Here is a 144179-nt window from a genome sequence, read left to right on the forward strand (position 1 = left end):
AATAATCGAAATGAAGGACATACTAATGGTCAAAGCAGGCCATGCATTTAATCATTTTATAGTTATTGTTTTAACCCATTTTGGGCGGGAACCCCTTTTGGTGTTAGCATTATGTTATGGTTTAGCTATTGAAAAATAGCAGATCTACAAGCTCATAGCACGCCACCGAGTGGAGAGCTACGAGCTTGTAGTAGGTCTGACACAGAAACATAGCTTTTTCAGAAAACTGTCAGGATTTAGACATTTTTAGAATCTGATCTCAGGTCAAAATTGGTTAAATAGCGGAAACAGCAGATATACAACCTCAATGTACTACAAACTCAATGTTGTTGTGAGCTACATTTGCGACACTACACTTTCAAAGTACTATATAAGCATAAAACAGGGCATTAATTCATGAAATAGAAGAAACAGAAAACACAACAAGATTAAGTGACACATTCCAGAGCTTCCAGGTCTTATTTCCACACGTGTTCTCTGAAATAGGCTACGTTGTTGTGATGTACGAGTTGTTCCATTGGGTTGACAGTGAAACGGCCTACTGACCTACTATGCTACATGTACTGTACACTGTACTGTACTGTATAAACCCCACAAGCCTCACTGCATCCGAAGACACTGACATTTAAGCCTGATTTATCCGATTCCTTACAGTAGCTGCGTGCCCGTTGTCACTGGTCGTCGACTGGAAATCGCAGATCTACGAGCTCAGTCACTGCTAGACCATGCACTACAGCAGTGGCGCGCACAGATAGACACTAGGGGGTGCTAGAGTCCTTTTCCCTCTGGACAAATGTGCCCTTTAAAATATATATATATATATATTTTTTTTAATATTTTCCCCCTTTTTTGTACAGTGTACAGTATGTGGACTATGGTGACATTGATCAATTCTTGATAAAAAAGCTTCTAATATATTATTTAGGCCCCAGAATCTATAAATCTCACACTATTAAGGCAACCGGCCGGTTCCACGCGCTGCACAACTTAAGGTGCCCTTTTTTTCACTTGAGCACCTGCCCCTCTAAATGTCTGTGCACGCCACTGCACTACAGCACAGTGGTGCTCCTACATTTTCATGTCAAGGACCCCCAAAATGTACTGTGCCACATGGACCCCCCATTTGAAAAGGTTTTGTGCCAGGGAGGGAGGGACCCCAATTTAGAGAAGACGATGTGTTGAAAATGTTTAAACTAATTAATTATTGTACACAATTTGTCAAAACTATTTCGATCCCACAAGGCCTGGCAGGCCGCCTGGAACTCCCCCCCAATGACCCCTGGCGGGGGGGGGGGGTCTCCACTTTGAGAACCACACGCACTAGCAAATAAGTATAAGTCAAGGTTTTACAAGCGGCACCGAATGAATGCTGACTCTTAAGAGGCCATGAGAGAGAGCTGGATTTATAGCCAATCTGTCAATAACACTTCCTCACCACTCAAGTACTGCCTTCCCTAATCCATTAAGATCTGGAACGCATCTCTGTGTCAACCACTTTAACCATTATTATATACTTTTATAGCTATTGAAAATTAGCAGATATATAAGCTTGTAGATCTGTGAATTTTGAAAAATCGTGAACTAAAAATAAAACTAAAAACTCATAATCTGCTGGAGGGTAACTCCCCAGAACAACATATTTTCAGACGGGTGTCGACGGCTAATTATATATAATTATTGGGGTCCACTGTGGAGAAGAAGTCTGCACACTGTTTGTAGCTCCCACAGGAATTTTATTAGGTATAAGGATGATCATCCTTATATCTAATAAAAAATACGTATATTTTTGTTCAGCACCTGAAAGTTGTTAGATGTGCGTACATTTCTCTGGATTCCGTCCACTGTGGAGAACCACTGACATAGCCTTCTGTAAAAACATAGGTTTTTCAGAAAACCGTTTAGAAATTTAGCAGACTTTATTTTTTTCCTTTTAAATCGGCCTCAGGTCATACTGGGCTAATGCTGTGTTTCCATGCACTTAGCCTAACGCGTGGCCATACCCCCCCCCCCTGTACCGCCCTCCCTCTGCCCGTCAGAGGAACATGTCTGAATACCAAGGCCTACTCATGTCACACTAGGTGCAGAATGTATGACACTTTTACAGCTGCCTGGGGTGAGACGGCAAAGAGGCATATGTGACAAATATGGCTCTGCGAGCAAGCCTCGAGCGTCAAGCCCTCCGAGCTGAGTGAGTGATATCAATATTTCAGCCACATGTGTTGCTGCCTGCCTGCCTTTAGCTGGGAAGGAACACATGAGCCGCAGCACAGCCGGCCCCACCCTGCTGCTACCATGCATGCGCCTGTTGTTGGCTTTGCTGCCTTGCCTGCACGGGTCAGATGTCCTGGCAGCCACTGACAGACATGTGTGTGTGTGTGTGTGTGTGTGTGTGTGTGTGTGTGTGTGTGTGTGTGTGTGTGTGTCTGTGTGTCTGTGTGACTGTGTGTGTGTGTGTGTGTGTGTGTGTGTGTGTGTGGCACATATGTGTTTGTGGCACAGATTTATGTTTTGCACTAGCCTCTACACATCTCAAATCACATGTTCATTGTGTCAAACAAGTACAAAAATTGACAATGGAGGAATCCACACACACACACAGGCGCGCGCGTGAGCGCACACACACACACACACACACACACACACACACACACACACACACACAAAGGGAATTCAGTTGCCATAGCAGATAATTTGTCCTGGTAGATACAAATACATATACAGCCATGTACTGTACTGCACCTATAACTGGAACAATGCAGTTCAAACAGAAGATGCTGCAGCTCTACTTTCCCCCTCTCAGTGGGCGTCTGTACATTAGGATGTGTGTTACAGGGCTGCATGGATCAGGATGTACTGTAGCAGGGTGTCATGCAACAAGGGCAAAACCTTAGTTAGCACGGGCAGTAAGTAGGTAAGTAGTCAAGCAAAGAAGGGGAGGATTTCTGTTGCTGTGCTTGTGGTGACACCGACCGACGTGATGACTTCCAAACCACCCTTGGAAGAGAATTCCCCTCGGAGCTATAACATAGCGTGCGAAGAGTGACTCTCTCTCTCTCTCTCTCTGTCCATCTCTCCTTGCAGTGACACGCTGACCGCCTTTTCTGGCCTGCCCTTCCCTGCCGCTCGCTGCTCAAAAGAGTGTTGAGAGACCCGCGTGTGTGATTAGCCCTGGCAACAAACGCTTAAAGGACAGACAAGTCAGTTCTGTTGTCACTAACGTTACATCATTCCCCGCCGTTTTAATGTCCCGAGTCAGTCCACAGACACGCTTGTCCATTAACGGTGACATTGTGGCGGCCGCGCTCGGGGGAAGGATGGGCTTCGCCACTACAGTGGTGGCCGGCATATTACAGGGGATATCAGGCACGTGCGCACACAGACATCAATGGGAGATTGCCCTTTTACCCCGACTGTAAAAAAAAACTACCCTCTCCAGACCACGAATGCAGAATTGACTATAGTGAATCAAATACAATATTTAATATACCCGAAGGCAACATTCAGGAGAATTGGCTTTTTCACAAACTCTCCTGAACTCGAACGTAGCATTTTGCATCTAACAGGAGAACAACAACACACTGCAAGCAACAACAACAACAACAAAATTAAACCACACGGCTTTCGCAACAACACAAATGACAGCTGACTGTGATTCACATAATGTGTGAGCGACCGACAAAAAGATACATTCAATTACCACTATTAGGAAAGAATTGGCCTTGTCTATTATATTCAGCATCATGCACAGGTGGTGGACACTGCATGCACGCACCACACACACACACACACACACACACACACACACACACACACACACACACACACACACACACACACACGTTAATGTGTCCATTTGGTAGTTGTGTGTACTACAAATGTAACCAATGTATATTTGTACACTCTGAGTTAGGCTAAAATTAAATAGATGAACAATGCAATGTATTTTCCATAACATGCACTGTCTGGAAGATATTTTGGATGTAAAACAGGCAATGCCTGAATTTGAGGGAAGAATCAATTTCAGTCGCCCCTTAAATATTAGGAGCCGTGGGAGCTATTAAGAGCTATCGGACAGTAAGCCTTAATTACTTTGGCACATCTACAAGCTTTAGTTTGTCACGACAGTCACGACACGTTGTGAGCTTGACCGTAAATATATCTGGCTGCCCTCATTCCCATTTTTCTCTAGAATGGCTGTGTGCCCAAAAATAGGAATGGGGGGGGGGGAAAGTGGTCGAAAGTGGTCCTAGTGTGGCAGTCTGCGCGCCCCCGCCGCTAACGGGAGCGCGCCTCCATCCATCCCTGGCTGGGAGGAAGAGGAGGAGGAGGAGGATGACTGGAAGGGATGCTGCAAAAAGAGTATTTCCTCTCTAGATAAACCCCCTCCCCAGTACACCTCCCTCTCTATCCATGATGGATGCATGCATGTATGAGCCATGTTAAATTGCCGGGTCATCAGGGGCGTGCATGCGTCCGTTCATTCCAGCACACACACACACACACACACACACACACACACCACGACCAAAAGAAGGAGGGCATTTCATTTTAAACCGACAGGTGCACCTTATTAAGAAGATGCAACAGCATGACCAACCAATCAACCATGACCGACCAACACACTACTGTCAAACAAACCCCCACCAAAAAAAGCAGCAACTTGATGGAAAGTAACATGTATTTATCCACCAGGGTGGAGGATAGATAGCGGGGGTCTGCTAGCTTTAGCCCCAACCAACCACCACCACCACCACCACACACACCACGGCGGGTGGAACCTCGTTGCCTCCCTCCCTTCTATTCCCGTCTCTCTCGCTCTCTCTCCATCGAATATTCGCCACGAAAGAGCACGTTAAATGCGTGGGCTTCACTTACCTCTCTGCCATTGTTTCCACCAGCCAAAAAACGGTTCACGTCCTTTATGAATGGTATCCGTACTGCTGCACAACACGCTTCGGTCCCAGAACGCTAGCGTCGTCAGCCGCCACCATGTCGCCCAATAATAATAGTAGCCTATACTACCGCCGGCCGTGGAACGGGTCGCTCGTGCCGTGGTGGCCGCAGTTCGACGCGTTGCCTCTCGGTTGTGACTCTCTCTCTCCTCCGTGTGGTTGAAGCTGAACCAACCAACCAACCGGGAGCCGGGCTTCTGTTCTGCTCAGTTCTGTTCTGACACAGCGGCGCACGCAACGCGGCGCAGGCAGCCAGGCATGGCGCGGAGGTCACGCAGAAGGAGGTTACCCATGGAATTCTGTAACCCTCCCGCTGTTGTTCTCTAGGGGGCGCTGTTTTGCGAGTTTGGCGGGTTCGATCTGTGGTCCTTGAGGGGGTTCCACTTCCATCATGTGGTCCCACTCCCCAGGCAGCTAAATTATGGAGAGAGAGAGAGAGTTAATAGGTAACCAAATGAACCCTTTTTTAGATCTTTAACTCTTGAGACTGAGAGCGTAAGCTCTTGAGAGTGTAAAATGAAACCAAATGGACCCTTAATTACGGGTCCATTTGGTTTCATGCCGTCAACTTCTCAAGAGTTATTGTTAAACTACTAACATGTAACATCTATTACTTAATTTACAAGAACACAAGTGCAGATAAAGAATGTAGAAGAATTGTTATTTTGATCATTTTATTAAAAATTAAAAAATTGTGTAATTATTTTATCTTTAGGGCTGGATTTATGCTGAATTAATTGTGCCATACATTTCATAATTTGTGCTGTATCATTTTTATATAGCAGTCCAGCGTCGCGGCGAGCTTCCTACCGGCTGGTCTGCTGTAGGCCTACTGGTGCGGTGGTGCCTCCTCTTGGCCAGGCCAGGCCCCGTAATGACAGTAGGCCTACTTAAAGCAGAAATAACGTGCAATTTAAAATGTTTTTTTTAAATAGTTTGTCTATGTCCCTCAAAGTTGTTACTTGTCACGCCTCGCTCCTCTGCCTTTGAATTTGAGCTTTGACTTATTATTATTATTAGGTCCAAACCACTGGACTGATATTTGGCTTGACCTTAATTATAATGCTTATGTGGTTGATGTTCTGTATTTGCTTAAGTCAAGAAAGGAAGTTGTTGTTACTATTCTTGCCTTTGTACTTGTTTACTAATACTGCAGTCTAATGTTTACTAATTCCGCAGTCTAATGTTTACTAATACTGCAGTCTAATGTTTACTAATACTGCAGTCTAATGTTTACTAATACTGCAGTCTAATGTTTACTAATTCTGCAGTCTAATGTTTACTAATACTGCAGTCTAATGTTTACTAATACTGCAGTCTAATGTTTACTAACACTGCAGTCTAATGTTTACTAACACTGCAGTCTAATGTTTACTAATAATGCAGTCTAATGTTTACTAATAATGCAGTCTAATGATAAAACCAGGCTTGTTTCCATTCCATGCCAGCTTGGAAAATCAACAATGGTGGACATTGTAAACAAAGTGGAAATGCTAATTTGGAACTGAAGACTGAAGGAGAGGAGGAATTATACAAAGTAGGGTGACAAAATCAGTTGAGCTGTTCCTGAGAGCAATTTCCATTGTTGTTGATTGTTCAAAATTGGTTATTTGTGGGGGTAGAAAACACACATGGGAGCCCCAAAAACACAAAAGAAATGGAAAAAGTTTAATTTTATGTTATAGGTCCTTTAGGTTTCATTTGGTTTCATGCTGTCAACTTCTCAAGAGTTATTGTTAAACTACTAACATGTAACATCTATTACTTAATTTACAAGAACACAAGTGCAGATAAAGAATGTAGAAGAATTGTTATTTTGATCATTTTATTAAAAATTAAAAAATTGTGTCATTCTTTAATCTTTAGGGCTGGATTTATGCTGAATTAATTGTGCCATACATTTCATAATTTGTGCTGTATCATTTTTATATATGAGCAGCGTCGCAGCGAGCTTCCTACCGGCTGGTCTGCTGTACTGGTGCGGTGGTGCCTCCTCTTGGCCAGGCCAGGCCCCGTAATGACAGTAGGCCTACTTAAGTAACACAAAAGACAACAAAACATAACAATTTATATAAAAAATATCAAAATAGCATGATTTCAAGTCAACGACACAAATTAGAGCACAATTAGAGCACAAAAGCACTAAAAGAATAGGACCATTGGACCCCAAAAAATGGGGGGTGCACGTACACTGCAAGGCTCAGCCAACATATCTCGCTGTAAATCTGTAATATCACACTGCCTGTAGGCTGCAGTCTCGGAAACCAGACGTTTTTTATTTCCAGGAACAGTGCCTGTAAACTCAGGACTGCCTCCCGCGGTCACCGGCCTGACGTCACACGATTCCATGCCATCAGTAGCCTGAGCTCGCCTCGGTGCCATCATTGCATCAGCATCAGGCATTTAGATTAATTCGTTCATTTATTTAACTAAGTACTTACTTTTGTATTTATTTAAAAACCGCAACACAATCAAACTCCTGGTGTGAAAGTGAGTGTGTCACAGTGTGTGGCTGTGTGCGTGGCGTGCGTGTTGATGAATTCCTCTGACGCTGTGCTGTACTCACGACTCGCGTACTGTAGTATGCCATGCCACACACATGAAAAGCATGACGTGTCCGCCCCCAAGTGGTCACAAAGCAAAACTACAAGCATAGAATCAGAACGAACTTGTTGTCACATCACAGGCAGAGGCACTGAGGCAGTGTGAGCAGTAAAGGCTATTACCAGAGCTATCCTCACTCCTCGCAAATGTATTCACATTTAGAATATATCATTAGACATGATATAGTTCTTGTTTTAATAGGCCAGCTTCTTATTTTAATTGGGTGTTAGGGTGTTATTGGAAGTGAGCTGCGATGAAGAAGTGAGCAAATTAAGTTAGGCTTTTATAATTACCAGGTGCTACGCCGTGCAGATTTCTGCAATGGGTGTCATCACTTATACCTGATGTTTTCTGAGGCTGATTTGAAAACTGTCAAGTGGCATTTCTTCCTCAGCCTATAGTGGGAATTTTGCACGGCTTCCCGGGATATCGTGGATATGCACGGCTTCCCGGGATATCCGTGGATATGCTCCTGCAGGAGGAGGATTCTATAAACGACTTATAAATCCTAAAGCCTTGTTTATACTTCACTGTGCAACGGTCCTATGCTGGAAAATAGCAGATATGCAAACTCACAGCACATCTCATTCAAGACACTGAACTTGTAGATCTGCCATTTTTGCCATCCAAATGCATTATATGGTTAAATGTGATGCAGAAAGTAACTAGAAAAAGTGCCCTTCTGGGCACAGGTCACCACCAGGAGGACAGGAGAGTGTGTGATGTTTGGCAAAATGTTTAGGAGTAATTTAAACATGTTTGTTTGTGTGTGTGTGTGTGTGTGTGTGTGTGTGTGTGTGTGTGTGTGTGTGTGTGTGTGTGTGTGTGTGTGTGTGTGTGTGTGTGTGTGTGTGATGCAACTTGGCCTGTTGTAGCGCCACCATGAGGCTGATGGCTTCAATTGGGAAGCCGTGGATATGCACGGCTTGGGACTGCCATGTCTTCCTTCTCAGAATGCATTTCTTTCATGTGGATTCCAAGGGATTCGATTTCCGTGCATATCCACGGCTTCCCAAACCCACTTCCACTTCCCACTATGCTGAGGAAGAAATGCCACTTGACAATTTTCAAATCAGCCTCATGGTGCGTCTCTCTCTCTCACAGACACAGACACACACACACACACACACACACACACACACACACACACACACACACACACACACACACACACACACACACACACACACACACACACACACACACACACACACACACACACACACACACAAACATGTTTAAATTACTCCTAAACATTTTGCCAAACATCACACACTTTCCTATGCCCAGAAGGGCACTTCTTCTAGTTAATTTCTGCACCTCTTAGGGCCCATTTAACCATGTATTTGGATGGCAAAAATGGCAGATCTGCAAGTTCAGTGTCTTGAATGAGATGTGCAGATGAGTAGAAGATTGAGATCACTGTGAGCCTCAGCCAGCCTGTGATGTGACAAAGAGTTAATTCAGATTCTATGATTTTAGTGGACGTTTTGCTTTGTGTCCACTTGGGGGCACTCACGTCATCCTTTTCAAGCATACATTTGTGGAATATAATTATACTGTGTCAGATAGATTCATCAAATTCTTAACTGTGTACACACAAGACACACACGCACCGCGCGTGCGCGCGCACACACACACACACACACACACACACACACACACACACACACACACATTTTTAATCTAAAGAAAGAATCAAACTAAACAATGCCATCCATCTCTCTGGCGGCTATCAAATGTGTGCTATGATAATGTGACTGACCGTCAATCAATGTGTATTAAAACAAAGTATAATTTTCCGCATTAACCCCTCCAATGCATGGCTTTCCGAAATGACATAATGTTATGTTTAGAGCCGAATTTAAAAAATCACACCCGTGTGAAGTGAGGGGCCATCTTATCATCATACATCATCTCATTCCGGTCAATCACAATTTGCATGCATCCTCGCCTTCGTCTTTTACACAATGTTTGTGTTTACACAAACCCTCAAAGTAAGTCAAACCTGGTTGCCACTGCCAAGTCTATGGATTTTAATGTTTGTTTAACGTGGTTATGATGTAATTTGAATGCCTGTCACGTTGTGAGACAGGTGTATGGACCCACTAGAAACAGATGGCAGGCAATAACATTTATTTTAAAAAAAAAGGACAGGACAGTGATACAGTAGAACACTAGACGCAGAACACAACACATGTCTCAAGCAGTGAGTATAGCCTCATACACACATATCAAACGCATTTTCTGTGTTGAATGGCCGCCACAATGCAATTCCAATGCTGGAGAGCCTCCCTGGGGCTTGGTCTGCATGAGGAGTGGAGAGTGAGACAGGTGTGTAAGTGTAACTGGGATTGAGGTGAGCTGTAAATGTGGGAGTGGCCAAAGTAGACAGAGACAGTCTCTCTCTCTCTCTCTCTCTCTCTCTCTGTCTGTCTAAGAGAGAGAGAGAGAGACAGAGACATGAGGAGAGACAGAACGTGACATTGCCAATGGATTTTAATGGTTGTTTAGGCTAGTAAATGACAACCTAAGAGTAAAGACGTCATCTGGCTGATATAAATATGCCCCTACGAGTGTATGCTCATATATATACTCATATATGCCTAAGTGTGCTCTTGAGGGAGTCTAGATCAAGTCCTTATCTACAAACAAATTCCACCTAAGAAAACATTGGTGAATGTTTGAATATCAATCAGAACGGCGTGAGTGCGTTTTCCTTGAGAACATTGAGAAAATGTTTCCTACTCTGTATCCTTGTGGCTTTTCACTCTTGTATGAATCCCAGTGTGCTGCTTTTTGCACTTGCTTCATGCGTAAACGTCTTACCACACTCTGAGCAACTAAAGGGCTTTTCCCCAGTATGAATCCTCATGTGAACTCTCAGAGGTTTATCCTTATTAAAGGTTTTGCCACATACTGTACAACTGAAGGGTTTTTCTCCTGTATGAATCATCATGTGCATTTTCAGATTACCCATTTTGTTAAAGCATTTGGCACACACTGTACAACAGAAGAGTTTTTCTCCTGTATGAGTTATCAAGTGTTGTTGAAGAGAATACAGTGAATGAAAGTCTTTGCCACACTCTGTACAATTAAATGGTGTTTTGCCGGTATGAACTCGAATCACATGTCGTTTCCGGTAGTATTCACAAACAAAGCCTTTGCCACACTCCGTACAAGAAAACGGGGTTTGCCCTGTATGAATCATCATGTGTCGCTGCAGATTTACATTCTTGATAAAGCCTTGGCTACAAACTCCACAACTGAAGGGCTTTTCAACTGCATGAGTAAACATGTGTTGTTTGAGACAAGTCTTGAGAGTAAAGCCTTTGCTACAGACTGTACAACAAAACTGTCTATTACTATTAATCCTGATGTGGCTTTTCACCTTTGTATGAATCCTCATGTGCCTTTTTGCATTATGTTCAACCCTAAACATCATACCACACTCTGAACAACTAAAGGGTTTTTCCCCGGTATGAATCCTCATGTGATTTTTCAGAGTTGCATCATTATAAAAGTGTTTGCCACACTCTGTACAACTAAGGGCATTATCCCCTTTATTATGTATCCTCATGTGCAATTTCAAAGTTGTATCACAACTATAGCTTTTGCCACACTCTGCACAACTAACAGGCTTCAGCTTTTCCCTTGTATGAATCTTCATGTGGCTTTTCAGACTGCTCTTGGTCTGAGAGCTTTTGCTACATATTTTACAAGTGAAGGGCCTTTCCCCTGTATGCATTCTCATATGTATTTTCAGAGAACCAATTGAACTAAAGCCTTTGCCACACTCTGTACAACTAAAGCCTTTGGTCCTTGCGTGATTCCCTGCAGTGGCTGGAGTTTGTTTAGATGATTTGAGGTCGAGCTTGTTGTGTAGAGACGATCTGTGCCCTTCCACATCACGTGTTTTGTGTGATTTCAGTTTGTTTAAATGAACCAACTTATCTTCCCTGGTCTCCTCACACTCATCACTGTCTTCTTCGGTGTCACATTTGGAAGAGTTTGAAGAGAGCGGCTGGTCGTCATCATCACTACTGTGTTTTGATGTTCCACAGTCCTCTACATCAGCGTGTGTTTTGATGTGTTCAGTTTTGTTTTCATCATGATCATTTTTCACTGCTAGTAAAGTCAATGTTGACTCATCAGACAGACTCATTTGGTGTTTGAAGTAGGCCTACTGTAGCTCCTCCTGTTTCATCAGTGGAGGATCTGTTTCCTCTGCTTTACCGACAGGATGCTGCAGGAAGTCTAGAGTAGTAGTCTAGAGTATGACAAAAATATATGGCTGTTTGTTGCAAATAGTAGCACAATACTGAGTTCACAATTCAACATAGGCTACTGCAATATATTGTGATATTGTTAAGGCAATATATTGCAGTTTTATTATTTTGAATCGAACTGTCATATGCAAATTTGATCTGCTCCACTGTAGACTATTCACAGATGCAGTCATATATTGCATACACTAAAATGCCCCCACGGTTACATTCACTATACCACACTTGTTTTGTGTGCTTACATAAAGTTTAACATGTTTTAGAGGGTATGCCGGTCATCAAATTATTGCAAATAAATCCCTATGATTTCAAGGCTTCATGGGGTGTGTAATTGATAGAAAACATATTTTTTTTGTCTATGTCAAAGAAATAGAAAACCCTCAAAATAAATGATGATAAAAAAAAGAAAACATATTTTTTGGGTGAACTACTCCTTTAAGGCAAGCCCAATTACAGACAGGCTCTTTGAAAATAGCCAATCCACAAGCTCACAATGCATCACAATGCAACAAGTTGTCAGCTGGTAGATCTGCTCTTTTCAACATGCTTTGAAAAATTCAGATTTCTTTCTAAAACACACATCTAATAAATAAACAGATGAAACCAAAATAAAGAATGAAAGGCTAATTAAACTTACTGTGGTTAGGGGAGTGCTGGTCTGGGTCTGGAGAGTTCATCTGGACTCCACACACTGGACTAAAATTAAAACATTAATAATAATCACGTCAATATAATTACATTACATTGGTGTGACATTCAGATGAGTTAACTAGAGTCTGACTAATACCATATTTTTTTGTTCCAATGCTGATATAGATTTTGGACAGTCTCAGACCACCTGATGTAAAATGTAATTTCACAAAATCTGCATCATGTTATCAGACATTAAAGGGTCATTCCACTCATTTTCAAGATTTTACTATATGTAATTAATATACCTTAGAGCTGGTGTGTGGAAATAATACAAAAAAGTCCCCCTCCCTTTCTGTGTTTCTTAGAACTGGAGGTCACACCCGTGTGAACTGAGTGGTGCACTGGTGCAGCTCCCTCTCCCCCCACCTCTCCCTCTCTCTCTCTCTCTCTCTCTCTCTCTCTCTCTCATTAGCAAGCAACATTGCAGCACTATCCCTCTCTGTTTCTGGCACCCCATACTGGTACCCTATAGTCATATACTGGTGCTCATGACCACATACATACATACATACATACATACATTCAACCACCTGACCAAGATTTTGGAAAAGGCGGAGGTTCACCCCAGGGTAGAAGAAGTCATTCTCTCAGTGGGCATCAACTGCAAGGACAATGATACAGACCAGACCTCCTATAGGCAGCTAAGTGGAATGCACAAGGAGGCACAACGGACCTTTCCCAACGCCAGCATCCACATTCCCCTCATCAACTTCTCCCAGTTCCTAACAGTCAAACAGAAAAAGAACCTCACACTCATGAACCAGTACATCACAACACATTTCCCATACATCCCACCAGTTGACCCTGACCAGTTTCACACAAAACCCGACAACATACACTGGACACACACCACAGCAGTCACAATATTTAACCATTGGTGCACACATTTAAATTTTCCCTAAACAGGAGCCGCAGCCTGGATTCCTGCCCTATCTCTCCTCTTCCTCTGGTACCTACCTTGTTCCCCACAGGCTCCCCTCCTCCTCCTCCTCCTCCTCCTCCTCCTCCTCCTCCTCCTCCCTCTCCTCCCCCCTCCCCCCCTCCCCCCTCCCCCACACCGCCCACCACCATTCTTCCCCCCTCTTCCTCTCAACGTCCAACAGCCATTCAGTCCCTCCGACCAGCACCTGACCCCCACTCCAATGTGTTGAACCTGTCCAGGTCCGTCCGTCTCACGGCCGCAGAGGCCCAGTTGCTGGAGAGGGGTCTCGCCTACATTCCTCGACCCACAGGGACGGATTGGGAGGCACTTCGAAGGGACACACATAGATACCATAGGAGACTTAAATTAATAGACTACTTCCAAAACACACAGACAGACGGACCTACACCCTTTGTCCTGCCCTCCACCTGGGAGCCTAAACTCTCCCAGGTGGACGGCAGGATACGAGACCTCATACAGCTAGATAACCATACACTTAATCAGTACCACCCATCACCAGACAGACCGGACAACCTGACCACAGACGAACGGAACAGCATCACAACACTGCGGAACAACACACAAATAGTTATTAAACCAGCTGATAAAGGTTCAAAAATAGTCATTTTAGATAATTTCCAATACACATATGAAGCCAACAGACAACTATCCAACACTAGATATTACACTCACATAGCAGCCAGCATACAACCACAGACTCAGATCAAACTCAGACAAATCATTACAACACTTTATCACCAAAACTACATCACCTCCAAACAACGCGACTTCCTCTATGGACCCGATAACCCCAGACCTAGGATTTTCTATCTACTACCCAAGATCCACAAGGATCCTCAGACTTGGACTATTCCCTTCGAGGTGCCTCCCGGCAGACCCATAGTATCAGACTGCAGCAGTGAGTCCTACCACATAGCACAATATATAGACCACTTCCTCAACCCCCTCTCCACCATACACGCCAGTTATTTAAGAGACACATATGATTTCCTGGAAAAAATCAAGCCCATAGCTGTGCCACCACACACATACATTTTCACCATAGACATTGACAGCCTTTACACTAACATACATACAGCCACTGGTTTACAGGCAGTTAGAAACCTCTTCCAGGCACACCCGGACAACACTAGACCAGACAATGCCATTTTACAACTATTAGAACTTAGTCTCAATTGCAATGATTTCACATTTAATAACAAACACTATTTACAGATAGAGGGCACAGCTATGGGCAAGAAATTTGCACCCGCTTATGCCAACATTTACATGAGTGAGTGGGAGAGAGAGGCCTTGGCAAAGTGTCCACTACAACCCACCATGTATTTCAGATTTTTAGATGACATCATAGGGCTCTGGCCACACACCTTACAACAGTTTGATAACTTTTTACAGATCTTGAACACACACCATGCTTCCATAACCATCAAACACATAATTCATCCAACAGAGATTAACTTCCTGGACACCACCGTATTTTTTCATACAATAGACCAGACACATAAACGACTACTGACAAAAATATATTTTAAGGACACAGACACACACGCACTACTCCACAAACACAGTTACCACCCAAAGCACACTTTTGCAGGCATCATCAAATCACAAATCATTCGGTTTTTCAGGATTTCATCCAATAGGGAACACTTCAATCAGGCCACACACACACTCTTTACAGTCCTCCGAAGGAGAGGTTATAGTAAAAGACTTTTACGTACCATCAGGAGCAATGCCCTGGCCTCTCTCTCCCCCACCCAGTCACTCTCCACCAACACTCTGCCTCCTACCCCTAACCCTCTCATCCCCAATTCTAACCCTAACCTCAATCCCAGCTTTCTTCCCCAGCCACCTCAGAGCATGCACCCGGATCAGAGGCCCCTCTCTAGCGCAGGGACAGGGGCGGACCTGGACGGGGCCCACACATTACCCTCTCCTCTATGTCTTCCCTCCTCCAACTCTTCTTCTCTCACCATCCAGGCCATCGGCTCCTCTACAATTAAAACATTACTCCCATTCATAACCACATTTTCACATACACTCCAACCACTTCACCACAAATTTAAACAAAATTTCACCACTACACAACAATCCTACCCCCCATTACAAGCACATCAAGTCATTTCAGCACTTAGAAGGAACAAGAACCTGGGAGACCTCCTTGTGCATTCCAAATTTTCCACTTTACCTCCCAAGCCCCCACAGCCACATACACTCCATTTCAAACCCCGCAAATTCATCAACAACCCCCATAGTCACACTTCCTCCCCCATTACGGACCCTCTGTCTCTGACCACACCCAACATAGTCTACATCATCACCTGCACACAATGTCATAAACACTACATAGGAGAAACCGGACACACACTAGAAACACGACTCAAACAACACTTATATCACATCAAACGAGCAGACATAAACACAACCCTATACACACACTTTCAATCCCATTCTATCGCTAACCTCATCATTTCAGGTCTGGAATGTGGAGTCCGATGGACCAGTGGACAGCGGAAACTCATGGAGCACAGATGGATTAAAAAATTACTAACTGTAACACCCACTGGTCTTAATGAAAGAAGTTGATTTTTATCTCTTTCTGTTCTTTTATCTGTCCCATCAATAAATGGTTTCCAGGCCTTGCTGTGAACTTTTACTCCTTTATGGTTTTAGGTGGTTTTATTACTGTCTATTTTTATATCCACTTTACCCTTGGGTTTTAGAAGACATTTCGGACATTGGTTTAGGTATGCGGTCTAGCTTAACTTGGACTCAGGGGGGTGGACGCCTCTGCCTTGCATAGTCCCCAGTGAATAGGCATTTTGCCCTTCACTGGTAACCTTATTTTGGATTTGTTTTAAATATAGGAAGGTTTTATGGGCTGGGCTTTTTACTAAAAAGCCCCCCCTTTTAAAATACTACACACATACATACATACCCACCTACATACATACATTTCAGACGTTTTAGCAGTTTTTAAGGACCCACTTTTAGGCCAGTGCACCAGAGCAAGCTTTTGCCTTTTTTTAAACCCCACCCATTTTAACCAAATACATACATACATACATACATACATCCCACCCATTTTAACCAAATACATACATACATACATGGGTACATAGGTGTACACGGACATTGCTGGTTGTAGGAGTGGTTGCACCACTGAAAAATCATTAACATTAATGACATAGTAAAATCTTGAAAATGAGTGGAATGCCCCTTTAAGTTGTCTTGCCTTGGCAAAGGAGTGTTAAGTGATTTTGAATTAATTAGTTGGTAAACTTTTAATTAAGCAGACCGACAATAGATTCAATATTGTTTTGCTCTTACCTTGTAAATTATTTTTGTTTTCTCCTTTTAGGCATTTTTCTACCACATTTTCCCCGTTCATTTATTCTACCTCTCTTCTTTATTCACATACTAACACACAATAGCCTACATTTGCTCTAGTCTTGTATAATCATTGTGATTTAGCCAATACCCCCTTATTAATAAAACAACTCATATTGTCTCATTATAAGACAATTTACCTTTTTGAATTCCTATTACAACTTCACATCGATCAAATAATGCTGATTGCTGTTGTTAAGTGCACACATACAGTATGCACACATGGCATCAAAGCAAGGTTTGGTGTGCTGGCACACTATACACTCTCTAATCATACTTTATCATTCGTTTACATTTGATACGGTTCACTAATGTTATTGTCTTTCTTCTGTTGTAGCATGTAACACTTTGTAACAGGCTCCAACCAAAACAGAGAATTACAATTTACAATTTAGGCATTTAGCAGAGGCTCTTGATCCAGAGCGACTTACATTTAAGCAAAAACAAAAAACATGGCATACATCACATAATATATAAAAAAAGTAGTTATCATGAATCATGTATAAACTAAGAACCCAACAGTGGAGTATCTATGTCAACTATACATACTATACTATATTATATATTATACAATATACATGTGTACTATAAAGTGCTATGACTACTAGAATAGAGTGAACCGGCCAAGCCTTACCGTGCTTTTGCGGTTTCTGCGGGGATCCTTCTCTGGAGTGGAGAAGCTGCCTTAAGTTCTTTGGACTATCCTGTTCTTCACGTCAACAACTGTGGAGGAAAACTCAATATGGGAGTTGAAGACGCATCACATTATAAGACAGAAAGAAGTGTAACACATGAGCTCAATAAACATTCAGGGTGGTGGCACCGTAGTTCTCTGGAGAAAACGGAGAGATAGAGAGCCTATAGTTCTCCAGAGATAAGAGAGGAATGTGCTTGTGTCTTGGGGGCAGTCTGTAACAACTTACCAAGGTCAAAGACGAGACATGAAAATGTGTTGTCCGGAGGTCAAGAAAAAAAGAAACACATAAATGTGTAAATACACTTCTTTTGAGACAAAAGTATTTGTAGTGCAAACTTTTTACTTTAAAGTCTCAAAAGTTCATTCAGTATAACTAAAATAAATAAGTGAAGACCCTTGTTCTAGTGTTTACAGCAACACATACATACAATGTGCTCCATCAATGTCATTCATCGCGACAGAGGTAAAAATAATAAAAGAAGAAATGCCATGTTGAAGCCTATTACGTTATTAGTTGTTCATCATGTGGTATAGGCAATGTGTCATAACAAACAGGACCTACTAAGTCCTAGTAGGTCCTCTTTGGACTAAATCTCCATCTGATTCTAACTTTTTTTAGAATCTGCAGAACAATTCAATAGGAAGAGCTTTTATTATCTGCTGAAAAATGAATTGTCCAGTTTGGGAAATATAAATAAACATGACCTTGACCATAACAATTCACTTGAGTAAAAGTACACAAGTATTCAAAGCATCAAAGTGTACATAAAGTAACAAAAGTACTCATTGTGCAGTAGGTCTCATATCACACATTTTAAAATTTTGTATAAAAGTAATTTGGAAAAAGCAGATCTAAGATCACACCGTGCCGCGGCGCACTGTGAGCTTGTAGGTCGCCACGATGCATACTGTGAGCTTGTAGATCGGCTATTTTCAAATTGTCAAAGAAAAAAGCAACTAGTAACTTAAGGCTGCATGATCACACACATTTGAATGTTTGGAATTGTTTGGAGGGTCCCTGGCACAAAATGTTTTCAGATGAGGGTCTGTGGCCAAATTAATTTGACTTGAAAAAGTTTGAAAACCATGGTTTAAACAACATTAAGGGAGAAAGCCCAAAATAAGCAAGTAAGTGGCTTATGATAAGCAGACTTGGCAGACATTCCCAAGTCAACACAATGCCTCATGCTTATATTCTCTGCTAGGACACTGAATTCAGATATAACCATAACAATGTGCACTGGTTCGCACGCACGCACGCACACACACACACACACACACACACACACACACACACACACACACACACACACACACACACACACACACACACACACACACACACACACACACACACACACACACACACACACACACACACACACACACACACACACACACACACACACACACACACACACACACACACACACACACACACTGTTAAAGACAAAGTTAATAGGAGACCAATGTAAACAAGAACACAACTATATTAAATCTAATAATTCTCTCTGAACCTGGATCATCAGTAGGCTAAAGGATCATCAGTTGTTTTGTATTCTTTTCCAGTGGTGGAAAAAGTACTCACATGTTCAATATTACAATATAGAAATCTGGCATCAAGATGTACTTAAAGTGGAGAAGTAAAAGTACTGGAAATTGAAACGTAAAGTAGCCTACAAATGCCTCAAAAATGTACTTAAATGTACTTAGTTACTTTAGCACCTGGTGAGAGCAGGAGTGGACCTGGACGTAGGAGGGAGACAGGAGTCTACCCACAGAGCCTATAGTCCCTCCACGTGCCAGATTGATGCGATCCTCCCACATACCCTGCAGTCCTGGCAGAGTAGTTCAGGAGGAACGGATTGTGTGGCCCTGGTTTTTCCCTAATGGGACTGATCGAGGGTAGCTACTGGGACGTACTGTAAGTCGGGACTTGATCACTCCGGCTGGGTCACCTGAGTGAGGGGTATGATGTTGGGAGACCTGAAACCCCCATTGACCTTGGGATACATCACTGAGGATACGTCCCAGATGCATCCATTAGTTATTTAGTGACTCAGAGGAATAGACTACGTGACAACCAGGAATAGTCTGGTTACCACCAGAGAGACGGCCGGGTGGCAGCCGGGATGTAGACGGCACCCGGGTGCAGTGTGGGTTGGGCAATACTCAACTTAAGCTACTGTACAAAGCTACAAATTCGCTATGTAGTTGTGTATCTTTGTATCTGCATCTGCCAGTGTGAATGCATCATGAGGATGATTGTGTGGCCTATAATTCATGAATGCCAGTATGTTAGTATAGAAGGCATGACATTCAGAAGAATGCTCTCATGAGGCTATAATTATTACATTCCTCATGCAGAGGATCAATGGCTGTCTCAGTTGACCTTGAGCATGGGGACACTCAGACTCAGTGAGCCGACACTCAGTGTGTGTGTGTGTGTGTGTGTGTGTGTGTGTGTGTGTGTGTGTGCGTGTGCGTGCGTGCTACTTAATTAGCTAATGGACCACAAAATGGTCCAGGCCAATACGGAGAAGCTGACATTAGGCCACTGATCTGATCCGTTTCACCTCAACAACTCCTGCTTTGTCGTCGATCATCATCATCTGCTGGACAGTAACTAAAGTGCATGTACAGTACTCAAATAAAAGTACTGTACATAAAGGAGTAGTTCACCCTCCCCCCCAAAAAAACAACTGGCTCCTTTCTAAGCGATGACTCAGCGGCTCTACTCCGAGTCCCTCTAGGCTCTAGGGTGAACTTCTCACCCTCTCTAAGGGAGATGCCAGCCAGCCAGCCACCCGTCTGAGAAATCTCATTTGGGCCGCTTGTATCCGCAACCTTATTCTTTCGGTCATGAACACATGAACAAAAACTAAAACATCCATTCAATTAGTCTTGATTGTGGTGAGTAACCGTCTCGATAGACAAAACGTCATTTGGCGGGTGAACTATCCCTTCAACCGTTTCCGTCTGATGGATATGCTACGCGCTTCATTTCTGACTTCAACATCCCTCTCGTTAAAAACATTAATGCTTTGGAGCTTCTAGCGATATAATAGACTCCAGACCAAGGCAAGCTAACAAAATATTTCTCCGGTTTTCTTCCGGCTTCAGAGTAAAAGCGGCCATGTCTTTCCGGCACCCCAGAGCTACTATTTTGAAGGCATCCCGGCACCGATTGTGTTAAGTAACAGAGTCGAGTCAAAATATTTTGAAACTAGCAGATCACAAAACGTCAATCTGCTATTTTCTAATAGCCAAAGTATAGGTTATGTGTATTTTGCAGTAATATGTTTTCAAATAATTGCAATTTAAAAAACAAATACAATCTTTTCCTCTTACATGTGCCTACTCAAGTAAAGTAAAAGTAATTAATAAATAATAGAGAAAATACATCATAAATACTGAAAGCAGATGCATGCACATAGGCCTATATGTAAACTGTTATTTTACATTTTCCAGCTATTTGCAAAAAATATAAAAATATAAAAATATACATAATAAATATAAAACAATAATCTGGCGACCCCTGAGGTAATCTGGCGACCCCCAGGTTGAGAAGCCCTGCAGTAGCCTATACTTACCTAGTCAATGTAATAAGTTACATTCCATGGATCATGCTCTTTTGAGAGCACACGGACTTGACATCCATTCATTTAGGAGTCGGCCACATAATCTCACAGAGTGGTCTGATGAGCTACGACCGCACCGACCGGCAGCTATACACATTGACTATGTCTATATACTTACTGTAGCCTGGCCATGACAACGACTGAGGCTAAGGAAGATAAATGATAAAAAAACAACAACACACAACAAGGTCACAGGCATAAATCAGCTCAATCAATTGTTTGTGTGTGTGTACGCGCGCGTGTGTGTGTGTGTGTGTGTGTGTGTGTGTGTGTGTGTACGTGTGTGTGTGTGTGTGTGTGGTACACCTTGGCCTGACTGTGCACATAAATGCAGGATCTACCCAGTTTATCCCTGCATGCCAACTGCAATACCACTTACCACTCACTCCGCTGCCTGGCTTTCCTCCAAGCAGGCTGAGGGGAACAACTCTTGCATCAAACTGGGCCCTGTGCCACCTCACACACACTTTAGCATGTGTTGTAATACAGTAGACGAATCCACAGAGGGGTGCCCTGGGCGCAGTCATTACTGAGGTATACAGTTAATGTACACCTCAGCACTGATTTGCTACACCTGGCCTAAAGGGCAGAGGGCACTGCTTTTGGTGTTAGCATCATGTTATGCTTTATAGCTATTGAAAAATAGCAGACCTACAAGCTCGTAGCGCGCCACTCGTCTGCTATTTTTGAAAAATCGAAGAACGTTTTTTTGGAATCTGATCTCAGGTCAAAATGGGTTAACGCTATAGGAACGTCCACATACAGTACATGCTATCATCCTCTCGTTTCATCTACACTGTAGTATAATCAGTGTGTGTGCCGCGGCCTCTGCCTCAGCTCACAGCTTCACTTTGTGGCGTTCAGACAGAGTATGGGTTCTACGCCGTTCAGACTATGGGTTTTATGGGTAAATCTCCCATTTGGCTTAGAGTAGGGCAGCCTAGAGATGAGGCAGCCAATCATGAAAGTGTCTATACTCACAGCTAGAAGGTCCTGGGTTCGATTCCCGCTCGGGGCACTGTGGGTGCTGGCGGCGTGTTTCCTCCTCCGCGTCATCAGTGCCCATACCCGAAGGCGGGGTTGGCGAAAGGGCCTTTCTGTGTGGAGTTTTCATGTTCTCCCCGTGTCCCCTAGGGTAGGTACCCTCACAAAAACATGCAGGAATCCTGGTCTCTAAATTGCCTCCCCCTGGCCAGCCGGGGCGCCTGATGGAGGGGAAAGGAACTGGTTGGAATAACGTGTTCCTTCCACGCGCTACGTCCAACCAGGGAAACTCCCCCCTGTCAGGTGTAAAGGAGCAACTTGGACACTCAGGCATGAAGGGAGCATGAGTTAAGTCCGTTGCTCTCCCCAGGTTGGCGGAGGGTGTGTAGAGCCCAGGATCACAGTAGATGATTGGCACAGGGGTGAAAAATGGGTTACAAAATCGTGGGATAAAAAAAAAATATATAAAATAAAATAAAAGTGTCTATACTACAGTCACTGCTAGAGGTAGTATAGTGAATGTAGTCCAGGATGCTTTTCAAGCACCTGGCAAAAAAGGGGGATGAAGAAAATATAAAACAAACTCCAAAACAGGAGACCTTTTTTTGTATGATTTAGTACAAAAAAATAAACAATCTTACATGGTTGTATAACTTGTATAATACTGTAAACTCAAGCAAATGCAATCAGTAAACATGATACACTCAATACTAACCCGTTAAAACAGGGACAGCATCTGTTGTCATTTTAGATTTTTTTGCGTTGGCTATTGAAAAAAAGCAGATCTACAAGCTTGCAGCGCGCCATGCCGTGCTTGCGAGCTTGTACATATGCTATTTGTGTGTGTACTGTGTGTGTGTGTGTGTGTGTGTGTGTGTGTGTGTGTGTGTGTGTGTGTGTGTGTGCGCGCGTCTGTGTGTGTGTGCGTGTGTGGGTGCGTGCGTCCACGGCCACAATTTTGGCACAATTGTTTTAGAAAACTACTGGTTTAGAATAGCCTGGTTCCAGACCACGGAGTGGCCTGGTTCCAGACCACGGAGTGGCCTGCTTCTCGAAGCTCCAGTCTGATAATCAGGTTAAAATAGTCCATGAGGGGCGGCAGTGGCTCAGCGGTAGAGTGGCCGGTGGAGCAGCCAGATCATGGCAACCATGAGGTTCCCGCAGTTCGATCCCGGGCTCCCCTAGAGTTAGTGTCGAAGTGTCCTTGAGCAAGACGCTGAATCCCTAATTGCTCCCGATGTGCAGGTTGGTGCAATGGTGCCTGGTATGCAGGTTTCTGCCATCGGTGTATAAATGTGTGTGCGTGAATGGGTTAATGTAATGCACAATCTATGCAAAGGGCTTTGGATAAAAGCTATATACTGTAAATGCACCATTTACCATTTACGTTGCATGAGCCAGAGCCCCAAAATCGGGGCTATGATCATCAAACGAGTGTATTAAATTGTTTATAGGGTCAAGTAAATTTTTGAAGGCATTGGTAGAATCGGCTTCAGGTCTTAAATGGAATATAGAACCGTTTGCGATAAAATCAGACCCGACTCTGTTTTACCAGTAAAAACACGACATAAAAAGTTTCCTGTTTGGCATCGGCAAAAAGTATTTTTTACATTTGGAGCTGAAACAGCAGACGATTGTTTCAATGAATAGCCGTCATCAGCCCTTAACCCATTCTGACGGGGCACCCATTTTGGTGTTGGCATCATGTTATGCTTTAGCTATTGAAAAATAGCAGATCTACAAGCTCATAGCGCGCCACCGAGTGGCGCGCTACGAGCTTGTAGGTCTGCTATTTTTGAAAAATTCGAAGAACGACTGACATTTTTAGAATCTGATCTCAGGTCAGAATGGGTTCATCAGACCAGTGTGTGTCCAGTGGTAAACCTCGTATGAATCTGATCTCAGGTCAGAATGGGTTAAGACCATATGGAGCCAGTATGGACGTTTCCTACATATTGATGTTGTTGTCAGCCATTGGTCCGACGTCGCGTTGCCCGACTAACCCTAACCGTACCGGCCATGGACAGTAAGTACACACAAGGAGACGTTGTTGTATAGCGCAGTTACATCATGTGTTCGCTTTGACGGCAGTAATTTCACTTTTGCGTGTCCTAGTCGTCTACTCGCGGTATAGGAGTATGTAGGAAATATCCATATATGGTCTGATAAGGAGCATATACTGTAGGTGACTATCGGTTGATAACATGGTCTGATAAGGAGCATATAGGTGATTACCGGTTGATAACAGGTGCAGCAGCAGTAGTCCTGTGCGGCTGCTTGCTGCTGACCGTACTTGCGGTCCTGCTGACCGTACTTACGGTCCTGCTGACCGTACTTACGGTCCTGCTGACAGTACCTACGGTCGCCTCCAAACCGTCAACAACATCCGTCTTCTTTCTCTCCCGGACCTGTGCTTTCCTCTTGGCGTGTTTGCGGTGGGCTCTGCGCGGCAGTGGCAGGCCCGCTCCGGGTATGAGCTTAGTATTAGCGCCCCCTAGTGCTAGAACAGGAGGAGGAGGAGGAGGGGAGCTGCTCTCCTTCAAGGAGAGCTGCATCATCACGGTGTTGACGGCCGCCGCGTGGCAGCAGCGAGGGTAGTGCCTGAAGCACTCGAAGGTGTCCTGGCAGCTGCTGTGGTAGGAGGAGGCGGAGCCCACCACCACGCGCACCGCGGCCGCCGCCGCCGCCGTCCGTGAGGGCGTGGCAGAGGAGGCGGAGTCTGTGTGGGCGTGGAGAGGACGCACGCTGAGCGCCAGGAGGGAGCGCAGGGAGAGACACTGGTTCACACACCTCCTCTGGAATAATAATAATGATAACAAACTTTATGAGAGTGTGGACATAGACTGTGGACATAGACTGTATAGTTAGTCATGGGCCTGTACCAGTCCAGATTATAGAACAATGTGAAAACAAGGTGGAAGTGGAAGGTTCTGGTGGTGGACGAAGCCCACATGAACCATAGTCACTTTTCATTTCATAGAATGCAGTGCAAAGTGCATTATAGGGTAAAAAGACAAATAAGGCAGAACAGTGAGCATTAATAGTTAAGTACTAGTTACTTTATACCAAATTGCAAAAACAAAAAGTAAAAACTAAACCCAATGAGACGTTGAAAAGGTATAATAACCATCCAATCACCTGCATGGACAGCAGGTCTTTAAAGGTATAATAACCATCCAATCACCTGCATGGACAGCAGGTCTTTAAAGGTATAATAACCATCCAATCACCTGCATGGACAGCAGGTCCTTAAAGGTATAATAACCATCCAATCACCTGCATGGACAGCAGGTCTTTAAAGGTATAATAACCATCCAATCACCTGCATGGACAGCAGGTCTTTGCGCACCATGTGGCGGAAGTTGGGTTTGAGCAGCAGGTAGACCAGCGGGTTGTAGAGCGTCGACGACTTGGCGAAGACGGCGGGCACGGCGAACGCCATGGGCGGGATGGAGTCCACGCGGCCGAACGCCGCCCACATGGCCACCAGGGCGTAGGGCGTCCACGCCACGAAGAACCCGATGCACACCGCGATGCTCAGCTGTAAGGGGAGAGAGACACACACCTCAATGGACTGATGGGATGAGCCACAAACACTTTACCAGATCTCCAAGTGGGCCCTGCAGGTCCAGAACCACTGCACTTACCGCAGATCTCACATTACGCCAGTGCTTGCTGCACTCCATTGGTTGGCCTAACCCAAATCCAGGGTCAATTTCAAAATTCTCTTAATAACATATAAGGCATTATACACGTTCTGGCTCCACTTTACATCTCTGAACTACTGCATGCAAAGCCAAACATGAGATCTCTCAGGTCCTCCGATAAAGGCCTTCTGTCTATTCCGACAGGCGACAACTATAGACTTAAAACTAAGGCTGACCGTATAGCATTTGCAGTGGTTGCTCCGTCTTTGTGGAACGCCCTGCCCTTTGAGCTAAAAATAAATGCAGAGTCTGTCGACTCTCTGTTTTAAGAACTGGTTAAAAACGTATTTATTTATTTTATGATGTATTTTTACTTTGCTTTCTATTGTGTGTGTGTGTCCTTCAGAACAAGCTTGTCTTATTATTATTGTTATGTTTGTGTGTGTGTGTGTGTGTGTGTGTGTGTGTGTGTGTGTGTGTGTGTGTGTGTGTGTGTGTGTGTGTCCTTCAGAACTTGTCTTTCAGGCTTGCTTTGGCTCAAGAAGTGTCAGTAATGTACTCATGATTAGATGTCAGCTGTTTCACAGTCATGAATTTTACACTGATTCCATTAAGGGAGCCCTGGAGAGCTGCTGTGGCCCCAGGAGTTGGACCTGGACCAGAACTTCTTTGTGTCTGTAGTGGCAGACGTTCTCAAAGTGGGGTCCGGGGACCCCCAGTGGGGTCCGGGCCGGGACCCCCAGTCCCAGCAAAAGTAGCATCACGATAATTTTAACCACTTCATTATAGCAGTGGATTTCAACCTTTTTCATATCAAGGTCTGTTATTTATTCGGCATTTGAGCCACGGACCACCGTTTGACCAAAATGTGGAATGCCCAGACAACCATGTGTACTGGCCTGAAAAAATAAATGCTAATGAAAGAAGAAAAAAACAGGAGACCACAATTAGCCCTTCACTAAATCCCACCCCAAAAAGCGATTGTCCAATCATGCCAATCCAAATAGTTTAGCAACGGTTACTATGCAGGTCAAGCTTTCTTCGCTGCTAATGTACCTATTGGACAAGGACGGGTTGGGGAGGGACTTAGTGGAGGGCTAATTAGAGGTAAATGTGATTTTTTTTGCAGTTCTGTCTTCGCTCGAGAAATGCGGCAATATGGCGTATAACGGTGAAGACGTGAAGCCCACAAACCATTGGCCAAATAATAGCACTCAATTGAAAAATGTAATTCATTTAAAAACTTTGAACAGGCACCTCAACCGTCAACAATAAAACATCTCCTCTCGCCAAAACAACTTTAGTGTTCTGGCTTTTGACCTCTGACCTTTATATCACCCCACTATTTTGAATTATGAATACTTTTCTTGTCGGCACTCCAGGCCTAACCGTCTTTAACCCATTCTGACCTGAGATCAGATTCATACGAGGTTTCCACGGGACACACACTGGTCTGATTAACCCATTCTGACCTGAGATCAGATTCTAAAAATGTCAGTCGCTCTTCGATTTTTCAAAAATAGCAGATCTACAAGCTCGTAGCGCGCCACTCGGTGGCGCGCTACGAGCTTGTAGATCTGCTATTTTTCAATAGCTAAAGCATAACATGACGCTAACACCAAAATGGGTTCCCGGTCAGAATGGGTTAAACATATATGGTAGATCAGGGCTATGTCACCATGCTTAGACACACAACCATTACCATTACAGGTATAGTTAGGTGTAGCTATAGTTTTACTGAGGTTAGGTTAGGGCCAGCTATTTAAAATGCTAATTTGTGAAATGCATGGTCTTCTTTCTCTCAACGTCAGTGCTCTATGTTTCTATGGCTTATTGTGCGTATTACATTTTCTTATTGCTCGGTCCCCGTTATAGCTATGTACTGTATCAACTCAACTCCTTTGTACATAGTGTTTGTATTTGCTTACATGTAGCGTTGTTGTGTACATTTTCTATGCTATGTTGATGAATTCAATGTAAACAATTAAGACCCCGGGACTTTCTTGTGTTACCCTTTTAGCCTAATAATGTCTGACTGTACCACATTTGCGCCGCGCGCGCATGCGCTTGCGCACACACACACACACACTCACTCACTCACTCACACTCACTCACTCACTCACACACACACACACCCCCACCCACCCCCACCCACCCACCCACCCACCCACCCACCCACCCCCACACACACACACACACACACACACACACACACACACACACACACACACACACACACACACACACACACACACACACACACACACACACACACACACACACACACACACACACACACACACACACACACACACACACACACACACACACACACACACACACACACACTTTTTTCCTGGAACAGTTATAGCTTTTGTTTGGTTTCTCATTTCAGTAATTATTTCTAATTTTGTTTTCAGCAAAAGCACCACCAAAAACACCATTAGCCGTTCTGCAAATAACATTTAATTTGTAAAGATAGTGCTGTTTATGGGGGTTCATTAACCCATTCTGAACGGGAACCCATTTTGGTGTTAGCATCATGTTATGCTTTAGCTATTGAAAAATAGCAGATCTACAAGCTCATAGCGTGCCACCGAGTGGCGCGCTACGAGCTTGTAGATCTGCTATTTTTGAAAAATCGAAGAACGACTGACATTTTTAGAATCTGATCTCAGGTCAGAATGGGATAATCAGACCAGTGTGTGTCCAGTGGAAACCTCGTATGAATCTGATCTCAGGTCAGAATGGGTTAAATACGTGACAAACCAAGTCTGTGGGGATGACGTGTACTGTTACTGTACGCACGATGGACCCTTCGCTAAGCCCCGCCCGGTCCACGCTGCCAGACCGAGCTAGGACTGCAAATCAATCAATCAATCAATCAATCAATCAATCAATCAACTCAGCCATTGAGATGCATGTTACGTGACAGGATTTCTCCATAATAATCAATCATCCATTGAGATGTGTTGCTGGATTTCTCCATAATAAAGAATTGATCATTTCAGGAGAATCTAGTCAACAAAGGTCTGCAGTAGGCACATACACATACATCAAAAGAAAGCCTAACTTGTCCACTTCAATTTAAAAAAGAAAATTTGATTTTACCATCTTCCATTCTGGAGATATTGACCTTTTTGTAACGCCTGCTTTTGCCTGAACTCTGCTGTCTTGAACAGACAGCAGAGATATGGAAGGTTGAAGTTGACACAAATAATATCCTATACATACTATACACCGAATGAAAGCCCTGAATGTCTACTTTTAGGAGGAAAACAGTACACATTGATCCCATGTACAATTTGTCAGTAATTGGTTATTGAATGCAGCTTGCGCCCACCAGAGATAACTTTAGAGAAGGCATGGACCTGAACAACTATTATTCACAAAATAAGGCCTATAGCGACATGTACATACTATATACCGTATGAAACAGAAGACTCTCTGCTTTCATAAGAAAAAAACTAATACTGTAATAATAATAAAAATCACACCCCTGTGAGTGGCACCGTTCACTTCACAGGGGTGTGATTTCTATTATTGCTGAGCGGAATCACCTTGATGATGATGGTCTGGAGGTTCCCGATGCGCGGCGGGCTGGACACGTGGCGCTGCACGGCCCGGCGGGACTGGCGCACCGCGCGGAGGATCTGGCAGTAGGACGCGGCGATGACGGCGCACGGCACCGCGTAGCAGAACACGAACAGCGCCACCGTGTAGGAGCGGGCCAGCGCCTCGCGGTTGGAGCGCCGCCAGTCGATGCAGCACGCCGTGCCGTAGGGCTCGGGGCCGTAGGCGCCCCAGCGGGCCAGCGGGGAGACGGCGAACAGCAGCGCGTAGCACCACACCCCCAAGATCAGGAGACCTGCGTGCTCCGGGCTGAACCGGTTCCCTGATAGGGGAGAGGGAGAGAGGGAGGGAGAGAGGGAGAGGGAGAGGGAGAGGGAGAGGGAGAGGGAGAGAGAGGGAGAGGGAGAGGGAGAGGGAGAGGGAGAGGGAGAGGGAGAGGGAGAGGGAGAGGGAGAGGGAGAGAGAGGGAGAGGGAGAGGGAGAGGGAGAGGGAGAGGGAGAGGGAGAGGGAGAGAATAAGAGAGAGGGTTGGGCGCTTCAATGCATCATTGCAGAAGTGGGGATTGGCGGACAGTGCGGCATGTGAGTGCGGTGCCCCTGAGCAGACCGCCGACCATGTCATCTTCACCTGCCCCTTACACAGACCACCCTCAGAGGACCATATCATCTTCACCTGCCCCTTACACAGACCACCCTCAGAGGCCGGCCTCTTTGGCCTGGGACCAGAGATGGCTCCGCGACACAGAGTTGGACCTCTAACGTTACACGAAAGAAGAATAAGAGAGAGGCAGCTAGGGATGGGAGGAAGTACCTGCAGGGCTCATGGGTCAACTCAACGGAGCACGATCTGAAAGTGAGGAAGGCCCTTGCATCATGGAGGGCTCTGAACGGCATGACCAGTATATATAGAACTCCAACCTCCCCCGTCAAATCAAACTCAGCTTCTTCTATGCAACGGTAGAGTCTGTTCTCCTATAGGTCAGTGAATGGTAGAGTCTGTTCTCCTATAGGTCAGTGAATGCTGGACCCTGAAACCAACCCTGCAGAAGTCTCTAGACTACACCAGAATGTTGCATGCACCATGCAGTACACGTTACCAGCAAGAATCTGTGTGATGGAATATTGACGGTGAAGGAGGGAACCAACACACGGACACCGGTCACGATGACGTCCCACGTTAACATACTGTATGAGGATGTACTCAAGAAACACAGAGGAGTGCAAAGCACCAACGAGCTGGCCAGGTGTATGGAGAGAGAACCGGGATGACTGGAAAGCGACGATGGAGGGCTCGTCTGAGGACGACCTAGAGAAATGTAATGCCTCGACTCCTAGAATTCCAGTTCAAATATGATTATTTGTGTGTAGGTATGTGTGTGTGTGTGTGTGTGTGTGTGTGTGTGTGTGTGTGTGTGTGTGTGTGTGTGTGTGTGTGTGTGTGTGTCTCACCATAGAGCGGGTAGCAGACCTTCAGGCAGCAGACGGTGCTCAGCACGGTGAGGGTCGCCAGGCTGCAGATCCCAAAGAGCACGCCGCAGAACGCATAGAACACACACACCGCGTTGCCGTACAACCACCTGTATGGATGGACGCGCACACACACACACACACACACACACACACACACACACACACACACACACACACACACACACACACACACACACACACACACACACACACACACACACACACACACACACACACACACACACACACACACACACACACACACACACACACACACACACACACACACACACACACACGAAAGAAATTCAAGCTCACTATCCAAAACTATATAAAAAGGCCAATATAATATAAGCTCCAAAACCATACTCTGAGATGAAAACACAATATAAAACCACTCTGATTTGAAAGTAGATGAAAGTAGAAACAAAAGCGAGTTTATACCAGTAAGACACCTGATAGAAGCTGGCGTGCATTCATCCATCCGTCTGGGTATATCACGTATATATACCCAGACTGTACTGCACAGACTGTGGATGTGCGTGCGTGTTTATAGTCAGGTTCAGGTTCAGGTTTATTTGTCATGTGTATAGATAGAGTATAAATACAATGAAAATGATTTTGCTCAGAGCACTCTTACATACACAGGACATAAACAAACATCTACAGTGCAAGAAAAAGACAAAAAAAAACAGAAAGTGAAGTGACAAAACAGTGCAATACAGTTCAAGGTCAGCTGTTCAGCAGCCTGACTGCATGCCTGAGGGTAGAAACGGTTACTGAGACGGGTGGTAGGAGATTTGGTAGCGCTCTGGTAGCGCTTTTTGGAAGGGAGTAGTTTGAACAGGGTATTTGCGGGACGGCTGGTGTCTTCCATGACGTTGTGGGCTTTCTTTATACAACGAGTGGTATAGATGTTATGGAGACTGGGTAATTCTGTGCTGTTTATAGTCACCTGTGGGACAGGCTGGAGGCCACGGCCATAGGGTAGAGGTTAAGGGTCATGCCCATGTCGCTGACCGCCAGGTTGATGTTGAAGTACTCAGCTGGTTTCAACATGGCGCGGTTCTTGTAGGACACGTAGAGCAGCATGCTGTTACCCACCACCGAACACACGCCTACAGAGAACACATTAACATAGAGCTGTTACCCACCACCGAACACACGCCTAGAACACATTAACATAGAGCTGTTACCCACCACCGAACACACACCTACAGAGAACACATTAACATAGAGCTGTTACCCACCACCGAACACACGCCTAGAACACATTAACATAGAGCTGTTACCCACCACCGAACACACGCCTAGAACACATTAACATAGAGCTGTTACATATAGAGCTGTTACCCACCACCGAACACACGCCTAGAACACATTAACATAGAGCTGTTACATATAGAGCTGTTACCCACCACCGAACACACGCCTAGAACACATTAACATAGAGCTGTTACCCACCACCGAACACACGCCTAGAACACATTAACATAGAGCTGTTACCCACCACCGAACACACGCCTAGAACACATTAACATAGAGCTGTTACATATAGAGCTGTTACCCACCACTGAACACACGCCTAGAACACATTAACATAGAGCTGTTACCCACCACCGAACACACGCCTACAGAGAACACATTAACATAGAGCTGTTACCCACCACCGAACACACGCCTAGAACACATTAACATAGAGCTGTTACCCACCACCGAACACACGCCTAGATCACATTAACATAGAGCTGTTACATATAGAGCTGTTACCCACCACCGAACACACGCCTAGAACACATTAACATAGAGCTGTTACATATAGAGCTGTTACCCACCACAGAACACACGCCTAGAACACATTAACATAGAGCAGCATGCTGTTACCCACCACAGAACACACGCCTAGAACACATTAACATAGAGCTGTTACATATAGAGCTGTTACCCACCACCGAACACACGCCTAGAACACATTAACATAGAGCTGTAACATATAGAACTGTTACCCACCACCGAACACACGCCTAGAACACATTAACATAGAGCTGTTACATATAGAGCTGTTACCCACCACCGAACACACGCCTAGAACACATTAACATAGAGCTGTTACCCACCACCGAACACACGCCTAGAACACATTAACATAGAGCTGTTACATATAGAGCTGTTACCCACCACCGAACACACGCCTAGAACACATTAACATAGAGCTGTTACCCACCACCGAACACACGCCTACAGAGAACACATTAACATAGAGCTGTTACCCACCACTGAACACACGCCTAGAACACATTAACATAGAGCTGTTACATATAGAGCTGTTACCCACCACCGAACACACGCCTAGAACACATTAACATAGAGCTGTTACCCACCACTGAACACACGCCTAGAACACATTAACATAGAGCTGTTACATATAGAGCTGTTACCCACCACTGAACACACGCCTAGAACACATTAACATAGAGCAGCATGCTGTTACCCACCACCGAACACACGCCTAGAACACATTAACATAGAGCTGTTACATAGAGCTGTTCCCCACCACCGAACACACGCCTAGAACACATTAACATAGAGCTGTTACATATAGAGCTGTTACCCACCACCGAACACACGCCTAGAACACATTAACATAGAGCTGTTACATAGAGCTGTTACCCACCACCGAACACACGCCTACAGAGAACACATGGTCATTAACATAGAGCTGTGTTGGGAATTTAAAATATCATCAAGTAAAATACAAATACCTCAACATCAGAGTCATAAAGGTGGCAGCATTTGGGCATGTCATTAAGTACAGGGTACAAAAGGCCATGTAATAACCATTTACTACCAGCAGTCTAAACCTATAAGAAAGAGTATGGCTATATATGGAAAAACGCTGTCGAACAGTAAGTTAAATAAAGTAAAACAGTGAATCAAACATATAAAATCCATGAAAATGTATAACATTACATATAGGAACAAGTCAACAGTGAACATACACAATTAAGCGCCATGTGGCCAAATATATAGAAAAAGGAAAATACAAGGGCACAAAGAAAACACTCTCAGAGCAAGAAGGGAAGACCTCAGGGACCGTCTCTAAAAGCATGTCTATAAAAAACACTCAGTTCTTCATTCAGGCCATTACTGTAGGTTCTAAAGTGTTCCACACAGTGCTTCTCTGCGGGGCAATTTGTTCATTATATCACCTCCCCGTGGCGGGCGGGCTGTGATTTTTTCTATTCCCCAAAATTTGAGGGGACCCATTACATGGTTAGCAGCTTTATAATGTCTGGCCGTTGCATATTCAAGGGTTTTGGGTTCAAATGGCGGTTTTGTGTTTGCCAGTACGTGGATGAGTAAAAAAAATAATTAGAATAATTAGAGGCAAGCACTGGGTGCAATTGCCGCATTATAAAAGCTGTGTGTGTGTGTGTGTGTGTGTGTGTGTGTGTGTGTGTGTGTGTGTGTGTGTGTGTGTGGGGGGGGGTAGCCATGTAGAGGGAGGGGGGGGGGGGTACTCAACTACTCATGTCAGAGTGGACTAGACGGTCTCTGAGGTTTCTGGAGTGTCTGAAAGAAAAGAAAGGTGGGTCAGTTTGGGATCATTTTTAAGGATGTGCCAGTCTTTAAGAAATAAATTTTTGATTACCCCGGCCGCTGGTGTGAACGCTGTGGAAAAACGCAGTCGGGTTGGTGTCTGCTTTTTGCTTTAGAGTAGAGATGTTCTGTCAGTGTGAAGCGCACTGTTATATAGGCTGTATCCAAGTCCTCTTGGTTATAGCCTCTTTCTGTAAAGCCATTGGTGAGGTCAGTATAGCTTTCGATATAAAGTCTGTGGTGGAGCTACAATTACGTCTGAGGCGTACAGTAAGTATTGGCCTTTAGGGATGTTACGAATGAGCTGTTTAGAGTGATTGCTGTCCTCTCTAAGTAGAGTATTCCTACTGAGTGATTGCTGTCCTCTCGTAGAGTATTCCTACTGAGCGGTTTAGAGTGATTGCTGTCCTCTCTAAGTAGAATATTCCTACTGAATGAGCGGTTTAGAGTGATTGCTGTCCACTCTAAGTATGGTCAGCATGTTCTTGAATATTGTCAAGTCTAAAAAGTTAATTCTGTCGTTATCAAACTCCAAATTGTACTTAAGTTGAGGGAGGGAATCGTTAAGGAACCGGAATCGTTTTGTAATACTAAATGTTTCCAACCCTATAGTGATCCAAAACCACCTTAAGGCAGGGCTTGACTGGGACAAAAATTTGGCCCGGTCATTTTCGCGTGAGTTTGGCCCAGACCGGCCCACACACCACAACCAGTGTGCAGATATAGCAGAAACTCTACCGCTCGCTCCGTCGAGGCACACACAAACAAACAAGCCCTAATACCACCACTTTTACAGAACAAGATAAATGATACAAACCCGCAACAGACAACTACACAACCCTTTGTAGAGGGTTTATTTGTCACTCACTGATACAGGTACAGTGCAATTATCATGATGGCACTGGCAGAATGGCAGCACGCCCGGACCTTTCCTGGTGGCCTGCCGCCTATTGGCCTGACTGCCTGTCAAGGAAGTTCTGTCCTTAGAAGGAGAAACATCCAGGCTGGCCGGGCTCCAGAGCTGGACCACGTCCAAATCTAACAGAAGCACCAGAACCCTCCCATCAGTCAGTCAGTCATTCATTCAGTCAGTCAGGCACTGTCGGGCAGAAAACCTCTTATCTCCATCATGTTCGTAAGGTGTTTTTTTTGTAAATTAACTCCATACTTGATCACATGCAGTGCAGAGTCACACAAAAGCATAAAAAGTAGCAGATCCACAAGCTTGTAGATCTGCTAGTTTTGAATTTGAATCCTGAAAAGTAGCAGTTTTGGACATATGAGGTTTCCACCCGACAGCGATTGAGTCATGGTTTTGGGAAGGCTGCCTGGCATGACCATACATTTGTTTTACGTGCAGTATATGCAATATTGCCTCAAGGACAACACATTTTTGTTGTTGTTACAGTACCTTTCCCTCTAAGGCGCTACTCGATCCAGTGGTTCGGGAAACGTTTTCAGAGACCCAAAAGAAAGGGGAAAAAAATCCCATGTGTGTGCAGCCGGTAAAGTACATTACAAGTTAATAATGAATTGCATTTCTATATCCAAGTGCTCAAAGTGCTTTACAATGGTGAAGCGGCGAACAGTCGACGCCAGCGTCCTCACTTCCCACATTCACACACCAACGGTGGTGAAATCACACCGACCGACTCATTGGAGACAATGTAGGGTTCAGTGTCTTGCCCAAAGACACCTCGACATGTGGACAGGAGGAGGAGCCGGGATTCGAACCGCCGACCCAGGGATCATTGGACGACCTGCTCTACCTCCTGAGACACAGCAGTCGCCCCACAGTCGACATAATGAGGTTTTCCACACTACAGAGACGACATAATGAAATAAATACAACGCAGACAGCGCAGACATAACAACATTATACTTCACACGCATGCTTCCAACCTCTGAACACGGGCCTACAGTATAAGATAGACGCTCTAACGAAGCCGGATGCACCACGCCGGATTCACTTAATTTTCAAACGGCTGTTGTATCTGTGGCATCCTGGCAGCCCTGAAATGTACATGAGAAACGCAGTGTCCAAACACCTCGTTATGTCAGAGGAGAAGCATATACCGTGTATTGTCCTCACTTAATCCATTTCGACCGAGACCAGATTCTACAAATGTTTTCTAAATCATGACCGTTTTCTGAAAAACCCATGTTTCTATGTCAGTGGTGAATGTGATCAAACATTTTCATGTCAGGGACGCACCAAAAATATATGTAATTGGCCGTCGACCCCCATCTGAATATATGTTGTTCCAGGAAGTCGGAACCCCCCAGAAGCAAAGTTGAGTTTAAAACGTTCGCTCTGAAAGAATATATATTCAAAGATTTACACCACATTTTCACAATTTAAAAAAATAGCAGACCTACAAGCTCGTAGTGCACCACTCGGTGGCTCGCTATGAGCTTGTAGATCTGCTATTTTTCAACAGCTAAAGCATAACATAATGCTTAAAACACCAAAAGGGGTTCCCGCCCAGAATGGGTTAAGCTGTGGAATATGTTTTTATAATGAATACACAGTGCTTTGGGCTGCCGTCTGCAAACAGAACCTCAACCTTTAAACCCGTTTCATACCAAGGTCCATTATATATTCAACATTTGAGCCACGGACGACCATTTGATGAGATTTAGCCTCTAGTCAGACTCAAAAGCATAAAGAACATTTTGTCGTTGTTTGATAAGATTTTGTCAACGCTGAGGAAGGCCATACAGGCCCAAAACACATACGTTTTCATTCTCAGAGGTAAATAAAATCATGTAAAAGGACATACAATGAGTGCTGGCATTTTCTTCACCTCAAGTATTATCTTCAAGCCTTGCACCTAGAAGGATTTTGTTTGAACCTGGAGGCTGTCTGCTATGGCAGTACTTTTCTTTCAATAACATTTTGTCCACATCATCCTGTATTGATATGGTACCATTGGAGAGATAACAAAATAACAATTATTTTACATTCTGTAATTGCACAGACTTCTTGTAAATTAAATAATGCAGATGTTTAACAATAGCCCAATTTAACTCTCGAGAGCATAAAATCATACCAAATGGACCCATAATGGTGTAAGTGTCCATTTGGTTTCATTTTATGCTCTCAAGAGTTAAAGATTTAATAAGGGCCTATTTGGTTATACCAACTCCCCATGATTTAGCTGGGGACCACCTGGAACCCCCTTCAAGGACCACTGGTGGTCCCTGGACCACTGGTTGAGAGAACCACTGCCTCAATGCTGAACTGGAGGAAGAACATGAGCATAACTGTATTCACTACAACTTGTAATGTACTTCACCGGCTGCACAAACATGGGACATGGGTTTAACCCATGCCGTATGAATAGATTGCACTCCGTTCTACGTGTCTGACTCTGACATGCTCCTGGCATTGTCGGGATTGGAAGAAAAGACTCGTGCCCCCAGGCTGCACGGTGCCGCGGGGCGAGTACGATACGTTAATCCGGCCATGCCTGGTTTCAGGATAATGGACTTGCAAACAGAACGTGTCCGCGTTGAATTTTACGGGGAATTCGAATGTCTGTCAGTCAGCATTAAAGGGACATTGGGAGCCTCATTCAACTCAACTGCTTTCTGAAATGTTGGCCATATTCTAGTGTAGGCTCCTATATATAAAAAAACACAATTATCCTGAAAGTAAATCCACTGTACATGTACAGCCTTGATATGCGGAGGGGGGGGTAACTTACTGTTCAAGTTACTACGACCTTGAGGTCGGGCTGGCTCTATGTGTGCTACTGTGTCTGATTGGTGAAGTGTGTCTGTGACTGTGTGTGTCCGTGTGTGTGTGTGTGTGCGCGTGCATGTGTTTGTGCGTGTGTGCTCTAAACCCACCTCTTCCCCAGCTCTTGCTTCTTATGCTGGTCTGATCGTGCATATATACCAATGTCACTCACTGTCTGAGTGATGTCATTGTTGCGACAGCTGTGGAAAACTTTTATTCTTGGCAGCATTCAGAGTTCATGTCATTCATTGTTTGTGAGAACACAGTCAGTCAGGGACGACGGGTGCATGCAGGCTTTCATTAGCGCACGGCCAGCCACCTTGAAATGACGCCTGAGTGCATTGTGACGTCTATACAGACTCCACTACACCAGTGGTTCTCAGAGTGGCGTCCTTGAGGGGGTTCCAGAATCTGAATCAACTCTATCGTCACAGTTTTACAAATACAGTAGAAAGAAAGTTTGAGTGCGCTTTTACCACAAAAAGTACAAGTAAAAGGTTTCAGTCTAGATAATTTAGAAGCTTGTTTCACAAACGGCTTCTCTTTGCTTTACCCCTGGCCGTACAGCTGTTGGGGGTTATCTTTGCTTTACCCCTGGCTGTACAGCTGTTGGGTTTCTCTTTGCTTTACCCCTGGCTGTACAGTCGTTGGGTTTCTCTTTGCTTTACCTCTGGCTGTACAGCCGTACAACCAGGGGATCAACTATGCATTCAGCGTCTGTAACTCTGACAGTGTACACTGTAAACGTTATGGAGGTCAGTGACCTCATGCAGTCGTTCTCAAACATTTTTCTTGTCAAGGTCCCCCGAATCAATACTGTATAGTGTATGTACAGTACTTGGCCATAGATGGTGATTCATCGAGATGAATCACACCAATTCAATTTATTCATTTAACATATGACAGCCATAGATTTAATACATCTTAAAGCGCACATACATTTCCGCGATTTGACAATTCTATACAGCCGTGCCAAACCACAGTGTGTGTGTGTGTGTGTGTGTGTGTGTGTGTGTGTGTCTGCACTCACCGAAGACAGAGTAGATGACAGCTACGGTAAGGTCTGCCGTCTCAGTGATAGTGGAGTGGAAGGTACTGTTGTCTGCTATCCAGCCCATCTGTATGTGGAACACATACATCATGTCATCAGCACCCCTCAACCCAAAACAACACATACAGCATGACATCATCACCCCTCAACCCAAAACAACACATACAGCATGTCATCACCATCACCCCTCAACCCAAAACAACACATACAGCATGTCATCAGCACCCCTCAACCCAAAACAACACATACAGCATGTCACCATCACCCCTCAACCCAAAACAACACATACATCATGTCACCATCACCCCTCAACCCAAAACAACACATACAGCATGTCATCATCACCCCTCAACCCAAAACAACACATACAGCATGTCATCAGCACCCCTCAACCCAAAACAACACATACAGCATGTCATCACCATCACCCCTCAACCCAAAACAACACATACAGCATGTCATCACCATCACCCCTCAACCCAAAACAACACATACAGCATGTCATCACCATCACCCCTCAACCCAAAACAACACATACAGCATGTCATCACCATCACCCCTCAACCCAAAACAACACATACAGCATGTCATCACCACCACCCCTCAACCCAAAACAACACATACAGCATGTCATCACCACCACCCCTCAACCCAAAACAACACATACAGCATGTCATCACCATCACCCCTCAACCCAAAACAACACATACAGCATGTCATCACCATCACCCCTCAACCCAAAACAACACATACAGCATGTCATCAGCACCCCTCAACCCAAAACAACACATACAGCATGTCATCACCACCACCCCTCAACCCAAAACAACACATACAGCATGTCATCACCACCACCCCTCAACCCAAAACAACACATACAGCATGTCATCACCACCACCCCTCAACCCAAAACAACACATACAGCATGTCATCACCATCACCCCTCAACCCAAAACAACACATACAGCATGTCATCACCATCACCCCTCAACCCAAAACAACACATACAGCATGTCATCAGCACCCCTCAACCCAAAACAACACATACAGCATGTCATCACCACCACCCCTCAACCCAAAACAACACATACAGCATGTCATCACCATCACCCCTCAACCCAAAACAACACATACAGCATGTCATCATCACCCCTCAACCCAAAACAACACATACAGCATGTCATCAGCACCCCTCAACCCAAAACAACACATACAGCATGTCATCATCACCCCTCAACCCAAAACAACACATACAGCATGTCATCACCACCCCTCAACCCAAAACAACACATACAGCATGTCATCAGCACCCCTCAACCCAAAACAACACATACAGCATGTCATCATCACCCCTCAACCCAAAACAACACATACAGCATGTCATCACCACCCCTCAACCCAAAACAACACATACAGCATGTCATCAGCACCCCTCAACCCAAATCAATCTCCATGCTCTTCTATTGACACATGTGGACCCCAGTGTCTGACAGGACCATAGACTGTAAAAAATATGGACAAAGCGTTCTCCGGGTCTAACATGAACGTAAAATGAAGCCTGTCAGTCCTTGTATTGTAAGTCGCCATCTTTCTAGATCCGTTTTGGCCCAGCTGGCCATTGGCTGGCCCAGACAACGAGGCGGGACTTCCCCCCTTCTTCTCCGTTGGTTTTTATTTTGACTCGAGTGGGAGGGGAATCCCGATCATAGACTGTAACGGTAGCCACGCCCCTCAGAACATACGCGACTTTATGGTCATTTTTTTAATAAATGGGACCATAATTTTATGACATTAGAAATGAGACTTTAAACTAGTGACTGGAAGCAGAAAGTATTCATGGCCATGTTTATTAAGGTTCTATGGGGCTATGGGTTTTTCTGGGTCCAATGACAGCACCACAACAGGCCATTATATGAACTTTCAGGAAATCCCGATTTCCTCAGTGGCTTCACAAAATATCTGTCTGACTGCCCCCTGGACAGGACCCAAGGGGACTATACTATAGGCTACTACCAGTTACTATATAGAACCATGGACAGCATGTGTTATGTCTCTCTCTCTCTCTCTCTCTCTCTCTCTGATAAATTGAGGGCCCTATTTTCAGTGTATTTTAAACCCCTTATCCCTAAACTATTTTGAAAATGTTTTTAATCGTTCCAATAGCCAATCTACAAGCTCACTAGCCTGGCTAATAAGCCAGACGAATATCACACAACTCTGTCGCGGTATATATTAGTCTAAATGGGCTCTATGTAGCCTGGCTATAATAAGCCACACCAAATCAGATCGGGGGAAGGCACATGAAAATAGGGCCCTTAGACTTTCTCAACCTATATTCACATTAGCCTGGAGCACTGTTTCTCAAACACTGGGTTGGGACCCATTTAGTTTGCTAGCTAAAACATTTAATTGGCAAAAACATTGCCAAAAAAGGAAAAATTATTAATGAAAAACAAATGAAACGTTTCCCCCCCCCCCAGTAATTTCATGAATAGTGCGGAGATATTTGACCATGCAGGGCAGTATCTATACTTTGACTACAGGTACGGTCGTTGAGTATACTCAGGAAATGACATGAATTGGAACATTGCTGACACAGAAACATGCGAGCAATGCAGAGGAGAGAGTATGAATAAGACATGGGCTCTTCCATGAGAAGCCATGGTACGGCACATTAGCTTTAAGAGCATATAGGAGAGACAGCCAGGCGGAGTAGGAAAACTGAGAGGGAGACAGTGTAGGAGAGACGGACAGTAGGAAAGCTGAGAGGGAGACAGTGTAGGAGAGACGGACAGTAGGAAAGCTGAGAGGGAGACAGTGTAGGAGAGACGGACAGTAGGAAAGCTGAGAGGGAGACAGTGTAGGAGAGACAGACAGTAGGAAAGCTGAGAGGGAGACAGTGTAGGAGAGACAGACCGTAGGGAAGCTGAGAGGGAGACAGTGTAGGAGAGATGGACAGTATAGGAGAGACAGACAGTAGCAAAGCTGAGAGGGAGACAGTGTAGAAGAGACGGACAGTAGGAAAGCTGAGAGGGAGACAGTGTAGGAGAGACAGACAGTAGGAAAGCTGAGAGGGAGACAGTGTAGGAGAGACGGACAGTAGGAAAGCTGAGAGGGAGACAGTGTAGGAGAGACAGATATAGGACAGCTGAGAGGGAGACAGTGTAGGAGAGACAGACCGTAGGGAAGCTGAGAGGGAGACAGTGTAGGAGAGATGGACAGTATAGGAGAGACAGACAGTAGCAAAGCTGAGAGGGAGACAGTGTAGAAGAGACGGACAGTAGGAAAGCTGAGAGGGAGACAGTGTAGGAGAGACAGACAGTAGGAAAGCTGAGAGGGAGACAGTGTAGGAGAGACAGACAGTAGGAAAGCTGAGAGACAGACAGTGTAGGAGAGACAGACAGTAGGAAAGCAGAGAGGGAGACAGTGTAGGAGAGATGGACAGTATAGGAGAGACAGACAGTAGGAAAGCTGAGAGACAGACAGTGTAGGAGAGACAGACAGTAGGAAAGCAGAGAGGGAGACAGTGTAGGAGAGATGGACAGTATAGGAGAGACAGACAGTAGGAAAGCTGAGAGGGAGACAATGTAGGAGAGACAGACAGTAGGAGAGACAGACAGTAGGGAAGCTGAGAGGGAGACAGTGTAGGAGAGACAGACAGCAGAGAGTATAAAGATATATCAAGGTGAACTGTGTTCACATCCAACGTGTTCATTTTCCAAAGTTGTTATTATTCTAATCTCTTGGCGCCTAATTCATACATAACTTTATTTAATTTCCACAATTGGCCAATATCTGTAATCCGCCAAACCAAACCATCGTTCACTATTGCAAGGTTGACAACTTGGCTCTCTAAAAAGTTCAGTAATAGGCCATTAGTAGTCTCAAACAATGATGTTCCAATTGCTGTAACTTTAACTGACATTATTATAGGTAGTAGTATTTGAAGTGTTACCTGAACACCGAAACAAAATAAACTTACTAGGTTTGGTAACGATTTAAGTTGCAAGTAAACAGATGTCTAAAACCAAGTCATGTGGTCTTCAACCATCATAAGACCGTTTTTGATTGGTTGAATACATTAACACTAACATTATGCTCACACTGGTACTGCATGGCTTTGAGGGATTATTTGAGGAAAATAGGTTACCAATTAAACTGTAAATTGGTAACTGTAGGTTACCAATTAAACTGTAATCCTCTGAACTTAAAGTAATCAATCGATCAATCTACAGTTGTAATAACATAGCCTATCTTCTCTGTCGGGTACAAAACTGACTACTTTTCAGGATTCAAAATGAAAACAGCAAAAGTAGCAGATCTGCAAGCTGGAAAGCTAGATCTGCTACTTTTTGTGTGACGCTGTAGTATGATCAAGGAGGGGAAAAAAAAGTTAAGATATGAACTATAGGCTACATATGAACTCTGCCCCGACAGCAACGAAAAGTTCCCATAAACACAAGCTCCATTCTAAAACGGGAAATGCGCAGCAACCGTAGTTTGACAAGTGTGGTCATCAGCACCATGGATAGCTCCTACAACCGGCTCATAATAAATACATCAGCACCACGGAGAGCGCCTGAACCCGCACACACACAGCAACAAACATGTCACCTACCGCAAGGTTGTTGTTTCTTGGTGGGACAGGAGATGTCGTCTGTCTGGATGGATGAATGAATGGAGCTGCAGCAGAGAGAGAGAGAGGCACGCCGTGGAGCATTCGACCTTCGAAGTGTGTGCGTGTGTGGGCGCGCGTGTGTCCAGGCTAAGATTCCTTAGTTGAATGTACGCTCGGGGGAGAAAAAAAAACAAACAGCGGAAGATGCCAGCTGAAGCAGATTATAGAGAGAGACACATATCAGCCTGCTTCTCTCTCACCGCCTCTGCAGAGTCTGGCATCGGATCTTCTTGATGCTTGAGGAGGTTCGCTGCATGGCTTCTTATATGTGAAATTGTGAATGAGTCTGACTCACCTATAACCTTCCGTTCGCCACAGCACAGCGGTTTCATTATTTCATACCTTTACATATATGAACCTTTTCATATTATGTAAAGGCTTTACATATATGAAAAGGTTCATATATGAAAAGTTATGGAAGATATATTTGCCCGCCCGCTTTATGAATTCAATAATCTACAGTACATCATTCACAAAGGAAACATATACTGTGTTGGAACAAACGCGCACCTCCATTCTCTGATAAAACAGTATCAGAGTACAACTTTTAAATGTTGTTGTGCGAAGGCCTGCATGTTCTGCATTGAAGGACAAGCAGGACCATAATTATAGTAGCTTGGTGCTTTTAAAGTAGGCCTATACATTTTGAAGCCAATACTTTTGTACTCAATTACATTTTGTACTAATGTGCGTCATATTTGACGGAAATATGACCTAATTTCTCTTTTGTCAATGGCAAACATGAGACGAAAAATAAAAATCTCATTCTCGTGTGTCCCGGCAGACTTTCCTTTACTGTTATATTCTAATAAAACAATAGAACATTAAAAAATAAATAAATAAAAGTGACAAAAGTAGATTAAAGTGTGTGCACGAAAGAGTTTGAGAACCACAGATAAATATCGGTCTACCTCACTACACAACCTTTTTCTTCCTCTCTAAATGTCTATCCCACGAATTTGCAGGTGTCAATAATTGCCTAAACTGTAATCCTGGGCGCTATACTCTTCCTCTGCCAACCTGGGGAGAGCCCCGAACTGAGCTCATGCTTCCTTCAATGCATGAGGAGTGAGCAGACCGCTTCTTATCACCTGACAGGGGGGGGGGGAAGAACTTCCCCGATAGGACATAGTGAGCTGTATTTTGTGTGTCTTAATAAGTACCAGGTCTTATTACTTAACTTAAGACCTGGAGGCGTGGTCAATGCTCTTTGGCCACTCAGAATAGCCAAATGGCATTGATCACGCCTCCAGGTCTTAAGTTAAGTAATAATACCTGGTACTTAAGACACACAAAATACAGCCCTAAGGAACACGTTATTCCAACCAGTTCCTTTCCCCTCAATCAGGCACCCCGGCACCAGGTGGAGACAGTAGAGAGGCCACATTTGTAATGTGTTTTACTATTCAGTATTTATGGACCACTGAAAGAAACCCCAAACACTTATTTTAAAATGTAGGCTTATGCACTGGACAGATCAAGACCGGTGCAACCTGTCTGTCGCTCTGAGCATCTAGCCATAAAGCACAACGGGACTCTCTGAAGAGGAGCTCGTTGTTCTGGGAAGAGGAAGCTAATAGACAGTGAATTATCTTGTGACTGCATTTTGTTCCTGTTTGCGGATGACTCAGCCCTGATGGTCTCAAATTGCATGTTGAAAAGGATCTTATAGCTTTGAACTCGGTATAATCTGCACCTGGCTCGCTGATAACTATCATTATAAACCCGGGAAATCCATCCATTCTCTTTGGATCAAATAGTAATAGTAATCAGCAAGGCCGGTGGCTTCTCGGTTAAAGTGGGTGACTATATGTTTACAAGAAAAGATCAGAGCATACCTATTTACACACACCTCAACAGTGGGTGCAGGGCCAATAAGGCAATTATGGAAGGAAGTAGCACACCATTCTTTTGCTAAATAATTACTTTATTGAATTAACAATCTTGATAGATCTTCATCAAGTCAGTATACTCGAAACGTTTGTTAATTCAATAAAGTAATTCTTTACCAAAAAAAAATGGTGTGCGGGCCCTACCTTCTTCCATAATTACAAGAAAATCAAAAGTGAGTGTTGCAACTCCATGTGGGGGTCCCCGGAAGTTCCAGACTCACAGGACCCTGTTCCTGCGAGCCACCCCACGTCTGAAACGGTAGAGAAATGAGAGTTACCATGTGGGGGTCTCCGGAACATCCAGACCCCCAGGAATGCACCCATGGGGCCAGGCCGGTTCAGACGAGCCGACCCATGTCCAAAACGGTTGAGAAATGACAGTTACCGTGTGGGGGTCCCTCTACTGTACAGTTAATATGTGCGTGTGTGTGTTAGGTTGCATCTTGAAATTGCATCTCTTTTAACTCGCCAAAAGGAGTTACACCGCAAACTGTTTTTCTGTAAATATACATTACATGACCTATTACTGTCACCAGTACTTCTTGTCTTTGTCTTGATTAATTGACCACAATGTAAACAAGCCCTCAGGACGTTTGCGTTATCATATTTAGCATCATTGTATAACTGTACCTCCGTACTTTTTGCAAACTAGATTCAATCAACCAACCTATAGTTGAAAGTGGTCAAAAGTCCTCGGCTTCACACACAAAACTCACCGTATCAATGTACTGTATTTAATATAAAAGCAAGGGTTTCCTAATAGTTTAAATACACTGTACAGCAAATACAATGTAATGGAGGAGTCCTGGTGATGAAGCAAATCATTCCATAAAGTTTGCAGTCCCCCCCCCCTCCCCCCACAAAGTCACAAACTCATTGTTGAAGACATTCTAACCTCACATCCCACAAACTCTTTTTCTCCGCACTTCATTAAGTTAAGACTTCATATCATTGGTTAACATCCTTTTTGTTTTGTTGTGTGTTTAATATTTCTATTTACACTCAATTTGTTATAAATATAATACACAATTTTCAGAAAAAAGCAGTGGAGTAAATACAACATATGGATGATCATCATCACGAGGTTGGATCACAAAGGGGGAGGGGGGGCGGGGCGACGGGGATGCAGATAATGCTTTTGATCAGGTCGTCTGTAGAAAATTAAATGCGTGCGTTGGTGGACACCAATTATTGAAAGGACACACACACACGCACACACACACACACACACACACACACACACACACACACACACACACACACACACACACACACACACAAAGGGAGCGGTGTACTGGGCAGTATGGTTTCTTCAAAGTCAGGCCTTTCACCACCAATTAATACTCTGGTGTCGCTTGCTGACAAGAACCGGGGTCTCCATTTGGTGATCCCAGTTCTTATCGGCGAGCGACGCCGTCGGTTTGCGATGAAGTATGATACATCCATCCATCGTCAGGTTCTGCAGGACTAGCGGAGCGCGGAGGAGGAGGTTTTGACAGTGGGGCGCCGTCCCTCCAGGATAACCACCCGCCCAGTAAAACAAACTGTCTGCGTCTGTCACACGACAGCCGGCAACAACCAGGGAAGTCCTTCCAACCGTAGGAAGACAAAACAAAAACAAGGCATAAGACTTAGAGACTTAGAGAATTATTTAAGTGACAAGTTGCCACCGTAGCAATAGTCGTCCATGCTAGAAACGTTTACCTGTATAGTGACAAAAATCGAAAAAGAAAAAGAATGTCAAGTCCAAGCTTCTGTTTGAGATGTTTATGTGCCTTGGGGGGGAGGCTAGAGAGAATACATTAATTGATGGAGGTTGTAATGGTGGGAAGGTAACCCTGGCTGACGCCATTTCGTAAGTCACCGGGATGGAGCTCCTCGAGGCTCAGCTTGACCGCTCCGACACCGACCGACCGACCGGCGAGTTCCGTTAAAACCTCCTGACTGCTTGCATCCGACGAGCCTTGACACGTCTCCCAACATTCACTCTTCCACTTGAACTTCAGGAGCTTTCACTAAAGCTTTTTCCACAATTCATCACAGGGTACAAAAAAAAAGAGTACTGCTTTTCCCACGCCGTTCCAGTATTGAATATATTAATTATTAAGTCAAGAGAATGGGGGGGGGTGGAGTCACATCTGTGGGAGCTCCTGTTGTAGTGAAGGCCAGGGGCACAGGACAACAGGGACTGTAGTTATCCTGAAAACAAAGCCTGGGTTCCTTCTTGGTATCTGCAAATATCACTGGATCCCCATCCTAAGCCCTGTGGGACCCCGATAATGCTGGACTACAATGGGCCCTTTGTGTGGCAGCCATATTGGCATGAATGTTGAGAGTAATGTTACTCACTTAACAGGTGTGACCAATGATACAAATTATGGTCAAAAAGAAAGGTCCAACCGCTTCACCCAAGTTGTGGGTATTCTCTTTTGAAGTGTCCAGGTAATATTCCTTTTTTGATACAAATAGACTCCATTAGTTCCATTTAGTGTAGCCGTTTGTCCATAGAGAAAACGAAACACAACCCCAATCATTGGTAACACCCATTAAGGAAGTAACATTAACACTATTTATTTTGGTCATCAACACTCCAAATGTGGTGCCAATATGGCCGCCAAGCACAGGGCCCCATTATCACGTCCGGTTAGGACAGAAAACCAACAGCACCGAGGTCTGATTCATTATATATATATATATTTAAAAAAAATAGCATATCGTCTCCATCGGGTGGAAACCTCCCATCTCCAAAACGGTTACTTTTCAGGGAAAAAACGGCTAAAGCAGCAGATCTACAAGCTCATAACGTGGCGCGTTTTGAGCTTGTAGATCTGCTGTTTCTGCGTAACGCTGTACTATGATCCAGTAGGGCGTTCATTTACAAAAACACGCACAAAAAGTTAGAACACGGAGACAGGATGTTTCTGCCCCGGCAGCGTCGAGATCTACACGCTCACGGAGCTTGTAGATCGGCCATTTGTTTTTACGGCACGCGCCCCAAAAATAATAAATGGCCCACATTATGAAGTCCCAGAAGGACCAAGAGTTCATGGACTTGCGGCGGCGGCGGATGTTTTTATTCTTTTCAGGCGCTGTTGATGACAATGAGCGCCGGACTGGAGATCTGTAGGCTGCTCTCACTGCCGGTGGCGGTGGTGTTAGCGCCGCCCTGCTGGGCCAGCCTGGCGAAGACGCGCGGCGTGCCCAGGTTGTACACGCCCGCCTGCAGGAAGCAGGCGCGCAGCGCCAGCCGGGTCACTTCCTGGGGCTTCAGGGGGAGCTTGTACTGCGTCTGGCCCAGCCACGTGAAGGACGCGTGGAGCTCCTCACTGCTGGAGGGAGACAGGGAGACAGGGTTACAGGGTGCTCCTCACTGCTGGAGGGAGACAGGGAGACAGAGAGACAGGGTTACAGGGAGCTCCTCACTGCTGGAGGGAGACAGAGAGAGAGTGTTACAGGGAGCTCCTCACTGCTGGAGGGAGACAGAGAGAGAGAGAGACAGGGTTACAGGGTGCTCCTCACTGCTGGAGGGAGACAGAGAGACAGGGTTACAGGGAGCTCCTCACTGCTGGAGGGAGACAGAGAGACAGGGTTACAGGGAGCTCCTCACTGCTGGAGGGAGACAGAGAGACAGGGTTACAGGGTGCTCCTCACTGCTGGAGGAGACAGGGAGACAGAGAGAGAGTGTTACAGAGAGCTCCTCACTGCTGGAGGAGACAGGGAGACAGAGAGAGAGTGTTACAGGGAGCTCCTCACTGCTGGAGGGAGACAGAGACAGGGTTACAGGGAGCTCCTCACTGCTGGAGGAGACAGGGAGACAGAGAGAGTGTTACAGAGAGCTCCTCACTGCTGGAGGAGACAGCGAGAGAGTGTTACAGAGAGCTCCTCACTGCTGGAGGGAGACAGAGAAACAGGGTTACAGGGAGCTCCTCACTGCTGGAGGAAGACAGAGAGACAGGGTTACAGGGAGCTCCTCACTGCTGGAGGGAGACAGAGAGACAGAGAGACAGGGTTACAGGGTGCTCCTCACTGCTGGAGGGAGACAGGGAGACAGAGAGACAGGGTTACAGGGAGCTCCTCACTGCTGGAGGGAGACAGGGAGACAGAGAGACAGGGTTACAGGGAGCTCCTCACTGCTGGAGGGAGACAGGGAGACAGAGAGACAGGGTTACAGGGTGCTCCTCAGTGCTGGAGGGAGACAGAGAGAGAGAGAGGGAGAGAGAGCAGCAGAGGGTTAGGGAAAGATGCGTGGTGTTCTTCACTGCTGGAGGGAGACAGGGAGACAGAGAGAGAGAAGGAGAGGTGATCAGTGGAGCTCCTCACTGCTGGAGGGAGACAGGGAGAGAGAGGGCAGCAGAGGTGATCAAAAGAGTAAATCAAAGAACATTCTCTTCCAAAGGGCCCTGTGGTGGAGTTTGCATGTCCTCCCCGCGTCCCCCTAGGGTAGGTACTGGTGCTGCACCATTCTTGAGTTGTTATAATTTAACACGTTTTTGTCTTCAGACTGGCACCCCCCAGCACTTACACCAACAAACCACTACACTGGTACCACCCACTTATAAAATTCAATAAAGTAGTGGAGTACATTATTCTTCTACAGCACTGCCACCCAAGAGTGGAATGCCCTGACCCCTTCCCTCAAAACAATGCAGATCACTGGCATCCGTTAAAACAGGCCTGAAAATCCACCTTTCAGCAGGCCAACTGGACAGGAAATGGTCTCCCTTCGATCACACCAACTTCTTTTTTCTTCCCCTCACAGGCATACATACAGTAGGCATATAGTGTTTCGTTTTGTTGTACATAGGACCAGTGACGGATCAACCCCTCTCAAGGCCCTGGCGCTTCACCAAATCAAAAGGCCCTACAGATTCAGCCAATAAATTAATAAATTAATTAACATGCATGCGTTTAGCGCATATCCACTACTGCCTGCGCTGCCCGCTGACACACAAGACACAGTAGGCACTGCCGTACTGGGCACAGCCTTTCCAACTTCAGTCTCTGCTAAACTATTATGTAAGGACTAGGAGATTACTTTATGGTTATTAATAGTCATTAACAAGAAACATGAATGGCAATGATGAGATGGGGGAAAAACGATGCTGTTTCATGTATTTTCTTATACTGTATTCAAAAGTCAAACAGCTGATTGATGCACCACGCATATCATACCTTCCTGAAAAAAGCTATTCAGGTCCTGAATAGCTTACAAGCGAAACAAAAAGCTGCCTGCTTAATAAGAGAATGTATACAAAACCCGACGGTTGAGAAAGACTTTGAAAAGCTCCACTTCTGGTGTTAAGGCCTTTTCAGACGGGGAGCGCCTAGTAATTACATTTTAATGAGAGGCTTGCGTTTATTTTGGACGTGCTGAGAAATTGAGGAGCGAGCCTACTTTTACGGGCGTGGTCCCGTGAAATTGTCGTGCGTGTGGTCCCCCCAAGGACCACTGGTTGAGAACCAGTGACATAGATAGACAATACTGATGACCAGAGGCAGGCTGAGCATTGGGCCGGCCGCCGCTATTGGTTACGGAAGCCCAAAATACAAAAGGCCAAATACTTCAATAATTCACCAGCCAATCGCAGAGGATTAAAGTTAAGTACACTTAGATGTTTTTGGAAGTTATTCTGACTAAAAGGTAGCATTTGTCATCATGGCGTTCGTCAGTTACACTGGCATGTGTGTGTGTGTGTGTGTGTGTGTGTGTGTGTGTGTGTGTGTGTGTGTGTGTGTGTGTGTGTGTGTGACATTTGAGGGTAAAAAATAAGAACAAATGAATGAATACAACATTTCTTTCCCAATACTTCGACGGTCACAATGTCCAATAAATCAATAATGCTCTGGGGGCAGAGCATTCACAGGTCGTGTCGCCCGGTCTCTGGAACGCTCACCTTCCAGTGGTTAGAGAAGCCAACTCCTTAGACATTTTTTTTTATCTAGACTAAAAAGAAAACAACATAATTTTGTCCCCCCTGCTTTATTGATTTAGTCCCCTCTGTGGGTTTTAAATAGTGTGTTGTGTAAACCTTCTTTGTAGTGGGTTTGAACAGTACATGTACAGCTGTGTGCCACATACAGTCTTCATCATACGTGCTGCTGGGAACATTCTTGGCTATTGTGTTTCGTTATTATGACTTGTTGTGAACATGAAGAACTGAAGAACGACTGACAGAAAAATGTCATTTTCAAAAAGACATTTTTAGAATCTGATCTCAGGTCAGAATGGGTTAACAATCATTCCCGACAGAAACCTCTTATCTTTTTTCCCAGGGGAAATATTGAGGTTTCTTGGTGTTTGTGTCTCTATTGTCTGAGTTTGACCCGCTGAGAGAGTCCAAGATATGCTGTACATCATCATAGATATACTGTACGTCATCATAACCACTTTATTTACCTGGATGTTTTGTGTCGCAAGTCAATGACGACATCGACTTGCAGCGAGGAACAGTTGGACAGCGTGAGACTCACTGGAACCACACAGAGGCTGAGGAGGAAGGCGCACACGCACACACACACACACACACACACACACACACACACACACACACACACACACACACACACACACAAAACAGAGGGAAAATGGAATCCATAATCAGCATATCCATGTTTCATAAGGCCAGGTTTTTACATTTCATATACCATGAATGTATGTTTGTGTATTACTATGCTTGTGAGGACCAAATGTCCCCACAAACAGTGGTGTGCTGTGGATTCGACCTCCGCAGCAGTGGTGGGCACTGGGCAGGCAGTTTCATATGAATATGGAGTAAGAACTCAGAATGTAGAGATAAAGATGTGTTCTAACTTAACTCCTCTGGAGCCATGCCCGAGATAACGAGATTAATTTACCTTTGCACAGGTAGCCAGGGATTTGATAAATTAGCGTTACAATTACCTCATTTTAGCGCTGTTGCCACCATGTAGTCCATGTAAGAAACAGCCAAAATCCCCAGGTGCACGCTTGCATGCCGTCTTTACTGACATTATGAGTGTTACCTCTGGGTGGTGAAGGGGTGAGTGTTACCTCTGGGTGGTGAAGGGGTGGGTGTTACCTCTGGGTGGTGAAGGGGTGAGTGTTACCTCTGGGTGGTGAAGGGGTGAGTGTTACCTCTGGGTGGTGAAGGGGTGAGTGTTACCTCTGGGTGGTGAAGGGGTGAGTGTTACCTCTGGGTGGTGAAGGGGTGAGTGTTACCTCTGGGTGGTGAAGGGGTGAGTGTTACCTCTGGGTGGTGAAGGGGTGAGTGTTACCTCTGGGTGGTGAAGGGGTGGGTGTAGGTCTCGGGGTAGTTCAGGTTGCTCTTGATGAGGTGGGACAGCTGCTCCATGGAGGGTCTGCTCATGGGAGGAGGAAGCTCCGGCTTAAACTTGAGCAGCACCATTTCCTGAGCCTCCTGTACATTAAAAGCACATTATTTGTTACAACCTAATTGGTGGGGGGACATGGCATAAACTTTACTACACCTGCTTCCAATTAATTATCATCAATTAGCCGGCTTGGAAGTGGCAGTTCAAGTTGTAAAAGTGTATGTTCTATTTCTTGATACTGTAACTGAAATGCATTGCTGAAGGATACTAATTGTTTTAAATGTATTTATTGATTTGAAGTTGAGTCACCTCTCCCTCTGCAGTGGCATTCCTGTTGACTGGGAAGGTGCCAAGTGCTGCAGAGGATTACCAGCGGAGGTGCCTGGATCGCTAGGCCGGCCCAGGCCAAGTGGTCAGGTTTTAACGATCAATTAAATGGACGTAAAACGTTAAGTTTCTTATTTATTTGTAATATTAATGCTATATTATTACTTTTAAAGTCTTTTGTCCGATTACTCGAGGGGCCAATTTGCGATACCCTCGTGGCCCACAGGCTGAGACGCACAGGTTTAAGAGTGGGAAGACGACAATGAGGGGACAAAGGCGTCATACACAGCACGTGCAGAGCAAGAACATGCGCGCACACACACACACACACACACACACACACACACACACACACACACACACACACGTGAGCATGCGCGCACACACACACGCACACAGGGATGAGAGAAGGAAGGGCCCTTTCATCATAAGTTGTGAATGAAGGAGCGCTCCGTGACAGCTTCATGAAAATGTTAATTTAATATTAGAAAACAAGCCCAAAAAAGCAACCCACCACCCACCCACACAAAAGAAGACCGCAACCGCCAATATTTACAAGCAACTTCAAAGAAAAACAAGCTCCAAATATTTCTAATAATAGGCGGACTGCATGGCAACCACTGGCATGTGGAAGTCCTTACTTAGACACTCTGAATGCACTCGCGCTGTTGCAAATAGGTACATATACACGTGTACATGCGTGTTGTTTACTGTGTGTGTGTGTGTGTGTGTGTGTGTGTGTGTGTGTGTGTGTGTTAGCGAAGTGGCCAGGATGCAGGTGATGTCATCCATGATGGGAGTTATTTTTAGACTCACATGAGCATTTCAGAGTAACATGTGTATGTCGATAATCATCAGCAAACGCTTCTGCGCGCGCACACACGCACGCACACACACACAGTAAACAACACACATGCACACACGTGTATATGTACCTATTTGCAACAGCGCGAGTGGTGTCTGTAATGACTTCCACATGGCATGCGGCAGCCACAGTGTAGGACGGGCTGCAACGTAGGGGAGTGAACCGAGACGCATGTTCCTTCCTGTACTGAACAGAGGCATACGTCCCTGTCACACGTGCACCGTATATGTACTGTAATATGGACACACGTGCACCGTATGTACTGTACAGTAATATGGACATTTTGCACAGTTCAAACAGAACGTACATAATAAGAATATGTACGATGCACAACAACAGCACCCTGTCTCTGTTTGACCAGAATGGAACAGAGCCTTCATTAGCATCATTAACACTGACTCAGTTTGACCAGAATGGAACAGAGACTTCATTAGCATCATTACCACTGACTCAAATTGACCAGAATGGAACAGAGACTTCATTAGCATCATTAACACCGACTCTGTTTGACCAGAATGGAACAGAGCCTTCATTAGCATCATTAACACCGACTCCGTTTGACCAGAATGGAACAGAGCCTTCATTAGCATCATTACCACTGACTCCATTTGACCAGAACGGAACAGAGTCTTCATTAGCATCATTACCACTGACTCTGTGTGACAGAACGGAACAGAGCCTTCATTAGCATCATTACCACTGACTCTGTGTGACCAGAATGGAACAGAGCCTTCATTAGCATCATTACCACTGACTCTGTGTGACCAGAATGGAACAGAGCCTTCATTAGCATCATTAACACCGACTCCGTTTGACCAGAATGGAACAGAGCCTTCATTAGCATCATTAACACCGACTCCGTTTGACCAGAATGGAACAGAGCCTTCATTAGCATCATTACCACTGACTCTGTGTGACAGAACGGAACAGAGCCTTCATTAGCATCATTACCACTGACTCTGTGTGACAGAACGGAACAGAGCCTTCATTAGCATCATTACCACTGACTCTGTGTGACCAGAATGGAACAGAGCCTTCATTAGCATCATTAACACCGACTCCGTTTGACCAGAACGGAACAGAGCCTTCATTAGCATCATTACCACTGACTCTGTGTGACAGAACGGAACAGAGCCTTCATTAGCATCATTACCACTGACTCTGTGTGACCAGAATGGAACAGAGCCTTCATTAGCATCATTAACACCGACTCCGTTTGACCAGAATGGAACAGAGCCTTCATTAGCATCATTAACACCGACTCCGTTTGACCAGAATGGAACAGAGCCTTCATTAGCATCATTACCACTGACTCTGTGTGACAGAACGGAACAGAGCCTTCATTAGCATCATTACCACTGACTCTGTGTGACCAGAATGGAACAGAGCCTTCATTAGCATCATTAACACCGACTCCGTTTGACCAGAATGGAACAGAGCCTTCATTAGCATCATTAACACCGACTCCGTTTGACCAGAATGGAACAGAGCCTTCATTAGCATCATTACCACTGACTCCATTTGACCAGAATGGAACAGAGCCTTCATTAGCATCATTACCACTGACTCTGTGTGACAGAACGGAACAGAGCCTTCATTAGCATCATTACCACTGACTCTGTGTGACCAGAATGGAACAGAGCCTTCATTAGCATCATTAACACCGACTCCGTTTGACCAGAATGGAACAGAGCCTTCATTAGCATCATTAACACCGACTCCGTTTGACCAGAATGGAACAGAGCCTTCATTAGCATCATTAACACCGACTCCGTTTGACCAGAATGGAACAGAGCCTTCATTAGCATCATTAACACCGACTCCGTTTGACCAGAATGGAACAGAGCCTTCATTAGCATCATTAACACCGACTCCGTTTGACCAGAATGGAACAGAGCCTTCATTAGCATCATTACCACTGACTCTGTGTGACAGAACGGAACAGAGCCTTCATTAGCATCATTACCACTGACTCCATTTGACCAGAATGGAACAGAGCCTTTATTAGTATCATCATCGCTAACAGTAGGAAGAGTTATTCCGTGTGCATAGAGCCTATACCAGCTGCAGATGTGATGGGAATATTAACATGGAGCCAGAGTTAATGTTCAGAGAGGGACGATCTTCTGTCAAACCAGGGTCAGGTGTGCACGGCTGCACGCACATGCACACACACATTTGCATTACTAGTGTGGCGCCGTCTAGCCCTCTCAGGACGTATAAAGTGGGGGGGACAATATTGGAGATGGAGAGTTGAGACTAGTTAGAGTAGAGACAGTTACTGCGGTTGGCTATATCGCCAGAATGATCGTTGTTTTTCCGAGAGGCAAGCATGCAGCGGCAGCCAACACACGACCACGATTGCACAACAAAATGGGAGCAGTGATAAGAGAGACCACCAACGCCGGTGGGGAAAAATTAATATTATAGAGCAGTCATTCCCCATTCAGTGCAGGGACATTCAGACCCAAATGACCCCCTCTCCGGCGTGAGACAGTAAGACAGTGGTTTTTGAGTGGCGCAACCACTCCAAGGAACAGCTTTGTCCCCATGTCCCAACCTATGTGACTATATGTCCGTTTAGAGTACCTGTTGCACCACTCGCTTCAGACTGGTCTGAAAAATCGAAAACACGGAGAAAACAAAAATCAACCAATGCCCCACTCTCACACACAGGGGTGTGTACTGTACTCTCAGATCATGATACAGAGGACAAAATAAAATAAAAAGGATTTCATTCTCCATCTCGTTCAGATCACAGTATTCACATTATCCTGTCCTCCTCAGCAACACCCCTATATCTATCTTCCTGTTTCGATGTGTAATGGCAAAATGCCACAACGCATCTGTGCGCACAGTGACCTCTGACTTTTTTCTACTGTAGGTTAAACACATTTCTTCTTTCCACGCTTGTATATATTTTACACGGGTTCTGTTATTAAACTCTACATTCACTTCTAGACCTGTAATAAATAAATCCAATATTTCAGAGACCCATTCCCCTTCTACAGGCAGGTGCAATAAAAGATGTGGAGATCCTTGAAAGGGAGTCCTTGAAATTAAAAGGTTTAACCCATTTTGGGGCGGGAAGTGTTTTAAACATTATGTTATAATTTAGCTATTGAAAAATAGCAAATCTACAAGCTCATAGCGCGCCACCGAGTGGCACGCTACGAGCTTGTAGGTCTGCTATTTTTGAAAAATCATGAACATGTGGTGCAAAGCTTTGAATATATACTCTTTCAGAGCGAACGTTTTTAACTCAAATCTTTGCTTCTGGGAGAAACAACACATTTTCAGATGGGGGTCGGCGGCCAATTGCATATATTTTTGGGGGTCCTTGACATGAAATATTGAGAACCACTGAAACATGATGTTTTTCATTAAAAAATGACATTTAAAAAATGACATTTCTTTAATTTCGACGTCAGGCCTAAATGGGTTAATGAGAACTACCGACTGGTTTGAGTTGTGCAGTGTGCCGTACTGTGTGCGCACGGCCAACCTTGAACTTGATTTATCATAAAATGACAAGGAAATGAGGCCATGGGTAGTGTAGTGTTCTGTTCCTGGCTGCCAAGCCTCCTCTGCACAAAGAGAAGACTCAATGACGAATGGATATCATGCCATATTACCGCCAGTCCTTTTTCGAAGCCATTAAGATCTGAGACCAGATTCTACAAAATGTCGACAAAATGTTTTTTTGGGCCCCGAGAGGCAAAATCTCATCAAATGGTGGTCCGTGGCTCAAAAAGAAATAATGGACCTTGATATGAAAAAGGTTGCAAAGCCCTGAAGAAAGTGCATTAATTTAGGAGAGAAAATAGGTTTCTGGTGGAAGTAGTAGTACACTATGTGAACATTGTGGGAACATTGTGTCTTGTCTCCTAAAAAGGGACACCAGGTTCAGGGTCATGTCACCATGCACATGACAACTTAAAAGTGCCCTTTGAAAATGTCATAATTTGTGCAAAAAAAAAAAGAAAGAAAAAAAACCCTCATTGACGTCTGGTCTGCGTTTAGCCACTGCCAGCTTTTTTTTGTTATAACTTAGTTTTTCAACACGTGTTGGGTTTAGCATTTTATTTTTTATCAGCTTGCAGAGCTGATCCAGAGTAGGAGAGTAGTGACACGCTTTGATCTCGCTGCAAAGCTGGTGCCTTTGGGCTATAGTTCCAAACGTTGGAACTATCCCATTGAGACAAAGCGGGTGCCTATGAGCTATAGTTCCAAAGCAGGTGCCTATGGGCTACAGTTCCAAAGCAGGTGCCTATGGGCTATAGTTCCAAAGTGGGTGCCTATGGGCTACAGTTCCAAAGCAGGTGCCTATGGGCTATAGTTCCAAAGCTGGTGCCTTTGGGCTATAGTTCCAAACGTTGGAACTATCCCATTGAGACAAAGCGGGTGCCTATGGGCTATAGTTCCAAAGCGGGTGCCTATGGGCTACAGTTCCAAAGCAGGTGCCTATGGGCTATAGTTCCAAAGCGGGTGGCTTTGGGCTATAGTTCCAAACGTTGGAACTATCCCATTGAGACAAAGCGGGTGCCTATGGGCTATAGTTCCAAAGCAGGTGCCTATGGGCTATAGTTCCAAAGCGGGTGCCTATGGGCTATAGTTCCAAACGTTGCTCCTATGGCAACTTGGACACGAGCGTAGTGGACACTTTTTCATGATTGGCTGCCTCTAGGCCAATGGGACACGGTTGGCTGCCTCTAAGCCAATGGGACACTTAATGGAGATCGCTTGCATCTTTTAAAACAGAAAACTCAAGAGAATCCACCTTTCAGCAGGACCAAGGAAGAGGAAATGATCCTTCCCCTTAATGATAATGTATGTATGAAGTATGAACCCGTTTGTGGCGAGACAAAAAAAATACTGTATATATAGGGTGCTTTAACCCATCTAGAGCTGACAAAATATTTTAAAAAAGTTCTCAAAAACCCTATGTTTCTATGTGGTGCTCAACCTTTTTCATGTCAAGGACCCCCAGAATTATCTGTGTTTCAACCGCAGACCTCCATCTGAAAATATGTTGTTCCAGTGACCCCAGAAGCAAAGTTTTGAGTTGAAAACACTCGCTCTGAAAGAATATATATTCTTCCACCTGCATTTTTGTTTTTCCACCATCACAGAAAGACAGACAGACTCACTCTAGCTCTCTCTCTCTCTCTCTCTCTCTCTCTCTCATTACGTCAACTCATTTGGAAACGCAGGTGAAAGAGAAACAGGAGTGCATGTCCGTCAGGGGATAATTTGTCTAATTATTGGAGGATATTGGATATTGATCCTAGCCGTCTAGTTGAGCAAACAACGGCGTCTCGTAATGAGGAGTTATTTCATGTTCACACAGTCATCCAGCTGGCTGAGCAGTAATCTCCATCTCAAGGTCGAACTCTACCCGTCAACAACGACGACACGTTGCTTCTACGGCTCTGACGGAGCAAGCCGTCGATGTCGGCGGGCAGAAACCTCTTATCTCCATATTCTGGCGTTTTGTGTGTTTTCTCGTAAATTAACGCCCCGGCCGCTTGATCATACTACAGTGTCACACAACGGCATCAAAAGTATCAGATATACAAGCGCAAAGCGCAGCACCAAGCGACACATTTTGAGCTTGTAGATCTGCTACTTTTGCCATTTTTTAAAATTTGAATCCTCAAACCATTTCGGACATATGAGGTTTTCCACCGCACAGAGACATATAACCGTATCCCGGAAGCCTGGCGTGTTATATAGTCGCAGACGACAACCACGAGAAAAGATACAAACTAAGGCTTTGGTCTTCAGGTGAAAAAACAAACAAAAAAAACAACCTTATGATGAATTTGAAGGTATGAGCATAGAGCAGCCTTATCTAATGGCCCACGGCTTCCTTCCTAAAATGTATTATTTATGGCCCACACCGGTATGGTCATGTGAAATTCATACATTGCACTTTTGAAATAACCTGAATAAGAGGCTACATCTTCATAGAATTTATAAGGGTTCCTAATTAACACATTATTTCAAGATGTGAAAGAAAGAAAGGCTATCATTTCCCCCCGTGGTTATATTTAGCTACATTGTGCCGTTTGAACAAAAGACCATTTATTGAACTGTACATAATGATACCGTTCTGTCGGGTGGAAACCAAAATTGTCCAAAATTGTTAGTTTGTTAGTAAAAAGTTAGTAAAAGTTAAAAGCATAAAAAGTAGCAGATCGCCAAGATCAAAGGCGTGCAGATATGCAACGTTTTGATGCTTCTGTGTGACGCTGTAGTATAATAATAAAAATAAGTAGGTGTTAATTTACGAACAAATAAATACAGAGATAATAGTCCGGCAGCCGACAGGCTTCTATTGTTTAAAGTGGGACATTTTGTATATAGTATTTTTTATTGGCATAAAATATTGTCTATATACATACATTCATGATTCCACTTGCTGACCGGCTGTCACTATTGGGCATTTTTTTATAGGGGTTTCTTGTGACCCTACCATTAACATCCTATGGCAGGCAAAATTGTCAGAAATTGTCAAACTTTCCTTATGCTTACCCCCTATGTGACATGTCAAACTAGGGGGTTTTCATGATTCTGAATCCATTCCAAGCATTAGTTTTGCACAAAAAACACTCCTTGGGCTAAAAACTACCATAGACGTCATGACAAATGTGACAAATCAGCACAAATGTGATGAGGTCAGCACATTTTGGGCACACTTGGGCAAGTTGCTGTTGTCTGGCGCAACATGCCCAGCATGGAAAACACACGTCAGTGGGCAAAGATACATCGCTGTCTGCCTTCTTTCAAAATGTATGTTTTGTGTGCGCGTGCCTATGTCTCTCTCTGTGTGTGTGTGTGTGTGTGTGTGTGTGTGTGTGTGTGTGTGTGTGTGTGTGCGCGTGCGTACCTCTTTCTGAGACAGTGAGCAGGCCTCTTTGCCGATGGTCTGTAGAGCCACATGAAGCTGTCCTTCTAGAATGAGCTGTTTGTTGTCCTCCACCACGTACGCCTGGAGACACAGAGACAAGAGTTCTGACAGAGTGTACGCCTGGAGACACAGAGACAAGAGTTCTGACAGAGCGTACGCCTGGAGACATAGAGACAAGAGTTCTGACAGAGCGTATGCCTGGAGACGTGGGACACTGGACACACACAGAGACAAGCATTCTGACGGAGGGAACACATGCTCCCTCCCTGCCTACAGAAACTAATCAACCCTCCAAAAAAAACCTCCACCCTCAGATCTGCAATTAGATTCCTACCCGAGGTTCAAAATACCAATCTACGCACAATACCGCAGAACCTGGTTTCTTTTAAAACAGGACTGAAATTAATTTCGGAAGGCCTTTTCGTGTAGAACTGTTGTGTGTCCGACGTCAGCAATGTCCTTTTTGTGCTGGACTTGTTTTAATAACCCTGCTTTTATCCTTCTACTCTACTGTATGATTGATTACAGTATGTGTTTTTAACCATGTAGCACTCTGGGATTACTTGTGAATGAAAAGTGCAATAGAAATACAATTAATTATTAATATTACCCTCTTCTTACTGGCCTACTGCATGCATGCGCACTTAGACTTAAGCCTCTCCAATGAATCCAGAATACCGCAGCTCGCTTGGTCTTCAACCAGCCAATATTCTCACATGTCTCCCCACTTCTCCGCTCCCTCCATTGGCTCCTGGTCACTGCCCCTCCCCCTTCTCCGCTCCCTCCATTGGCTCCTAGTCGCTGCCCGCACAGAGTACAAAACTCTGATCCTGGCCTTCAAAGCAACCAAAGGAATGGCACTCCTATATCTTGCAAGTCTGATCGGACCCGACAAACCCTCCCGCGTGCTCAGATCAGCCAACGCAGGGAAGCTTGAAGTACATTCACTAAAGGAAGTCATTCAAAATTGGCTTTGTTCAAGAGTTCAATGTTTTAGAGATTTAGACAGCTTTGGAGATTGAGATGGGCACAACAAAAAGCTAATGAGCAGAATACAATTTGGGAAAGAGATAAAGGGGCTTCACGGCGGCGTGCATAAGCTAGCGATCAATGCCCGTGATCGTGTGCAAAATGCTAATTCAGCCCAATTGGTCCAGGCGCTGAGATGCGAGCACAGAGACAAATTCGTGACAGACATCTCTGAAGTTATAAGATACACACACACACAGAGTCCTTACCTTCCAGAGGACGATGATGTCCAGGTCCAGGTCGTTACACTTCCTGACCACGGCGGCGACATCGGCCAACGCCGCCTCCGGCCACCGACTCCTGGCCTGCGGGGGCGCTAGAGCGCCGAGCGCCCTCCTCGCCGCTGCCGCCGCGTAATGCCGGAAGAAGAAATCTGCACACGGCGTGGAAGAGCTGATGATCTGAGGGAGAAGGACGACGCACGGTTAGCGTTGGACTAAAGACAAATAAAATCTCTCCAGTGAAAATGTTTGTATGACCAAGTTCAGACGTGCTGAAGACATGCTGACTTCTATGGAATACAAATGACTGAGAGCTTTGAATCCATGCGTTGTCATCAGAAACAAACGCACTCACAAAGTAGAACATCATTAGTAGTCTTTCAAGGCTTTTAAAGCAGCAGCATCATTAGTATAGTCTTTCAAGGCTTTTAAAGCAGCAGGAGGCTTATTATATATTATAATTATTGGCCTTGCTTTGTTAGCATATCAATGAACCGCCTCAGCGGAAGTGACTTATATATATATATATATATTCGTTTCCAACACATCATCAATTATGTAAATCACATCCTTCCGAGGCCCCGTCATTAATGCATCATTAATGCACCTAAAATAGAACTGGTGGAACTCCTGAACGAGAGAGAGAAGCTACTCTACATCAATTAACGTGCGTAACTTTTTAATGGGAGGTTAAGTGGAGTGGAAGTACCCTCTTTTAATGTATGGCTGGCAGAATTGACCAACCTGCTGCAAATGGAAACGATAAGATATGACGTTTCTCTAGAAAAGGAAAGTATTCGACAGAATGTGGCAACCGTTTTTTTCCTCACCTATCATGGCTGAAGTATGTATGCACATGAATGTTTTATTTTCTAAAACTCTTAACTGTGATCTATTGCATAGTATTTTCATTTGTGTATGTTTTGTTTTTGTTTCAGTGCATTTCAAGTGTATTATAATTCTTTTTTATTTTTCTTTCCTTTGAATGGGGGGGGGGTGGGAAGGGTTTGTGTGTATATGTGTGTATATGTTTGTAAAGTATGTCTTGTCTTTAAACCTGAAAATGTATAAATAAAATTGTAAAAAAGTGTTAATAATGTATTAACATACAGAATATTGGTTTTATTCATAAAAAGTGTTCTGGATAGCAGCCTTTTTAAGTACATATTGTTGCTTTTCATGTTGATTTGACTTCTTACGCGTGCATTTCACTGAGCACATTGGAGAAAGCAGCTCATGAAAAAGACGTTCGGACAAAAAGACATCATTTCTTTTGTCTTTGCTAAATCGTACCTGTTCCGTTCCCAGACTCAGGTCTGCAAAGGTGTATTTGTCTGTGGTGCCCGAGGTAGCTGGGGAATGAATGAGACAGAGAACACAGATTTACAAACCCCATGTCACTAGAACACAATGTCTATCACACCAGGCTTTGTGCTTGGTGCACGGTTTAATAATTAATCCCTATTTTCAACACAACATTATAGGCATTGTTTTTAAAATCCCCAAATTACTGAAAATAGCGAGACGGGCTCGCTATATACAGGGGCTGCAAATAGCCGATCCACAAGCTCACAAAGTGTTCACGTTGTGAGAGCTTGTCCATTGGCTATTTTCCGCAAAAGCTTTCCCACAAATACGAATTTTAGTTTAAGTAGTAAATCGAATCGTTGATAAATGTTTTAAAATGTAAAAAAAAAAAACAAGAAAAAAAAACACGCTTCTTGGTTATTTCATGAATATAAAAAGTAATTGATAGAAATCACTAAGAAAACAATACTAGTAGTAAATAATGGCAGGCCGAGTACACTACCTTGGTGGGGGTTGCATTGCGTGGCCCTGAAACATAGCTTGGATTTTTCTCTGCTGCTCAGTTTCCAGTCTGGAGGAGAGAAGAGAGGAGGTTAAGTAGAGGACAAGGGGGGGGGGGGGGGGGGGGGGGTTCATGACGCTTCAAAATAACTGTGCCTCAGGAGCCACTACTTCTTAAACATCCGTTCAGGTAACCTTTTTTTATATATTGAAGCAATGAAAAGCATTCCAAAGTGCTTCTGACAAAACCAGCTAACATCAAACGCAAATCCTGGGGCGACAGGGCCTTCTCTGTGGCCGCCCCGCCCCCTACCCTCTGGAACGCTCTCCCCAAACACATCCGAGATGCCCCCTCACTTCCTACCTTCAAAACCGCACTGAAAACCCACATGTTCACAATCGCATTTCCAAGCTGATGTGTTTTTAAAACTTGTTGCATGCACTGTTTTATTGGTTTTATTATTTTAATTGTTTTTTTACAATGACATTGTCCTTTTTCTTGTTCCCCCCCTGGCCCCAACACAAAGCGTCTTTGAGTGTCATGAAAAGCGCTATATAAGTCCCAGATATTATTATTATTATAATAATAATAACTCCACCACCTCTCCCCCTCTCATGCAAGAAATTGACAATATATAATATATAAAGTCACAACAACAACAACTTAATGAACCAGTATTGCTTTGTCTTTAAATATGTTTTCTCCATTTCCTGACATTTTTTACATTTAGTTGTTAGCTCGTTTCTGCCCGACAGCAGAGATAATCCAAAACCCTTACTTTAAAGTAAAAAAAGAAAAAAAAATGTTTTGTAGCTATCCTTTAGTCACAAGCTCTGGAAAGCTGGAAACCAGCCAAATGGACCTTAGCGTGTAAAATGTGTAAAAACTAAATTATTGTGAAACATCTGCATTACTTAATACGAAGGAGTCTAAATAGAGAATGCATTGTTATTTTATTGTTATTTGGATCAATGTTTGCCTGTTATATCTAATGGTACCACATCAATACAGCATCAGCATGGAATTGTGGACACAATCTTATCCAACGATAACAAAATATTCTTTAGTTTTGGCTCCGAGGCTAAATATCATCAAATGGTGATCCGTGGCTCAAATGCTGAATAAATAAATAACAAAATCACACCTGTGTGAACTGAGTGGTGCAACTCCCCTCTCTCTCTCTCTCTCTCCCCCCCCCCCCTCCTCTCTCTCTCTCTCTCTCTCTCTCTCTCTCTCTCATTAGCAGGCAACAGTGCAGCACTGTCTCTCTCTCTGTTTCTGGCACAACTGGTACTCATTGCGAACGCAGTGATTGCGAACGCAGTGATTGCGAACGCAGTGAGCACTTACTATGAGACCTAGCAGATCATGTCTGTCTGTGTGTCTGTCTGTCCCGCTTTTGTGCCCATATATGGAGCTGAGTGATTTGTTTGTGATTGATGCAAGTGTCTGTCCCGCTGTTACGTCACCATGACTCAGCCATAACCATATAAGGAGTCCCCAAAGCAGCTATACGTCCAAAACCCAAATATGTACGAGCTGCGTTCGCTTCCTGCGTTTGCGCGTCTTACTGGTAGTCATACTGGTGCTCATTAACGTCACATGTAGGATTGTAGGTAGTCACATAGGTGAACCAACACAGACATTGCTGTTCCTTGGAGTGGTTGCACCACTCAAAAAACTCATCTACAGTACACGGCCAAACACATATCCTTTTGGGGGTCTGGACAAAGGCAGACAATGGCCCCTGGATAAAGGAGGCTTTTTCTATTTTCAGAGAGGCAGATCTCTCCAATATCTATAATCTTTCAGAATATGCTGTCATCGTGTGCCCAGCTGAGAACTATTGAGGTACAGTAGGTCGGTTCTCAGCGGTGCCAGAAGAGAATAAATAATCGTTATCCCATTCTGACCTGAGATCAGATTCTAAAAATGTCTTCTACATCCTGACAGTTTTCATCCTGACCCGAGATCAGATTCTAAAAATGTCTTCTACATCCTGACAGTTTTCATTCTGACCCGAGATCAGATTCTAAAAATGTCTTCTACATCCTGACAGTTTTCATTCTGACCTGAGATCAGATTCTAAAAATGTCTTCTACATCCTGACAGTTTTCATTCTGACCTGAGATCAGATTCTAAAAATGTCTTCTACATCTTCTACATGACAGTTTTCTGAAAAAGCTATGTTTCTACATCAGTCGTTCTTCGATTTTTCAAAAATAGCTGACCTACAAGCTCATAGCGCGCCACTCGGTGGCGTGCTATGAGCTTGTAGATCTGCTATTTTTCAATAGCTAAAGCATAACATAATGCTAACACCAAAAGGGGTTCCCGCCCAGAATGGGTTATGTAATGCATGTGACCTGAATGATGTGGAAAATGATGATTTTGATGATTGAGGGTTCCATTATTTGAGCTATACTGCAACAACAAAAACCTGAGCTATTCTGGGAAGATGATGGTCAGAAGTTGGAGTTGGTTATTTAGTCATGAAGTACGGCGGCACAGTTTGTTTCTAGAGCCTGGAGTAGAAGACAATCTCATCTCTTCAAAGTAGGTCCATGCACATTATGTAATCTTCCATGAAAGAAGCTTGGGTGCTTTAGTTAGTTACGTTTAGTATTCATTTGGAAATTGTTTGTGAACTGTCATGTGGGTTTATTGTCATTGTTTATGTAGTGTCCTGTAAGTCCATATATGGGGGCTGAGAAAAAATCAATCAATCATGCTGTTGTTGTACATGCTTGGCATGTACACACTGAGCCACAGCCTCCAGTGTGGAGTGTTTTCTTTGTGAGAACGTCAAACCTTTGTCCTCAGCGGGGTTGATGCACTTGTGAAGCCTCCAGTGTCTACTGCTGCTGGACACCTGGACAATGTGGAACTCACGGACACCTGCTTCACTCTGACAGACAGACAGACAGACAAAGAGACATTGACAAAGAGGTGGACAAAGACACAAAGTGAAGTAGGAAACCACAGTCTTTTTTTTGGTGACGTGCAGAGCAGGTGGGTACTGCAGTGTCTCCTGTCGTGTCCAGGGCAGGTATTGTTATTTTCTCTGATGCAAGTTGTCCCTGCAGACTAGAGCACCAATGAGACCTTCTACCTTCTACTGGCTTAAATGTGCTGGGATATATGACAGTCCTTGTCCTAGTTTGAGAACTACCGATTTAGAAGGCATCTTTTTAATTGGCCTCAGTTCTTAAGACTTATTGTATTTCAGAATAAAAACCTATGTTTCTATGTCAGTGGTTCTCAAACTATTTCACGTCAAGGACCCCCAAAAAATATATGTAATTGGCCGCCGACCACCGTCTAAAAAAAAGTGTGTTTCAGGGACCCCTCCAGAAGCAAAAGATCCGAGTTAAAAATATTCGCTCTGAAATAATATATATTCAAAGATTTGCGACACATTTTCACAATTCAAAAAGAAAAACAGCAGATCTATGAGCTCGTAGATCTGCTATTTTTCCAACAGCTAAAGCTTAACATAATGCTTTAAAACAACCAAAAGGGGTTCCCGTCCTGAGTGGGTTGAGAGCCTCACCATGTTGATGTTCTCCACGTCGATGAAGACCAGCATGCTGCCGTTGGTGCGCTCCCCCGCCGTCCTCTCTACCGCCGTCCGCTCCCCCGCCGTCCTCTCTACCGCCGTCTCCTCGGGTGGAATGTTACTGCGACACGCCGTGGCGCGCACGCTCAGCGAGCGACTCGCACAGATGAACACCGTGTGGCGCAACACACGATGGCTGTGTGACAGAGAGAGAGAGAGAGAGAGAGAGAGAGAGAGGGAAGGGGTTAGTTAGGACAGTGGGTCTAAAAACACTGTATATGTCAAGGACCTCTACAACTCTGATGCCGTGTGTTCAAGCTACATGTAGGCTGCCATTCATTTCCAATGGAAGCCAGTGACATGAGGATACAAAGCAAACCAGTAAGACGCCCTAAAGGGCGAGGTCGCGCTGAAACAACAGAGCTTCTTAATATGGCACAGTTGAGAAGCAGGAGTTAAGTTGACCCATTTTGGGGCGGTAACCCCTCTTGGAGATCTACAAGCTACGAGCTTGTAGGTCTGCTATTTTTGAGAAATCGAAGAACGACTGACATAGAAACATAGCTTTTTTTAAGAATCTGATCTCAGGTCAGAATGGGTTAAACTATTAATCTGGTGTCAGTGAGGTCAGATGTAGAGTAGCTGGCCGGCTCAGATCTAGTATGTCAAACCATGTATGGCTATCCAGGGTCCAGCTAGGTGGGTAGCATAAGCACAGCCATAGGCTCCCATTGTAACGAGCCTCCGGTTCATTTAAGGGGCATCAGGGAGGAGGGGGCTGTTGTCGTGAGGAGTGATCATTAGCATTAAGCTCTCGTCAGAAACGGTTACATGTCCGGAGCCATGCGAGACAACGTCACAAATGAAATCCGATCATTGGATGCGCGACCCGACGGCTCACCAGCGATCAACGCTTTAGAGATACAGGGCTTTGAAAATCCTGCTTTTAATAGAGATAAATAAATGGAACCGGAGCAGTTGGCACCTGCTGTATAGGGGGTCAAATATGTTCGTAGATGATAGAGGAAAAATAATTAATCTGGTGTCAGTGAGGTCAGACTGGCCGGCTCCATATATGCAGATGTAGGACGACGCCCCCATATATGGTCACACCTCATGACATAAAGTGACATCATGGAGACCCTTAGATCTCCATATATGGTTTCAAGTCCAACCACTGTGGTTGGACTTGAAACCATATATGGTCACACCTCAATGACATAAAGTGACATCATTAGATCTTAGATCTAATCTCCATACTGTATATGGTTTCAAGTCCAACCACTGTGGTTGCCGTGACACGACTCAGTCTTGCAGACCAAGTTGGTACAACATATAGGATCTCCATATGTGGAGCTGACTATCATCACCTGGATCTCCATATATGGAGATCATTGTAGACATGAAGATACAAAGATACAAAGAAAGAACTGATACCGCCGGGGAAAAAAATATTTTTATGGTTAATTTACAGCCAAAATATAGGCAAATACTACTGTACAGTAAACTTCCATGGATTTATTGTTCACGCTGTCAGCTGTTTTGATATTACAGTAATGCAAAGATAGATGGTTCTCTGAACATTCCTTTGTGTAAGAAGTGTGTAAGAAGTGAGACAAGCTGCACTTTGTGTTCCGGCTGTTAATTCACCCAAATCCTGTATGAGGTTGATGTAAAAAAAAAAGGCTTTTAAATCCTAAAAAAAATCTGAAACACCCATGTTTCTGTGTCAGTGGTGCTCAACCTTTTTCATGTCAAGGACCCCCAGAATTATCTCTATTGGGCCACAGACCCATCTCAAAATATGTAGTTCCAGGGACCCCCCAGAAGCCAATAAATATTATAGTTAAAAATGTTCGCTATGAAATATATATTCAAAGATTTGTGTCGCATTTTCACGATTTTTCAAAAATAGCAGACCTACAAGCTCGTAGCTATGAGCTTGTAGATCTGCAATTTGTCAATAGCTAAAGTATAACACAATGCTAAAAACACCAAAAGGGGTTCCCGCCCAAAATGGGTTAATAGGGTTATTAAAGACTTAAACATTAAACATCCCTCTAAGCCAGGTACAAACTAAGGTGAACAGACAGCAAGCACTACAATGTACTGTAGGCATTTAGAAAGACGCCGTTATCCAGAGGGACTTCTGATCAAAAGGTGGGAATAAGAAAGCAATCATGAACACTAGTCAACACACAATAAAACGTGTAACCTAATTAAGAGTGCAGAGATAACACTGTAGTGTCTCTCTCAAAGAAACTAGAATATCAGGTAAAAAATCACACCTGTGTGAACCGAGTGGTGCAACTCCCCTCTCTCCCCCCTCCTCTCTCTCTCTCTCTCTGCTCCGTCAGATTAGCTTTATTATGGATATCAATCCTGTTTCTGTGCTGCGTGCGCAGCCTCTAAATCACCCCCACAGACCGTGGCAGTCAGAAGTTGGATTTGCGTCCAGCAGGTGGCAGCCATGTCACATACTTCTCTCGTTCCAATTTCATGCATGCGCACACCACTCGTGCTCATACACCTACATCACAAACAAACAAACAGGTACACAGACATTGCTGGATGTAGGAGTGGTTGCACCACTCAAAAATGGGCTAATTTGGTATCATGTGTACCGTACGCTGGTCCTTGAAATGTAACATTTTGAGAAGCACTGCTTTAAAGCCATTCCCCATTAGCAGTGCTGACTAAACCTGTCCATCTACCTAAATAACTTTATGGTATAAATATCCATCCATCCATCTTCAACCACTTATCCGGAGTCGGGTCGCGGGGGCAACAGCTCCAGACTTCCTTCTCTAATTAGTAACTTCATCATGGGGGATGAAGTTCGCGAGGCGTGTTCCAAGGCCAGTTTGGATATATAATTCTCCAATCTAATCCTTGGTCTTCCCGGGGGACCTCCCTATAAGGAGACGCTCGGGAGGCATCCTTACTAGATGCAGTGCCGACTAAAACCTGTCCATCTATCTAAATAACATTCTGCTCTAGCAAAACAAATCTAAGTAACAAATACATGAACCAAGTGACCAAGGCACAGTATGCCTGCCTATAGCACACTCTACAATGGCATCAAGGTGCTGGGGTACCTCACTGACTCACAACACGTTGCCTTGTGACGGGTTGTGTCGTGAGTGTGTAGATTCACAATAATGTTCTGTAGAGCGTGTTCCGTTTGTTGATTCAATGATGATGAATCTACTTAACGTACGTTAACTCCAAGGCTTCTTTATTCAATGGGTATACAAGGTATACATTTGTATACACGGTATACAAATGTTTGTCCTTGACATGAACTCTATCTGATCTGATATTCCGGTCTCTGTGTGCCCTTATATGGGTCTCTACTAGTCACTACTGACACGCTACTACAGACACTGACACCTTGTGGTCCGGGAGGGTACCACCAGCTGTCCTTGAGAGGGTTCCAGGTGGTCCCCGGCTAAATGATAGGAGAGTTGGTAATCAAAATAGACCCTTATTAGATCTTTAACCCATTTAGGCCTGACCTCAACATTTAAAACAATTCTTCTGCTATGAGCTGTTAAGATCTGCTATTTTTCAATAGCTAAAGACCAAACACCAAATTGCTTCCCGCCCAGAATGGGTTAACACTTGAGGGACATTACGGCTCCATTTGGTTTAATTTAATTTAATTTACACTCTCAAGAGTTAAAGTATTGTTAAACATCTGCGTTACTTAATTTACAAGAAGTCTACACAATTTAAAAAAATAATTGTTATTTTACTCAAGGACCACTGGTGGTCCCCGGACCACAGGTTGAGAACCACTGTAGCTAGAGCGCACAGTAAAACTCTGTCCTCTTCGGTTACATCCTTTGAAAGAGCTCTTCAAGTGATTATGTCCCTTATCTCCCAATAAGTCCTGTTCCAACGAGGCCCTTTTGAATGACAGGCCAACCACTTGAAGGTGGACGAGGGCTGGCTTTGAGAAGAGGTGTCATGTCCGTCATGCGGCGTGGGCTGCTGTTGCTAGTGTCCGGGGACCCCCAGGGTCGGTCCTCGAGGGGGAGAACTAGTTTGGAACCAAATGTACCTTACGGGGTCTGTGATGATGCATGATGATGATGTATGATCATAAGAGCGCCACTCACTTCACACAGGTAACTGGTGATTTTTTTTAAATGAAAGAATGGACAAAGTTGGAGCGGTTAGCACCACTCAAAAAGGGTCCAGAATTACTGCTCTAAAACAGTGGGGTCCAGGGACGCTCAGGGCTCTAAATTGACCCCTGCCAAGTCTGTAGTTACCCCATTGGCAGTGCTGACTAAACCTGTCCACCGATTGGTCCAGGTTCTAACACATGATGTCCTGGGTGGACGACAGGTCATCATCGTCTTCGTCGTCGTCGTCCTGGAACGAGGAGGAGCAAGCGGCCTGCAAGCGCCCGTCATCGCCGGCGGGCGCCCCCGCGACGGCGGCGGCCATCATCATCTGCGCCTGCTGAGCGGCCTGCTGCATCTGCAGCCACTCCTGCTGGGCCAGCTCCGTCTGCTGCTGCCTGGCGGCGGCGAACAGCTCCTGCTGCTGCCTCAGGAGCTCCTCATCGGGCACGCCGGAGTTGCCCAGGCGCGACGCCGCCTTGCGCCGCTTCAGCGCCACCGTCTTGCACTCGGCCAGCACGTCCTTGACGTCCGTGACGTACGCCGCGAAGCCCAGGCTCTCCAGGGCGCCGATGACGTGCTCCGGCGAGATGGTGGTCTTGCTGGCGCCGTTGCAGATGTCGTTGGCCTCCGACGCCACCAGGTGGATGAACTCGGTGCAGCACTTGACCAGCAGCTCGCGGGCGTCGTTGGCGAGTCGCACGCTGGGCAGCGTCTCCTTGATCATCTTGTTGATGGCGGCCCGCGGGACCGTCAGGTCGTCCGCCTCGGCGCCCACGGCGGAGGAGGAAGACATCGTCGGTGAGAGGTTTTTCGGGGTTAGTCGAAAGCGGTTCCTTCTTCGACACGGGAACGGATATTAAAGCTTGGGTTCCTTGTGAGAGCAGTGAATGATCACAGAAGCCAAACTGTTTACTGCCTCTGAACTCTGTGCGGTCCGTGTTTTAAGCTGAGCTCCATCGATGCTTGGCCAATATAAAGTTCCATGTCAGTCTATTTCCAAATATAATATGGAGTTCCAATGCCAAAGTCTCGGCCCAAATATGGAGGTTTGTGACGTCACACTGGCCACTCGGATCAGTAACACAAGGTAGCCGTGGCAACGTGCAACAGTATGGCCTGTTCTGACATCATTCTGACGTCTCTGCAAGGACTCCAAATTTGGGCATGCCTGACAAAGAACTCCATATATGGGCATAAAAGGGACACAGACATAATATCTGGGTGGGGGCATGCATTTCCAACTTGCATCGTTCCAAGTAGGCCAGTGCCCAACGGGCACCGCTCTAGTAGCACTAAACGTAGAGACACCCATGAAGGGCCACGTCACCAGGAAATGACTGTACGCTCACCTTTCTACAGTGGTGTAAACTAAAGTAACTAAGTACATGTACCTACTCAAGTACTTAAGCACGCTTTAAACCATTAAAAGACCTGGAATGCATCTGTGTCGCCTGAGCCGGTTGCTAGGCAACACCTTGCTTTCCCCTGCACACACGGAGCATGCTCACGCATGAGTAGACTACTGTCACAATTAGGATCTTCAATGGCTCTTTACTCACGATCGAAATATAAACGTTTCTCAAGATAGCTAGCGTGAGCAAATGCTAACATTAGCCTATTATTACAAATGCTAACTGCGAGCATCCTCTGAGGGGGGAAAACGAAGCACTTGAGTAGTAATCACCCCAATTCACCCTTTGTCAGTCTTCTGATTGGTCCCTGACTCACTAACCAGCAGGCTCTTTCTGCCTTGTTCCACCCTGGCTCCGCCTTTTTTATGTTGAATTTGCTAAAATATCATTTTTGGAAAAAACTACAAAACAAACATGATTTGCCCTGCAGTCACCGTGTTGCACCTGTGATGTTCCTTTTTACTGACATCAAGTTTAAAATAACAATTGAGTGCACAGAATATCACTATTAAGCAACTGAAAAACACCTTATTTCAGTGGTAGTGGATTCAGAGAGAGGATTTTTGTCCAACCACGAAACAGCAACCAAATGGGTGCGAAGATGGCCACAACCACAGGGGCGGGACTTGAACAAATTGAGTGAATTCCGGCCCCGCGCAAGCCATTTACCACGTGTGGCCACCAGGGCCGCAGTCACAGTGTTAAGGGGTTACTTTACTCCAAGCCACACACACACACATCATACCTGGTCTTGCTCCCCTTGTCGGCGCTCTCGTAGTAGAACAGGAAGTTGATCTCGTGGACGCCCTCCTGGTCGGGTCCTCGTAGCCAGAGGGGCAACTGGACCGAGTCCCCGGGCTGCAGGGTGGCTCCTCCTCCTCCGTCGATCGGTATCTCCACCACGCTCGACGTCTGGCAGAAGTCCTTGGCCGACACGAGCGTGGTGGGCGTGGCCGCGCCGCCGCCGGAGGCCTGGGCGTCGCCCGGCGTGGTGGGCGTGGTGGCCACCGTCCTGTAGGCCGAGCAGTTCTCGGCGGAGGCGGGGCTGAGCGGGGCCGAGAGGGGCGTGGCCGCCCCGCCCCCCGCCGCGCCCCCGAAGGTGAAGAAGTCGGGGTGGGTGGAGTTGACGCACAGGCCGCGCATGGCCACGGGGCCCACGTTGCAGAACTCCACGTAGGCCTTGCGGATCTCTCCGCACAGCAGCGCCGTGGGGAACTGCATGAAGAACACCTGGGGAGCAGAGAGCACGGGTTACATTTAGTTTTCTCAAAAAGCTATGTTTCTATGTCAGTCGTTCTTCGATTTTTCAAAAATAGCAGACCTACAAGCTCGTAGCGCGCCACTCGGTGGCGCCCGGCCCTATGAGCTTGTAGATCTGCTATTTTTCAATAGCTAAAGCATAACATAATGCTAACACCAAAAGGGGTTCCCGCCCAAAATGGGTTAAAGGACCACTTCACCACTTTTCAACTTCTCTTCCTATAATTGAACTAATGTTCATGATAAAATACCACCATTTTTTCCTACAGTTCAGAAACCCGTCCACCAGTGACATCATCGATGGTGAATCCAAGCCAATAGAAACGGCAGGCTTTCTTTTCCTGTAAAGTTGCAATGCAAAAGTTGAAGCCATCGTTCTCACGATAATAAATATCTAAATATATTTTAAAACAAATCTTGTTTTAAAAAAAATCTGCCTAATGATGATGTCACTGGTGGACGGGTGTCCGAAACCAAGACTAAACATATTGACAATTCACAATGTCTTGTAGATTTCAGGTTATTTTCAGCATGTGACCAAGTGTAAAATCTGCCATTACGGCACCATCAAGGCCTGCCAAAACCAACTGTAGCTTTAGTCGGCAAAAATCTTATATTTAGAGGACTGTCACTAAAACTAGGCTAAAACTAAAACTTTTCTGATGACTAATACAGTATATGACTAAAACTACGTCATTTTATTCAAAAGACTATGACTCATATGTAAATCAGAGATCCCTGTTGAAGACCTTATATATTGTTGCCTTGCTCAAAATAAATCTTTAAATATATATATATATATTTTTTTTGTTCATCAAAGACGGAGTTCCTTTGATTTCATTTCTTTGAAAGTCTGCAGTCCACACACCACTTCGGAGTTCAGCAGTACTTCTTTTAAAAACTTTTTTGGTGAAATGTAAAAAAATCAAACTCAAACTTTCTGGGGGGGCTCAGGTCACCCCGGGAAATAACTTGTTCCATCCACGGCATCCACTTTGTTATGTTATGTTATAGCACCTCCTTACATTCAGCAGCGTAACTAGGCGCCACTAGGCCCCCCCATGCAAGCTGGTCAGTGCGTGCCCTCCGACAGTCAGCGCCTCTCCCCCAACGGCACAGGTGGGTGGCCATGGCCGCGGGAAGATATTTACAGTAGGAGGTGCTGACCCGTTTTCTAGGGGGTGCACGCGCCTCGTGCACGCGCATCTTCACGCGGAAAAGTGGCGTTTACTTTCCCTCTCCACACGCATGAGCAAACCGACACGGGCAATTAACCAGGATAAGGCGCCGATACTGTGATACGGCATATTTATTAGGCCTAGTAACAGATTATTATTATTTATTTTTTACTACATTTTCATCCCACGATTTTGTAACCCACTTTTCACCCCTGTGTCAATTATCTAATGTGATCCTGGGCTCTACACACCCTCCACCAACCTAGTCCCCATATATGGGGGACAAGGGGAGAGCAACGGACTTGAACTCATGCTTCCTTCATGCCTGAGTGTCCAAGTTGCTCCTTGTACACCTGACAGGGGGGAGTTTCCCTGGTTGGACGTAGCGCGTGGAAGGAACACGTTATTCCATGTTTATTCCTACTGTACCTCTAGCAGGGGCATGTGTAATGGTGACGGGGCTACTGTAACTCTAGCAGGGGCATGTGTAATGGTGACAGCTCTACTGTACCTCTAGCAGGGGCATGGCTGGCGTTACGACAGGGTCGAGGCGGCGGTCTGGACCGTAGCCGACGCTCATCTTCTCCTCTTTGGTGCCGTTGAGCCGCGGGCCCTGGATCTCCAGGTCCTGTCTGCCGCGCACCACCAACTCTGCTGCCACCTGCTGCCCTGGAGGACCACAACCGCCACAGCACGCACAACACACACACACACACACACACACACACACACACACACACACACACACACACACACACACACACACACACACACACACACACACACACACACACACCATCTGTTCAGTGCACGATGTGGTAAACAATCATACTGTAGCCTCCTAATAGCAGTTGAATCAGTGGTTTTCAACCTTTTTCATATAAAGCAAGGTCCATTTGGCTGCGTTACATTGACCCCGCAGCTCTGTAGCTGAACTGGGGAAGGGGAGCACTTGATTGCCTTACAAACACTGGCCCGCCCCGCGCTCATATGACTGTGAATGTGTGGCTCCGGGCGGTCTCGTAAAAACATCAAGCGCCTCCTATTCCCCACGTCTGAGTAAAAACAAGGAAGTGTGGCTCGCTCTGGTGGGCGTAAAGTGTAGCTACATTTCCGAATTAGGAATTGTTTTGAGGTTAATATTGCTATACTGTAGGTTTGTAACTGTTTTAGAAAATCAATAAGCCTGAATAATGGCTGAAAGGGGGTCGGAGACACACTCGTGTCTCACTACGCCTCTCAGCCATTAACCCATTCTGACCGGGCACCCATTTTGGTGTTGGCATCATGTTATGCTTTAGCTATTGAAAAATAGCAGATCTACAAGCTCATATCGCGCCACCGAGTGGCGCGATACGAGCTTGTAGGTCTGCTATTTTTGAAAAATTCGAAGAACGACTGACATTTTTTTAATCTGATCTCAGGTCAGAATGGGTTAATCAGACCAGTGTGTGTCCCGTGGAAACCTCGTATGAATCTGATCTCAGGTCAGAATGGGTTAACCGGTAACCTGAGACCTCTTGTGACTTATTGCTGTAACAAGGATCCATTTGGTTACCAGCTCTCCATCATTTACCTGGGGACCACCTGGGAAGCCCACCAAGGACCACTGGTGGTCCCCGGACCACTGGTTGAGAACCACTGCACTAAATGGTTGCTGTGCGTACAGTGCGTGCCATACTGTAGTGTACATACAGTACAAGGTCTCTGCGTGGCGGTCCTTATTTCCAAGTTACCTTCAATGCTGTTGTCCGTCTCTGCGGCGGGGGGGCTGGCCAGGTTGTAGGCCACGCCCAGGATGTTGAGCTGGCCCGTCTGGTGAGGGAGGAGCTTGAGGCGAGCCTGCCGCCACGGGGGTCAAAGGTCACAATCAGTGCATTATTATTATTATTATTATTATTACTTTAACCCATTCTGACCGGGCACCCGTTTTGGTGTTAGCATCATGTTATGCTTTAGCTATTGAAAAATAGCAGATCTACAAGCTCGTAGCGCGCCACCGAGTGGCGCGCTATGAGCTTGTAGGTCTGCTATTTTTGAAAAATCGAAGAACGACTGACATTTTTTTAAATCTGATCTCAGGTCAGAATGGGTCCATCAGACCAGTGTGTGTCCAGTGGAAACCTCGTATGAATCTGATCTCAGGTCAGAATGGGTTAAAATTGTATTTCCAAAAAATGGCAAAAGTAGCAGATCGACATGCTCGAAGCTTTGAGCTTTTGTCAATCTGCTACTTTTGATGCTTTTGTCTGATCCTGTGTGATCAAGTAGGGCGTTCATTTACAGAACATGCTTTTGTCTGATCCTGTGTGATCAAGTAGGGCGTTCATTTACAGAACCTTTTGTCTGATCCTGTGTGATCAAGTAGGGCGTTCATTTACAGAACAAATTACAATATGGAGATAAGAGGTATCTGCCCGACAGCAGCGATATGAAAATAGTCATGTACTGTAAATCAGGTACTGTAAATCAGGGGGTTCCCAAACAAACAAACGGTAGGTGGAATTTCATATCAAGAAGTACAACCATGAGAAGATGTAACCCAGGTAAAGTAATGCATCAATCTGCAAGTCTAAATGTTTGTCAAAAGTCCTTTCTGATGCAGACAGCCTTGGACGCTCATCAAGGCTTTTCCATCCTATCCTTGTTGATATAATACCATATGTGACTAACTTTGACTGAGGGACTGCCATTGGACCGCGCGAATCAAAGAGAATATCTAACCCATGAAGAGAGCTCACCACTTTCTTCTCTTCAGGACTCAAAGAGAATATCTAACCCATGAAGAGAGAGCTCACCACTTTCTTCTCTTCAGGACTCAAAGAGAATATCTAACCCATGAAGAGAGCTCACCACTTTCTTCTCTTCAGGACTCAAAGAGAATATCTAACCCATGAAGAGAGCTCACCACTTTCTTCTCTTCAGGACTCAAAGAGAATATCTAACCCATGAAGAGAGAGCTCACCACTTTCTTCTCTTCTGGACTCATGTGGAACTCTGGGATGATCTCTGTGGTGATGAGGTCATCTTTCTGCGACGTCTGCAACAAGACAGATGAGACACACAAACATTAGTAGTCAGTCAGGGAGGGAGGGGGGGGGGGTTACGTCCTTTATGTCATTTATTTTCATTTATTTATGCTCCGCCAATGAAGTATGTTGAATCCAGACCAACGATACTGATGCCTTCATTAGTATTAGGTACTGATAGAGTACTGACCAGTGATACTGGTAGTCAGCTCATTAATAACACTCTGCTACGCCAGTGGGTCTCAAAGTGCGGTCCAGGGACCCTCATGGTGCCTTGTGGGGGTTCCAAATGGCCCCTTACTGAGAGTAACTGAGAGTATACAAATGGAACCATTTTCTCTCCAATCAGGCTGCTGTGCATAGCGCCTATTGACAAGCTCACGGTGCACATAAGGGCGCGTTGTGAAGCTTGTACATTGACTATTTCCGTCGCACGACAAAATATCCAGGTGACATTTTATGACGTTTTGCACAACGTTTACTGACCGCGGGCTCCGACGCCTCCCTCTCATTGGTCAGCGACGGGTAGGAGGACTGCTCCTCATTGGGCGAGGAGAGGTCCTGTTTGGGCGTGAACCTCCACAGCAGACACAGGCTGCTGAGCTCCAGAGGAACCTTCAGAGGGTTCTGGAACAACACCTCCACTATGATGGGCTCTGCAGAGACAGACAGACAGGCAGAGAGAGAGAGAGAGAGACAGGCAGAGAGACAGAGAGAGAGACAGACAGACAGAGAGAGAGACAAGCAGACAGACGGTAGTGAGGTTAGCGTCGCTGTCGGTTCAGATGAGGGTCCGCGGCCAATTACACATCGATTTGGGAGAACGACTGACTCACACCCCCCCTCTCTGCGAGTGGTTCATGGTGATGGTTCTCACCTTCCACCACAGCCAATGGGTAGCGCAGGTTGTCCGTCTGGCTGTTCAGGCAGCTCTGGGTTGGCTGGAAGGTGGCCGGGACCACGCCCCGGTGGGAGGCGGCCACCGCCTGCTCCTCCAGGTGGCGCCACATGACGGCCAGGTCGCGGTCGTACTCCTGGTCTAACGACACGTGAGTGGCCGCCTGCTTCTCGCCTGCAACGCAATCCACCAATCAGATGAGAGAGAGCACTCCCTAACCCTAAAAAATATATATATTTGAGAAGAGCCTGGCCCAGTACGAAACGTATTTAAAGCTGCAATCCATAAGAATTTGTGTCCTACTAGAGCAGTGGTGTTCAACCAGCTTCTAGGTCTGCTATTTTTGAAAAATCGTGAAAATGTGTCGCAAAATTGGAATATATATTTTCTTCAGAACGAACGTTTTTAACTCAAATATTTGCTTCTGGGGGGGGTCTCTGGAACAACATATTTTCAGATTGGGGTCGGCCGCCAAATACACATAATCTTTGGGGTCCTTGACATGAAAAAGGTTGAGAACCACTGACATGTATAGAAACAGGAGGTTTTACAGAAAACTGTCATGATTTAGAAGACATTTGTAGAATCGAACTTAGGGCTAAATGGGTTTAAACTAAGAGGCCATTATTTCACACAAACAGTGTCACATGGATGGAGAAGAAGCACGCTGGTCAGGAGAAGAGGTCAAGACGTCACACGCAGTACACACGCAGTTCACACGCAAGCTTACTTGTCGTGTCTGTCATTGATGTAGCGATGTCACGAGGCAAGTACAAAAAGTATATATAGTATAAGTTAAAAATATCGACTTTTCATGAAGGAAAAGAAAATACTCTATTGTTGATATACTGTACTTTACAAAGAAAGTGCAAAAATGACAACGGAATAGAACATTTCAAATATTGATTCAATTCAATACGCCTATGGATGGATAGGTATTAATACTGTAAATGTAAGGGAGTACAGCAGTGGTTTTCAGCCAGTGGTCCTTGAGGGACAGCTAAATGACGGAGAGTTGGTAACCAAATGAACCCTTAAAGGCGCAGTGAAACGGAAACGGTGAACAACATGAAAATGGTGTTTCCACATGAAACACCGGTCTGAAGTTTCTGAACCAATCAGAGTGTCGCATCCCTTCAGGCGATGGGATGGTAGCTAGGGACGGTGGCTAATGCTATGCGCAACAGCGTGGTGTTGTTTGTTTATAAATCAGACGGTCGCCCAGCACAACCAGTTTACTGTTATATGGCTTATTTCTACCCTATAATGTTTTCAGAAACATATTTTAGCGTGATGATTAAGTTGAAACCGAGTAATACACTGTCTGAATGTTATCTTGAATGGAAATAAAAACGGAGAAATCTGTAATCAGAAGCAGCTGTGTTGCATGGATGCGCAGACATGGGGAATTAAACATGTGAGCTTCATTTTTATTGGCTTTTATCGATGTGTACCTCTACACGTCATCACGCAGCACGTTTTCGTTTTAATAAATAAATAATACAATCCTTTTTATGGACCTTTGATATAAAAACCCACAGAAATGAGATTTTTCCCATTGTTTTGGCATCCATTGTTAGGTATGCCCATATGATGACCACGGATATGGTCTAAAAGTGTGAAAAACTTATTTTTCATTTCACTGCGCCTTTAATAGATCTTTAACTCTTGAGAGCGTAAAAAGCGTAAACATTAAGAGCAATCTCTTTTTTTTTTTACATTTTACACTCAAAAGAGTTAAATTATTGTTAAACATTTGCATTACTTAACCCATTCTGACCTGGCACCCATTTTGGTGTTAGCATCATGTTATGCTTTAGCTATTGAAAAATAGCAGATCTACAAGCTCATATCGCGCCACCGAGTGGCGCGATACGAGCTTGTAGGTCTGCTATTTTTGAAAAATCGAAGAACGACTGACATTTTTAGAATCTGATCTCAGGTCAGAATGGGTTAATCAGACCAGTGTGTGTCCAGTGGAAACCTGGTATGAATCTGATCTCAGGTCAGAATGGGTTAATTTACCAGAATTCTACACAATTAGAGAATGTAGAAGAATTGTTTTGGGTCTGAAAGGCTAAATCTCATCAAATGGTGGTTTGTGGCTCAAACAAGAATAAATGATGGACCTTGCAATGAAAAAGGTTGAAGAACACAGGTGTACAGTACTGTTGTATGTGCAAATGTGGAATGATGCAATATTATAGGGTCCAGTTTGACATTCTATGTAGAATATAGTTCAGTTGGTAGTACAGTTCGGTCTCAGCCATTAATTAACCCATTCTGACCTGAGATCAGATTTAAAAAAATCTTCTACATCCTGACAGTTTTCATTCTGACCGGAGATCAGATTCTAAAAATGTCAGTCGCTCTTCGATTTTTCAAAAATAGCAGACCTACAAGCTCGTAGCGCGCCACTCGGTGGCGCGCTATGAGCTTGTAGATCTGCTATTTTTCAATAGCTAAAGCATAACATAGTGCTAACACGAAAATGGGTTCCCGTTCAGAATGGGTTAACAAGCTCTTTGCAGCTGTGCCTCCATGGCCAAATACTTGGAAAAATGTTAGAGAACCACAAATGAAGAGCGGGAAAGCATCAAAGGAGTGTGTGAGTGTGTGTGTGTGTGTGCGTGCGTGTGTGTGTGCGTGCCTTACCCTCTGCGAGGCAGCGTTCGTGACCAAAGTACACCCTGGTGGCCGAGCTGTGAATGCAAGGCAGAGGCAGCTGGGGCAGAACCTGTTCAGAGCCACCTGTTACACTCTGAAACACACACGTACATGTGCGCACGCACACACGCGTACACACACACACACACACACACACACACACACACACACACACACACAGTTCAACTACTGTTAGGAACATACCACGTAATTCTGCAACCGCAGCCATCATACTAGCAGGTGAGCTTATTACAACAGAACTAACTAATGCCATGTCCAGGTGAGGACATCTCTCTCAGCTAAGGGCTCCCTGCTTCATCTCTCTCAGCTAAGGGGTCCCTGCTTCATCTCTCTCTCAGCTAAGGGCTCCCTGCTTCATCTCTCTCAGCTAAGGGGTCCCTGCTTCATCTCTCTCTCAGCTAAGGGCTCCCTGCTTCATCTCTCTCAGCTAAGGGGTCCCTGCTTCATCTCTCTCTCTCTCAGCTAAGGGGTCCCTGCTTCATCTCTCTCTCTCAGCTAAGGGGTCCCTGCTTCATCTCTCTCTCTCAGCTAAGGGGTCCCTGCTTCATCACTCTCTCTCTCAGCTAAGGGGTCCCTGCTTCATCTCTTTCTCAGCTAAGGGGTCCCTGCTTCATCTCTCTCTCAGCTAAGGGGTCCTTAACCTGAAAAATGTTGAAGACCCCTGCTCCAGACAATCTAGAGCTCCTGCTCTTCCTTGGGAAATGCTGCCCTCTGCTGGTCATTTCATTACCCGCCTGTTAGAACACTGCCATAAAACATGAGCATGATAGATAGATTTCTTTATTTTTGTGTCATGCACCAAAGGCGCCCAGCCCACATGGACTTACAGGACACACCATAACATTGCTTCAATATTGCATTGTGTACAATAAACAGATTTGTTTTGTTGATATTCAATTTTTTTATCTTTTTTTTTTTTTTACACAAACAAAACATTCTGCCTTATTTCCCACGCCCTGCATAAAAAGTCTGCCAAAGCAAAAATAACTTTCCTAAAACAAAATTCCAGTTTTTCATAGTCCTCCGCACAAAAAGTCAGCACAGATGGTAATATATAATAATAATATATGTCTTAATTTTTCATATAATGGGCAGTAAAAAAAATGAATTTCATTTTCAATTTATTTTAAATCACACACTAGACAGACTCTGTCCTCCTCAGGAGTACCAATGAATCTACCCGTTTCTAAAGCTAATGGTAAGGTGAGCACTTCAGTTTCTACTCTAGACTCTAAAAGGAACCTAAAGTTTAGAATCTAAACTATAGATCGACACTACGTAACATCTGGAGGATCACACCCTCTTAAGGGTGGGCGATATGCAAAAATATAATATCATGATTATTTTTGAAGCAGTATCACACGATAAACAATATATTATCACAGCTTTTTTTCATGTTGGTTTTTTAATATGGTTATTTAACAAGCTACTTAACAGTACAACCACCTTTTCATAATATAGGCCAAATCTAAGCGGCTTAGATTTCTTAGATTTCTCACAATCAATGGCTAGAACCTTATATTTTATTTCATGTAATCTATGTCTGACAATATTCTCTCTCGCTTAGTGTAATTTGAGTTATGTTCAAATTAGGGTAGGCGCAATAAGCCTCGGCTTCTGCCTTCACCTTTTCGGTACCACTAGTTATTAGTGGATTTTAATGTATGTTTTTCCTTTTATGGACCGAAATAAAATCCATCTATCTAAGGTAACAAAAAACTAAAAGAAAAAAAAGAGTAACAGACCCCAGGTACGGGGAGGGGCTGACCTTGTATACGCAGAGTAACAGACTCTGGGATGAGAGTAACAGGTACTCTGGGATGAGGGGGAGGAGCTTACCTTGTACACATAGAGGTACTCCCGGAGGAAGGCGCCCTGCTGCGTGGCGGTCTGCTGGCTGTCATTGGTCAGGATGTGCCTGAAGGCGGACACAGCGTTGTCGGGCTGCCGCAGCGTGAAGGACTGGCGGCCGATGGTGAAGTTGATGTGGTCCTCGGCCAGCGACCAGCCCTTGCCCTTGTACACCTGCATGGCCTGGCAGTAGCAGCGCAGCGCGTGTCTCTTCTGGAAGAACACCCACACACACACACACACACACACACACACACACACACACACACGCATACACACACACACACACACACACACACACACGGACACACGGACACACACACACACGGACACACACACACAGAAGGAGAGGACGTTATTGGTGGGACGGAAAACATAATTTAACCGTAACGAGTCTTTAACTATCCATAAATTCAAGGCTTCATGAGGTGAGTAAAGCCATTTTGGTGGTGAAGCATTCCTTTAGTAAAGTAAAGTAAAGTACTTTTATTTGCTATTCTTGTTTCTTGTCTGCATGTGAATAATAATATTTTGAAACAGGACTTGAGATGTATTCAAATGTGGGCTGTATTCAACAACAATGTTGGCCAAATATATATATCCCTAGTTACTGGTAGTCTCCTCGAGACACTGGTGACCCACGCTGGTTTTCCTTTTGTTTTGCCAATGGATTTCTTTACTGGTAATAAAATGCTTTAACCCATTCTGACCGGGCACCCATTTTGGTGTCAGCATCATGTTATGCTTTACCTATTGAAAAACAGCAGATCTACAAGCTCATAGCGTGCCACCGAGTGGCGCGATACGAGCTTGTAGATCTGCTATTTTTGAAAAATTCGAAGAACGACTGACATTTTTAGAATCTGATCTCAGGTCAGAATGGGTTCATCAGACCAGTGTGTGTGTCCAGTGGAAACCTCGTATGAATCTGATCTCAGGTCAGAATGGGTTAAAAAGGAAGAACAAACTAAACAAAACTAATCTTAACCCATGGAATGGTGCACTATGACGTGGGTCTATGATAGAACCACTCCAACACAATGGTGGTGGTCCTCAGGATGCTCTCATTCAGGATGGTGGTCCCTGAATCAGAATCTGTTAACCCATTCTGACCTGAGATCAGATTCATACGAGGTTTCCACGGGACACACACTGGTCTGATTAACCCCATTCTGACCTGAGATCAGATTCTAAAAATGTCAGTCGTTCTTCGAATTTTTCAAAAATAGCAGACCTACAAGCTCGTATCGCGCCACTCGGTGGCGCGATATGAGCTTGTAGATCTGCTATTTTTCAATAGCTAAAGCATAACATGATGCCAACACCAAAATGGGTGCCCGGTCAGAATGGGTTAAAAACCCCTGAAATAGTAGCACACAACTCCTCACTATTGCTCCCAATAATTTGTAAGTATTATAATTTGTTTTGCATAGACAACTGCATCTTTGTTCTACATGTTTGTCTAAAACAAACACTCCTAGCACATGAAAGAGCATGTAGAAAAGGTAATCTGCCCAGAGGGGAAGACAGTGACACACGCTGATATGGAGCAAAGTATGGACGTATCACAAGACTGAGTGGACGAATGAAAAGCTTCATTATGCGGATGTGTCAGATGGTTTGAGGATGTTTTTGTCTTCGGTGCCTCCTGGCTAAAGGTTGGAGGATGTTTTTGTCTTTGGTGCCTCCTGGCTGAAGCCGCCTTGGAACAACAGAGCTGTTCAACTTCACTGACCTTCACGGATCAAAGACTAGAAGAGAGCATCTTCTCTGTCATCAGGCTAGCCTATTATCTCCTAACGTCCCATTTCCAAAACAGTTCAGAGCTGCAGTTCAGAGCTGTATTTTTAGTTTTTCTTCATGCAATTTAAACCAGGGAACATTGGGAATTAGACGATCTGATCAACATGGCTCACAACCTTTGTTGTTGTTGTTGTTCTTTTTAAATGTCTGACAATGTACTAATTGAATTTCCCCTGTGAAATGGACACTTTGACCGGACATATTGGACACATTGCAAGGAGCCTACTGTACCTGTCCTGCCTTGCTGAAGCGGTGCCCGGCCAGGATCATGTGGAAGGCAAACTTCCGCACCATCGGATTCCTCATGTTGATGAAGCAGTGTGCTGCCTGCTCCAACAGCAGAGCACTGCGCAGGTCTGAGTCCTGACAACACACACACACACACACACACACACACACACACACACACAGAGTTCAACTACTGTTAGGAACATTCCACGTAACTCTGCAACCGCAGCCATCATACTAGCGGGTGAGCTTATTACAAGACATACGTTTACGTTTAATAATTGTAGTAAATTTTTAGCCTGAAAGTACCCAAGCTTTCCAAGGACTAGAGTGGCGGATTCAAACTAGCGCTGGAAACCTACGCCGGCTCCCTATTGGTTCACCAACCTATGTAACCCGCCTCTTGTATAGAAGCTATATGTGTTTACGGTCAGAGTAAAGGGGGGGGCAAGGGGGGGGGCTGAGCCGTGGCTCAGTGGTCCAGGCACCTTGGCCGGTAGTCCGAGGCTGGCAGTGTGCCTCGGGTTCGACTCCTGATCCCTACGGCCCTCACTGCATGTCACCCCCCCCCCATCTCTCTCCCCCATTTCCTGTCAGCCTACTGTCTGCCCCTCTATAAAAAATATAAAATAAATACTAAAGCAAAAACAAAACAAAAACATTAAAAAAAAGAAGAAAGTTAAGGGGAGTAAAAGTCTCACCTCGCTGGTCATCTTGATGAGGAGGGTAGCAGCATCAGAGTACTTCCCCTGACTCTTCAACACTTCAGCACTAAGCAACGCACAGCGCTCTGCTAGCACCATGTTCCTACATAGAGAGAAGAGACAGGCTGTAAACACAGCGCTACGCTAGCACCATGTTCCTACATAGAGAGAAGAGACAGGCTGTAAACACAGCGCTACGCTAGCACCATGTTCCTACATAGAGAGAAGAGACAGGCTGTAAACACAGCGCTCCGCTAGCACCATGTTCCTACATAGAGAGAAGAGACAGGCTGTAAACACAGCGCTACGCTAGCACCATGTTCCTACATAGAGAGAAGAGACAGGCTGTAAACACAGCGCTACGCTAGCACCATATTCCTACATAGAGAGAAGAGACAGGCTGTAAACACAGCGCTACACTAGCACCATGTTCCTACATAGAGAGAAGAGACAGGCTGTAAACACAGCGCTACGCTAGCACCATGTTCCTACATAGAGAGAAGAGACAGGCTGTAAACACAGCGCTCCGCTAGCACCATGTTCCTACATAGAGAAGAGACAGGCTGTAAACACAGCGCTACGCTAGCACCATGTTCCTACATAGAGAGAAGAGACAGGCTGTAAACACAGCGCTACGCTAGCACCATGTTCCTACATAGAGAGAAGAGACAGGCTGTAAACACAGCGCTACGCTAGCGCCATGTTCCTACACAGAGAGAAGAGACAGGCTGTAAACACAGCGCTACGCTAGCACCATGTTCCTACATAGAGACATGCTGTAAACACAGCGCACCGCTAGCACCATGTTCCTACATAGAGAGAAGAGACAGGCTGTAAACACAGCGCTACGCTAGCACCATGTTCCTACATAGAGAGAAGAGACAGGCTGTAAACACAGCGCTACGCTAGCACCATGTTCCTACATAGAGAGAAGAGACAGGCTGTAAACACAGCGCTACGCTAGCACCATGTTCCTACATAGAGAGAAGAGACAGGCTGTAAACACAGCGCTACGCTAGCACCATGTTCCTACATAGAGAGAAGAGACAGGCTGTAAACACAGCGCTACGCTAGCACCATGTTCATACATAGAGAGAAGAGACATGCTGTAAACACAGCGCTACGCTAGCACCATGTTCCTACATAGAGAGAAGAGACAGGCTGTAAACACAGCGCTACGCTAGCACCATGTTCCTACATAGAGACAGGCTGTAAACACAGCGCTCCGCTAGCACCATGTTCCTACATAGAGAGAAGAGACAGGCTGTAAACACAGCGCTACGCTAGCACCATGTTCCTACATAGAGACAGGCTGTAAACACAGCGCTACGCTAGCACCATGTTCCTACATAGAGAGAAGAGACAGGCTGTAAACACAGCGCTCCGCTAGCACCATGTTCCTACATAGAGACAGGCTGTAAACAAAGCGCTGTGCTAGCACCATGTTGTCATCTTGTGTGTGAATGGGTGAATGTAATGCACAATGTATGTAAAGTGCCTCGGATAAAAGCGCTATATAAATGCACCATTTACGTAGGGCATTCAATGATGACAAAAAACAGAACCAGTTATAATATGTATATTTGTAGAGACCTACTTGCACACGTCTCTATAGGTCTGAATGGCGGTGTCCATGTAGTGGGCAGGATACGGCCTGGGAGCTCCGCCTCCGGCCTGCAGGAAGGCCGCCACGGCCGCCATTTCCTACACACACACACACACGCGCAGGCACACACACACACACACGCGCACACACACACACACACACAGGAGGACAGGGAGATGTTAGGGTCGCGATCTGGAACCGGACAGACTGGAATCGGTTCCATCACATTTGGAATAGATTGAGTTTTTAGTTTTGTTTTGGGTTTTTTACATAACTTTGAGAGTGTACACATTTTTACACTCTAAGGGTTACACACCTGTAACTAAAAGGGAATAATATATTACAATTTATTAATAGATTTTGCCGTCTCCCGTGGCTGTCTTTCAGAACCTTAATGTTCCAGTGACCCAGAAAGCCACGAGGCATGGCCGCATCATTACGGACATCAATATACAACCACACCGTGTGTGTGTGCACATTTGTGTGTGTGCGTGAGTGTGAGTGTGTGTGTGCACGCGTGCGTCTGAGTAACCATAAACCTAATTAGAACTTCACAGGTGACAACTTCTCTCTCACGGCGTCGAATCCACACACACACTCGTTAACATGAAACTAAATCAATGGATGAATTCTACACTTCAGCGATACGATAACAGGCTCTGTCGACTCGTGTCAAGGAATCATTTATCACACTTAAATAAAGCCAAATTGAAGCTGCGTGCGCATACTTTGAATTGGCTTCCAATTGCCCAGGCCAACCTGCCTGCCTATCTGATCTTTATTGGCTGCTCCACGAACACAAAGTAGTTCCCTGTCATACCAAAACTACAGCGGGAGGGAGGGAGGGAGGGACAGCCAGACAGACAATGTGTCCACATAAAAGATACAAATAGTCAAATACTGTACATGGGCAAACACCCAAACCGTTTAGCTGCTTTCTTTCAGCATCCCGGACGGATCGTACGGACGGATGGATGAACAATGTTTTTTGAAGTTTTAGCGACCAGAATGAACAGTGGGTTTTGTAGTTTTAGCGACCAGAATGAACAGTGGGTGTTGTAGTTTTAGCGACCAGAATGAACAGTGGGTGTTGTAGTTTTAGCGACCAGAATGAACAGTGGGTGTTGTAGTTTTAGCGACCAGAATGACCAGTGGGTGTTGTAGTTTTAGCGACCAGAGGTGCTGTGCTGTGCGTGGCGTAGCGCGTCCTCACCAGGGCGCCGGCGGCGTACAGCATGGCCTGGTCAGACAGGAAGTCCTTCTTGGCGGTGTGGTAGCAGCTGTAGGCCAGCTCATAGTGCTGCACCAGGAAGCACAGGTCCGCCATCTTACGGATCTGCAGCTCCGGGGCTTCAGGGGGGTAGCTGGGGGTCAAAAGGTCACACGCACACAGACAGACAGACAGACAGACAGACAGACAGACAGACAGACAGACAGACAGACAGACAGACAGGGAAGGGGGGCAAACGGAGGGATTAGTTCAGACAAGACACCGACACACAGGGCTGTCACCATTACAACATTTAAGTTGACGATTCATTGTCACACAAATAATTGAGTCAATTAAAGGTATATTTCAGTGATTTCACCTAATTCAAATATATATATATATTTTTTGTTTTGTTGTAACAATCCTCCCTACAGTATAGAGTGCTGACCATATAAGGAGTCCCTCCCTGTCCCCAGTTAACCCCTGGGTGTAAAAAAAACATAGGTTTTGGCTAGGTGGCTCAGCCTTCATCCAATCAGGATAAAGAGGGGCCTTCCGCCAATCATGATCGAGCGGGGGCGGGGGCTTGCAGGTCTGCTATTTTCTTTTTTTATCGTGAAAATGTGGCACAAATCTTTGAATATATATTATTTCAGAGCGAACGTTTTTTTTTATTTCTACGTCAGGCCAGGTGAATGCTTACAGGAGGCCAGAAGTGTTCTTCAGTTCACTGATGCTCTTCTCTGGAACCTTTCCTCCACCAAACCACTTCTTAGTGGCAGAGAACAGAGAGCGGCTCAGGCCCTTCCTGGAGATGAGCTGCAGGATGAGACACAGACAGAGAGGGAGACGGAGAGAGAGAGAGAGAGACAGACAGACAGAGAGAGAGAGAGATAAACTGTTGGGCTGGTTCAACATCATAGCACATGGGTCAGATAATACAGAATTTAACCACATGGTGGCACACTAATGAGAGCCTGTGAGTGACCGCCACACAGTCGACAAATGTGACCAGAAGAAAAACTTTTTTTTTCTTTTGTTAAATTAGCACAGGCAGACTCTTCACATACTAGAGCATGTCTGAAATAAGTGTCAGAGCTGAAATCGACATGTAAATATGAAATAAATGCCCAAACTGTAGCTACCATGTAGGTGTAATGTTAGAGACCACAGAAGTGAACCTTTCAACTCGCTGTTTTCTGCAAGACATTACTCTATAAGCCATATCTCTAAAGCTGGTGGGTCAAACTGAACAACCAATGTCAATTTGAAGCTACGATTCCCTGCTTTCATATGACATGAAAAAATGAAAATGCAAAAAAATCCAAGGGCATTATTTAGTCACAAATATTAAAGAAAACAAGACATAATAAATGTAATAAGATACATACACAAAACATAGGCCTCAGGAAATATCATAAAATAGATATAAAAAGTTTCAGAGAAAAGAGCGTGTAAAGGCTGCAGCTAATACAGAAGCGAATGGCTATGGAGAAACAGAAGCAGTGCTGGTGAGAGCCTATACTCGTCATGAGCGCCCCGCATACGTTATGTATAGGACGAGTAGAACCGTCAATAGCAACAAAGGTGTTGAAGTCTGCGTGGCATAGTTCAGTGGTTCTCAACCTTCTCAGGGCATTCATCCTCATTGCATTCCTGGCCAGGATCATTAGCAGGTCTTCAGGAGTATCAACAACATTCCTGGCTGTGCTGAACAACACTCGGATGGATTGCCATGTTGCACAAAATGCATTAAGTGCTTGTGGTGCCACATTTGGCACAACAATGTGCAGTGAAAGCCATATTGATCCGTCGGATCCGCTAGCCGGGTTTTGGCTCCTCTTAACATTGCTGACTGCTGTTTATTATATAACAATCTGAGAGCCCATTGTCACCTTTATTTGTCGCCTTTATTTTATATATTTTATGGGGGGACAGACAGTAGGCTGACAGGAAAATGGGGAGAGAGAGATGGGGGGGAGACATGCAGTAAAGGCCGTCGGGATCGGGAGTCGAACCCGTGGCACACTGCCAGACTGGATTACCAGCCAAAGTGCCTGGACCGCTGAGCCACGGCCCAGGCCAAACAGCAACCTCTTGTCAACAGTCTGTCTTGAGAGACTAATTATAGAATAGATCAAGCGGAAGTGGAAATAGACTATTTACAAGCTTGTAAATCTTATTTTTTCACTAGCGGAGAAATCAACTATATCTTTTATCTTTTGGGTCTGGAGCTGAAACGTTTGGGATGTGGCGTCGTGTACTAATGACCTCATCCTCATTCAACGGCTACAGATCTGGCAGAGAATGAGTTTACCAGGCTGCACAGTTCCGCCGGATGTACGCCTGGGGCGAGTTGGTAAAGGGGCGAGTCGTTTGGTATTCTCCACCCGACAGAGACGATAATATAAATATTTCATTATGCACGTATATTATGCAGAATGCACGTGCTCTCTCTCTCTCTCTCTCTCTCCGCTCACACAGTGAATAAATAGACATCACAAGACATAACGTGGCTGCAAAGGCCATCACATGACGTACGTTTAATGACGGGTTACATCATGCATGTCAGAGCCAGCCACACGGTAACTAATAAGAGTGTGTTCCGATAGACCACGGCTCTTGCTGTGCGTTTCTGAAGTCTGCATCAGACTCTTATCTGTGTTGTTGACTTTCAAGTGAGAGCGCGTCGTTCGCAGCTTGAGATTGAGATCTGAAACCATTTGGGTCCCAATTTCGGTAATCGTAGAGCGATAACAATAACGGCCGTGTGATAAGTCGTACGTTCTTGTTTGTGACAGTTTGAGCTGATACGGTTTTCCGGGGGCCAGTAACACAGAGACCTCAGACCCCCCATTTAATGGCATTTCTATCTCTGGAACGCCAATTTATATTGTAAAATCAATGTTAATTTAGCTGGGGAGTGGGGACCCCCTGGAACTCCCTCAAATACCCCTGGGGGTCCCCGAACCCCATTTTGGGGAACCACTACTCTAGATCCATTTTAAATTGTTTTAATCCTTTTTTTTGTCAAATGTGTTTTTATTGAACAGATTCTAAATTGTTACAAACATTATGATATGAAATACTTTTTTTGAAACAAAATTAAAGAAAAAAAATGAATGAAAAAAAATGAAAAAAAGACAAAAAAGAGAAAGAAATCCCTTAATTCTCCCCCCATACTGCTCAGTGACACTGCATACTATATAATAAGATGATAGAAAGCTCGTGGAAAACACCTGAAAAGAAAATGGCGTACAGTGTACAGTCAACCATATTAATGGTATCCTGTCTATTAATTGTTTCTACTCAGGTAATGGACAAGGGGCAGCCGAACCTTATCAAACTGTTTCTCCCCGTTTCTCAGGAAATACCTTATTCTCTCAAGATGAAGTGTACTAGTCATTTCATTTAGCCAATGCTTAAATGCAGGAGCCTCCTCCTTTTTCCAGTTTTTTTTTTGCTGTAATCAGACCATATGAGAAGAGTTGTTTCTGTGCTCTCGTCAACATAGGCATGGAGTCTGACAAACCCAGTATAATTAGTACAGGATCGGGGTCAATATGAATACTCAAAATATCAGAGAGCATCTCAAATATCTTAATCCAATATCTTTGTATCCGAGGGCAAAGGGCGAAGCTGTGAAGAAGATTTGCATCTATTGTATTACATTTGTCACAATTCGAAGAAATATCTGGGTATATGTTATGTAATTTTAATTTGGAATAATGGAGTCTATGTATAACTCGAAACTGGATAAGGCAATGTCTGGAATTGATAGAGCACACATTAATTTCTTCAAGGCTGTCTTCCTAGAGCTCGTCTGAAATTGAAGACCCCAGCTCATCTCTAGATCCATTCTAACTCTATGGGTGTGGTTTACCTGGTCATTGAGCTGCCTGATGTTCTTCTCTACGTGAGGCAGCAGGCCTCTGAAGGTGAACTCCTGGATGAACTGCCTGATGCGGTCGTGGTCGTTGAGGGTCAGACACGTCCCGTGACTGCCGGGGGTGGTCCCAGGCCCCGCCCCCAGAGGACCACCGCCAGCCCCGAGAAGCGAGCTTCTCTTGGTCTCCGAGGAGGCCACCCTCAGGGCATCCAGGCTGGTGGGGTCGCCCGGGACCGGGCCCAGATGCAGAGGGACCGGGCCCAGCTGGAGAGGGTGGGCGTGGTCTGTGTTGTTGGACACCGTCGTCGTGTCTGTATACACACACACACACACACACACACACACACGTCGCCAACTAAGACTATGACAAAAAAATACATTTCGTCGACTACCTATTTTCACGAATGAAAATGAAACAAAAAATGAATCAAAAACTAAGCTATGATGACTAAAACTATGACTAAATGTATTGACAATTGACAATTTTGTAAATAAAAACTTGGAGGGACTAGTGTAGAAGAGATCCAGTAGAACTAAAAGTCATGTCATTTATGCTTGATTGTTTGCAGGTGTCACTCTCCGAAAATAGACAACCTGTAGCTTGTAGATCTGCTGTTTTCGGCACACAGCTAAACTAGACTACAAGTAAAACATTCCAGATCACTAAATGACTAAAGCTAAATGGAGTTTTATTTATTCAAAAGACTATGACTAAAAACTACATCAAAATGTGCTCAACACTGAACGAATGCAAAAAATGCACAGGAATTTATTTTTGCATGGGACTGCAACGCTTTGTACAATTACTATACCAGTAGTTCGCAAACATTTCAATTTCACTGAGAGTGTACAAAATGTATTTGTACTCTCTCAGGTTCCCATTCCCAACCCTGCCCGTAGGAGTACGTGCAGTCGTGCAGTGACTATTATCACCCCCGCGTGCTGGTTTCCAGTTTAAGTGCTGCTGCTGCTACTACGTGCACACCGACCTTTCTCCGCTGACTCGGGCCAATCACCATCAGCTGTGTCAACGTTATTCTCCACCGCAGTGGCGTCGTTGGCGTCTGGTGCTGAAGCAGGCTCCTCGTACGTGTCCTATAGCGTTGAACATACACAAAAATGGGGGTGGGGGGATGTTGCATTTAGTGTATATAGCACCTTATCCAGAGGACTCCCAGACACATTTTTATTTCCAAAAGTTCTAGACAAGTTCCCAAAAGTAAAAGCAAATTCCAAAAGATTGCTCAACAGTTTCACTTTCGCTGCGATTCGTGAGTTGCCCAAGTTATGTTTTCATTGTTTAATCCACGTTTAATCAGTTTTAAGTCCACCGGACAGAATGGGATATGAGACGTGTTTTGATGAAATTGAGTCCCTGTTGTTTACAATAGGAAAGCTGCCTAGCAGCGCGCGGCCGCCTGTTGTGATCGGCACCTTGGTGGATTTTTATGACAAGAAACTCAGCGGTCGGTGCAGTGGCTGTTCAAAGGTAACTCTATACTTAGGCAGTCTAGGCTATTAGACCGCTGTAAATGTCCGGCACCGAGACTCTCACCAAGAGAGCAACGGACTGACCTCATGCTTCCTTCAACGCATGAGGAGTGAGCAGGCCGCGTCTTTTCACCTGACAGGGGGGAGTTTCCCCGGTTGGACGTAGCGCGTGGAAGGAACACGTTATTCCAACCAGTTCCTTTCCCCTCCATCAGGCGCCCCGGCTGGCCAGGGGGAGGGACCAGTACAGAGACCAGTATTACTGCCTGTTTTTTGTGAGGGTACCCAACTACCTACCCTAGGTGACAACGCGGGCAGAACATGCAAACTCCAGTCCAGACAGATTCCAGGAGATCATTACCTGGCTGTAGAGGTTGTTCTTGTGGAGATACTGGCTCCAGGAGACCATTACCTGGCTGTGGAGGTTGTTCTTGTGGAGATACTGGCTCCAGGGGACCGTTACCTGGCTGTGGAGGTTGTTCTTGTGGAGATACTGGCTCCAGGAGATCATTACCTGGCTGTGGGGGTTGTTCTTGTGGAGATACTGGCTCCAGGGGACCATTACCTGGCTGTGGAGGTTGTTCTTGTGGAGATACTGGCTCCAGGGAGGAGATCATTACCTGGCTGTGGAGGTTGTTCTTGTGGAGATACTGGCTCCAGGAGATCATTACCTGGCTGTGGAGGTTGTTCTTGTGGAGATACTGGCTCCAGGAGATCATTACCTGGCTGTGGAGGTTGTTCTTGTGGAGATACTGGCTCCAGGAGACCATTACCTGGCTGTGGAGGTTGTTCTTGTGGAGATACTGGCTCCAGGAGATCATTACCTGGCTGTGGGGGTTGTTCTTGTGGAGATACTGGCTCCAGGGGACCATTACCTGGCTGTGGAGGTTGTTCTTGTGGAGATACTGGCTCCAGGAGACCATTACCTGGTTGTGGAGGCTGTTCTTGTGGAGATACTGGCTCCAGGGGACCATTACCTGGTTGTGGAGGTTGTTCTTGTGGAGATACTGGCTCCAGGAGATCATTACCTGGTTGTGGAGGTTGTTCTTGTGGAGATACTGGCTCCAGGGGACCATTACCTGGTTGTGGAGGCTGTTCTTGTGGAGATACTGGCTCCAGGGGACCATTACCTGGTTGTGGAGGTTGTTCTTGTGGAGATACTGGCTCCAGGAGATCATTACCTGGTTGTGGAGGTTGTTCTTGTGGAGATACTGGCTCCAGGAGACCATTACCTGGCTGTGGAGGTTGTTCTTGTGGAGATACTGGCTCCAGGAGACCATTACCTGGCTGTGGAGGTTGTTCTTGTGGAGATACTGGCTCCAGGGGACCATTACCTGGTTGTGGAGGTTGTTCTTGTGGAGATACTGGCTCCAGGGAGGAGATGGTTACCTGGCTGTGGAGGCTGTTCTTGTGGAGATACTGGCTCCAGGGGTCGGGGATCTGCTCGTCTGCGCCGGCCGCGGCCGTGCGTGAGTTGACCTTCAGCAGGTAGCAGCTGTGGACGCCGTACCGCTGCTTCATGTCCTCGTACACCGAGTCTGCCCTAGAGAGACGGACGGACGGACAGTCAGACACATACAGGGTCTCATTCAGAGTTCATTACAGCAGGGGAGGGAAACGGGGTGTGTGTGTGTGTGTGTGTGTACCTGTGCTCGTCTCCCTGGCTCATGTCGTGCAGTAGAACGTAGTATTTCAGCGTGTTGGGGATGAACCACTTGGGGTTGGTGTAGTCTCCACTGTGCTGGATGCGGTGCTGCTCCTGGGACAGCTTGAGGAACTGCTCCACTGGGACCGCCTCCGTGGACGACACCACCAGGAGGCCTGCGGGGGGCGCCAAAGTCAAGGACTCCACACAGAAATAAAAACGTGACAGACTTAATTGTTTTTTAACAATATGTTTTTAACACATTATGTGCCCTTTTAATTTTTCAAAATGGCGACCCAGGGTGCCCACTTTTTAGACCTACTTTTTGAATTTTTTAAAGAAAACAAAACAAAAAAACATTGCTAACACAAATATAAGCGTCAGAGTGCCAGCGGATATGGCAGATTTTACTCTGAAAGGTCCCCCACTTCCGTTCCTCACCAAAACCGGGAGGCATAATGTTGCATTCATACCTCGCACTGGTCACGCTAAAGTCTCTCTAGAAGCGTCAATATTCCAAACGAGAGGCACGTGAGAACTTTGCCCATCTGGTCAAAACCATCGAGAGTTCCCTAGATTAGGAGATACGAGCTATTCTCTCTGAGCCGTAAACAAGAAAGTGAACGGCAACGCGCATGCACCAAACAGCAAGGAGTATACGGTGCAGAAGGAGAGGACCACAAAGAAATATATATCAATAGAAAAGCCCTAAAGACGTGTATACACGTCCACGGCCAAAATTGTGTAAATTGGTGTAAGCTCTGTATTATCCACCTCCTGATGTAAGAAGCATATGAAAACGAGGCCCTGCAAGCTGTAGATTTAGTACAGTTTCAGTATTCGTACCGTCTCGGAGATACGATATTTGAAATGGTGCGGTCCCCAGTTCAGTTTGAGAACCGTTGATCTACAACACCCCACACAACACTGAGCACAGATTCACTGATCTTACAGACTTCACACACCTCATATCCTTTGTATGTTTCATTTATCTACCGTCTCTCACACACACGTAACGATATACGATCCACCGGGAGCGCACCCGCCAATTAGTTTGTGTTGGCAGTGCGCCTCACTGTGCCTACTGTATGTCACTGCATAATTCCAGAAGGATACAGGCGAGGTAGTGGTTGAGGAACTCATGGTCCGACGCGGGCATGGACTGCAGGAAGCTCTCTCTGTAGGTCTCGAACCACGGTGTGTTCGCTAGAAAGACACACACACACACACACACACACACACACCTTGAGAGAAGATCAGAGAGACATGTAGACTGGACACACACACGGCTAGCCGTCGTCTGGTTTCCAGGTTAGAAGAGCCCGTACTGTACCGTCTGTACTGTACCGTACCGTCACAATCACACAATCTCAAAACAGTCCAGGCTATGCGAGGAAACACACCGATCAATCATAGGCAATTCATCAATCATGAATTTAAGTGAATCAGTGATTTTAAAGGGGGAAAGAAAACAAAAATCTGATCATAATCGCAGGTCACAGAAAAGCTGAAAGCGAGATTTATTGCAGGGGTAAAACCAAAATTGATTCTGCGGCACGATGCTGCCGCTTTTCTATGCACAAATAGTTGACGAAATCAGAAAGGACAAAAACCTTCCACTGCTGAAAAAGAGCCTGAAATGTCAGACATATTTAATATTTTACATCAGCATCTTTAATAGAGTACTTCAGGGCTTGCTTGCTGTTCATATATTCAGAACGGGTAAGGACTAGTATATAAAATAAATGAAAAGCAGCAGATCAAAAAGCTTAATGTGTGCCGCTACACGCAACGTGTAGAAGCGTGCAGATCTACTACTTTTTACGCCATGCTTGTGTGCGACGCCGAGGTGCTCCAATCAGGTTTTTTGGGGCCGACCCCTGGAGTATCATCATCATCAAGTAGGGCATTGTTTTATGTATGTTATGAATGTACGTCAATGTGTTCTGGATGTTCAGATGAGTCACCACCTGCTGCCGAGAAGGGAGAAATTACAGCAAATAATCCACCTCTGGTTGCCTCTCCGTGTGCGAGACTCACACGGATACCTACTGTACGTACCGCTGCTGTACGTACCGCTGCTGTCGGGCGGAAACCTCACGTCCAATATAGTGGCGTCAAAAAGAATCCATTGAGCAACGCATCAGCGATTCGGCCGTGCACGAATCTGCATCGATGCAGCAACGATGGTCGATTAATGACATAATCGACCATCGATAATCAAATACTATATATAATTCTAAATAAAATATGTTGTTATCCGCATTGACTGATAAAAAATGTGCCATGTTGTGAAGTAATATAGAAAAGTGTATGCATCGTAGAGTCGAAACCTGGTCAATCGTAATGGAATTGAATCTTGAGGGCAGTGCCAATGCACACCTCTAATGACTAAATCTAGTTCGTTTTCAGGATTCTGATAAAAATAAAAAAAATTAACTAAAAATAGCCGATATACAAACTCCAAAATGTGTTGTCTCGTGCCACGTTTTCAGCTTGTAGATACGCAGTTTTTTGTGTGACACTGTAGTATGACGAAATAGGGCATTCATTTACAAAAAAAACACTGAGATTGGAGGTTTCTTTCCGACAGCGGCGATCATGTGATTCATGATCACTACACTACAAACAGATGTTAGCAGAGAGACTCAGAGCGTCGCAGCTTTTTGGTAAATAAATGGAAAAGAACTTCTACCACGAAGGTCGAAGGTCAGTCTACTCTAGTGACACCGAAATGAGGCAAAGACGGTGGCTCACAGCATCCCTACGACCCTATTGGCTCACAGCATCCGCGACCCTATTGGTCTGGGAATCTCATTATCCAATTAAACTCCACGTCATTAAGCTTTCTTTCTTTAGTTAACCAGGGTACCATAGGTCTAACGATTTACATTGTTAGACCTATAACTCCTCTCGTTTCCAGTATAATAGTGACAGACCATTACAAATACACCATCATTCTATCATTTCTATGTGCTACACAGTATATCAGCTGCCTTCCATTTATACTTAGTTCTATAAAGAGACATCAGTTTGGGCCCAATCAAGTCCTGGATCGTAGTTTGGACTCAAAGTGAGTTAATGTTCACAAATATTGCAAATATTGTTCACAAAACATTGCTTTGGTCTTTTTCCCCCAAGCCGATAAATATATCTTTACTTTCATGCCATGAGCCACCACTTTGCATTCAAAGCAACGGACGTTTCACTCACAGGAAACGCACACAGAAGAATAGAAAACAAATCAATCTAAGGCTCTAGAGAGTCCCACCACCTTGTCAGAAGAGAAGTGAGGAAAAGAGAAAGACTGCACAGTGAAATCCAGAGTGTTCAATCATTTTGCCGGGGGGTCTCTGGAACCACCTTTGTACACCCCGAAGAGTCAAATTAGCACTGAGGATTTTACTGTGCGCTGGACGACAACAACACGGCTACGTGGATCTAGGAGGGAGAAGAAGAGTGCAGGAAGTGAGCTAAGCTTGGAGAAAGGAGTTGTTGTACGCCCCCTGGAGGACAGGAGTACCTGTGTAATGCTTGGAGCTGCTCAGTTCCGTTAGCGTGTCCCTCCATGCCGTGTACCAGGGCACGCTAGCTTTAAGGGAGCGATCTGACCCAGTGAGGGAGGGAGGGGGGAAAGAGAGAGCCAGGGCTGGTGTTAATGTTAGAGACCACATCTCCATTAGCCATCAGAGAGGTGCCTAGTAGTCAAGTGTTGAAGGCAGGGTGAAGTGATATCCCTTGTTTCTTTGCGGAAAACGTTCTGCGTAAAGGTCTGTACTCCGATAGAAATCTTTGCTATATACAGTAAAGTGGTTGTTCAGTAACAGAGGTCTCTCCGTCCATCCACCTCTTGAGAAAATAGAGAATACATTTTCAGATGGGTCAGCGGTCAGGTCACCATTGTCAGCCACATAGGAGAGAGCTCAGTCAGTGACACCAAGACTAAGGGTTGCTCAGGTAAATTAAACTTTAGGGCAGGTTTTAGGTTGCCCTACCGGGCAAGTGCTTGTTTGAGAGGGGATGCAACCGTCTATAAACACGAGATATCTGTCTAAACACCTGAACGTGGCCAAAGCAGAGAGCACTGCCTTCTGGTCTGTGGCATGTAAAATAAGAGCACTGTTTACCTATATGTGCTGTTTTCACTGTTGCTACACTTAACACATTGTAGGCCCAGGACGTCTCCAGGCGTCTTTACAATAACCCCCTGTGGTGTTTTGGGGTTTATTTTGTATTTATTTTTTTTATCGTCCAAAAAACGCTGGGCACTCTACGTCTCTATTCTGAAAGAATCCATGGGCACAAAATGTGTTTTAAAAATATAAAATAACAAGTGTGAACCCATAGTCATATTCATGGCTATGTACTACGTAGGTATTTGGCATAAAATTTGAGGTATGAAAAATGTCAAAAGTGTTAAAATAAGTGTAAAAGAAAATGCAATCCATTAAATTCAAAATGTACCTATAATTTTATAATGGACAATTTACTTTTTGGGCAAGTGGGCATGAACTTTGGACAAGTAGAATATGACCTCTCAGACATACTGTATAGTGTCAACCCTGTCGGTTTCAATGTCAGTGTTCCAGTTGTCCTTTTGTCTGCTCCTTGTACGAGTTCCCCATCCAGATTGGATCAAATTGGCATCCCGCCTTGAAAATAGATCTCCTGTTTATTAAAGAGCTGGAGACGAGACAGGGAGACTCCTGTTACTGAACAAACACTTATAGAGCTAGTTGACACTTATTTTAAAACACACACCCGTATCACTTTACAGTACACCACCTTTTAACCAATCAGACAACCGGGCCTCCGGGCTTGCTCTGGCTCCGGCCCCGCAGCACTGCGGTGACTGTCGGCATAATGCAAACACCTTCGTTTAAGCTCTGAGCCTCTGATCGGACCATGACGGCCCCAAGTGGTCTCCTGGATGTAGCAGTGGGCAAGCTGCGATAGATCGTCCCCTCTCAGAACGACGAGCAGCCCGGAAGAGAATTTCCCGTTCATTATTTCAAAAAGTATTTATTTAAAGACCTTTAAGCCTCAGACAAAGCCTACTGGGCTGAGGACAAATCATGACAATAAACAAAAGTATTTTGGGCCGAACAAATAATTAGAAAAAAAAAAGAAAATTTAAAAAAGAAAAGAGTTTTATTTTCACCCTGCCCTGCTTTTCTTCTTTCTGATTATTTGTTCGGCCCCAAAAAAATATGTTTATTGTCATGATTTGTGAGCAGACGAGTTGGCTTTGTCTGAGGCTTACAGGTCTTTAAATACATTTTTAAACCTCTATGGGAAAAATGAATGGGAAATTCTCTTCCGGGCAGCTCGTCCAGGCCAGGACTGCGACGCTCTATTGAGAGCCATGCAGTGTTTACTGGCTTAGATCCATCAAAACAGCCCCTATGGTTCAAAGACCCCGATAACTCCGAGTGTACAAAACAAATGAAACCAAATGAACATTTGGTTCCGTTTGGATTGCACTGGCTTTGAGAACGGTGTCCATTTTCAGTCAGCAGCATGCCGTGTAAACCAACATGTTTTGCATCACTTGACAGTCACAAATTAACTAAATATATCTACGGTACACATTTCACAGTGATGTATCCCCTTTAAATTATTTCTAAATAAGCGGGGGGATTGATGTACTAGGCAACAAACAACAGCAAAAAGTAACGTGAATTTAACCTATGGGTAGAGGGTACTGTACATAGAGTTTCATTAAGATGATGATGGCTGGGTGGGCGTGACCGTTGGACAGATTAGACTATTAGTCTGACCACTACACTACAGTCACAATAACACTAGGGGGGAGGGGGGGGGGTGTATAAGAGAACAGCCACAGGGGAATAATACCACAATGACCGCTTGGACCAACACAGCTACAGTGCTGCTGCTAAAGGCCTTTTCAGACGGGGAGCGACTGACTGACGCGCCTAGTAATTCATTTTCAATGAGAGGCTTTGCGTTTATTTTGGATGCGCGGCGGAGAAGTTGAGAGGCGATTATTTACGCAAGCGCATTTTCACAGACTCGGCCCCTTGAAATTGCCGCACGCGCATGCTCGTGTCACGTCCCTCATGAGCAGGCCTGTGTCTGCGTCACTTCCCTCGCTCCTCGTCTGAAGAGACATTAAAGGTTTCATGACATTAGTTTTAATTTATTTTAAAAAAAAATTAGTTTTATGACCTCAATTGCACCCACACAACCTGAACTTTGAACATTCAGTGGATTTACTGTGGCCTGGGGGTTTTCTCTGTGTGTTCTGAAGCCTTTTGAGGTGCAAAGAAAACGGGGCAAACAGGCCTCAACAGTGACATCTGCTGGCAAATTATTATGTCATTTATGGGACTTGTGGACTATTACGTCACAGTTCACAGGAATATCTAAGCCAGAAAACCCCAAACCACAGAAAATATACTGAATGTTTAAAAGTGTTTTGGGTGCAATAGAGCTCAGAAAATGTCACAATCCCTTTAATACAGAGAACAGCAACAGTCTTGTCTTTGGGGTTTGGTTTCTGAATTGGTTGCAGAGCACTCTTACCCAACGTGCATTCCGGTGAGTGGACGGGAAAGAATAAAATAAAACAAAACATGAACAGAGAAGCAATGGCGACGTAATGACAAGCAAGTCTGATCGCATCAACAAAAACCCTTGGTCAACACTATTTGGTGACTCCTTGGTGTATTCTACCCTCTACAGGCGATTTGAAGCATTGCCGTGGTTCATTGGGAACTTACTTTTTTATACATTTTTCTTGCTCATCAATTTCATCATATTTGTGTCAAGGCCTGGACAAGCAACGTGTTGCTTGTTTTGTACAGATTATGAAAATAGTAATCAGCATCAGAATCTGAGACCGATTACTGATTCGCATAAATCATATATATATATATTTAAAGAAAAGGATAGTCTAGTTTTAGTCGAAATATCATACGACTTTAGTCGACTAAATCTACAGTTTAGTTAGTTGACTAAAATGTATTTTGGCGTGCCTTGATGCAGTCGTGATGACTGATTTTACATTTTCAGCATGCAACCAAGTGTAAAATGACTTCTACTGGATCTCTTGTCCACTATAGTCCCTTCCTAACATTTTACTCTAGGTTTTATTCGTTATTCGATGAAATTGTCAACATATTTAGTCTTAGTCATCATAGCTTAGTTTTCATCAGTTAAAAAAAGGGAGTCAACATAAAGAAAATTGTCATAGTATATTATACGAGGAAATCAGCCACCGCTGCTCACCACTGATGTTGAGGTCATAGTCCCCCGCCGTGATGACGTTGGCCACGCCCCCCTCGGCGGGCTGGCACGAGGACACCACGTCCCCGAGCAGCCGGCGGTGGGCGGGGCTGAGGGCGCCGCTGCAGTGGGCGGGGCGCGTCACCACGTTGTTCACGCTGATGCGCAGGTTCTTCACCGGCAGCACCTGGTTGTTGGGGTCCCGGATGTGACCTGGAAGAGACACGCGCACAACGCACGCACGCACACACAAACACGTGGATTAAAGCTAGTGGATTAAAAGTGTTACACGATAGTCCAATCGCAATTATTTTGTCATAATAATAATAATAATAAACTTTATTTATATAGCACCTTTCATGCCAGAAATGCATCGCAAAGTGCTTCACAAGGCAGAGAACAGACATATAAAATACAATCATATAAAATATACACACATATACATGAGCAAACAAACAAGAGACAAGGTTGAGGCAATTAATTAAAAAAGAAAATAAAGAAAATTAAAAAAGGCATAAAATCGTTGATGTTCATGTTGAAAAAGAAAAGAAAACGCAGATCTGCAAGTTTAAACTTGTAGATCAGCTATTTGTGCAATTTTTTTACCTTTTTTAAAGTATATAACATTTCATAAAAAATGCCAGTAATTTCTTGGTACATTTCAGTTATTTGTCATATCTGCCCTGTGCACGTTTTCTTTTTTATTACGAAGCCTAAAAGCCAAACAGAAATTAAATTTTCTGTTCGTAATATTACAATTATTTGTGTGACAATTAATCGTCAACTTAAATCGTGACACCCCTAATTAAAGCTAAATAAAACCATCTCACGACTGAAAACAACAAGTCTTAATGTATGATTTGTATGAACGACGTGAAAGACTTGACTAACCAGCAAGGCTCTTTCTGCCTTGTTCCGCCTTGGTTCAACCTCGTTTATGTTGAATTTGCTAAAAAAAAACACTAGTCATCACAGTCACCATGCTGCAACTGTGATGTTCCAGTTTACTGGGGCGGCGGTGGCTCAGGGGTAGAGTGCCTGGATGGGAACCGCAAGGTTGCCAGTTCAAACCCGGGCTCCCCCAGAGTTACTGTCGAAGTGTCCTTGAGCAAGACACTGAACCCCTAATTGCTCCCGATGTGCTAGTTGGTGCCTTGCATGGTTTCCGCTGCCATCGGTGTATGAATGGGTGAATGTAATGCACAATCTATGTAAAGCGCCTTGGATAAAGGCGCTATATAAATGCACCATTTACCATTTACTGACAAATAAGAATTGAATGCACAGAATATCAATATGGTGGTTCTCAAACAATATACAAATGGAACCAAATGGACCCAGTTTGATAAGCACTGGACTACATTAATGGTGAATGACAGGTGTCACTCTGGCCTCTCTTTTAGCAGCCATGGGGAAATTCCTGCTGGTAAGAACATAATGTCTGCAGCATCTACCGTAATCAAAGTCAGCAACTTGCAAGGCAAGGAGCTTCACCCTTCTCTGTCAACGCTCTCTGCACAGACAGACATGCCTTAAGAAATAAGATTAAGTGCTCCAGAGTCCAGACTGGACAGAAAAAAAACAAATAACACAGACTGTCTCTTTCACTCAAGACGTTGCACTGAAATACCCCACTTTATTCCGTTAAGAAAGTCCAACATAATGACCTTCTCTCTGTAGTAAACTCTGTAGCCTGCCCCGGAATGAAATGGAACACAAACAAACAGTGGAAATGGCAGGTGGACTGGATGCAGTCCAACTGATACATGTACCATGGCAAGTTGCTGCCAGCATCCATTTCAAAACACTGGTAGGCAGGGATGAGGCAATCAAGGGCATGCCACCCCGTTGCCTTCAGGTCACAACAGCAAACACAGGAGGACATCTGCCCCCTTCCCTACAACACCCTCTGGCCAATGTTCCAAGTGAACTTGAGACACTTCTCCCTTGTCTCGGAGATAAGCTTTTCATATATTTTTTACAATCCAAGATTCCAAGTGCTTCAAAACAAAAGTGAAACTTGACTGGGACTTGGTACCCACGACCGACTCCGAGCTAGGTAAAACAGCCTTCCATTTTAAGTTAACGCTCCTTCTACCTGCTGGAATCAATTACAATGCCCTTTAAAAAATGCAATTTATAAACCTGCTAGCTAAACTAGTTCTAAATTGTCACTGTTTCAATGAAGTTGCTATTGTTGTTTTCATATACTGTTATTTACTTGTTTTTGTACATTGTATAATTCATTTTTACTGCCGTTCTTATCTTCATAATTATTATTGCACTGTTGAATTATGACTCTTGCGTCATTGAAAATGAGGGCTTGCCCGACCCTCAATGTATCTCAGGGAAATGAATGAATGATTTATGAATGAATGAATGAATGAATGAATGAATCTTACATAAAACTATCCCCTGCTTGTGTTGTTAATGTAGAAAAAAATTCACTCTGGGTGGAGTAGGGTGGTTCATTGATTCATACCTAATCGAGACTTAAAAGCGTGGCGTTTTTCACTTGCAGGAGGTCTGTCGTTATAGTGGCACACGTCAGCATTTCCTCGCTTTGGTAGAAAAAAGCAGCGAGGACATTGCCATATAGTATTAGAACCGAGCATTTCTACTACATAATTCAGGGGTGGGCAACTTTGACGAGCTTGAGCTTGTAAAATCAGCTATTTTTGCTATATTTGAATTGAAATCCTGAATTATTTCTTTTTGACATTTTTTAATTGTAATCCTGAAAGATAACTTGACGAACTAAATTTAAATACATTGGACACCAAAAAAAAAAGAATTAAAGCAGGTCATGTTTGTATGTTTGGAATTGTAGCAGCTGAAATCAATAATACATCAGTGTTCCGATATTAACCCGAGGGCCACATTAAGTGATGGTGGGGGCCGCATGTGGCCCCCGGGCCGCCAGTTGCCCATGTACAGTATGTACAGGATTATTCCAGTCTGAGTGGGAACTGCAGATGGTCACTTTGAAAAACAGACAGAGCGTGTCCCACTGCTGGAGCAGCACAGTACTGAATGAGGAACAAATTAATTCAATGTAATATTTTAATACATTATTTGATTGTTCTGCGAATTATTTTCATGTACATGACAACCCTCAGGTAATAAATGTTACTGGCATTTTTAAATACTGAGTCATTTCAATAGTTTGCGTACATTAAAGGAATAAATATGTCAACATATTTCATTACAAATATCATTACAATCCATTTTAGATTGTTGCAATAAATAAATATTGGAAAAATGAAGATATATTGTGTGGAGAATTTGATGGTCCACTGAGGAAGCTTAAATAAATATGTGCTTAGGTCAAACAGAACAGACGGTCCCCTCCTCAACGGCATGTCGTGTCAGAGACTTGAAATCAACGTGATGACTACTCTGTAGTGATGCACGGGCCGGCTTTTTTTCCATAACAGTAAGATAAAAACGTAGCCTACTAACTGGCTTTTCAACACACAGCCATTCCAGTCCATTCAGTTGCTTTCAAGAGAGGGGAGGGTGGACTGGGCCTAGTTTCCCTATCGTTCATAATGTTGGCTTGGCTACTGACGGCAGATCGAGGAGACCTTAAAACAATAAAATAAGCAAATAAATACGTAGTCAAAATGTCATATACAGAGAGAGAGAGAGAGAGAGAGAGAGAGAGACGTTGCGTTTACAATCAGTTGATGAAACAGACTGGAGCGAATAAAACCATAGCTAGCACATTCAGCCCCATGGTTCAGTTTTAGTAGGATAGACAATTCATAGTTTGCCTGTCTTTTATAATTGTATAATGTATAGGCTACAATACATGAGAACATTGAACGATAACTACAGTTTGTCTTTCCCAGTTTTAAGTGATAAAAGGTGACCACTGAAACAGTGGTCACCTTATCACCAAAATGGAGTATGAATTGGCCTAAACTCATTAAATGGTACGTGCGTGGTATGGTAAGGTAATGGTGCGTGGCTCACTCAAATGCAGAATAAATATTAAATAATGGACCTTGGTATGAAAGAGGTTGAAAACCACTGAAATGTGGCTAAGTTGAAGCAAGCTGAAGTGTAGTGGCGATCATAAAGTCGGCCTGCCTATCTGTCAAGCTGTTGGAAATCTACTTGTGTCAATCACAGGCTGTGTGACTTTTCAATCCATTTAATTTATTATACAGATTTTATAATACTGGTTCTTGCATGCAGATGATTTTTGCAATACCATGGAATAACGAATAATCCTTTGCAGTTGCAATGTATAGTATAGAAGAAGTGTTTGCTATTTTGAGTACGTTGTGGGCTTAGAGTGGGTTGTGTTTATGCTTGTGCAATAGACAACAGTAGTCAAGTAAGGGATAATATCCCTTACTAGGTAGGTGGTCATTGTAGGGAGATAATTCACAGACAGGTGGTTAATCACCCTGTGAAGGTGAATTATACAGTATAATGATAATGATATTATCCCGCTTATTAGATGGCTACTTAATACATAAATTAATAAATTGACCCAAAACACAACAAAACGAGATATTTCCTTGCTTGTGGTAATGAAAGTATTCCATAAGTGTCGCGCTGGCTGGCGTCTGCCCAGCTGCAGCACTGTCGGAAAACAGTGGGTACTGCTTCGTCGATTTCTCGCTCAAATGTAAAAAAAAATATGTTTAGCTGTAAATGACATAGTGTGTTTGTTTACATGGCATGTTGGAAACAGCAGAAAAATCAAACAGGGCGCAGGCTCGGAGCAGGTGCTCCGAGGGTTTGATTAGGTATCGGTCTGTTATAGAGCAGAGCGGTCATTATCCAGAAATAACAGACCGCTGAATTGGGCATGTTACTGTACTTGGAGCTGTAACTTGTTTCACACATCAGCAGTGGGGCGGCAGCGGCTCAGGGGTAGAGTAGCCAGCCTGGCCCGGCAAGATAGGAACCGCAAGGTTCCCAGTTCGATCCCGGGCTCCCCCAGAGTTGGTGTCTGAAGTGTCCTTGAGCAAGACTCTGAACCCCTAATTGCTCCCGATGAGCAGGTACCTGGTGCCTTGCATGGTTTCCTCCACCATCCGTGTATGCATGTATATGCATTGAATGGGTGAACAAACTGAACATTGACCCAATCTATGTAAAGCGCTATTATAAATACATCATCTGTGTGTCTTACGCTTACATTATGCTTAGAGACAACTAGTTATGCATGTTACTGTACTTCAAGCTGTAACTTGTTTCACAAATCACCAGTAAACATGCAAATTACACTCTGTGCAAAGACACAGCTTTCTATTTAGTATGGCCTTTAAGTGTAAAGTTTACAGACATGCACAAGATCTTAGGGATTCAGTAACAACGAGTCCATTGCTCTCCGTCCGACGTTGGGTTCTGTTGTCGCTTGAGTGTTTGTGAATGATGTCAGTTACTAGGTCAACAAATAAACACCATTTAAACAATTAGCCCATTCCTTTTCAATTTAATAATCCTTATTTGGGCCAATTAAGGGCACATCATAATCTATTTACAATGCATACACGTTGAGTGGATCGCTGTAGACATATCTGAATGATGCCTCAACAACAACAAAAACAACCAATGGTCCACGCAGCAACTAGGCTGCTTTAACAGAGGTGTGTGTGTGTGTGTGTGTGTGTGTGTGTGTGTGTGTGTGTGTGTGTGTGTGTGTGTGTGTGTGTGTGTGTGTGTGTGTGTGTGTGACTGCTAGTCTCTAGTATAAAGCCTATAATAATCCTTGAGACATGGACTTTGGGCCTGCATTTGGCTGCAGCCACAGCCTCTTTAGCCAAGCAGCTAACACTAAGCAGCAATATAGGTGTAGGTGTGTATAAACTAAAGACAGCCACCCTAGAAGATGACGGCAATGGTGTGGCAAACACTGGCCGCTCGGGTGTCACTCCCTCGGCCCTCTCGGGTGACACGTCGTAAAGACAACCGGGGAGAGAGAGGAGAGAGAGAGTGTAGCAGCGAGCTGGCTGCAGTTCCCACCTAACAAATGTTACGCGAGAAGTGGTGTCCCGTGTAATTATGCAACGTCAAATGTCAAGAGACTTTGTTGGGGGAGTGACAATCAATGCGTGGTTCAACAATAACATCGAGCCTGACAGCTAACAAGCTTGTAGACCAGCTATTTTCAAAATATGTGTATGCATATGAAAATGAGTGAATATTGACAGTGTAGTACTTTCTACTTTGGTAGCCTACTTTAACTACTGTCTTTCTGAAGTGCATTTTGAATTCCACTCCTTTTACTTGTAACAGAGTACCTGAGTATTTCTATATTGCAGTGCAATGAGAGTACTTTTCCGAACCACTACTAAAAAAATGAAATACCACAAACCATAAACCATTATTTTCGCGGCGATCACGGAATTCGATAGGACACCGACCCCGGCGTACCACCGGCTTCCTGTCATCAGACTGACTGCTAGCATAATAGCATGGCTGGGTTGGTTGGTTGGTGTGTGTGTGTGTGTGTGTGTGTAAACCAACTCCCCAACAGACAGAGACAGCTAAGGTTAAACCACCACAGACAGAACAGACGTGTTTATCGGGGGTGACAGCCACAACCAGCCCCCCCCGCCGGCCGCCCGCCGGCGCTGAGTCACGGGCCCACCCCGGGCTCCGAGTCACTCACCCTCGGACGTCAGGCGGCAGAAGGGCCGCAGCAGCTCGGCGAAGCCCAGGTTGTTCCTGCGGGTCAGCCTCTCCGCATCCTCGCTGCACAGCACGGCCACCATGGGGACGAATGAGTCCTGGATGAACTCCACCACGGACTGCACGCACTGGGCCATGGCTCGGCTGGAGGAGTGAGTGGACCCGGGACCGAGGGGGGGAGGACCACCGGGGGGGTGGACCACCCAGACAGAGTCAGCCGAAGAGCCGGGTGGTGGTGGTGGTCTGTGTGTTGGGAGGGTTTAATAGTGTGATGAACCTAGACTCACTGTTGAGTTGCAAAACAACTCCCCTCCTGTCAGTGAGCAGCAGCCATGTTGGATGATTCTCTCTCTCTCTCTCTCTCTCTCTCTCTGCTTCCTGACTGAGGAGCGAGCGATCGGCGGCGCGGTCACGTGATCAGCTGACAAGGGTGGGAGCGTTTCCCAAAGAGTGGGTCGCGGACCCGTGTTTGGGTCGCGAGTAAATATTCCCTTTTTTGTTACTTTTTTTGTCTTTACATTTTATATTTATATATATATATATATAGCACCTTTCCAAAAAAATTGAATATCATGGAAAAGTTGGTTTATTTCCATAATTCCATTAAAAAAAATACTTTCATAGATTATAGATTCAGTGCACACACCGTAAATATTTTCAAGTGTTTATGTGTTTATCTTTACACATTTTTGGCTTCCAGCTCATAAAACCCACTAAGAATTTGAATACTGTGAAGAAATCACCATTTACTCCTCAGTTTTTGCAGAGCATGAATGTTTAAATCTGAATGCCACATTAAGAAATTAGGATCACATCAAATCAATCAAAATATGGTACTAAATATGGTAAACAGAAATGTCAATCTTCAATACTTGGTTGTAAACACAAACATTAAAAGCTGGACATAGGATGTGATTGGCCGGAATGAGATGATGTAGGCTATGATGATGTATTATGATAAGAGCGCCCCTCACTTCACACAGGTGTGATTTATTTTGTTATTTTTTTGTTATAAGGTTTTAATGTATTGGTTAAGTTGGTTTCATCATCAAAAACAAATAAAGGCCTAGAATGGCTAAATTTGGATTTATGTGTAAAGCTAGCTAAGGCAGTTATAACATTGATTATGCATATACTGTATCTCATTTACGTTTATTATCATTATTGTTGACAAAACAGTATATTTTGCCAGTATGGAGGATAAAGTCTTTAAAAGATATTCTGTTAATTCTGTAATTCTTTGCTTTTAGATGTAAACTTCTGCTTTCGACACAATAGAGCACTTTATTCCTATATCTATGCAAGAAAAAACACAGGCCACACCTTTTTAGAAGTAACCCCAAATAGTGAGGAACAAGCTGCACCCCATATCTGTTCATCACTGCCCTCACAAAGGGACTCCATTGGGACAATTTGATTGCTTTTCCACAAGGTGTGTGGTGGGGTGTCGGACTTTAAGTTAACTTGTTATGCTTGAATAAATCCTGTGCATTCACCTTTTATATAAATAAAGTAAAATAAACGAACAATAAAAAACAAACCTCTCTGACCGCAAAAGAAAAAGTCTATAAAATAAACAAATGGGTGAATGAGTGAATAAAAAGAATTGCTGAATAAATACAAATAAAAATCAAATAAATAACAGAAATTAGGCTCTACCTCCCAGAAAGACGCTTTGCTGGAGAACCTTGAAAAAAGAAATACTTAAAAAATGAATACAATAAAATGGCTCCCCAAAAGCCACTATGTTGGACAACCCCCAAATCTTAACCCCAAAACCTTTAAAAGATTGACTCTAAAAAAAACAAAATGATAATGAAATAAAATCTGGTCTGACCCAAAAGCCGCTATGTTAGACAGGTCTCCCCTGTCTAACATAGCAGCTGAATCTTAACACCAAATCTCAAAAGACTTGACGAAATAATAATAAAATTAAATATGGGCTCTGGCTCCCAAAAGCCCCTTTGCTAGATAGTGGGGGGAAACCCACTAATCTTAAGACCAAAATCTCGAAAAAGATTTAATAAATAAAAGAAAATAGGGGCTCTGGGCTCCCCAAAAGCCCCCATGCTAAGACAGGGAGAAACCCTGTAAGATTTAATAACAAGAATAAAATAAAATAGGGACTCTGGCTCCCCAAAAGCCCCCTTGCTAAGACAGGGGAGAAACTCCCCTGTCAGTGTTAATCGCCAAGCACAATAGAATGTAAAACAAAGCGCAGTATAATGTCTAGTCCCTTTTATGGTTATGAGGGAAGCCTCGAGCAGCCAGGTCATGAGGGAACGGTTGATTACTCATGTCTGGTCTGTACTCCTGCTTCCGGTAACCCGGGACTTGCCAGGGATTCAGGTGTGGTAATCCTAGAGCTCGACCCCTGCAGGGGTAAGGATACACATAGATCGTAGGATGGGAGTGGCAATTACAATTGACAGTTAGTCCTGGCAAGCCTGGAGCCTTGCATGGAACGTTATACGTCTCAATGTTTGTCTGGTGACAAATGTGACTATGAATGTTCTCATTTCTGGTGGCCTGGATGCCGTCTGCGTTGACTCGCTTGAGCTCTCTGATTTCGGTGCTAAGAGACTGGTTGAGGCGAGGATATCGTATGGCTGACGCCGGGCCTCGGATGCGTAGACCATATTGATTGGGGAAACAATCGTTTGGCCCTGGGCGGTCTGTCGGACTTATGAGGTCACTAGGATTCTTTACTTCAAAAACTTTTGGGTTAATACGTTGCCGTTTATTCTTCTCTACGGTAGCTTTCTTCTGTCTAATGTCTTCACGCTGGAAGTGGTTCCGGTCAAAGCGATTGCATACCTTGGCCTCCGGTTTGATCCCAATCGTCTCTCGGTTCACGTTTCCATAAGGTTGCCGATAACACTTTCCACAGTCATTAGCTGTCAGGTCACCGGTCCAGTGGCTGCTGTTTTCAATTGGATTTGGGATATTTCTCCAACAATCTTTCTCATATTCATTGTCATCATCATTGTCATCCTTATTGTGATGCCACTTAGAGTGGCGACTGTGGCATCGTTCTGACTTCGGTTGGGCGGCATGCCTCCGCCGGCTGCTCATCTGGAGGTCTTGTAGTATCCTCCTCCTACTAGGACTGCAGGTAGTGTGTAAGTGCAATTAATTTAACTTTAACCTACACAGCTATTATACGAGCAGTGTGTGACGTCAGATGTGACGCCTAAAGAAAGCGATGCCATTCCATGAGTTCTTAAAGCCATCTTTGATGTTGGTACTGTGACGTCAGCACCCAAAGTCACAGTCTGTGGGCGCCAATCTGACTGCCCTGTCAAGACAGACAGTGAGTGAACCCAGATGCAGAACACAGACCAGACCAGATGTATAGAGACAAAACTAAATACTCAAAGAATCAAAGTACTATCAGAGTCTTTCATTAAAGAACAGAGGTACAGGCTTCCAAAGCCGAAGTGATAACTGAAGGTGGATTTCACCAGAAGGAGGCGGTCCTCCTTGTACATCTCTGCTTTCTTCTGTCCAGCTTTGGAGCTGTGTCACCTGAGGCTGTCACCTGTCAGGCTGACCGGTAGATGAGAACTAGTGGAGGTTAAGAATGAATCAGCACCACCGTTGGGCTCTGCTATTAGTTCTGTTCCCCATGGGGGGTTGTTATTGTATATCTATCTCCCTGCTTTTAATGGTTGTATAATTGTGCCGATCAGGGAGAAAAAGAGCCGAACGCTAAGATAAAATATTATATGCACACTTGTATTCTCATTCTAGATAATAAATATTTGTTCAATCTATCTGTGACTGAAATAAGCACTTTGGTAATAACCAATAGGTATGAGCGATATATTTTGTGGGCTCTGGAGGGCACCTTCTTTTCAGTAATAAACCCAAGAAAGTGCATCACATCACTCCAGTTCTCTGATCTTTACAAGATCTTCCTGTCTGCCATGACATGATTTCAAAATATTACTGTATATTAAGCATTTAATGGTTTAGGGACAGCCACAGTGCTACATCAAAAACCACCCAGACCTCTAAAAAATAATGTATATGGTTGCTTTTGCGGCGTGATAATAATGTTCTTTCTTCAGATAGTCTAAAAATGATTGATTGTAATTTTTATACTATTGTCAAACAACTCCATGATCATTTAAATATTCAGAGATGGGGCTCTCAGAATGCATGTAGATCAGTCCATATACATACCATAGTCCAGACCAACACTTTGGTTCTTAACAATGTATTTGGTAGAGTTGTTTGAAAAGCTTTTGAGTTTTGATACAGTGCCTAAAATGCTGGTATCGGTATTGTTGAGTATGCTAGCTGAAAGCTAGTCTATATAGTATTCAAGTATCCAAAAGTATAAATTACAGGATACATGATTCTTCGAAACTTTGAAATGTTCCAAAAAAAATGCAAAATATTAGTTTCCAAAAATGGTGTAAATAGATGATCTACAAGCTTACAAGGCTTTGTGATGCGACTCATTGTGATCTTCTAGAATCTATAGATCAATTATTTTCACTATTTTAAATAGGGTTTAAGTGGATAATTCACGATGTCTTTTTTTCCTGCAAATGTAGTGAAGTCAAAAGTAAAATATTTGAGTGAAAGGCAGGAACTCCCAAAAAACAAATGCTCAAGTAAAATACAGATACTAAAAAAAAGTCTCACCCGTGTGAAGTGAGGGGCGCTATTATCATCATATAATCATTCCATTCTGGCCAATCACAATTTGCATCCTCACTTTTCCGTCTTCACTTTTCTGGCCCTGTACTTTTGTCTTCAATATGTACTTTGCTCAGCCAAGCAAAACATCGCCATGGGGTGATCAGCTAATCACAAGCCAATGTTTGTACCCGGAAAGCCGGTTTGTACCTGGAAAGCTGAAGGCATAATGGTTAACCTTATTTCAATGGTAGTGGATGGAGAGAAAGGATTTTTGTCCAACCAAGAAACAACACAACCACGGGCGTCTTTCTCCATGTCAGAGGTTTGTGTCTCTCTGGAGGTCTATTACTCCAATAGACCCCCAGATGGTTTTAATAATATGCAAATACCAAATGTCTTCCTGGTGTATTCCCAGCTTCTCCCTGAAAGCTGAATGCTTTTGAGTCAAAAAGTCAAAATCAACCAATCCTCTTATTATCATACAAAAAGCCACGGGTGTTAAGAGGTCCAAGTATTGTATCTCTTGAGTATTGCGCAATGTCTGACACCAAATCTCCCACCCAATCACAGCGGTCAATCACAATTTGCGTTCTCACTTTTCCGTCCGTTCAATGTTTATGTTTACACAAACCCGGAAAGCTGGGCATAGGAGGGGCTAGCGCCCATCAAAAACTCACACCCTGAGGGGCGCTCTTATCATCATACATCGTCATATATCATCTCAATTTGCGTCCTCACATTCCTGCCCTCACTTTTTATCCTCAATACGTACTTTGCTCAGCCAATCAAATCATCTCAATTCCGTGCTCAGCCAATCAAATCATCGCTAATATTCACACAAACACACAAAGCTGGGCATAGGAGGTGTTACTTGTGTTTCTAGCAGTGTCAGCAAAGTAAGTGTACTTTGTTAACACGGCTAGAAACAAGTAGGCCTAATTTTAAAGTCAAGGTCGGAGAAGGCCTGAAACTTCGAACAAATGGATTTGTATTCTAATTGACATCTTTTTTGTATAGCATTTATACAACAAATTAAAAATTACAGAATGGTTAAACACAAAAAAAGAACAACCAGGGTCATCGCCACGTTGGCTTGTGGTGGATATTACCAGAAACACCATAACAGGTCTGTACTGTAACTCTGAGAGTTTTGGGGCTCGTTGCAAATAACACATTTGAAATCCACTTAAAGTGGACTCCTAATGTGTGCCATAGTGTCGCTGTAAATCAGTGTCATTCTGAAGAAGACCTGGAGACTGACGACATTCCGTGATTGGGTCTTATGATCAAAATAAGAACATTATAATGGTCTGAGACTGGGAGGTTGGGGTTCAATCCCCGGCCGGGTCATACCAAAGATGGGATGTAAAAATGGGACCCAGTGCCTCCCTGCTTGACACTCAGCATCAAGGGTTGGATTGGGGGTAAGTCCCTGCAACATACTAGCGTCATGTCCAGGGGGTTTACTTGTACATCATGCTGCCTCACGCTACAGAAACAGGAGATAGGCTCCTGCCCTATGGGCCTCATGGCTCGGCAAGGCTACTTACTTACCATTAAACTTTCGGCAACTCGAACAACTTAGACAAAACAACAAATACATTACAACATATAAATATAGCTGCAAGTGGCAATAAGAAAATAACTATATGCAATACGCACAATAAGCCATAGAAACACATAGAACACTGAAGTTTAACAAATGACCATTATAGCTGACCCTAAGCTAATCTCAGTAAAACTATAGTCTACCTAAACCTTAACCCTATCCCTGACCTCAGAAAATATAAATATCAAAACACAGTTGAGCACAATTCATGATAACATAACAAAGGAGGTGGTGGGAGAGTGGGGCAGGGATACGATACGACGCACGCCACCACAAGAGGCGAAGCAAAGCTCACCGAGTTGTTCACCGAAGTCATAAATAATAGTTACAAATAATACATTTCAATTACAGTGTTAATCGCCAAGCAAAATAGAATGTAAAATGCAGAAAAAATAGAGTCTAGAAGTCATAAATAATACATTTCAATTACAGAGTTAGGCTGCTAATCGCCAAGCGCAATATAATGTAAACAAGTGCAGAAAAAATGGAGACAGAAACAGAAGATACATACAGTTGGTGATAGTCAGTCAGACGAGTCATGGTGAAACAAAAACATCAGACTGCACAGGAATGTCCGGTCAAAATGACGAGCCTAGAAGTGCAAAGCAGAAGAAACTAATTCACAGGAAGAAATCAACACGGTCTTAAAAAAGTACTTCTTATGAAGTCCAACATGCAATCTAAACATACTTGTATTGCACAAACAATGCATAATTATAATAATTATACTGTTTTACAATCTTTTGGGTCACTTAAAATACCCAATGACTACTTAACTTAATTATAATGGACTACAGCTACGAAAACTATATGTTATGATTATGGCTAAATAAAAAGTATGTGATGAACTATGATATTTACTTTAGAAGTCATTATGAATGGCTTTGTAATGTGTAGCTACTATGTGTATTATGAGCACTTGACCTTATGTGATAAAATGTGTGTGATTATTGCTATAAAGCATTACGAATATTTATGAGTTCTTATAACTATATGAACTATATTATATACTATAATTATACTACTATGTAAGTATGTGGTGGTATAATGCATTAGAGACATCGTAGGTGTTGCCAGCCACATTTTCCTTCTCAGTTTGCATCAGGTCCTTCGTCTTCACGTCCAGACTCGGCGCTCATCGTTTCAGATATTATGATGTCCTCTGAAAATAACACAATGCAACATGATGTACTAAACTAACATGGCAAATGTTTGCATTACACTTACAAACGGACGGTGTGCAAGCTGAGGTTAACCATGTCTTCTAAACTCTGGCATTGTTCCTCTCTCAAGGGCCATCGGGAGTATTGACTCATTGACTGGGAGTCACGGTAATGGTTCGAGTGAATCCAACTGCATGTCGTAAATATATATTTTCAATGAACCCTGATATCACGCCCAAGGAAATTATCTAGATCGTCTCGTCTGTCTCATTGTCTTGAAGGTCATAGACATTTGACATTGTACCCATGACAGCATCTCATGGGTGATCCTAGGGTAAGTGCAGCATCTGGTCTTCCAAAGAGGTATGAGTCATCATCACAGAAACCCTGTTTCTGTCTATTCTGAACAGGTTTATGGATGACTGAGCAGGAGAGAGACCTTATTCTCTCACGTATCTTTGATACCTCTCTCTTGTGATTGTGAACACAATTTGAACACAATATAAGTTCACAGTATCACTGTGGCTATAGATCGTTCCAGTTCTTCTGGGCGTCTGTGGCTCAGGAGGTAGAGCAGGTCGTCCAATGATCCATGGGTCGGCGGTTCGAATCCCGGCTCCTCCAGTCTACATGTCGAAGTGTCCTTGGGCAAGACACTGAACCCCAAATTGCTCCCGATGTGCTGGTTGGTACCTTGCATGGCTTCCGCCGCAATCGGTGTATGAATGCGTGTGTGAATGGGTGAATGTAATGCACAATCTATGTAAAGCGCCTTGGATAAAGGCGCTATATAAATGCACCATTTACCATTTCTGAGATTTTGTGCACCCTGAAGATTGGTTTGATGCTCTCTTCTGTGCATATTGTATGCTGCTCTCATCTTCCGTAAAGGATTGGTTTGATACTCTCGTCTGTGCATATTGTATGCTGCTCTCATCTTCCGTAAAGGGGAGATGGGGTTTATTTCGCTTTTCTTCTCTGCGAGGTCCTGAGGTTCTTGATGACTTCAAAACTAGAGATGGCTGCGCTTGTTTTCTCCCCTCCGCCAACTTTGATGTTGTCGGGATAAGGATATGGAAATGGATCCCTTTGGTAGATAGGATCAACCCCTTGAAGCTTCAGGTCAAATCTCTGTAATTCCTGCCTCCGGTAAGGTGGGGGTTGCCACTGTTTCAGGAAAGGTATCCCTATAGCTGGACCCTGCCTGCAGGGGTAGGGGTAGTCCACGGGATTCGGCGGGTGACATTTGATTGCGGGGCAGGTGGTTTTTCCTGGAGTCTTTTGACCTGGACCCCTGCACGGAACCTGATAGGTGTTAACGTTTGACTGATAGCAGATGTGATTGTTCACAATTAGAGAGTTGTATGGCGTCGGGCTGATGGGATGCTTGGTTCGTCTGAGCTCTACAATGTCAGTGGCGAGATCATGGTTGTGCCGAGGAAACCGTCCCTCCGAGGCGGGACCCCGCATGCGAAGACCATATCGATTGGGATAACAATCCTTTGACGACGGATGTTCTGATCCCTTAGCCATGAGGCCACTAGGAGTGCTTACTTCAAACACGGTCGGTTTAATTAAATGACGTTTCTTCTTCTCTAGCTGAGCTCTCTTCTGTCTAATGTCTTCGCGCCCTAGGTAGCGGTCAAAGCGCTTACATATATCGGTCTCCGGAGCTACCCCGAGGCTCCCCCGAGTCTGGTTCCCGAGAGGCTGCCTATAGAATCTGCCACACTCGCTGGCGGTCAGGTCACCGGTCCAATGGCTGCTGTTTTCGATCGGATTGCACGTGCTCCGATACTGGACCTCGTGTTCGCTGTCGCCGTCGTCCGACGTGTCGTCTTCCTCTCCCCCGCCGTGGTGACGGTCGTAACGAGGACATATGCGCTCTAACTGGTGCATTTGCAACCCACGGCTCCTGTAGGTGGTCATCTTGTCTTCTGATTCTCTGCTGGATCTAATAGTATGGCCTTGAGTACAATGAGCCCCACATCCACCCACGCAGCTATTATACCAGTGGGCGCTACGTCATGGCTGTGACGTCACGCTAAACACAGGATCATTTTCATTCTGCGACACCTAGAGGGGGGAGAGCTGTCCAGGATCCTTGGATTGATTGATGAGCTCGCCATATCAAAGCAACCTTTGATATAAGCCTCCTGGAGTGCTGCATGGGTTCAGGTGTGTACATAATATACGTACATGTTTTGGCAGCCTTAATAAAATATGACCCTGACAAGCTTGTGTTGTGATATTTATTTTATAAATAAAGTCCTCCAAAATGGTGCCATAAAAATGATGGTAGCGGAGTACTGCTGCATTAATCTACATTTTACTGAACGATTTCAGCTCCTTTTACAAACGGATTTAGTATCAATCGTTTTGCACTGGCCGACACATTTGTGTTCTCATCTTTGAATTCAAACACATTACATTTATTTTTTCCTGTCCAATCCATGAACAATAATTTGAATTGCACAGTATTTATTCTGTTTATTTCTAAACCAGTGCAGTCCCCATATCAGAGAACTTACTGTATATGATGCTCCAGCCTAGGATAGAGCGCTCATGGTTTTGACATTATGGAAAAAGAGTTTCAAGCATTCATAGATTATTATTATTGCTATTCAGAATTCACTTGTGCGATTCAGAATTCAGTTCAAAGCAAAACCATTGTTGTATGCTTCTCAAAAACAAATTCAGGTTCCTATATGCAGCGAGGACATTTTGTTAAATCAACACCCAACATTTCAAGAAACAGTATTAACCTTAAAATACATAAATTAATACATTTCTTGTGCCTTAAAGGAGTAGTTCACCCAAAATAATGACTTTGTATTGATGGAGATTATTCTTTTTTGGTTTTGTCGCATTCCTGAGCCAATAATTTGATGACTCTGGTATGAGACTCAATGACACCACCATCAAAAATATCCATTCATTCAAGGCTTCATGCATGGCGGTGTAATTGATGGAAAATAAGTAATTTTTCAACCCTTTAACCCATTCTGGGCAGGAACCCCTTTAAGTGTTTTAACTTAAGCATTATGTTATGCTTTTAGCTGTTGGAAAATAGCAGATCTACAAGCTCATACTTAACTCAGACCTGTTATTTTTGAAAAAACGTGAAAATGTGGCGCACATTTTTGAATATATATTCTTTCAGAGCGAACATTTTCAACTCAAATCTTTGCTTCTGGGGGGGTCCCTGGGACAACATATTTTCAGATGGGGGGTCCGTGGCCCAAATACGGATAATTCTGGGGGTCCTTGATGTGAAAAAGGCTGAGCACCACTGACAGAGAAACATAGGTTTTTCAGAAAACTTTTCAGAAGACATTTTTAGAATCGTTTTCAGGTCTATATGGGTTGATCTGAAATTGCACATGGGCATGATCGAACATTGGCGTTTTAATATGATCTTTGTCACGTCTATATGGGATCTGCCAGCCAACAGAAGAAATGTCCATGGGAAATTTCTCGAGCCCCATTGACTGCCACTATGAAATTAAAGTTAAGATATATAAAAAATATATAGAACATAAACAGTGACAAAAAAATTGCACAACAAATGGCACTGATCAAGCCAATGGTTTGCAAGATTAGCTGACAGACATTAAAAAAAGAAAACCTGGGCTCTGCACACATGACAGACAGGGCACTCTTCTAGATGTGTCGCCCCCTAGGAACCACACCATGAAAAAATACAAAATAAAGAAACCATGGCTGTCTCCATGAGAATCCCTTTGATGTTTGTTGAACTGCTTCAGGTAAAGTGTTGTCTGGATGTGTGCATGTGTACTTTCTCTGGAAAAATGCATGGCTTAGAAGAGTGCAGAGGGGCCTGTAAAGGAAGGGTTAAGACTATTGCTCTGAGACACTTTGACATGTAGAGTAGACTCACCTGGTGAGTGGCAGGCTTCCACTATTGGTCAAGCCACTCCTCCACAAGAACACACACCCCCTTTGCACGCTGCACTCAACATGCATGACATGGACATCATTGAAGGACCTTTAGCACGCGTATGTTTGGATATGATGTTTATTTGAACCCCCAGTTTCAGTTTGACATGCTTTTTTATCTCTGTTCTACTCTGTCAAATATTTGGTGTTAATTTAAATAGACTGAAACTGTACAGATGGACCGAATGGACCCGTTTTAGGTTCCATTTTTACACCGAGCTACAGACTCATAAAATTAAAATGTGGTTCCTCAGTCAATCATTTAGCCGAGGAGCCCATCTGGAATCCTCCGGAGATTGTCCGGACCCACGGTCTAGAACCAGAGCTCCACACAAGCTCTCTTCTGTCCACCATCTTCACAGGGATATGGTAACGGTCACATCGTTCGGTCGCCGTCGGGATCCCAATGTTCGCCCGAGTCGTATTCCCATGGCGATCCGGGATAGTGCACGTTGACGTGTATTCCTGGAAGCCCTGGATCCTCCCAGGCGAAAGGATAGTTCACGATGATCGTCGGATGGCAGTTGACATTTATCCCCGGAATAAACGTCAGATTGTTCGGCCCAATGTTGGTCTCCGGTTGGACCCCACACCTGCATTGACAGGTGTGCCTCTCATGTTCCGGCGCCATAGATCGGTGGCCTTCGAACCGGGTCTCTGGTCGGATCCCACGGCTGCTTTGTGCCGTCTCATCAATATGGCGGCTAAACACCTCGTCCTCAGGTGTCATAGTGCGGCGACCCTCGAACGGGGTCTGCGTTTGGGCACCGCACCTTCCCTGCGATGCCTCGTGGACACGATGGTCGTAGATCTCTGGCGTCATCGGTAGGTGACCCTCAAACTGGGTCTCCGGTTGGACCCCGCACCTGCTTTGTGCCGTCTCGTCACTGTGACCGCTGTAGATCTGGTCTTCTGGCATCACAGAGTGACCTCCAAACCGGCTCTCCGGTCGGGTTCCGTGTCTGCTTTGTGCCGGCTCGTAGATCTCATCTTCTTCTTGGCTCTCCAGTTGGTCTTGTTGTTGTGTTGCGTCATCGGTGTGATGGTCTTCTAATCCCATGGGGCGATAGCATTCATACCGGCTCCCCGGTTGCATGCTGCCATGCCTGCTCTGTGCTCTCTCTGCGATATAGCGGTCGTAGAAGTCTTCCTCAGGTCTCGTCGTCCGGTAGGATTCCAACCGGTTCCCCCGTTGGATCTCGTGCCTGCTTCGTGCCGTCTTCTCCACGACGTAACGGTCGTACATCTCGTCTTCTGATGGTCTTCTGAGGTGTTGACGCTCCAACCGAGACTCCGGTTTCTGCGCTCGCTCTTCAAAATGAAGGCTGTACGTCTCCTCGTCTTCTGGTTGCGTAGGGCGGTAGCGTTGAAACCGGTTCCCCGGTTGGGTCCCACGCCCGCTTTGTGATTTCCCAGCAACGTAAGGGGTGTACATGTTGTCGTTGTCCGTTTGGTGCCGTTCATACCGAGGAGGAGGTTCTGTTGGCCTGCGGCGTCCATCTTGTTCTTTTGGTCTCATTCTACAGGCTCTGAAAGTTATTCTGTAACTCCACAAGGACTCACACTGCAGTTATACTCTCGGTGCCATGTCATAATTACGCTAGATGTTACGCAAATGCTAAACGTGACGTCATGCGAATGCAATCAATTATTTGCTGCCTAAAAAAGCGATGTGGTTTTGTGGCATCAATGTTAGTGCGGTACTTGAAGGCCAGTCTGACATCAGTCGCACCAACTCGGGAGACTGTTTTGGATCTCCACGTATGATGAGCAACTGTGTCAACCAATCAGCATGCATGTCAGATTGAGAGACAGACGGACAGACAGGTTTGAAGCAATAGCAGATTTGAGAGGTGCAATTAACCACTCCAAGGAACAGCAATGTCCGTGTTCACCTATGTGTGTGCCTATGCATGTGTTGGCTTTTGACACAAAATGTGGTTTTTATTCATTCTGATCTTTTTGAAAAATATAAATATAGGCCTCCTTAATATATATTAAACTGTGGTCTGAAGCAGGTCTAGGCGTAGACTAGGGGGAGTTAGTTACTCGAGTGTAAAAAGCAAACTGGCTACTTGTTTAAGAAAAAGGAGAACACCATGAGGGCAGATTCTCTTGCAAGGAAGCTGCAACAAACTTTGATATCTCCTGGAAAGAGGTCAGGGGTCACGAATAACTCTAAAACCTCTTTACCATCTGATTAAGTAGGGAAAGAGAGTCTGAAAAGGTGGGTTTTGAGTGTGCTTGGAGAGCATTGGCGTAATAGTAATATACTTTTTAGTTATTGACTTAACTGCCTGAATCTTGTCGAGTTGGCACTAGACAGCCACCTCATGACATGTACTGGTGTGTGTGCACGAGTTATTTTATATACACTGTCTTTTTCTTACATTTATATATATTATCTGCCGTTTTCTTTCATATGGACCCACAGGATTTACAGTAATCCAAAGACTTGAGAGAGTTCAATTAACGATAAAAAAGGATTGATGTTTAAAACAGATATACAGTATCATGGTGAAATATGTGCTACATTCAAAATGTGTTGTCAAAATGAACACTGCTATACACAGCATGAATGTATCAGTGTAATGGACTCATATGGTCCAGAACCATTTTAATGGATCAAGCTGATGCAGTGTTTTTATATCAGACTGAACTTTAGCATTGTGAATTATTTATTTTAATTTATTTAACTGGATTGAATTGTGTTGGTCCTAATGATGATGCATTACCACATGGCTATAATGTGATCTTTTCAAATAGTACTCAATTTCTGCCTTTGAACCGCTTTGCCCTGTAGTATTTGTCAAACCCCCCTCCCTGTGGAAAAATATGTTTTAATACTAACCCTAATAATAACTAGAACTGCACTCTGCCGAGTGCATACTTGCTTGTTGCACACTAGTAGGCCATAAATGGCCTACTAGTGCGCAAGCAGAGCGCGCAAGTACTTTCGACCGCTGGAAAGTATCACATCTCAGTATCTCTGTGAAGGAACGTTTGAAATGTATAATCATTACGTGTAACTATTTGCTACCTAACTACTTTTTTACAGAAAAATGAATCATTGATATGTGATGAAAAAAAAGGTATATAAACTGAATTAAAATATATTATACAGTATAATTATTTTATTACTTATTGTAAATTGTCAATTGTTTTAAATGTATTTCATTTTGTACTATAGTGATATTAATACTAAATCATGATCAGAGTAATATGTGTCTCTAACTTCAATTTCTGTAATAATACTTTCAAATTTGTTGAAATATACATGATCTAAAATACTTCCGAAATCTGTAGTTGGATTTGTATTTAATTGTTTAAAGCCTAATCTTGACATGAAGGTCTTTATATTTATATCTTTTTCAGTATAATGGTCTTCATTGAAATCTCCTATTATCATAATTGTGGAAGTCGGAGATGATAGATACTTTACCATTTTCTTGAGAAATGTGTTTAATTCCGTAAGGTTTGTTTTAGGTGATCTGTACATAAGAATGATATATAGATCTTTATTTTTTACATGTATACATACGTGTTCTACTTTTTCTAATATCTCGATTTCTTTTTGAATTATTTCAATGGCAATATCTTCTTTTATATCTTCTTTTATAGCAAACATAACTCCCCCACCTATATCATATTCTGTCATTCCTGATTGTTTTGTAATTGGTGTTCATTGTTTTTAATTTAAAAGTAATGTTATTATTTTTCTTTAAGTGTGTTTCAGTAAAAGCTATTAGATCCAACATTTCGAGTTGGGAATCTGAGTTTATATCTTGTAAATGTGTTAGATAACCTCTGATGTTCAACAATCCAATTTTTAATGAATGTTTTTATGGTAATTGAGTTATCTTCCGTATATTTGGATTTTCTAGAGGTGATTGTCGTAATCGTATCATTTCTCTTTCTACATTCTTATCTACTTTGATCTTTTTAGGACTAAAATCAAGTATATATAGATCCCTTATCCTTTTCACTCGACTGAATGCTACATAGGCTTGTCCCGGGTTAAAACGTGAGCCCTTCATAGATACGACAATCTCTTGTATAGTTAAACCTTGAACCTTATGAATAGTTAATCCCCAAGCTAATGTCAACGGGAATTGAAACCTATTTGTTGATCCTGTTCTTCTGCCTCCATGGAAAATTATAGCTTCATGTCTGTATATTGGAACTGCTTCTGGGTAATTTTTATATTTACTATTAGACTTCGCATTAAGACCAACATCTTTGTCTTGGAATTTAACAAGTATTACTGTAACATAGGTGTCGTTTTTCTCAAAGTCAATATACTCAACAAGTCCTCTGATACCGTTGACTAATCCATCAGATACCATTACATTAGTAGTCAACATCACTTGTGCACCAATTGCTATACTGAGTGTTGTTGGTAAACCTCCTGTTTGTGATAGTTTACTTTTTGTGCAATCGAGATCAAATAACCGTGTGTCTTTATCTTTTCTACTATCTTCTGCCTTTATATGAAAAATAGTAATAGTAAATAGTAAGTGATGACGTAAGAGATATGGTCATCTGTGTAGTCTGGTCCCAGCAGACCAGGCACAGATTTACAAATTACAAATCACATTACAACTACATACAGAGTATGTAGTTGTAATTTGATTAGCAGTATACCGTGGTTACTTGGTTCCAAAAAGTGAAGCCAAGTTTTTTTCAACCGTAAGTCTGTGCCTGGTTTGCTGGGACCAGTTACAACATTACGTCATCGTTGAGAACTGGGACCAGAGTACATGGTGTGTGTATATGTATGACTAGCTCTCAGTGATGACGTAAGAGATATGGTCATCTGTGTAGTCTGTTCCCAGCAGACCAGGCACAGATTTACAAATTACAAATCACATTACAACTACATACAGAGTATGTAGTTGTAATTTGATTAGCAGTATACTGTGGTTACTTGGTTCCAAAAAGTGAAGCCAAGTTTTTTTCAACCGTAAGTCTGTGCCTGGTTTGCTGGGACCAGTTACAACATTACGTCATCCTTGAGAGTACATGGTGTGTATATGACGTAATGTTGTAACTTGTAACATTACGTCATATACACACACCATGTACTCTCTCAAGGATGACGTAATGTTGTAACTGGTCCCAGCAAACCAGGCACAGACTTACGGTTGAAGAAAACTTGGCTTCACTTCGAAGAGACCAAGCAAAATGATTACTTGCGCGCTCTGCTTGCGCAAGTAATAAATCCTGATTGGCCAGCTAGTCATTATACACCCCAGACCAGCCAAAGGAACATTTGGAGCACTGCACACCAAAGTATATCTGTATATACACAGACCTCCAACCTCAATTAGTATGTTGAAAATAAAAGCATTCAACACAACATGCATTCTCAGTTCATTTATTATTTTGTTCACAAAGGCTGCACATCAACCGTGGCCTGTTAATGGATGTTAGCGTTGGATTAGATTCAGACAAAAACAACAACAATGCTTTCAACCTTCTGAAAAAGTGATCCTGTAAAAAGCGTGATTCATACTTCTGGGCTGTGGTTCCCAAACATCTCAGCCTGTGACCCAAAAGAGACACAAATAGCAGATCTAAAAGCTCACAACCATTTTCACTCCTACTTAAAGTCATGTTCTCTAATTTATGGATTTTTTTGATTTCTTTGATTTCATCATTAAATTAGTGAAAGAGAATATAATTAAATTAGTTTTCAATTAATGCAAATGTTTTGAAATTATAATCAAAAAAACAAAAAGGGCCCGACCCAGTGGTTTTGGAAACAGTGCTTGGCTGTTAAAACCGGTGTCTCGCCACGTAGATCGGCTGTTTGGTAGAAGACACCGTCAAGCAAATGAGTATAAATCAAGAACTGTGCCGAGTGTGGTCTCTCAGATGAGGAAGACCACTCCTACAGTGCGAGTGTAGATGTGGTCTCTCAGATGAGGAAGTCCACTCCAACGGTGTGAGTGTAGATGTGGTCTCTCAGATGAGGAAGACCACTCCAACGGTGTGAGTGTAGATGTGGTCTCTCAGATGGAGGAAGACCACTCCTACAGTGTGAGTGTATAGATGTGGTCTCTCAGATGAGGAAGACCGCTCCTACAGTGTGAGTGTATAGATGTGGTCTCTCAGATGAGGAAGACCACTCCTACAGTGTGAGTGTATAGATGTGGTCTCTCAGATGAGGAAGACCACTCCTACAGTGTGAGTGTATAGATGTGGTCTCTCAGATGGAGGAAGACCACTCCTACAGTGTGAGTGTATAGATGTGGTCTCTCAGATGAGGAAGACCACTCCAACAGTGTGAGTGTATAGATGTGGTCTCTCAGATGAGGAAGACCGCTCCTACAGTGTGAGTGTATAGATGTGGTCTCTCAGATGAGGAAGACCACTCCTACAGTGTGAGTGTAGATGTGGTCTCTCAGATGAGGAAGACCGCTCCTACAGTGTGAGTGTATAGATGTGGTCCCTCAGATGAGGAAGACCACTCCAACAGTGTGAGTGTATAGATGTGGTCTCTCAGATGAGGAAGACCGCTCCTACAGTGAGAGTGTATAGATGTGGTCTCTCAGATGAGGAAGACCACTCCTACAGTGAGAGTGTATAGATGTGGTCCCTCAGATGAGGAAGACCACTCCTACAGTGTGAGTGTATAGATGTGGTCTCTCAGATGAGGAAGACCACTCCTACAGTGTGAGTGTATAGATGTGGTCTCTCAGATGAGGAAGACCACTCCTACAGTGTGAGTGTATAGATGTGGTCTCTCAGATGAGGAAGACCACTCCTACAGTGTGAGTGTATAGATGTGGTCTCTCAGATGAGGAAGACCGCTCCTATACAGTGTGAGTGTATAGATGTGGTCTCTCAGATGAGGAAGACCGCTCCTACAGTGCGAGTGTATAGATGTGGTCTCTCAGATGAGGAAGACCGCTCCTACAGTGTGAGTGTATAGATGTGGTCTCTCAGATGAGGAAGACCGCTCCTACAGTGTGAGTGTATAGATGTGGTCTCTCAGATGAGGAAGACCACTCCTACAGTGTGAGTGTATAGATGTGGTCTCTCAGATGAGGAAGACCGCTCCTACAGTGTGAGACTGTGAGTGTAGATGTGGTCTCTCAGATGAGGAAGACCACTCCTACAGTGTGAGACTGTGAGTGTATAGATGTGGTCTCTCAGATGAGGAAGACCACTCCTACAGTGTGAGACTGTGAGTGTAGATGTGGTCTCTCAGATGAGGAAGACCACTCCTACAGTGTGAGACTGTGAGTGTATAGATGTGGTCTCTCAGATGAGGAAGACCACTCCCTCGGACAGCATGACCTGGTTGTCGTCCTGCATGAGGCCCAGCAGTGTCTCGATCTCGGCCTCCTGGAAGTGCTGGTCCGAGTCCTTCACGCCCGCGTTGATCAGGGTCACCAGCTCCGTCACGGACACCGACTGGGAGCGCTTGGTCTTGAAGGCCTTCAGCAAGGCAGGCTTAAACACCTTCAGCCTGGGGCAGGGAGGAGACAATATACAGCATGCGTCTGCATTACACCAGTGGTTCTTCTCAACCATCATCTGCAGGGTCCACCCATCTGACCATAAGGCCTGTTTCTGTAACGTGAGGCAGCTTGATGTACAAGTACACCCCCTGGACATGACGCTAGTATGTCGCAGGGACTTACCCCCAATCCAACCCTTGATGCTGAGTGTCAAGCAGGGAGGCACTGGGTCCCATTTTTATAGTCTTTGGTGGACTGTGTGCTCATGATAAAATGGTTATATCATAGGAGGGTTGTAGACACTTCAGAAACTCGCCTAGCTGCCAGTGACATCGTTAAGGCATCTTTTTTTGTAATATTCACATTTTTATTAAGATGAATTGTATAATTAGTGTTAATGTTCTTCCCAAGCATAGACCTCATCCATCCATCCATATAAGTGTGACAAGAATGGTCTGATCAGTACTGACAAAACACATTTGCATCCCTTCTTAATTAAATTAAATTAAATCTTAATTAAAGTTGCCCGTTTTGAGGATTCATTTACGTCATATTTAGCAGAATTATCAGCTCTTATCATCAATCAAGCATCATCTAATACTGGCCAATCAGAATGCCTGTTGCCTGTGATTGGTTGGCTCATTTTCTAGTTTACATATGACGTAGATTTTCCCTTCAATGTCAATGGCGTTTAATGTTTGTTTAATTTACGTCAAATTTAGCGGAATTCTGACGTGATTTCCCCGTTCATTGTCAAATATTGAGAGGGGGGGGGGGGACAAGATTTAGCGACATTTGACCTGAATTCCAGTTTCATTGTCAATGGCAAAATCTTGAGACGTGTGGGGACAAAAGCCGTTTATAGAATTAGTGGGTGATCTAAAGGTTTGAGGTCAAAAGTCACAACAGTTGTTCAGCATGAGGAGACGCATGTGTGTATCAAATAAAACTATCAAAACTGTTCCATACCTCTCCTGGCGGTCGGCGTCCGTCTCCTTCCTCCTTCCACTCTGAGAGATGGCTTTGGGTCTTAGACTGCGCTGGGCTAAGATACAAAACACATGCGCTGTGTAATTTAGACCTGAGGCCGATTCTAAAATAGAGTCCTAAAACCTACGTTTTTCTGAAAACCTTAGTTCAAATTTGTATTGTTGATATGAGACAGAGGTGTGTGTGACACAAAGGGGCAGAGCCGGCATTAAAGGTAAAACAACATATAGGTTACACCAGGTCTAAATGGGTTAAGATAATCTACCATACATATTCTATAAGTTATATTGTATTAATTACCATACAGATTGAACACATAGTGCTGCTTTGAGTGGTTTAAAAAAAATGAACAGCATAATGTCACAGCAAAAGCGTATGGTTTCCCATCGAGGTAAACCTACCATTGTCTGGTTTCCCATCGAGGTAAACCTACCATTGTCTGGTTTCCCGTCTAGGTAAACCTACCATTGGCGTCGTCTTCAGTGAAGGCGTAGGGGTCGTCTTCCTTGTCCTTCGCAGCGTCGCCATCTTCGGGCTCTGCCTCTTTTGTCCGTTTCCTAGACTCGGCCAAGTCAGAGGCGTTATTAATTATGTATCCCACCAATGTTCTGGGAAATCCCTGCTGTGATTGGCCAGTAGTCGCTGTGATTGACAGTTCTCGTTTTTGCAACCAAGCGTGCTATTGAACATCTTTTAAGTCTGTGTGTTGGTTAAAAAGATATTGAGGCAATGGAAAAGTATTAAAAAGTGTTTGACATGTCAAAAAGTTTGACTACTTAAAGCTACTTAAAGCATGATGAAATCTTGATGTTTTTGCCTTATACAGGATGTAATGAGTACACATATTATGCTAATAACTCAAATTCCTCAACGTGCAACCTTTAGCAACCAAGCTTAATCTCATCTTCTAAGCCTGTAGATGACATTTGAATCATAAAAGTTTATACTAACCAACATTTCTGGGTCTAACATGGGACTTATAGGGGGCTTCCAGTAGGAAACCATGCAAGGCACCAACCTGCACATCGGGAGCAATTAGGGGTTCAGAGTCTTGCTCAAGGACATCGATAGCTCGGGCCCACCTACCTCATACTCCTCTGGCTCCCAGTGTCCTGACTCTGACTCGTCTGGCTCTGACTCTGGCTCTGACTCACATCCATGTCCTCGCCGTCATCTACAACTTTACGTTTCTTCGTCTTTTCAAGGATCTGAAAACAAAGCGACACACACACACACACACACACACACACACACACACACACTAAACAAAACGAGCAACAGCTGGTGTCTGTATCCATACGAAGACAAATCTTCCCCAATTCCCGACCATCATTACATATCAATGACATGCCTTTCACCAAAGAGAGAGACAAGCAGATCCCAGATCAAAATGTATTCACGTGAAGAAAATGTGTAAAATATTCAAAATATTTTAGATTTACTTCCTTGCCACACTGGCAGTGTGCACAAACATGATTTGCGAGAATGCAGTGCAGACACACACAGATGTAGCCGCAGACACGTTAGACGAACACTCTTCTAGACGGCTTGTCCCTTGAAGCATCCGATATAACAAGGCGCTTCACGGATGCTGATGTTGTGAGCTTATAGATCGGTTATTCTGAGCACATGACTCCACGATGGAGAACATACATTTGGCCCCAACGCAGAAAAAGTCTGGAGATTTCTGCCTGATGCAGCGGTTTGTATGCTCACCTTTTTGAAGTAGGCGGTGGTTTGCATGCTCACCTTTTTGAAGTAGGCCGTGGTTTGCATGCTCACCTTTTTGAAGTAGGCCGTGGTTTGCATGCTCACCTTTTTGAAGTAGGCATACTGCATGAGTTCCAGGGCAGCGTCGGTGTCCTCCAGTTCAATGATCTTACTCATGCGCACTTTGGCAACAGCCGTGGATAATCGAATCATCGTCTCCAACGCTCGAGCAGTCACTGGCATCGTCTGAGGACAGAGAAACCAAGACAATAGTGTATTTTATTATTATTAGTGATTTTATTGAGTGGAAGCTCACAACACTTGAAGTTGACTTCAGATAGTGAAAATAGCAGATCTATGACATACCCAAAATATTGATTGACCAATTGATTTGATGAAATTATGAATGATCTTTGATATTGGATTATTAAATGGATGAATAGCAGACCCGTGCTGCGTCACAGTTCATCTGCTCGTGGCTGCGTAGCTTGGCGTACTCCTCTGCGATGTGGTCCGATGCTTCCTGGCTCAGAACGGGCCGAACCAGCTTGGCCACGTGGATGTACTTCCTGATGAACTCCATGGTCACCATCTTCTCTCTGGTCACCAAAAACAGCATGGCATCAAAACCAAACCAGTGTTGATTTTGACAGACAATTTTGTTTAAGTTTTTTATAGTTTTTATAGTAATAACATTTTTAGATTTAGGCATTTGTGTCGCCAGAAATGTTTTAGTGTCATGATATTTTGTCGACTAAAACTAGACGAAGATAATTTGACTGACAGCTTAACACCCGAGCGCAAGCAAACATAGTGACTTGTCTTTTAGTTCTACTGGATCTCTTCTCCACTAGTCACTCTGTAATAATTTTAGTCTAGTTTTGACGAAATTGTCAATATATTTAGTCTTCATTTTAGTCATAGCTTATTTTGTTCGTTAGTGAAAGAAAAAGGTAATTCGAACATTTTTGCGGATGGGAACCGCTCAAAGTGTCCTTGAGCAAGACTCTGAACCCTAATTGCTCCCGATGAGCAGGTTAATGTCTTGCATGGTTTCCTGGTGTGTGGAATGTGTGTGTGAATGGGTGAAATATAATGCACAATCTATGTAAAGCATTTTGGATAAAAGTACTATATAAATGCACCATTTACCATTATTTACCATTGCGTGTTGCATGGCTACATTAACATGTGCGTTGCGTGCGTGTTGCATGTCTACATTAACATGTGCGGTGCGCGGTGGAGCACCTCTTCTTGCGGTGGCCGTGGAGAATGTTATCTTTCTTCTCGTAGATCTGCAGCTCCTGCTCCGAGGCCTCCGTGATGTTAGGGTCGTCGGTGGCAAATATGTCCACGTTACTGCCCAGGGGCATCGCTAGACAACAACAAATAATATGTCTACGTTACTGCCCAGGGTCATCGCTAAACAACAACATAATAATATGTCCACGTTACTGCCCAGGGGCATCGCTAAACACAACATAATAATATGTCCACGTTACTGCCCAGGGGCATCGCTAAACACAACATAATAATATGTCCACGTTACTGCCCAGGGGCATCGCTAAACACAACATAATAATATGTCCACGTTACTGCCCAGGGGCATCGCTAAACACAACATAATAATATGTCCACGTTACTGCCCAGGGGCATCGCTAAACACAACATAATAATATGTCCACGTTACTGCCCAGGGGCATCGCTAAACACAATAAATAATATGTCCACGTTACTGCCCAGGGGCATCGCTAAACACAATAAATAATATGTCCACGTTACTGCCCAGGGGCATCGCTAAACACAACATAATAATATGTCCACGTTACTGCCCAGGGGCACCGCTAAACACAACATAATAATATGTCCACGTTACTGCCCAGGGGCATCGCTAAACAACAACATAATAATATGTCCATGTTACTGCCCAGGGGCATCGCTAAACACAATAAATAATATGTCCACGTTACTGCCCAGGGGCATCGCTAAACACAACATAATAATATGTCCACGTTACTGCCCAGGGGCACCGCTAAACACAACATAATAATATGTCCACGTTACTGCCCAGGGGCATCGCTAAACAACAACATAATAATATGTCCACGTTACTGCCCAGGGGCATCGCTAAACAACAACATAATAATATGTCCACGTTACTGCCCAGGGGCATCGCTAAACAACAACATAATAATATGTCCACGTTACTGCCCAGGGGCACCGCTAAACACAACATAATAATATGTCCACGTTACTGCCCAGGGGCATCGCTAAACAACAACATAATAATATGTCCATGTTACTGCCCAGGGGCATCGCTAAACAACAACATAATAATATGTCCATGTTACTGCCCAGGGGCATCGCTAAACACAACATAATAATATGTCCACGTTACTGCCCAGGGGCATCGCTAAACAACAACATAATAATATGTCCACGTTACTGCCCAGGGGCATCGCTAAACAACATAAGAATATGTCCACGTTACTGCCCAGGGGCATGGCTAAACAACAACATAATAATATGTCCACGTTACTGCCCAGGGGCACCGCTAAACACAACATAATAATATGTCCACGTTACTGCCCAGGGGCATCGCTAGACAACAACAAATAATATGTCGACGTTACTGCCCAGGGGCATCGCTAAAGAACAACAAATAATATGTCCGCGTTACTGCCCAGGAGCATCGCTAAAGAACAACAAATAATATGTCCACGTTACTGCCCAGGGGCATCGCTAAACACAACATAATAATATGTCCACGTTACTGCCCAGAGGCACCGCTAAACACAACAAATAATATGTCCACGTTACTGCCCAGGGGCATCGCTAGACAACAACAAATAATATGTCCACGTTACTGCCCAGGGGCATCGCTAAACACAACAAATAATATGTCCATGTTACTGCCCAGGGGCACCGCTAAACACAACATAATAATATGTCCACGTTACTGCCCAGGGGCATCGCTAAACAACAACAAAATAATATGTCCACGTTACTGCCCAGGGGCATCGCTAGATAACAAAATAATATGTCCACGTTACTGCCCAGGGGCACCGCTAAACACAACAAATAATATGTCCACGTTACTGCCCAGGGGCACCGCTAAACAACAACATAATAATATGTCCACGTTACTGCCCAGGGGCATCGCTAAACAACAACATAATAATATGTCCACGTTACTGCCCAGGGGCATCGCTAAACACAACATAATAATATGTCCACGTTACTGCCCAGGGGCATCGCTAAACAACAACATAATAATATGTCCACGTTACTGCCCAGGGGCATCGCTAAACAACAACATAATAATATGTCCACGTTACTGCCCAGGGGCATCGCTAAACACAACATAATAAATTAATAATATGTCCACGTTACTGCCCAGGGGCATCGCTAAACAACAACATAATAAGTCCACGTTACTGCCCAGGGGCATCGCTAAACACAACATAATAATATGTCCACGTTACTGCCCAGGGGCACCGCTAAACACAACAAATAATATGTCCACGTTACTGCCCAGGGGCATGGCTAAACAACAACATAATAATATGTCCACTTTACTGCCCAGGGGCATCGCTAGACAACAACATAATGATATGTCCACGTTACTGCCCAGGGGCATCGCTAAACACAACAAATAATATGTCCACGTTACTGCCCCGGGGCATTGCTAAACACAACATAATAATATGTCCACGTTACTGCCCAGGGGCATCGCTAAACACAACATAATAATATGTCCACGTTACTGCCCAGGGGCATCGCTAAACACAACATAATAATATGTCCACGTTACTGCCCAGGGGCATCGCTAAACACAACATAATAATATGTCCACGTTACTGCCCAGGGGCATCGCTAGACACAACATAATAATATGTCCACGTTACTGCCCAGGGGCATCGCTAAACACAACATAATAATATGTCCACGTTACTGCCCAGGGGCATCGCTAAACACAACATAATAATATGTCCACGTTACTGCCCAGGGGCATCGCTAAACAACAACATAATAATATGTCCACGTTACTGCCCAGGGGCATCGCTAAACAACAACAAATAATATGTCCACGTTACTGCCCAGGGGCATCGCTAAACAACAACAAATAATATGTCCACGTTACTGCCCAGGGGCATCACTAAACAACAACATAATAATATGTCCACGTTACTGCCCAGGGGCACCGCGAAACACAACAAATAATATGTCCACGTTACTGCCCAGGAGCATCACTAGACAACAACAAATAATATGTCCACGTTACTGCCCAGGGGCATTGCTAAACAACAAATAATATGTCCACGTTACTGCCCAGGGGCATCACTAAACACAACAAATAATATGTCCACGTTACTGCCCAGGGGCATCGCTAGACAACAACATAATAATATGTCCATGTTACTGCCCAGGGGCATCGCTAAACACAACATAATAATATGTCCACGTTACTGCCCAGGGGCATCGCTAAACACAACTAATAATATGTCCACGTTACTGCCCAGGGGCATCGCTAAACACAACTAATAATATGTCCACGTTACTGCCCAGGGGCATCGCTAAACACAACAACAAATAATATGTCCACGTTACGGCACACTGGGGCATCAATATAAAACAGCATGGAAGATGGCAGTTAAAACCACATACTGTACATTCTAGCGTCCCAGTTCTGGGGCAAACACTGGGTGAAAATGGCAGATCTACAAGCTCACTTCAAGGGAAAGACTCAATGATAGTCTGGCAGAGTTCGGGAACATACTGGGTGCAGATTCAGATAATACGCACAAAGGAAAATAAAATCTGCATTCCCTGTAATAGTCTTAAGAGTCTTGTTTAATAATGATAAAGGATGAAACCAAACGGACGCGTTTTAGAACGCGTCCGTTTGGTTTGCTGCTTTGTCAGTGTTGGAATTTACAAACGGAAATGACATGTTTATATAGAATTTCTGATTAATGAAACTATACAGCTGTGTCTCATTAAATGACATTCATAATAATAAAAAGCGTAGAAATTGCAATTAAGGCAGCCTTTGCAGGGCAATTTACCTATAATGTGGTAATGTGGACATGGAATGTTGAGGATGTATGAAGTTATGGAGTATTTTGGTTGTGAGCTTGTAGATCTTCGCAAACAAAAAGGTCTAAGAACCCAACAGTGGTGGAAAAAGTACTTGCATGTTTTACTTGCGTAAAAGTATCAAAGGTATCAGACAGCTGTGGGACCACTGGACCCAGTCACCTGACCCGTGTGTTCTGTGTGTTCTGTGGGACCAGCACCCTCACCCGTTCCCTCCTGCTCTCCGGGCGTGCGGTAGCGGTGCATGCGCAGCACGTGCTCAGAGATCTGCTTGTCGCTCTCGGCGTCCATGGTGTCCAGGACGATAAACAGCAGGTCGAAGCGAGACAGCAGGGAGTCCTGCAGGCCAATGTTCTCCATGGGAGTCTTGTACTGGTCGTACTGGAATGATAAAAGCAACATTAAATCTCAAAAACTGAAAATGTAACGATGATGTTTTAGGGCCGACCAGCTGAAGAAATCACAGATTTGAGGCATTAAGGTTGCATTTATGCGACCATTCATGTTTCTGGAAGATGCTTCTAAACGTGTAGTTTTATCACTTTATCACATCATAAAATAACTAATGACCGAAAATAGCTACCTATCTACAAGCTCACAACATGTCTTATGAGGTTGTAGATTTGCCATTTTTGCTCCGCAGTGCCATGTCATTAATTCCCCTCTGGAGGTCAATAAAGGGCTATCAATTCTACCCTACACACAGCCAAAGTAACCTGTGATCGATTTACAACAAACATCAATCAACACTTTTAGATGAAACACTTTTATCATAGAATAATGTATTAAAAGATAACAAATTATACAATCGCACAGGGTTTTATTTGTCACTCGACACGTCAAGCTTTCGGGGGTGTGACCATTTGGCACAAATCCGGGCAGAAATCAGTACTATCCTCTCTCCACTCACCCTGCCATACACAGGATTATTATTATTATTAAATCAGTACTCTCTCTTCTCTCTCTCTCCACTCACCCTGCCATACACAAGATTAATATTATTATTAAATCAGTACTCTCTCTTCTCTCTCTCTCCACTCACCCTGCCATACACAGGATTAATATTATTATTAAATCAGTACTCTCCTCTCTCTCTCCACTCACCCTGCCATAAACAGGATTATTAATATTATTAAATCAGTACTCTCCTCTCTCTCTCTCCACTCACCCTGCCATACACAGGATTAATATTATTATTAAATCAGTACTCTCCTCTCTCTCTCTCCACTCACCCCGCCATACACAGGATTATTATTATTATTAAATCAGTACTCTCTCCTCTCTCTCTCCACTCACCCTGCCATACACAGGATTAATATTATTATTAAATCAGTACTCTCCTCTCTCTCTCCACTCACCCTGCCATAAACAGGATTAATATTATTATTAAATCAGTACTCTCCTCTCTCTCTCCACTCACCCTGCCATACACAGGATTAATATTATTATTAAATCAGTACTCTCCTCTCTCTCTCCACTCACCCCGCCATACACAGGATTATTATTATTATTAAATCAGTACTCTATCCTCTCTCTCTCCACTCACCCTGCCATACACAGGATTAATATTATTATTAAATCAGTACTCTCCTCTCTCTCCAGTCTCCACTCACCCTGCCATACACAGGATTAATATTATTATTAAATCAGTACTCTCCTCTCTCTCTCCACTCACCCTGCCATACAAAGGATTATTAAATCAGTACTCTCTCTCCTCTCTCTCTCCACTCACCCTGCCATAAACAGGATTATTATTATTATTAAATCAGTACTCTCCTCTCTCTCTCCACTCACCCTGCCATACACAGGATTATTAAATCAGTACTCTCCTCTCTCTCCTCTCTCTCTCCACTCACCCTGCCATACACAGGATTAGCGGCGGCCAGCACGCTGCAGCGGGCGTTGAGGCGTGCCTGGATGCCCGCCTTGCAGATGGTGACGCGGCCCTGCTCCATCACCTCGTGGATGGCCGTGCGGTCCATGTCCGACATCTTGTCGAACTCGTCTATGCACACCACGCCCCGGTCCGCCAGCACCATGGCCCCGGCCTCCAGGCGCCGCTCGCCTGAGAGGGGAACAACACACACAGTTTGGCCAAAGGTACGACTGATTGCTGCAGGATAGGCCTACTGTATAGCAGTGGTTCACAAACCACTGCTATACAGTATACAGTATCCTGTATAGCAGTGGTTCCCACACCATTTAACTCAAGAAAGTAAGACGTTTGCCCGGGACAGAACCGGGAAAATGGAAGACTTATGTATCGGCAATGAATTCACTACTTCTTAAACAATCGTTTTCCAATTCATAGAATTTTTGGATTTTTCGTTGATTTCTTCATGAAATTCCTGAACGTAACTTTGCCTTTTTTTAATGCTTTGAAATAAGAAGGAAAAAAAAGAAGAAAAAAATACAAGGAAACAAATAAAGGGAGCCATAAAAATGTGTCCGTGACCCCCAAATGGGTCCCGAGTCCCGACAGTTTTGGGAAACGTATAGCACTTCATCAACCGCCCCAAAACAACCAGTGAAGAACCGCCCTTTACCGGTCTGTGTCCACCCAAAACAACCAGTGAAGAACGGCCCTTTAACGGTCTGTGTCCACCCAAAACAACCAGTGAAGAACCGCCCTTTACCGGTCTGTGTCCACCCAAAACAACCAGTGAAGAACCGCCCTTTACCGGTCTGTGTCCACCCAAAACAACCAGTGAAGAACCGCTCTTTACCGGTCCATGTCTGTCCAGCCAAAACAACCCGTGAAGAACGGCCCTTTACCGGTCTGTGTCCACCCAAAACAACCAGTGAAGAACTGCCCTTTACCGGTCTGTGTCCACCCAAAACAACCAGTGAAGAACCGCCCTTTACCGGTCTGTGTCCACCCAAAACAACCAGTGAAGAACTGCCCTTTACCGGTCTGTGTCCACCCAAAACAACCAGTGAACAACGGCCCTTTACCGGTCTGTGTCCACCCAAAACAACCAGTGAACAACCACAGTGTTTATACCCGTCTCGGTGTCCGTGGTGACGGCGGCGGTGAGACCCACGCCGGACGAGCCTCGCCCGGTGGTCGGTATGGCCCGGGGGGCCGTGAAGAGCACGTAGCGCAGCAGCTGGGACTTGGCCGTGGACGGGTCGCCTGAACCACCGCAAGGAAGGGACGACAGTTTATTGTAAGCAAATATCATTTAGTTTTAGTTTTAGTCACTGTCTTTTGAATAAAATTCGTTTTGGTTTCCGTCACATAGTCATCTGAAACCTGACCCAGGGAACCAGTGGACTAGATCAGCAGTTGACAGATTTACGCAAGTAAAACTCTGTTGCAAGTAAAAAAAGTCCAGAATTCAAAATGTACATGAGTAAAGTACAAACGTATTGGAATCAAAATGTAGGCCTACTTAAAGTACCAAAAGTAGAAAGTAGTAGAAAGTATAATGTTCCATTTCATACGATTTCAATATGTATGAAATGCCTTTTGTTGATGTTTTGAAAAAAGCAAATCTGCCATTTTCAAATCAAATGGCCAAAATGTATATATAGGGCTGAAGTCGTTGATGTGCGTTTTAATCTAAAAAGTAACTAGTAACTAAAGTGTTCAAATAATTGTAGTGGAGTAGAAGTACAATATTCGCTTCCGAGATAGTTGAGCATCAGCAAAAGTATTGAAAATAATTCAATAAAGTAAAAAATTCAAGAAAATCTTCAAAAGTGTACCAATAGTACAGTAGCCTACTTGATTAAATGTACTTAGTTTCTTTGCACCACTGGATGTCTCAAGGTCTACTCATACTCCAGTTTTAGGTGATAAGGTGACCACTGAAAACCACAACACGACATCACGCCGCGGTGGTAAGCACTTCACCACCCCAACATCTCTTTTTAACCACCGTTTCGGTGGTCACCTTATCACCTAAAACTGGAGCATGAACGGGCCTTCACTGACCTATCAGAAGGATGTTGATGTCTCCTCGGATGCGCGAGCCGTTCTCCAGGTGGGTCTCGTTTCCGCCCAGCAGAAGACACAGGATGGCCTTCTTGATGTATTCGTGGCCGTGGATGCTGGGCGCCAGGGAGCGGCTGAGGTTCTCAAACACGTCCTCCAGGACAAAACCACACAGACGGCGTTAGTAGACTCCTTTTTCTTAACCCATTTTGACCTGGGAACGATTCTATAAAGGTCTTCTAAATCCTGTCAGTTTTCTGAAAAAGCTATGTTTCTATTTCAGTCGGTTCTTAAATTTTTCAAAAATAGCTAAAGCATAACATAATGCTTACACCAAAAGGGGTGGATTGATTTCTTTTGTAGCAGGTTTACTGCACAAATCGCCTGACAATTGTATTGGCCAGACGAAATGTCACAGTGACCGGTTTGAAAGTGCATGTGTGCATACTCTCTTATCATAAGCATAAGTTACCTACTTTGTTATAGACTTTACAGTATTTTTTTATCTTGTTGATGTCATCAGCAGAAAACGTTGGCACAACTTCCTTGCTCATTAGTTTGATGTTATTGGTCAGCAGAATGGTCCTATAATAAAACAAATGATATTATTGGTCAGCAGAATGGTCCTATAAAACAACAAACAAACACACAAACGACAAACTGAAGGTAGGTCTCTTCTCTTGTAAATTTGAAAATGACCAGTGGTGAGAAAAGTACATATTTTTTCAGCTATTAGTGTAGACTTTCGTCTTACACAAACATTAAATTCCCATTGACAATGAATGGGGACATTACGTCATAGTCTGAGCAAATCGGCCTATTTTTGTCCTACACAAAGTCAATACTATACCATATAGACACATTGTGTGATCTACAAGCTCACAATGTGTTGCATTCACTTTCACTTATCCTGTGTATCCTTTATTATGAGTTCTCTCCAAGCCCCCAGAGTGTCTGGGAAACTTTGAAGCCGCCCCACTCTACTGGCCAAAGCTGGAACTACAGGCAGGCAAAAATAATACATGCACAAGCAAATGAGCGCACAGCTGGGGTTTAACAGAATACTCGATTCAGTTCATGGGGAACCGCATTTCCTGCCATTTTTTGAAAAATGTTTGAAAATGTCCAATAGCTATCAGCTATTTTGTAAATTCTTTGGAAAGAAAAAAATACAACATTAAATGTGTCTTTGTATATATAAGTTATTTATCTGCATACTGTATATGTGAAATTTGTGATTACGAAGCCTATAAAAGGCAAACGGAAATGCAAATTGTAACGCCCAATAATGTTCAATGCAAAAAACACAATTAAATCGCAATTATTTGTGCGACAATAATCGTCAACTTAAATTTGTAATCGTGACAGGCCCGTCTACTCAAGTAAAATAAAGGTACAGTTGGTGAAGCTGCTCTGCTTGGCAGGCAGACAACGGTACATATATGGGTTCTGACCTGAAGGTACCGTTGGTGAAGCCGCCCTGCTTGGCGGACAGACAACGGTACATATATAGGTTCTGACCTGAAGGTACCGTTGGTGAAGCCGCCCTGCTTGGCGGGCAGACAGAGGTAGGTACATATATGGGTTCTGACCTGAAGGTACCGTTGGTGAAGCCGCCCTGCTTGGCGGGCAGACAGAGGTACATATATGGGTTCTGACCTGAAGGTACCGTTGGTGAAGCCGCCTTGCTTGGCGGGTAGACAGCGGTACACGCCCACCAGCTGGACGCGGTCGCCGGGCTTCACCTTGTCCACCAGGTCGTCGTTGACGATGATGTCCACGGAGCGAGGCAGCTGGCCGGCGGGGGCCTTCTCGGGCATCTCCTGCACCGTCATGGTCTGGTGGTCCTTGTACGTGCACAGGCCGAACTCCGTCTCCAGAGGGTTGTTCTCCTCGTCCTGAGAACAGAGACGCACCGCGGCACAGTCCGGCGGGGCACAATTTAACCCATTTAGGCTCGACATCAGATTCTAAAAATGTCTTCTACATCCTGACAGTTTTCTGAAAAAGCTATGTTTCTATGTCAGTCTTTCTTCGATTTTTCAAAATATAGCAGACCTACAAGCTCGTAGCGCGCCACTCGGTGGCGCGCTATGAGCTTGTAGATCTGCTATTATTAAATAGCTAAAGCATAACGTAATGCTAACACCAAAAGGGGTTCCCGTCCCAAAATGGGTTAACCATCTCGTAAAGACCCTCCCGCCCACACTCAAACACACAAACACCCCCCTCCCAGAATATTGTCTCTGCCCGGGTAGAAACCTCATGTGAAAAAACCCAAAACATTTCAGGATTCAAATTCTGCTCAAGTAGCAGGTCTACAAGCTCAAAATATGGTGTGAAATGCAGATCTGCTACTTTTGATGCTTGTTGTGTGTGAAGCTGTAATATGCTTAAGTTCTCTTAGGAGATAAGGTTTCTGCCCGACAACAACAATATTATGGATGCTGGGGTTCAAGTGGTTAAATGAACACTAATACTGCGTTCACGCTGGCAGATGCAAAAGATATAAGACACAAAGCTGGAAGGGAAGGCGTTACCCTAGTAGGATATATGGCGCTGGAGGGGAAGGCGTCCAGTGAAGTGAGGTCAGTGTATTTCCTCTCCATGCTCTTCTTGGTGGCGGCACAGTAGTGGACACTCCTTGTGATTTTTGGTCTCACCAATGAGCCTTGAAAAGACAACACAGACATGTAATGATCAGAGGTTAAGTAAGAGAGCACACGCAATGATAAACAAAACTAGGTGCCGAGAGAAGCAGAAGGCGCTGGAAA

The 144179-nt window shown here is 44.2% G+C and overlaps 5 protein-coding genes across 7 annotated transcripts in view; all 5 read right to left on the minus strand.

Moving 5' to 3' along the window:
* arhgap39 (Rho GTPase activating protein 39) overlaps positions 1 to 5059 on the minus strand; it is a gene marked incomplete at its 3' end in the record, with an annotated part of 131975 nt that extends 126916 nt beyond the window's left edge. Inside the window, exon 1 of the mRNA XM_080770406.1 lies at positions 4876 to 5059. Coding sequence (XP_080626532.1) covers positions 4876 to 4886 — 11 coding nt within the window. The 5' untranslated portion in view covers positions 4887 to 5059. The remainder of the gene's footprint in view (positions 1 to 4875) is intronic.
* Positions 5060 to 24421: 19362 nt separating this feature from the next.
* On the minus strand, positions 24422 to 39364 carry LOC308319588 (opsin-5-like; the record flags this gene model as incomplete). The annotated part of the gene is made up of 6 exons (XM_080769690.1): positions 24422 to 24985; positions 25513 to 25731; positions 29398 to 29732; positions 30860 to 30987; positions 31836 to 31998; positions 39256 to 39364. The coding sequence occupies 6 exons, from the start codon at positions 39362 to 39364 to the stop codon at positions 24422 to 24424; spliced, it is 1518 nt and encodes a 505-aa protein (XP_080625816.1).
* Positions 39365 to 47029: 7665 nt separating this feature from the next.
* On the minus strand, positions 47030 to 111176 carry trappc8 (trafficking protein particle complex subunit 8). 3 transcript variants are annotated; one of them, XM_080769506.1, is made up of 30 exons: positions 110792 to 111176; positions 104161 to 104370; positions 100433 to 100516; positions 98026 to 98115; positions 96911 to 97085; positions 96654 to 96807; positions 94763 to 94868; positions 93768 to 94084; positions 90588 to 90703; positions 89888 to 90038; positions 88666 to 88772; positions 87066 to 87171; positions 86368 to 86499; positions 84322 to 84543; positions 82450 to 82555; positions 79774 to 79968; positions 79383 to 79552; positions 78833 to 78907; positions 77604 to 77709; positions 76379 to 76536; positions 74175 to 74659; positions 67876 to 68077; positions 67134 to 67230; positions 64323 to 64391; positions 63806 to 63864; positions 62501 to 62692; positions 61242 to 61343; positions 53101 to 53243; positions 52244 to 52333; positions 47030 to 49175 (listed from the first exon to the last, which is right to left on the minus strand). In XM_080769506.1, exons 1-30 carry the CDS (start codon positions 110946 to 110948, stop codon positions 48929 to 48931), a joined length of 4623 nt encoding a protein of 1540 aa, XP_080625632.1. In that variant the 5' UTR covers positions 110949 to 111176; the 3' UTR covers positions 47030 to 48928. The 3 variants fall into 3 exon arrangements, with proteins under 3 accessions (XP_080625632.1, XP_080625631.1, XP_080625633.1); XM_080769505.1 differs by having other exon boundaries at positions 84322 to 84546; XM_080769507.1 differs by lacking the exon at positions 100433 to 100516 and having other exon boundaries at positions 84322 to 84546.
* LOC308319492 (protein Dr1-like) lies at positions 72208 to 72810 on the minus strand (the record flags this gene model as incomplete). Its single annotated transcript, XM_080769598.1, has 1 exon — positions 72208 to 72810. One exon carries the CDS (start codon positions 72808 to 72810, stop codon positions 72208 to 72210), a length of 603 nt encoding a protein of 200 aa, XP_080625724.1.
* Positions 111177 to 129465: 18289 nt separating the features above from the next.
* mcm3l (MCM3 minichromosome maintenance deficient 3, like) overlaps positions 129466 to 144179 on the minus strand; it is a gene marked incomplete at both ends in the record, with an annotated part of 17153 nt that continues 2439 nt past the window's right edge. The window contains 14 exons of the mRNA XM_080769692.1: positions 129466 to 129673; positions 130635 to 130710; positions 131121 to 131212; positions 131742 to 131863; positions 132471 to 132611; positions 132814 to 132964; positions 133614 to 133740; positions 137672 to 137846; positions 139322 to 139530; positions 140470 to 140601; positions 141406 to 141559; positions 141882 to 141990; positions 143065 to 143303; positions 143946 to 144076. Coding sequence (XP_080625818.1) covers positions 129466 to 129673; positions 130635 to 130710; positions 131121 to 131212; positions 131742 to 131863; positions 132471 to 132611; positions 132814 to 132964; positions 133614 to 133740; positions 137672 to 137846; positions 139322 to 139530; positions 140470 to 140601; positions 141406 to 141559; positions 141882 to 141990; positions 143065 to 143303; positions 143946 to 144076 — 2066 coding nt within the window. The remainder of the gene's footprint in view (positions 129674 to 130634; positions 130711 to 131120; positions 131213 to 131741; positions 131864 to 132470; positions 132612 to 132813; positions 132965 to 133613; positions 133741 to 137671; positions 137847 to 139321; positions 139531 to 140469; positions 140602 to 141405; positions 141560 to 141881; positions 141991 to 143064; positions 143304 to 143945; positions 144077 to 144179) is intronic.

The sequence above is a fragment of the Protomyctophum bolini genome (genome assembly GCF_963924005.1).
Source record: "Protomyctophum bolini genome assembly, chromosome: 8".
NCBI classification, from domain to species: domain Eukaryota; kingdom Metazoa; phylum Chordata; class Actinopteri; order Myctophiformes; family Myctophidae; genus Protomyctophum; species Protomyctophum bolini.

Bases quoted from the DNA above. Each gene is read 5' to 3' on its own strand.
- trappc8 (XM_080769505.1), bottom strand. From the start codon at position 110,948: ATGGCCCAGTGCGTGCAGTCCGTGGTGGAGTTCATCCAGGACTCATTC. The intron at 98,116-100,432 runs GTACTCCTGTCC...GTGTCTTTCTAG, and splicing joins CAGCTCCAAGCATTACACAG to CGAACACACCGTGGTTCGAG. The intron at 86,500-87,065 runs GTGAGACTTTTA...GTGTGTTGTCAG, and splicing joins TCATCAAGATGACCAGCGAG to GACTCAGACCTGCGCAGTGC.